The sequence below is a fragment of the Dysidea avara genome, chromosome 12, assembly GCF_963678975.1.
Source record: "Dysidea avara chromosome 12, odDysAvar1.4, whole genome shotgun sequence".
Lineage (NCBI taxonomy): Eukaryota > Metazoa > Porifera > Demospongiae > Dictyoceratida > Dysideidae > Dysidea > Dysidea avara.
Genome location: NC_089283.1, coordinates 12476125 through 12577299, shown reverse-complemented (window position 1 = coordinate 12577299; position 101175 = coordinate 12476125). Strand labels below are relative to the sequence as shown.

General features: G+C 37.9%; 8 protein-coding genes, 1 long non-coding RNA gene and 1 other non-coding gene across 15 annotated transcripts; 5 read left to right on the top strand and 5 right to left on the bottom strand.

Moving 5' to 3' along the window:
- Window positions 1-6424: 6424 nt before the first annotated feature.
- LOC136240285 (guanine nucleotide-binding protein subunit beta-like protein 1) lies at window positions 6425-24534 on the bottom strand. Of its 4 annotated transcripts, none has more exons than XR_010693762.1 (9): window positions 24401-24534; window positions 19774-19896; window positions 19619-19728; window positions 18815-18879; window positions 18687-18756; window positions 9184-9309; window positions 8974-9063; window positions 6681-6787; window positions 6425-6633 (listed from the first exon to the last, which is right to left on the bottom strand). XR_010693762.1 is itself a non-coding variant. In XM_066031225.1 (9 exons), the coding sequence occupies exons 1-9, from the start codon at window positions 24511-24513 to the stop codon at window positions 6459-6461; spliced, it is 975 nt and encodes a 324-aa protein (XP_065887297.1). In that variant the 5' UTR covers window positions 24514-24534; the 3' UTR covers window positions 6425-6458. The 4 variants fall into 4 exon arrangements, 3 of the variants coding, with proteins under 3 accessions (XP_065887297.1, XP_065887299.1, XP_065887298.1); XM_066031225.1 differs by having other exon boundaries at window positions 8978-9063; XM_066031227.1 differs by lacking the exon at window positions 24401-24534 and adding an exon at window positions 24120-24220 and having other exon boundaries at window positions 8978-9063.
- Window positions 24515-31211, top strand: LOC136240284 (uncharacterized). The gene is made up of 13 exons (XM_066031224.1): window positions 24515-24655; window positions 24871-24946; window positions 25750-27242; window positions 27296-27340; window positions 27632-27745; window positions 27791-27942; window positions 28004-28166; window positions 28231-28695; window positions 29342-29620; window positions 29709-30055; window positions 30395-30467; window positions 30624-30755; window positions 30849-31211. Exons 3-13 carry the CDS (start codon window positions 25763-25765, stop codon window positions 31019-31021), a joined length of 3423 nt encoding a protein of 1140 aa, XP_065887296.1. The 5' UTR covers window positions 24515-24655; window positions 24871-24946; window positions 25750-25762; the 3' UTR covers window positions 31022-31211.
- A 462-nt stretch (window positions 31212-31673) lies between these two features.
- Window positions 31674-46350, bottom strand: LOC136240640 (hyccin-like). Its single transcript, XM_066031658.1, has 11 exons — window positions 46119-46350; window positions 44719-44820; window positions 44440-44571; window positions 38390-38443; window positions 35974-36036; window positions 35800-35915; window positions 33097-33192; window positions 32724-32885; window positions 32249-32336; window positions 32133-32202; window positions 31674-32081 (listed from the first exon to the last, which is right to left on the bottom strand). Exons 1-11 carry the CDS (start codon window positions 46152-46154, stop codon window positions 31861-31863), a joined length of 1140 nt encoding a protein of 379 aa, XP_065887730.1. The 5' UTR covers window positions 46155-46350; the 3' UTR covers window positions 31674-31860.
- On the bottom strand, window positions 36752-36823 carry Trnam-cau (transfer RNA methionine (anticodon CAU)). Its single transcript has one exon. It is a non-coding gene; the product is annotated as a tRNA-Met (tRNA).
- Window positions 46350-57931, top strand: LOC136240641 (pyridoxine/pyridoxamine 5'-phosphate oxidase-like). Of its 2 annotated transcripts, XM_066031659.1 has the most exons (3): window positions 46350-46444; window positions 46493-46541; window positions 57143-57931. In XM_066031659.1, exon 3 carries the CDS (start codon window positions 57144-57146, stop codon window positions 57798-57800), a length of 657 nt encoding a protein of 218 aa, XP_065887731.1. In that variant the 5' UTR covers window positions 46350-46444; window positions 46493-46541; window position 57143; the 3' UTR covers window positions 57801-57931. The 2 variants fall into 2 exon arrangements, with proteins under 2 accessions (XP_065887731.1, XP_065887732.1); XM_066031660.1 differs by lacking the exon at window positions 46493-46541 and having other exon boundaries at window positions 46358-46444.
- On the bottom strand, window positions 49399-52597 carry LOC136239837 (uncharacterized). Its single transcript, XM_066030588.1, has 3 exons — window positions 52478-52597; window positions 51960-52419; window positions 49399-49520 (listed from the first exon to the last, which is right to left on the bottom strand). The coding sequence occupies exons 1-3, from the start codon at window positions 52595-52597 to the stop codon at window positions 49399-49401; spliced, it is 702 nt and encodes a 233-aa protein (XP_065886660.1).
- A 3608-nt stretch (window positions 57932-61539) lies between the features above and the next one.
- On the top strand, window positions 61540-64456 carry LOC136240541 (pyridoxine-5'-phosphate oxidase-like). The gene is made up of 2 exons (XM_066031535.1): window positions 61540-61647; window positions 63651-64456. The coding sequence occupies exon 2, from the start codon at window positions 63658-63660 to the stop codon at window positions 64333-64335; it is 678 nt and encodes a 225-aa protein (XP_065887607.1). The 5' UTR covers window positions 61540-61647; window positions 63651-63657; the 3' UTR covers window positions 64336-64456.
- A 125-nt stretch (window positions 64457-64581) lies between these two features.
- LOC136240542 (uncharacterized) lies at window positions 64582-69590 on the bottom strand. The gene is made up of 2 exons (XR_010693879.1): window positions 69477-69590; window positions 64582-65317 (listed from the first exon to the last, which is right to left on the bottom strand). It is a non-coding gene; the product is annotated as an uncharacterized lncRNA (long non-coding RNA).
- Window positions 69591-72950, top strand: LOC136240540 (uncharacterized). 2 transcript variants are annotated; one of them, XM_066031533.1, is made up of 3 exons: window positions 69591-69716; window positions 72115-72291; window positions 72335-72950. In XM_066031533.1, exons 2-3 carry the CDS (start codon window positions 72117-72119, stop codon window positions 72811-72813), a joined length of 654 nt encoding a protein of 217 aa, XP_065887605.1. In that variant the 5' UTR covers window positions 69591-69716; window positions 72115-72116; the 3' UTR covers window positions 72814-72950. The 2 variants fall into 2 exon arrangements, with proteins under 2 accessions (XP_065887605.1, XP_065887606.1); XM_066031534.1 differs by having other exon boundaries at window positions 69604-69716; window positions 72112-72291.
- Window positions 72951-91704: 18754 nt separating this feature from the next.
- LOC136240035 (uncharacterized) lies at window positions 91705-93793 on the top strand. The gene is made up of 2 exons (XM_066030833.1): window positions 91705-91865; window positions 92544-93793. The coding sequence occupies exons 1-2, from the start codon at window positions 91811-91813 to the stop codon at window positions 93641-93643; spliced, it is 1155 nt and encodes a 384-aa protein (XP_065886905.1). The 5' UTR covers window positions 91705-91810; the 3' UTR covers window positions 93644-93793.
- The last annotated feature ends 7382 nt before the right edge of the window (window positions 93794-101175 follow it).

The window sequence follows — 101175 nt, the reverse complement described above, 5'->3', positions numbered from 1 at the left end:
TTAATTTTTATACTTCTTTATTGTGCAGCAATATGTATAAGTGCAGTGATCTTGATTAATCCAATTATGCACAATATAAGTTTTAATTAATTTAGTTTAAACATGAGCAAAGTAGTATCACGAGTGCTCACAAACGGGAGGCAGACCACAATTGAAGCCCAGACATGAGATTACAGGACTGTGCTGGCTTCTTAGTGGCTTATATGCAGTAAAAGCAACAAAGAAAACAACAACATTTGGCCAACATTATCAGGCCATCCACCAGTAAACCACTGATTCTTGCCAAGCCAGGCCCTTCACAAGGCTTGAAACCACCATTTGAGCTCTCCACACCACCCAGAAAGCCTTGAATAGTTTGAGTAGTACTGAGGGTCAAAACTAGTAGTACGATATAGTGTAGCTATCCACTGGTGGTGTTGGTTTGATTTTGCCTGATGTGTGATTTGGAACAGTTTTAAAACTCTGATCACATTTATTGTGGTATGGATACTAATTAGCTATAACACAAGTAGCTATACATTCACTTGCTATACAAGTAAAATAACCTTGTACACTCATGACACACACAAGATGTAAATCAAATTCTTTGACTTCTCATAACCATCCCAACCAACCCAGAACTCTTGTACATTACACATATAGGTACAACATGTGTAGAAACCAATCCACCAGTACCATGCATGACTGAGTATTTGAACCAATGGACAGTTGGACTTACAATGAGTTTGCTTGAGCAAGTACACACTTAAGTCCATCTAGTTGTATAGTACACATACAAAAGCAAAGACTGCTCAGATAACACTAGTGTACCACTCAGGCCCTAGGAGTCAGTACAGGCTAATTCTCCTGGGGTATAGGACTAGTGATTGATTGATTGATTTCTATTTAAGCTCTTGTGTTTGGCTATAAGCCATTTTTCCATGCAAGAGCATACATACAATTACAATACAACACACACACAAGACACACAATATACAGCACAGCAATTACATGTAATACAAAAATACACTAACTACATAAAATAATTAATACATTAAACATCATTACATAAACTAGTAGCCTGAAGGAGGCGGTTGTACCACGGGCTTATATATAAGTGTCGAAGGCGCTTATGAGCTCCTTGTTGTACCAAGTCCCACTAATGTAAAGTTTAGGATCCTGAAGTCCTACTAGACAATATACACCCACCGTACATGCCATGGACATTTGGGTAAAGCCAGGTCCCCATTAATACATACAGCTGGGTAGGCTGGAGTAATGTAAGAAATTTTACACCCACATACATACATACATACCAAAATGGAGGCAGACCAAAATTGAAGTCCAGACACAAGATTACAGGGCTGTGCTGGATTATTAGCAGTTGATATGCAGCAAAATCAACAGAAAAAATGTTTGGCCAACATTATCAGGCCATCCACCAGTAAACCACTAATTCTTGCCAAGCCAGGCCCTTCACAAGGCCTGAAACTGCCATTCAAGCTCTCCACACCACCCAGAAAAGACATCTGTTAAAACCAGCCTCAACTAGTTTGAGTAGTACTGAGGGTCAAAACTAGTAGTATGATAGTGTAGCTATCCATTGGTGGTGTTAATTTGATTTTGCCTAATGTGCAATTTGGAATGGGGTTTTGTAAAATTTGATCACATATAAATACTACAATAGATCTAGAGTCTCTCCCTCCATGTGTCCACATCCTCAAGGGACTATTGACCATTAACAATTAGATCAGCATGCTCCACACTATACCTATATACCCATCTTAGCTGGGGAGCTTGCATCTGAGTATACCACCGTCCCTAACTGCTGATGGTTTATGCCAGTATCTTGCCCATCATAGTAATTAGTATGAAATCTCAGCAAATCAAAATTATATTTCTTGCATTGCCATCTCTGTAATCATAATAATTAATGATTGCTTTCTCAGGCCACTCTGACCTCCTCCACCATTTCAACAATGCTCACTCTCCTCAAACTCTTCATCTTTCTCCAATCTAAAGATGTTTTTCATCATCACTGTGATGTTTCTCAGCCCCCCCCCCCCCAACAGTGTTTCCTAGATCCCCTATGTGGTTGGTAGAGCTTATGTTGTGATGACATAATAATGTAATATCAAGGGGTAAGTAGAATTCTAGGAAAACGGGAACGGAACGGAAATGGAAAGTGGGAAAGGAAACGACCAAAGGAAAATGCCTGATGAAGGTTATCATGTCAATATACGGGTTAGATTTTACAGCATGATGCTTCTTTGTAACATTGTTGGACCCTTTCGTACTGTTCCGCTAAAGCGATCGAAACTCTCTAATAGAGCAGTCACCGTGCATTAAAATACTCTACTAGAACAGTCAAGAATGTTTTTGTAAACTATGCGGACCTGCTTTAAACCTGTGAATGATATGGCTGGCAAAGATTAGGTATGTAGACTAGCTAAGTCATCAACACTGACTGTTAACTGTTCCTTTAAAACTATAAACATTTAAAAAGATTCAACACTGAAACATGCTTGAAGAAGTTTGTGAAGTATTCTAATTATATAGACTGAAGACAGTGTCTATATAGGCTATGCACTTACACTCAGCTTCCAGATAAGAGTTATGTATGATAAGGTATGCTGTTAGCTTGCTTGTCAGCTCCAAGACGTGCATGGCTGGTCTCATATGACACACACTAGCTATATATCATCAACACTCTATTTAATTTTTTTTCATTAAAGCTTTACAGCACAAGTGCTGAAGGTCTGTAAGACACCTGGTCCTACAGCCTGCTCAAAGACATTAGCTACTTAAGGTGTGTTTGAAAAGTTGCAGAAAGGAGAAAAAAAAAACTGAAATAACTATACTCCTTGAAACCATACAAAAGATTCAACAATTAAGAATGAAGTGATTTACAAGTATTCTAATCAATTGACAGTGTTTACATAAAGATGTTCCTTGTCAAGATAAAAGTTAGGTAGGTGGTAGATACAGTATGTGTCAGGCTGAGGTGACTCCAATGAAGAGGCTGAGGGTTGCCAGCTATAGTACAATGATTCACAAGCTTTCAATACTAAAAGGCCCCTGGTGAGATACATGGTTTGCAAAACATTCTGTGACTGCTCTATTAGAGTATTTTAATGGACGGTGACTGCTCTATTAGAGAGTTTCGATCATTTTAGCGGAACAGTACGGAGGGTCCAACAATGTTACAAAGAAGCATCATGCTGTAAAATCTAACCCGTATATTGACATGATAACCTTCATCAGGCATTTTCCGTTGGTCGTTTCCGTTCCCGCTTTCCGTTTCCGTTCCGTTCCCGTTTTCCTAGAATTCTACGTACCCAATATCAAGTATTAGTAGTGCTCTGCAAAATTAATGTGGAATCTGTTGAATAAGCAAGTATGCATCATGCTTGCTTATTCAACAGATTCCACAAGGCACTAGCAATGTAAAATCTGGGTGATGATCTCCCAAGTAAAATGCTACAATTAGGCTATTTTATATCTGAGATTGAATATTAGGGTATTTTCATCGTTAGCTATTGGGCCATTCTTAAAAAATTAAATCAAGCTTTCTGAGATTAAATCCAAGGGTATTTCTGCTGTTTGAGCATGTTATATTTGGAAGCAAACTGGCCTAAGCAATATTTAAAACTGCACTTTCTGAGGTTGAATTTAAATTGAGAGTTGAGAGTGCAATTTTGAAAACAAACTTATTTAAGATACTGGGTATAATTAGGTTGTCAGATGTTGAATAGCCATCACTACGTAGTAATTATGATAGATGTATATGTATCTGAAGATTTTTTTTTATCTGAGAGAGCATTTTTAAACTCGTGCATACTTTACATATCAAACTGTCTAAGATTGAATCTGAGGGCATTTTTGTGTACCATTTTAATAGCACGTTTAATGAAAGTATATATTTACAGCAGTGGTGGAGGGCACAGGAAGAAAGTGCCCTCCTCCCCCCAAAAATGCTTTAAGATTGAGATACTGTAATAGAGCAGTCAGTCAAATGCTCTAATAGAAGAGTCACTGCATGTAACACTATTAAAAATCCTCTACAATTGCTGAGGTTATATGAAAACATGCATCCATCCCATGGATGGGCACATTTAGTCACTAATAGGAATTTTGCAGACAAAATGCACATGGGTCCTTTATATGCCATTCTATATGACAATTGACTCATCACTGAACTACTTACAGTGTATGACTGTCACTGCTCCGTACAACTCTTGACCGATGCAGACCACTTAACATAATTTATTACTATTATTACATGATTGTGCATAAAACTGCTCTACATCAAAAATTCAGACCTGAAACATATAAAGTACCTTTAGTTTCTGGGAGGCTGTGCCCCCCAGCTCCATATGTCTACTGCCCTGGACAAACCCTGGAGCAGACTCCCAGGTCCTCTGCTCAATATGCCTACTACCCTGGTGCCCCCTCCCCATACATACCCTGTACGGTGCAGTTGTCACTCACAATTTTAGTGGAGGTCAAAGATTTTAGGAAGGTGGGGGGAAGTGGAAGTTCCCCACTAACAGCCCTACACTGATTGCTGCTATCAGGGTCAGTAGGTCATCTCTGTAAACAGTATAATGACCCAGTTTCAACCCAACCTCAAGAGGGCTATTTTAAATCTTCAAATCCTTGAAGAAACTTCATTATTCAGCTTCATTGTTTCCCTTTTCAATGTCTTTCAGTTAGCAATAGGCCTTGGAATGCAGAGCAGTATCCATAGTTATATGTAGTCCACATGTTAAAGGTTGTCTGTTGACATTAGCTTAATTTCTTGGCTCAGGCTAGAAGAGTGTACCATTAAAATGCATGAAAATGGCTTAGCCATTATCTCTTTGCAGCAGTTTATTGTTCTATGTTACACCTTAGAAAGACTTTGATTTGCAAAACTGTCTACTAGTATTTATTGGCTAGTTGTGCTGGCAACTGGCACTAACTAAACCCTATCACAAAACTAGGTCATATCTCATTACATCTTAATTAAGCCAATTAAATGTTCATAAGACTTGAAAATTGCATGACCATAGCGCAATTAATGTCATGCACAAACAGGTTAAGTTGTAGGTGGTTGAGGAGAACAAATTTGTTATTGCTGTATTTATGAAGCAGCAAATGCATTGCACCTACTGCAGCATGCCAAAAGGCACCCGTATAGGGCTGAAGCAACATCTAACAGTGAAAAAATCAAACCCGCAGCTTATTCAGTTATGCTGGTCTGAGGGCATCAGTTTGCATTAGTCAGTCAATCAGTCATTAGAAACTTTCACTAAATAAAAAAATTTTCATAGCAACTTTCTGGAACTGTTGTAGGTTGTCCTGAACACATTTGTGGGTTTGATTATACCTATATACCGATACAATAAGAAGGTAACTTCAGTCATCCATTGAAAAACTCCTTAAGGATTCCGGAAGTCTTATATTATGTTTCTTTTTCCTGCTATGTTTCCTACTTGTTATTCTGCCAAATTTATTAACATAGCATCATGAAGGTAGTGGCTTCTGGTCAATATATTTGTGGTAAGGTGCAAACCTTCATGATCCTTTCCATACACTACTACTGTGTCATTACATTAAACGTTTGTATAGGCCTAGGTAAACTGTAGCCCATCTGCTTAATATTTATTTCAGTTAACCACTTATAGTTATAATGGCATACCATAATTCGCTTCTTTTTCATTGTAAAATAATTTTCGTATGCAAAAAAATTCTTACACAATTTTTTTATATATATATAGAAAGCTTCCAAGCATTTACTATGTGGCATAGTGCCTTTAGACTGTAGCTATCGGTTAGCTTTCAAACAAGACACAATAATTATATACTATATAAGAACCTGGCTAATTTTTACTACTGAAGCTATCTGAGATGTAATACTGTAATACAGCAGTCACGTAAAATGTACATGAATATGTTTTACACAAAAAAAAATTTATCATTGCACAAAACAAAGCGAATTACAATAGCTCTCATAATGTGCACTCATCATGAAACTTTCATATAAATAGTACCTTTATGATATGTATTATTCAGTAATGCTATTAGTATATGACAAACACACCTTCACAAAAGAATCTTAGTGTATCCACCATAACCTGTGGAGCTTGCACTACCCTGACCACTGATGATTTTGGTCAAACATGTTGTCCATAAAGTTTAAAATTTCAAAACTCTATGTATTTCTTGCAATGCTTCCTGTCAAGGTAATAAGGTGACAAGCCCTTCTACTGTTTCAGGCAGCATATGTACAAACTACAAGTCGTTAGCCAGGTAACAGGGCCTAAGGCTAGGAATATCGCAAAAGTTTTGCGAAATAATCTTGCCAACTACTTGGCCTCAGACAGTTTTATTTTATATAGTGCTGAAATCTTTGGGTTGGTACTGAATGAACAATACACACAGCTAACCTGTTACACAATGATGGCCACAAAACATTTAAAAATAATTTTTGAATTCTATACATGTTGGTACAAATTCCATAAACTAATTCTACCATCTCTTGAGCCACATGCAATAATCTTGTTCAGTTCAGAATTAGAAGAAGAGCTGTAGTCCAAACTTGTTATATTCTCTGTGTGGTAGTTAAGAGTAGCCAATGGTTTGCCCTTCTTACAACCAAACAGATTCAACCTTCATAATAAAAGGTAACTCATACAATCACACTAGTACCAACTGACCTGCCATCCCATCCACCAGTGGTGATAATCCTCCTATCATGCCTGATGGCAACTGAGGAAGTTCCTTTATTGTGTAATGATATGTTGTACTTGTGGGTTAGGGTTAGCTGGAGGAAATAAAACAAGAAAAGGTTAATTGCTATTATCAAACAGTACTGTATAAGTAGGGATCTCCCAAAAATGATGTGCATCACCTAAAATGCTGCCTTAAAAAATCATCCTAGAAACATCTTACGTGACGAAAATCACCTGTACGTTAGTCCATCTAACATCAAATACAGCATTAAAAACAAACAAACAAAAAAAATACTTACAGGTAGCCGGATATAGAATTTTAAAAAAATAACTGAAACTTGAATTTTTGCCTGCCTGCCTGCCTGCCTGCCTGCCTGCCTGCCTGCCTGCCTGCCTGCCTGCCTGCCTGCCTGCCTGCCTGCCTGCCTGCCTGCCTGCCTGCCTGCCTGCCTGCCTGCCTGCCTGCCTGCCTGCCTGCCTGCCTGCCTGCCTGCCTGCCTGCCTGCCTGCCTGCCTGCCTGCCTGCCTGCCTGCCTGCCTGCCTGCCTGCCTGCCTGCCTGCCTGCCTGCCTGCCTGCCTGCCTGCCTGCCTGCCTGCCTGCCTGCCTGCCTGCCTGCCTGCCTGCCTGCCTGCCTGCCTGCCTGCCTGCCTGCCTGCCTGCCTGCCTGCCTGCCTGCCTGCCTGCCTGCCTGCCTGCCTGCCTGCCTGCGTTTGTTTGTCCATATGCACCCACTAGTGACTAGCACCCACATGAGCAAAAACATTAAATGGTAAAAGCAGCTTTTATGTAAGAAGTAAAAGCGAAATAAAGTCTGTAGTAAACTTCCGTACAGGTAAACTTTGTTCTGAGGTGGTTTCTTTTTGGTGGTGTGGCGACTCCCTCCTCAGATTTTGTGAATTACCTTTTCTTCGGGTTTTACAGGCATTTAACAATTGACAAACAATGGTGCAGGCCTCGTAGAATACCAGGAATAGCCTATCCCTTCAAGTTGAAAGGGAACATATCCCCTACAGATGCAAATGAAAATGAAGAGTAGCTTTAAGGCTTCGTAGAGAGAATTTGTGGGAAAATACACAATCTGTGCGTATGTTGTTAAAAGCAGTTTGTTTAACAAGCGCTTCCTTAGCAGTACATAGCAACATAATTGAAGAATTACAATTTTCATGAATTATGAAATCCAAAATTACAATAAATTAATTTATTATTGCACAACCAAACACCTATTGGCTACAATAAAATACTGTAGCCATACACACGTAGTTAGTTAATTCCAGATGAGTTAGCTAGCTGCATGGTGCCTGGTTTTTAGAAGTAGTACATCAACTTATTTTATAAATGCTCAGACTGAAATCGATTATGGGAATAAATTAATGCTCACATGACTATTACCACAAATTACAGTCTTGCCACAAGAAGTACTCAGATGAAGGCATTTTAGCATTCTTGCAATTCTACGAGTTGGGAAACGTTAGTTAAAGGTGAGAACTAGTCTCATAGTGCATTCACAAGCATTTTCAAATACAGACCACACCCACATTATAGATACTGTAACACGAGTTAACCACTCTACAATGAAATAGCATTAATACACTTGCAAATTCCCTGAGATTTTCCCAACTTGACTTTTTCCATGATTTTCTTAGGACTTGTTTGTTCATTATAACAAACATATATAGCTACAACATTACATGCTACCTAGCCATAATCGAGTCTTTCAGGCATGTATATATAAAGAAACCAGTGGTTACACTCGTATTGGCATGGGTGATTACGCAGGTTATTAGCCTGCAACGGAAGTGTTACATTTTAGCTGTAACATGGGCATTTAGGATTTGCCAAATATGTATGCCCGCAGCCCTTGGTCTGCGCCTTCAGGCTTTTTGCATACATATCAGGCAAAGCCATGTTACAATTAACTATTACATGTGTATAGATTAGGGTTGGGCAATATTAATTTGTAACATGCAATTATTTCATGAGTTATTCAATGTAATTATTTCATGAGTTATTCAATGCAATTATTGCAATATTGCATTTGAAAATTGAAACACGACCAATATCAATAAGAGTGCCTGTTTTCATGAGTTTACTGAGGCCCAGAATAGACACAAATTAGAATGATAATTATTGTAAAATGCGATAAATATTATCTATGCAATAATATAATACATGCAATAATTGTATTGTGGGAACTTGATTGGGCGATATTGCGTGATTTATTGCCCAACCCTAGTACAGATTTATAGCAAAACATTTCAAAAATAAAGTGAACACACTGACTGTTTCATTGATCATTAAAACTGATACAACATCATCAGCTGATCCAGTAACTCCTAACCCATTATCAATACAGTGGAGACACATTACTATATAAGGGAATAGAGTAGTAGTACACAAAGTTTTACCACACATATATCTAGCTACTGAGAGTAAAATGCAGAGTTGTAAAAAGGTGCTAAGTGATTTTGTGTGCAACACGCACATACCTGGTTCACTGTGAACTTTTAATTCAGATACAGGTTTACAATTTCGGCAGTCAAACAGTACAACACTTCCATCTTCAAAACCAGCAAGTATGTGGTTATTGTAGTAGTGAACACACATACAAGTACCTACAGAATACAAAAAGCAGACACATACAGTGGTACTACAAAAGAATTATATTATTTAATGTTTTAAGAGATGGTACGATACTGTATTTTGTTGTGTATCTAAACCTAATTGATAGGCCATCAATATCATAAATTTAAGGCCCACACACAGTTAAGCACTATCAAATCTTGGCCACGAAAATAAGAAGAGTTTATTGTGTGCAATAAGTGGAAAAGACTTCCACTCCAACTATCCACAATGAACACACAGTTCAGTATAATGGTACAACCACTTTCTTGAGCAGTAATTCATGTGGTCCATATTTCGTTATAGACATGATATCCCCCCTTACCATTTGTATTATCCAACGGTTATGCGTGGCCGCCATCTCAATAACAAAATCCGTTTGGTTAAACGGACACTACCAAAAATTATTTTTGTTGGCGCCATGCACAATGTTTGAGCATTCAAAAGTAAAACCTACAAAATTTATTTTACCAGCTGCTCTTTGAAAATTTCCCTTTCGAAATTAGCCCATTATATGGTATCATGATATGAACATATATCACAATACGTTAAATTATATTATCAGTGCAGCAGACCCTCAGTTATCCGAATTCCAATGTGTCTCAGGAAATGGAAAAAGTGTGAAGTTTGGATAACCGAAGCCCATACATTTACTGTATATACAGAATACTCTAATAAAACATACACCTGTACTCAAAATACTCTAATAGAAAAGTCATTTCCAATTTCAGATAAATGAGGATACAGATAAACGAGGGTCTACTGTATCATGTGTTGTGTGGCCAAGTACATTTAGTGCAGACGTATGACAGACAAGTGTGCATTTTACAGGTACAAAGAAAATGCTGTTTTCACACACCCAATAGTGCCTGAACAGAAATTAACCAGTTTTGCTGCCGAAACACCCTCGGGGTAGGGCATCTCCAATTCCAAATTTGAGTTGAATATGCCCAACCATCACTGAGATATGCACCTTCAAAGTTATTCTCTTTGTATTTTTCTTAATCTTCTTACATAAACTTTCTTTTTGCACACTTTAGAAAAATTGCAACAACTTATGCATGCTTTAGTCGATTGACTTCAAATTTTGAGAGCTGTAAGAGCATAATGCAGCACATTTACAGCCCAATTTTTGTACAGATCGAACTAGCGATTTTGAAAACTGCAAAAGTGATCTGTTGTCACGCCTACAGGGTAATCCACTTGACGGAATAACTTAAAATCAGTCTGTACATGAAGTTACTATCGTAGTGCAAACTTTTTGTGGTTTGAAAGTACTGAGAGTATTAGCTAAGGAGACATAAAGCAAAATCAAACATGTAAAAAAAAAGCATGATCGAGATATTCTAATAGAACAGTCACTGAGAAGTAAAAAACAGTGGGTCTAGGTTTCGAACCAAGGACCTCCACACCTATATACCCAAGCCCTTTACCACTCTGCCACTGCTGTCAGTTGCTCACCTCACTTAATTTCTACCTTATAAATGAAAGTTCTGGTTTAGTACACTAGAATGATAACTTGTAAATCTATCAGTGGAAATTCTAGAACATTCTATATGTAGTGCTCAGAAATATGTGTGCTGTATTAGCAATAGTTAATAATAGTGGAGAGGAGAGTGTCTAACACAATACAGAACCTCCATAAATGATTTTGCATGGTTCAATGGGATTCTCTCAGACGTGTTAACAAGTGCACACTGCCAGAAAAAAGAAATGTGATGATTGCACACTGGTAGAACCATAGATTATTAATCCCACTCACTTGTAGAACAAAGAAATGTGATGATTAAAGCAACCTTCACATATAGAATATACAATAAATCACAAAGTTTTACAGAGGATTCCCTTTGAATCACTCAAAATCATTTGTAGAGGCTCTGTATTGTGTTAGACACTCTCCTCTCCACTATTATTAACTCTTGGTATTAGAGTACTACGATGAAAATACCCTATATCAAGTGTGTCATGCGGCCAAGTACAGCTGGTGTGAGCAGGCGACATACTCATTTTACGGAACAAGAAAACACTGTTTTCACGTATCCAAAGCTCCATAGTGCTTGAATGGTATAATTAACCATTTCTGCCCAGCTATCATTGGGATATACGCGCCTTCAAAATTCGTCTTATTTCAGTTCTTCGTAAATACATATAGCCACACAGTCTTTGACAATTCCTGTAGTAAAGGATAAAAAAGTTAAAAAGAAGTATCAAGGCCAACCTTAGGCTGGCTTTGGAACTTGCAATTACAAAAAGAAGTGATATCCACACCAAAAACAGCCAAGCTGTGAAAAAGGTGCAGCCTTAAAAAGCCTGGGTGAAAAAAGTTGTGAAATCAAAGGTGACGGCCAACAAATGGCTGTAATGATGTTAATGCTAATACTGGTGTGCAATGTTAACATTAACACCATTGCAGCCATTTGTTGGCCGCCACCTTTGATTACACAACTTTTTTCACCCAAACTTTTTAAGGCCGCACCTTTTTGTCCACATGCATGCAAATACATATCATCCAACTGTTTGCCCATGTTTTTAGGTCACTACACTTGTTTATAATGTAAAGCATCCTTTTTGTTTGATGTTATAATGGCTGCATTCCATCATAGATTGTGTATGGTAAATAATTTTATGGCTCATCATCCCTAGTTTTTAGATAAGCCCAAAGGTTGGGTCAGGAAGGAAATAAAATCTCAGGGTTAGGAAATAAATACCCAGTCACATTTATACGAAGTATAAAGTACTCTAATAGAACAGTCACACCTACACAGGGAAAATAGCTAAAATGCTCTAATAGAGCAGCCACACTCAACTAATTATTATTAACAACAAGACGGTAATTTAAGGTAGCCATTTTGCTACACTGTTCTGCTCGTTACACAACCCTACATATTATAAAAACAATACGTGGAGCTTGCCCAGAATGAAATTGCTTGTACTTCAACTGTTGATGTAAAAATTAACATTTATTCTTACAATGCACAAAGCCATTGATTCACTACCAATCAATCTACACTTTCTAAAGGCAAGCTTAAGGTAAGAACAAAGGAAGAGAAAGATGATCACAATGACCACACTCTCTATTATTGGTCTAGCTGTATTCATAAACGCAGTGAAAATATGAAATAGTGAGGGTAGATGAAAAGCTGACTTAAGATACATGTACTCTAATACAGCAGTCACCCTAATAGAACAGTCACCCTAATAGAACAGTCACAGTTGTACAGCTGTATGCTATAGCAAAAAACCTAACGAACTGGTATAGTAATTTAAAAATGAAATAGGGGTCCAAGCAATAAAAGATAGTGAAACAAGGGATGAAAGATGGTATTACAGCATAACTTGGTGGGAAAATCCTAAACAGAATAATTGTTATAACATGCCAATGTACAGTAGGGAATTTCCCACCGAGTTATGCAGTAATACCATCATTCATTTCTTAATTGTTTCACTACTTTTTATTGCTTGAATCCCTATTTCATTTTTAATAATAATTTTTAATACACTAGCATTTGTCCTAATCATGTCTAGTATCAAGACACACAGTTGGTCTACCACACCAGTTGGTCAGCATAATTTCAGCTTCATGCTATTTTAAGAGGCAAAACATGAGCCCTTAAAAATTGGCATTTTTTTCTCTCATTCTCCTATTTGTACACTTACAAAAAACAGCTATAAAGTGCAAACACTATATTGCCTTGAAATTTGGCATACATGTGAATAATTTAAGGTGAATCTTGGTACCAAATTTTGTTTTAAATATGATAACTTTTTGTAGAGTTATTCATGTAAAAAAAAGACCAATTTGTTGCCATACCTACAGAGTAAACTGCTTTATGTGAATAAGTTGAAAATTGGTCTATACATACTGTAGGGTAACCATCATAGCTGAAACCTTTTGTGGTTTGAAACCAGTCAGAGTATAGCCAGTGAGTTACAACCATTGGTAACGTGACATAAGTACTTCACTATGTGCACACACAATAATTATACGTATGCATCTATTTAACGCCTATGTATGCACGAGGATTCTGTTGTCACATTGTTGTACATTGTATCAGTATAGAAATTGCATGACAGCTGTCAGATTAAACTGTGGGACCTTTCACTTGTGAACACATCTTTATTGTAATTTGTGATGTAACAGTACACTGTCTGCTGGGTGCTAACTTTTTAAAGAAGCATGGAGTTGTGCTAGATTGTAAGAGTGGTACACTTTCTTTGGGACCACATGTAGTGCCAATACATAACATACTACAGGATGTCAATGTGCCTTAATTTGCAACGAAACAGTCACAGTGAAATTGCATCTGTCTTGCAACATCTACTCAGGAAATTCCTGCCTGTACCATTCAGTTGATAACTTGCAAAGTTGAAGGAAATACTAGTTGTTTTGAAGACTCCATGGAGGGCTTGGTTGAACCTACTGTCACCTGTCAAACTACTTGTGTGTTGCTCAGTCTCTGTTCACAATTACTCCAGACAATAAGGTGATCCTACAAATCATGAATGTCAGCCCCAGTCCAATCAAGGTGTGTAAAGGTACTGGTGTATGAGAGGTGATTCCCATTCACAGGATTCAAATGGTTTAGTGTAAACAACTTGGAAGATGGCAATAATGAGTCATGCATTCCAGATGATAATCTGGATTCTACCATATTATCAATCACAGAAAAAACAAACCCATTGAATTTGTTGGTAGAGTATTTGGATGTTCTTGTCAAAGCAGGAGCACATCATGGCCGAACTCAAGTTGTGAAGCACACTATTGAGACCACTGGACCACCAATTTGACAACCAGTCTGGAGACTACCAAGTGCTTTGAAAGACAAAGTTGATGAGAAAGTCACCAAAATACTCCAAAAGGAAGTAGTACAATCTAGTGCCAGCCCATGGTCCTCCCCAGTGGTTATAGTGAAAAAGAAAGATGGGACTAGGAGATTTTGCATCAACTACTGGAAACTCAATGCTGTCAGTAAGAGGAGTGTGATAAAATTTTCTACAGTAAGTTGCCACTATGAGTTTAACATGATGCCCATAGGACTCACGAATGCTCCAGCTACTTTCCGACATCTCATGGAGTGTGTGTAGGCTGTGCAATGTCTTGTATACCTAGATTATGTTATTGTATCTAGTCGTTTTGTGACACCTTTCAAGAACACTTGAAGCATCTAAGTAATGTATTCTCTGCTTTAAGGGAAGCTAGTTTTAAATTGAAGCCTAGTAAATGTTACTTTGCACAGGAGGTTCATTATTTTGGACATGATGTTTGTGCTGCAGGTGTATCACCAGACAAAGCAAAGATTGCAGCTGTCTCATCATATCCTGTCCCTGTTGATGTAAAGCAGCTAAGACAATTCCTTGGGTTGATGAATTATTATCAAAGGTTTGTGCAAAACTATTCTAAGATAGCAGAGCCCCTTAACAAGTTACTTAGGGAAGGCAGCACTTACAAATGGGAGACAGCTTGTCAGGAAGCTTTTGCAGAGCTTAAGTATCAATTAGTTACTCATCCAATCCTGGCATATCCGTAATTATTTGTTATCAGTTGAATGGAATTATTCAACCATCAAAAAGAAGCTTTAGCAGCAGTGTTGGCAATCAAAGAAGTTTATCCTTACCTACATGGTTTTCACTTTCACACTACTCACTGATCATAATCCATTGACATCATTGAAAGGGATAAAAGGTGTAGGGGGAAGGCTGATATTATTTTCACAACAATTCAATTTTGAGTTCAAGTACAAGCCAGGCAATATGTTACAAAATGTTTACATGATTTCCCAAATAGCTTTCGTGATTTCTGATTGCTCCAGCTCTTTGGGTTTGTTCAGTGAAGCACAGTTGAAAGATGACCAACTAACACAAGCTATTACAGCATTGCAAAATGACGGAGAGTCACTTCCGCACAAGACAGCTCTAGGATTACGCCGAATGTTTCTACATGATGGGGTGCACTACCGCCAGTTCCAGAAAACTTCTTTGTCTCCATGTGCTGCACAACTGGTCAATCCTACCAGCATGAGAGATAAAGTCCTGACACAGCCCCACAATCAAGCAGGCTATCTGGGAATCCACAAACTCTTGAAAAGGTGAAACAGCAGTTTTACTGGCCTGGGTATGAGCTAGATGTTGAGAATTGGGTGCGTTCATGCCAATCCTGCCAAAAGCGTAACCCACCCCAGCCAGCTCCTCAAGCCCCAATGGGTACAATTCAAGCACACCACCCATTTGAAAAAAAATTCATGAGACATAATGGCTACCCACATCTTCAAAGGGACACAAATACATAGTGGTAATAACTGCAAATGGATTGAAGCATTTCCCCTTCAGGTAACAGATTCTGATACCCTGGCCAGAGTGCTAGTTGATGAGATTGCGTGTTGATATGGAGTGCCAACATACCTGCACAGTGACCAGGGGTCTAACCTAACATAAACAGTGAAGTGATTCCATCCACAGACGAACAGAGCAATGGGCAAGTAGAAAGATTTAATCTTATGTCAGAAGCTATGCTATCTAAGGTTGTCAGTGAAAACCAGAGGAATTGGGACAGTCACTTACCCAAAGTGTTGTTTGCATACCAAACTGAGTCCACTGGATTTGTGCCATTTCTTGTTAATTAAGGGCGCTCTGCAACTTTGCCAGTTGATGTTATGTTATAGGAAGACTATCGATGTCTTTGGAAGAAGGTAAAGGTCTTCCTGAGTATGTGGAGCAAGTTGGGCAGTCTCTTAAACAAGCATACGATAAACTCCATCGCAACAGTGTATGTAATGGTCAGCATACTGTGAAAACTGATACTGTTTCCAGGAAGATGACTGCAGACCCAAAGACTACAAGAAGTTACAAGTTACACTGAAGCAACACCAGCTAGTTCACCACCAGCAGGGTATACTAATATTGGAACTTGCTCCAAGCCACAAAGGACTTGTCATCTCACAGACTTTAACAGAGGACTCAATAAACTTACGGGGAAGCAGTGTGACATAAGTACTCAACTATGTGCACACGCAATGATTTTGTATGTATCTAATTAATGTCCTATGTATGCGTGCACATTCTGTTATGCCACATTGTTGTATTGTATCAGTAATTGATAACATTCGAGCCCGTTACAATAATGCACATGGTTGATAACAATCATTAAAAAGAATGGTATTAACATCATTTCAGCCATTTCTTGACCCACCACTTTCAATTCCACAACTTTGGGGCCATGTGATGTATTATGTAATTGCATTAATTGTATGACGTGTTTATACATTGCATGCACTGCAATGGAAATTATAAAGTTGTAGTTTTGCTGTGCTATTGCTGTATTTAGATTAGTAATCTATCCCATGTGAACTGAATAGATGCTACCGAACATGATATACTGGTAACGAGGATGGTGTATGCGACACCTTTTATCACAGCTTTACTGTTTGGGAATAGATTCATTTTTATTAATATGTTAGTATGAAAACATTACAAGTACACACATTATTTACAAAATAGAACTAACTACATAAGATCAAAGCTATATTGGCGATACATTGCTTAGTCATGTTTAATCACTTCACCAATTCTACTTACCGTAGATTCCCTAAAAATTCGGCAGAAATAAATTAATTCTATTCGTGTCTGGCCGAACAATTAGGAAAAAAATGTACCAACCTTGTGCTATTGTTGAATTTTTAGGGATCTATCCCTAATACAGTCTGCACGCTTCATGGCTATGTTATTTGCGATCCGTTTACTGCTTACTTTCTGGATTTCTTTCAACAGGAATGCCTTGAGGCGGAGCTGACGATTCCACAACCCTCACTTGGCTACAGCGCTATATACTATGATTGCCTACATTGTCCAGGAGGGATGGTCAATGTCATTACTACATCGCTTTTGAATACAATCACCCAGACGTAATATTAAGGATTTCAACAATTAATAAAAATAGAAACCACAATCAGTAATATTATTAGGCTATCTCGTGATAAATCTCGCTACCAGGTGCTGAATTAAGTGCTCCATGCATGGCTTAACAAAACATTATCTGAGGGTATATCATGTTATACAAGGAGATGTGAGGCCAGGAAAGATTTTATTCTGTGAACAGAAGCGATCGTTTTGCGGTAGCTGTGAATGATGTCACACGATGATATCGTTGGGTACGTTCCCTGAACAATTTCACACTTGGTGCTTCATCCAGTATCGAGGTAGAATGTTGTGTGGAATCCTCAGTACTCAAGAGACCTTAGTATTCCAAGTGCCGAAAAATTAGCGCGCTTATAACTAGAAACTTTCCTGCGCTTGCCGAAATTTAGAGCACATTACGTTCAAAGCACGGGGAGTGCCGAATATTTAGAGATGCCAAAATTTTAGGGAATCTACGGTAGGCACAATGTCTTAAACAGTGTATTTGCAAAATCTTTCCTGACTTTACCACTGCAATATATTATCACTATAATCGTGGTGATTGTTCTATTGGAGTATTTGGCTGCTCTAATAATGTATCTTTATATGCAAAACTTCAAACATTAATCATGTTCTGTCCCTGGTACCCTCACTGCATACAGCTCACGAATTTATTTTAATACTATATATATCGTATAGCCGGAAAGTTTGACGAATTTTTCGAGTGAGCGTTGTTTCGCCAAACTATAATCCACCAAATTGTTTGTCCAATACAAATCTGTATTAGCTCTACGAAATTCGCTAAACTTTTTTCTTGCCAAAATCTTATTGTGGCAAATTTGCCAAAGTTTCCTCCCGCTGGCTATATGGTATATTGTACTGTACTATATATATTATGTGTGTGGTCCAGTAGGGAAGAATGACTTTCCAGCTACTGTGAAGTTGAATTTAGTCCAGTAAATCATATACAACAGACACAGCAAAACATAAAGTTAAAAATGATGTGTTTAATCCATTGCAAGAAGGTTTGTATATGCTGTGAAATTCAGATGATTTACCGAAAAGATGTCACAATTAATATTCTGCACAAAGTTTGGTAACTAAACACTGACATCCTATCTAGTAGATGAGAAAACAGCCAAATGGGATCACGATATCTGAGAACCACTGCATTGGAAGGAAGAATGTTGTTGCTTTAGTTTCAATGTCTGAGATGGTGTCATAAGCCATGTATCACAGAATTGGAAAGTGCCTCATTTTAAAAAGCTTGTTTATAATCTCAGTACATAATACATATATTTCACATGGCCATTAATAAAACGTCTTTATTTTTACTCTTGTAATAAAAAAAAAATATGTGAGGATTGCTTCCTGTTTGGGTAATGATGCTTAGCAGTATACAGTAGCTATATAATAGCTGTAAATGTAGCCAATATATTACCACTATGGATTCTCAATTCATACTGAAGCCATTAAATACCTTTAGTTGATGGTTTAGTTACTTTCAGTGTTGTAACTAATTTACCAATAGAAGTCTCATAAATGTTGACCTGTATAATTTGTAAATACAAAATGTAATTAGAAATACACATAATACACAATAATAACCTGTCCAAATTCAGAACTAGCAACAGCAAGTCTATCATGTGATCCAGTATCATGTGATCCAGTATCTGCACACATAATACACCACATGTAATATACTCTACAACAACAGAATAATTATATCAGTATAAGCTTACATGCAACCACTTTGAATATAGTTTGTTTCAAGGTGAAATTCCACACATGAATGGTTTGAATACAATTACTATAGCTACACACAAGGGACAATTGATGTCAACTGATCTTTGAAACATTATTTAAATAACTGTACAAATTTACTGGGATAACATTATTCAATAACACTGGTGAATAGCTGTCATACATTGTGATAAAGGTGACAAGTACTCTTACACATTGGACATGCATTAACAGTCCAACATATAGGTAGGGCTGTATATATCGTATATGTGACACTGAGGTGAAAACAACTATGACTGCTGTTACAAAATATGTAAAATAGACAAATGTGAATAAGATTGTTGATGACAGTGACCGGTGTTCTTATTTCATCACATACATGCTTTAGATGGGAGGGAGTTGTCAGAAAAGAAATAGATCAGTTACTTTACATGAAATACTGTCAAGAGACCACTACAGTTGTGATACTGAATAAAGTTAGTAAACAAAAATGAGATCATTAACTGGTCATTTAACATCACAATTTAGGGTTGGCTTTTAAAACTTGCTGACCTCATCTTTTAATAGCCAGGCTGTTTTATTTTTTATCAGTAACCAATGTAACAGATGTAATTCCATAGAAATATAGCAGCCATCTTTTTAAATAAGATTACGCCATTGTCTTGTTACCTTGTCTCAGCACTGAAAGCTTGCAAAATCTTGGATCATCCACATTGAATAAATTCAACTTTTCCTGTGCACCGATGTCCCATACTTCCATCTGTCCACCTCGACCTTGACTACAAATAATACAATAGCTACCAGTTAATGGCACAGGTTGTTACCTGATTATCTTATTGTGAGCAATTTGCGCTACACCGACCACCGGTCTCTCATTAGCAGTTGTCACTTTCCAGTCTTCCCTCTTACTGACCAAGTTCCACACACTCACTCTACCAGATGTGCACCTAAAGATACAGTCATTTGTAAACCTAGAATACTTCATGTTACAAGATCTGTATTACAGATCTACACAAAAAACTTGCTACACGTTTAACTATAAAACGTGACTAATTTTGTCACTAAAGAGGCATACATGTCTCTGTAATTTGCTACTACTGTACATACACTGTATGAAAGTCGCCTGTATTTTACTTTAACACATTATTCATTTAGTGGACTATCAGTAGAATACTAAGGGACACAACCTCAAGCGGATGATCATGAAATAAAATATAAATTGCATATACTGATTAACTTGGTTAAATGCCCTGCAGTGTTTATTACCTTGGTTCAAAAAATCAATTCGGCAACTATTCAGATTCAACCACTACTTGATACTTGAAAACAATGTTTAAGCGTCATTGTCATCAAAATTCATTGTGGCACCACTCAAGTAGGGTTGGGAAATATTGAATTTGTGACATGCAGTTATTGCATGAGTCATTTAATGCAATTATTGCAATATTGCATGTGAAAATTGAACACAACCACATAGTTAGAAAAGTCCATATGACTGCTTGTTTTCACTAAGAATTAGTTTACAAACACAACTTCTTCGCTAACAATTTAATCAATTGACATACTGTAGTATGCATGAACTGCATCAAATATGAGGCCTAGAAAAGATACTAACTAGATGATAAATGCAATAATTATTGCAAAATGTGATAAATATTGCTTATGCAATAATATTGCGAAGGCAAATACATGCGATAATAGTATTGCGAGCACTTGATTAGGTGACATTGGCAATTTATTGAAATATTGCCTAACCCTACACTCAAGTGCGATTAAAGATGCAGCATTTAACCAAGGAAATACGGCATACAATGGCTCAGAACATTTCCATGCACACTTAAAAGTAACATGACATACTGTTACATTACAATCAGTTAACTATGACCATATATGTGACCGGATTTGCGAAAAGGTACCTTTTTCACACATTTTACATGTCAGCGAACAGGATTTTATAACAGTTGACTCCTTACTCTGATTACGTTGCTGTTTGTATCATAATGTAGCCAGATAATGTAGCTTTACTCATGGAAAATTTCAGGCAATTATATGCAATGGTAAAAAAGTTATGAAGTTTCAAAGTTCAAAAAATAGGTCAAATTTTGTGTGTGAAAAAGGCACCTTTTTGCAAATCCGGTCACATATATACATGTATAAGATGTGAAAACAAGGTGGAACATAATAGTCATCATCAATTCAGAGCTAGCAACAACATATTATTGCATTGAAGACATTACAAACAAGTCTTCAAATTCTAAAAGCAATCACAGCATCATCAACAATAATTTCAACATTATAATAGCTACATAACTTTTGGCACTAAGATATTAGTGAATTAGCCTAATAACAAGTGCCCATACAGAACAAAGACTAAATTCTAGCTACATTATCATTGATCAATCAGAACTGTAGTTATAGGGTAAGGCTACTGGGAAGGAAGTTAATGAATTTGGCAAAAGAACATCATTTCATCAAGCTAAACAAACCATGCAAACCTTTCCACCCACCAGATATCTGTCTAGCTATACAATTTGTCAATTTTTCTACCAGAAATTCATCATGACAAATTCACTCTCACCATGCAAACTCACTTGCTATAATTTATTTATTTATTACTGAGTGATACAGAGTATCATGACACACAGATCAATATCGGTAACCAATAAATTTGAAATCGACAATAAATAATAATACGATACTGCGAATCTTTTAAAACTGTTAAACGATGGCTGGTTGACAATGTTTTCTGGAAGACTGTGGTAGCAGGCCCATCAATACCTCAGTGCTTACTGATGGTAGGTATATATCATGGTAAGGTGTTGTGTACTGTAACACTACAAAATTCCATTAACAATACATACACTATACCATGTAGCCATCATTTCTAGTGTCTTTTATGTCCTGGTTGGATTTATCAGGTTACCACTATTTAAAGCCAGTTATTAATATTACATACAGTGTAACAATTAGAAATTGTTAGAAGCCATACCATTGCACTTATAGCTATCTATTTTAAGTATCATTTCTCTTTCATCTATATATGGAGCAACACAGCATTTAGCTCTATAGTCATCTACAGCTAACACTAAAACTCACAATACATATAATTATACACCTGGTCTAGTTTGATGCATGTGGAATGGACATCTTGAAATGTAATTGTTACTACATGTAGGAGAAAAATGTTGTCGCTCCTCGTAACAGTTGCTGTTGACATTGTTTGCCAGTTTCCTTGTTCTACTATATCATTCAAATTTGTAGAACAAATACATTGTAACTTGTGAATTATTTGTTCTATTATTCATAGATCAGTTCCGTTGCAAATATTCTGTAACTGGTACCAGTAAAGATTGTCTCCATCCAAATATACTAGCCACTTTGTTAGTTTGCTCTGTAGGCATGTATATAGATTTTCAAATGTGTAAGTATGGCTGCTGATGAAAGAATTAAGCAGTCCCTTGAGTTACTGTGCCACCAAAGGCTGCTGGGCCATTAAGCTAGAGTGCTACCATGAGTTACGTACCAGGTGTTACTGACCTTGGTATACTCGGTATCCTTGGAGCATGCAGATGTGAATGCTGTCACATATACTATAGGGATGGTTGTAATTGTCTACCGTGTAGTCTGGACAGTTGCATATACCAGATATTAAATATGGGTGTACGATATGCTAATAATTCACCTTAGCTAGTAGTTTTGCTTGCCAACGTTTCTCTCTGCACGGTACCCACACCAACTCTTTAAGAGCACCACATCACTTCACTAAGACATACATGCTGTACATTGTAAATAAAATTTTATTTGTGTCATGATGGATGGTGCACATAGAAAGCAGAGCCTGTACAAGGTGTACTGGTGTAAACATTGGAGAACAGTTTTTGAAGTTTAATAACTTTGTGTCTGTCTACGTGTTACAGCTACTGGATTGTGCTTTGTTGAAGTTTTCATCAACAAAAATCAATACATTTTTTATAGTGCATGAACTTGTTAATGTGGAATTCTAATCCGAGGTTCCAAATTATTCCTTAGCTATAGTAGTTATTGTACAACAGGAAATTTGGATGGAAAGAAAGTTGGATAAATCCATGTTACTTTTTGATGAAAATCAAACTGTTTAGCAGTTCATATACAAGGTTGTACATACTGTATCCTCAAGTTAGTTCAATATTCATTTCTTGTATTGTAGCTCTATGGTCACACATACTTCATGTTAAAGAAAGGCTCCCAGGGGTCTACATTTATCTACCTTACTAGCTGGGAACACACATTTTTATTTCATGTGTTTAGGTTTAGCAGTATAGTGTATGTGTGATCTGTATCTAACAACTGGGTAGTCATGACATATTATTTGTATTGTGATACAAATAATTATTTTATTCTTAATTAAATGAATGGGCAGCTAATAAGTGATTCTATTTCTCCATTACACCTGAAGTCTAGGAACTACATCGTTAAAATGTACATGTCCATGATAGCACAATTGATATTCCAATACACGATCATGTCACGATACCTACAGCTAGAGCAACATGACATTCCAAAGAAATATTATAATCAGTTTCACTGATGATACTGACCTTTATATATATATACCTATCTAGGATAATTAAATAGCACATGCCATGTCAAGACACATAGAAACATACCGAACAACACAGCTATAGAAAACAAGAGCATTAGTAAGACACTGCTGAAACATCACAGATACTGTATAGCCTAAATATTTCGAGAGGGAAAATTTTCGCTGATTTCGCAGTTTTGGGGATTATCAGTGAACATTTTATCCTTAGACCTCTATATAGTCTAATACATTTTGCAAATTTTATTTTTAGCAACATTGCTCAACCTCGAAAAATTTGCCCCTCGAAATATTTAGGCTATACAGTATCCTAAATGTTGTTCACATGTTTACATTTCACATCAAGAAAAAACTAGTTCTGTTTATAATACAACTACTGAATCCTTAGATGATCAACAGCATGGTACAAGAACAGCTGTGACCATTATGATGTACCCATATGATGTTGAGGTAGGTACTGCTAAGCATTCTATTAATTTATCTATGCCACACTATGATGACAGGTACATAAAGCATACCTCAACATGATGGTATGCAAGTGATACAACACAACTAAGCTATGAATAACATTAAAACATGCGGATAAATTACATAGCTGTTGATTGTTGACGCAGCAGGGCGGTTCTTAATGGTATAGACAAGCTGCTGACCACAACAGACAAACATAACAATTATCACGTGACCTATCAACCTGCGCGCGTTTTTAACATCAAGTAACTAGGCCAAGTTAGAGTAAAATAACATTATAACATAGCAATTCCTCCTGCCCTTATATCTTACACCTCGTCTTAAAACAAAAACAGCTATTTTAAGTACGGTCACGTGGCATGCGTTACGCCCACTCCGAAGATAGCTTACTTAATATGGCTTACCCGGATAAAAGAAGCGGACTATCCGATTTTTCAGAGTTAGTTAAAAAGGCTAGAGCTGTTATTTCACCAGTACGAGGTCTTAGGGTGTAGAACGGGTCAGGTGGAGCCGCCATTTAAATAAAAATTCCTTCACAAAATAAGGTATACGGCTGCTCGTGACGTCATATCTGCTGCACATTTGCTCCCGCCCGTCTTCTCGCAAAGAGCTGACAGCGTTGATCAGGTGAGGTAGAAACTCCAGAGAATTCTTCAAAGGTAAGGCTTTATTTTGGTACTTTAAAAGCAGTTATTCTGTTTACGTTTTAGTTAAGGTTTTAGCACTTACGCCGGACATTTTGCTATGGCGTGGCTATAGCTATCCAGTGTAACTATATTTAACTCGTAATTTAGGCTATTTTTTGTCATTTCTTGTGTGTAATGTTGTGTTAAAAGGGTTTGTGTTTTAACAGCGTTGTCTTTTTCGTTTTTAGCTGATATACCACGCTGTTTCTCACTTTGGTGTAGCACGAGTACCGGAATCCAAACATATTCGCTCACAGTTTGTTGGTAAGCATTTGAAATGCTTGTGTAATGTTTGTTGTTGTTATTGTAGTTTATTTCTTTGATAGTTGTTTGTTTTAAGTGACTTTTCTGAACTGTAACTATAATTAGAGTCTTACCCAAATGTATTTGAATTACTATATAAATTACTTGAAAATATTTATGTATAAGGTTAGGTAGTTGTTAGAGGTGCTTGCAGAATGTTAGCTCCCAGCTGAATTACCTTGAGATGTTAGTCACATTTTTAAAAAGTGTTGAGTTTAAATTACTTTTTATTTATCATTTACACCTTTAATATAAAGGTCATCAATTAAGTTTATCAGAACTAAAATTTTTACTATTTGCAAATCACTGGCTGTTTGGAGTGTTGCAATACTTTTGTGGCCTATTGTTTTTGCTTAGCAAAGCTAACACCTATATGCATTGCTCAGCGATATTCCTTCCAACACAAATCTGTTTTTTTTAGCTGGTTGTATGCAGTCAGAACTACCTTGTGTATATAGCTGTATAGTTATTGTGTGGAGTACATTGCCTTCTGAGCTCATGATTATGTAATTATTAGTTGCCATAATTACAGCAAATTACATTCACATTTTGGTGGGTTGATCTAATAGATTCTAATACAATACTGACTGCAGGCAATTAACTTTGTATGGGTTTAGCCACGTGTATTTTGTGATTTGCCACTAATCTCTGTGGATAAGTACTATTTTCATTTGCTATTTTTATGTTAAGACAGATCATTATAATACAGAGAAAAGTACCTACGATTTGATTGTGAATAGTGGTCATTATTGTGTATTCTTCAGGGTTTCATTTGTGATGGAGGCCGGAAAACAGCATGCAAATCCTACACCATCTAATCTACCAGAGATTCAACCAGCTTTTAAGAATCTTGATATTGCCCAGCTTATGCAAGGAAAGACGCTGACTGTTGGTAATTTGTTGGAGTGGCAGAGATCAGTTATTCAGGCAGTAGAAAATGCTAAATCAAATTCAGTGATTTCCATCGTTCCTGCCACAAGTGCAACTCCAGCTTCCCAGCCTGCTGCTAAGGTGACTAGAGTTCCTACTTCACGCACTGATACCGCAGTTGCCATTGCCGAGAACTCTTTTGCTGGCTTTAAAAATGTCCAGCAATACATTCAACAGTGTAACAGTGATACTCCATTTCAAAGCGATGCTATGGTTAAGAAGTATGTTCCCACTCTAAAGCCTATTAAGGCTAGCACTAATAATACACTGCCGGTTTGTGAGACAACGTCACAACTTGGATCAAGTACGAAAGTAGCCTCAACATCTGTGCCTGTAATACGAGGTGGGACCAGCAGTACAGAAAGACCAGCAGTGCCATTGGTACCCAATGTACAAATTCCTGTCAGCTTGGCCAATCAAGCAGTGTTAAACTCAATGTTATCAATGGCATCTTCCCTTCTTCAGTCTACTGTGAACAATACTACTGTGAACAATAATGAGGAAGCAACGCCAGCAAAGTCTACTGAAAATGTGGTTAGAATGAAGTCCCCTGAAATAGTTAGAGTGAAGTCTCCTGAAATAATTAGAATGAGGTCTCCTGAAATGGTCCCCGTGAAGTCACCTGAAAGTGCTCCAGCTAAATCTCCAGACCTTGCTCCCAGTTTGAGTCAAATTGTTGCAGCAAAACAAGCCACAGGTAACATCCCATATACAAACCATACAACAACCAATACAATTGTAACAACTACAACAGCAGCAGCTGAATCAAGCCAGAGTGATGTACAGACTCCTCCTAAGCCAATGTTCAATCTATCAGGTAGAACTCTGGTTACAGTACTTCCTAGAGGGAGTGGAGATGGAAAGACTACCTCCAGCCACAAGGTATTTGCTGATGACACTTTTCAACCTCTTGATTCCTTTACTGTTAACACTTCTGAAATGGGTAGTCCCCCTGCTGCTGACAAGGCTGTACTCTCCCCTACACCTTCTACTGGCCAAAAGACTGATAGTAGTAGCTCTGATACTTCTAATGTAAACAAAAATAACAACAACAGTGCACCAGTCAATGTTAAACAGGAAGTAGAATCTGTTTATACTGAAGACAACAGCACTCGTCCTGTGAGGAAGAATAAAGGCAAGATGAGTAGCAGAGGTAGAGTGATCAAAACTGGGGCAATGGTATACACTGAGAATTCTGATTATGAAGACGATGACGTATTCGTAAATAATTCCTACAAGCACAAATCTTCAGGTAAATCAAAACGGGCATCGGTGAAAGTTGAAGCAGACAGTGAATCAGATTATGATAGTATTGCTACTAATGCAGGTGGATAGTCATGCTGTTAATATGTGTGTATTACATATTATGTATTTCTGTAGCTGTTGAAAACGTCCCCTTGTATTCTGTGCACATGACTAACTCTGGTAAGTTTGTATTGATAATTGTATATAACTGTATGGAAACAACTCTTCCACAGGAATTAGCTTTAATAACATTTTAATTCTCAATAACGTTCTGGGAGTAGATTTTTGTGCTCTGTTTATGGCTACAGTTAACAGGATATTGTGTGTTTCTGAAAGTTGTTTTAATGTTGTTAACATGTTGTACAAACCCTATAGTTATGCCAATAACTTCTGTTATATGTAGTTCTCATAATGTTGTTTACGATACTAGCATGTGTATCTAAGTACATAAATGCCCTGTACATGTTATAGGCACCTGGTTCCACCAAGTTATGTGGGATGGATACAGAGTGACTTTCATGGTACCTAACAAGGATGATCCTTACTTTACACCTCCCAAGGATGATCCTCCAGTAATGTTTGATGGTAAGTAGTATCAGGTATTGTATGGTATGTTATGTGTTGTTTTAGGTGAACCTACTTCCAGCTATTCATCATTGTGGAAAGGCTATGCAGTGTTGAGTGAAGTTCGTAACAAATTATTTTCAAGTTTCTCCACGGCTGCTGTTGTGTCGTTCAGATATAGGAGTGGAATGGAGACCATCCGAGTGCCTCTACTCTGGGTATGTGGAACCAACTGATACCAATAGTTGGTTTTATACTTGCAATTTACCTCTTCTCTAGGTGCCTATTTTAAGAAATCTTGGTAGTTTGCAAGAGAATGGTCCTTCAGCTAAGGTACTAAGAATGGATCATTTGAGGTACCTTTGTAAACACTACGACCTAAAATTCATGGACGAGCTAAATCAAGTATGTCAGAATAAGGTCAAGGACACCAATCGTACAGGTATGTCATCATATAACTCTGTTATATCATCAAAGTGTACGACATACTTTGTTTATATGTTTAGTGATTGAGCTGAATGATTCTAAAAGTGATGATCTTGATTATGACAAGATACCAGTTTGTGGCTTCTACTTTGATAATGGTGGAAAGAAAAAGAAGAAATCGGTGCCGTCGTTATCAGCCGTACCAATTCAGCAGTCACAGTCATCATCTAGGAAGCATTCAAGATCAGGTGATGAACGTTCCAGTAGACAGAAGCTGGCTTGTATGGAATGTCAAGCTGTGTTCTTTTCTGACCTAACCTCCTGCACTTACTGTGATTCTGAATTGAAGAAAATTACACCTGACCAGGCAAAGAACTGTCTCAATTGTGGAGAGATGATCCGCAAGAGATGTCGTAAATGTCCTTTTTGTCATTACAATTATGGCATCTTCACGTTTGGTCGATGGTTATGTGTCCATTGTGGTCGTTGTAATACTGCCAGGACACCAGCTTGTCTGGGATGTGGAGTGGAGAAACCAGCTGGAAGTAAGTGCCATATTATACAGTGTAGCTCCTTGTGTCTGTTTACTGTTATAGTGTATTCAAATATAGTGCTTATACAAAGAGTTGTTTGGAAAATTGGTTAGGATTTAGTTTTACATCTTGAATTTGGCAGAAAGACGTTCCAATTAAGGCCCATGTTGTTGCTTTGCATGTACCGGATAAATATCTGGTAGTGCATACTGTACGTACGAGTATACTCTTATATTGCTTAAGGTCATTGTAATTACATAAATACCACAGCTTCAGTCCTTGGAGTAAATGAAAAATAAAGTCTTCACTGTTCTGTCACTTCAATAAACAGCACATATTTGTGACCCACATCACAAATACATGTAATTTAAGGTGTTTCACCCAAACAGCATGTGTCTCGCATAGTATTTAGTCATGCGTGTTTAATAAAATAGTACAATGGAACCTGTCTAAACCAGACGCAAAAAGTTTCTTGGCTTTAATGTGCAGATGGTTGCTTAATACAGTTAGAATAGTGTATGAATATCTCACTAGGGGAATTTAAAATTTACTTTTTTAGAGAGGTGGCCTTTCTTTACAGGTGGCTGCTAAAACAATTTTCACTGTACCAAGTACCTTGTTTGTGTCTTTTCAAAATCCTTTTCCTCCTCTTACACAGAGGGAGGATTTATAGAAGACCAGATCACTCCAGTTAAGGCTCCTCCTGCATCAAGGACCCCCTCCAAGTTTTCCACCTCTTCAACACACTCCAGTCCTCCCCGGACCACACTGGACAGTGGTACACAGTCACCAGTATCTGGTGGGTCAGTGGAGGCTAGTCCCTCTGCTGCACCCCCAAGAAAGAGGGCTAGAAGAGAGTTAACATCAGTGAGTCAACTACCAGGCAATGATGACGTGATACCAATGGATGCATCCTCCAATGGAGACTTTAGTGATAGTAAGTTGAGAGATTTCTACATGTATGTAGCTGTCACTGTACAATTGAATATGTACACTTGTGAATGCTTTGGTGTTTCCCTATACAGCTTATCTTATCCGCAACATCAAGTGGGGTTCTGCAGCTGATGAGGTCACTGTAGTTGTTAAGATTGGTGGTCAGTGTATGGTGTGTTTCCCTGAGATCTGTGAGAAGATTATGTTGGACCACTCCACCGAGATCCTCACTAAGAAAGTTAACACTCTGAAGATCAAGTTGCTGGACGGTACTACCATTATGACGAGGAAGGGAGGCCTGCAGACCCCACACATTCATGATACTGCATCTCGCTCCTGTCAGCTATTACACTATCAGGATTTGTTGGTATTGTTGAAGGCATTCAACTACAAGGTGCCAGAGTCTTTTGAGAAGAGTGTAATGTCTCTGGAAAATGAGGTAAAACTATTGGCTCACTTTTATAGGTGATGTAGAGAATACAAGTAGGAGTGTCTAACCAATACAGCTTATATGTACAGTGAGAATATACCTACATAGTCACTCATACTTTTTGGCTTGTTTATTGTATTTGGGTACAGTGCAGTAAAACCTCATTTATTAGGGCCAAATTTTATTTGTGACCAGGTCTCAATTTTGAAGTGGTTTTATTTATGGGATGGTGAAATATGTGTACCACATGTAACTCCTCAGTTATACTTGGGACCTGCATGCTTTACATGGTCACTATAGCAGAGATAGATTTTAATGTCTCATTTTCATGTGTACGTAATTTGATAGGCTTTTCATACTGAATTGAAGAATGAGATTATGAAATGTGAAGATGATAAAACCACCGAGGATGACTACCCAGGTATGACTCACACATGCATGCATGCACGTACACATTTTTGTAGTAATTTCCTGTACTTTTTAAAACAATTTGTAGTGATTTATATAGCACTTACAGTATGACATACATAAATCAACATAGTTCAAATTATATACTTTGATCACTTTTGTTGTGTAGAAGACAAGGAACTGTTTGAGTACTGGACCGCGTTACATCAAACAGTGCACGCTGATCAAATCTACCAGGCACTCACAACTACCCTTAAGCAGTCCAACGAGTATTTGGACAGCATCAATGCAACTATGGATGGTGAGCATTAAATAGTACATTGTTCACTTCCATGTGTGTTAGCTATATTATATTCATACTTGTCATTAAATTTACTTAATAAATTCTGTTTAGTTGTTAATGGTGAGCTTGAGGCAGTACAGTATCAACAGAAAGCCAAACGATCACTTTGTGAAGTGTTGTCAAGTGAAATAGGATTCCTAAGGAGACGATCACTGAATATTATGGAGGCCTTAGTGCAGATTAACCAGTCTGAATATGAAGAGAAGACCAAGTGTTCTGATTGACTCTAGTGTCTATTGTGTTCTTTGTTCATTTATTGGTTATTATAAGTAATATTGCAATTGTTGTGAATAATGACGTGTATTGTGTATATAGTGAATTGCTGTATCTGCTTGTATTCTGGTCATTGTACAGTATTATTGGTTGTACAGGTTGTGTTTGTGTTAACATAATAATATATAGTGCTGCATTGGATGAAGTATTCAAATAAACTGTTGATATGATTATGTCATGTTCATAGAGTAAATGTGGCAGGAACTATGAACTTAAATTGACCACAGCCAGCTGTTAATTCCCAAATGCATTTTAATCCATCTGCAACTTTTGTACTTGCTGCAATTCTTACCTTTAATTCTTATGTAATAGTTAACTTACTTATCCCCTGCTACACTGTCACTTTCTGTACTGCAACCTTTTTTTGATTTTGTTTGTACTGGCTGAATATACTGCCAAGAGCAGAATAGGAAAGTTGCATTCTAAGTCATGTGAGCTATTTTTATAAACAAAAAAATTGCCTGCACAATGCTTAGTTTGTGAAAACAACATCAATGTTTCTGCCTGTTCATACACAGTCCTGTGGTTGTCTCCTAATAAGGACACAGTCCTATGGTTGCACTAAAATCTTGTCACTATGTCTTTCAGCTTGTCTTAAATTTATTAAATAGAGTTAATCACTAGCTTTTTTTAAAATATATGTATGCACACTGCATGGTCATGTCTTGTCACTATGTCTTTCAGCTTGCCTTAAATTTATTAAATAGAGTTAGCTTTTTTTAAATATACGTATGCACACTGCATGGTCATGTACACAGTTCTTTGTGCTTTAACCATTTAATCCCTAAAATCATACATCTGTCTCCTTGATTTGTTGCTCTTTATCAAGTTTGACGGTAAAAGTTACATTGGGAGTGACTGAGGAAAAAATTGAAGAATCGACATCGTCTTCATTGCTGGTTGATGGTGAGTGATACTTCAGTAATGACAATATCAGGGGATCCTTGGGTATTCTAGGATCGGTAAGTCTTATTCCAGCAATAGATACATCAATCGGCATCTGTTTGTCATCTACAAACAACGAACAGTAACAAATATTCAATAGCAAGACATACAATTTACCATCTGTAAAATAATAATGCACTTTTGATGAGTGAACATTCTCCAGCAGGGTCCTTATTGACCGGGATAGCTACAGTAATGTATTCTAACAGTTTCACACACACGTAAGTGGTTACCTGAATAACAGCTGGGAATAGTTCATACTTAGCTCTCATGTCGACTGCCTTCAAGCTCTGTCTGGCACTTGGGCTGTTGTACTGTAACCTGCAAAAAATACATTTACAGTGAAGCCTATTAAATACATGGACACTAGAAAATAAAGGACACCTGCACAATCTGGACACCTGCTAATGGTCAAAAAGTACCCACTACATAAACTGAGCTGGAAAAACATTATTGACTGGTCCTGAGGTATGAAAATAAGTTTAAAAAAAAAAAATCTGTCAAATCACACAATGTCTAGTCCAAAATCTTGTACCACAAATGACAATTTTTTGGCAGGGTTTGGTGAATCAACATGTCAAGCAATTTGGCAAATATAGCAGTTAACATCAAATTTGCAAATGAGACTAAATAATACAAAATTTTTATTTACAGAATATACATTCACTCAAAACATAGCTGCACATACAAACATGTACATATGCTTACAATATCCTCTGCAGTCCATGTAGCAGCATGCACAGAAGAGTGCTGGACATTTTGTGTCTCCTAAGAGATGCCAATTTGTCCAGTTGTGGTGCTGACAGGCAGTCACTACCCCTACAAGTATCCTGTAAACTGGATGTGTAGTGCATTCCTTGAGATGATAACCTGTTAACAAGTGTTGTAGTGGTGGGGGTAGGTGAGTTCAAGTACACATGTGATACACAGTACGTACAAATGTACAGATGTGCGTAAGTACTCACATACATAGTATTATACACAACACCATGGAACACTATTATAGAATGCACACTACAATATGTGTGTGCACTTACACTACACACAATACACACACGCACGCACGCACACGCACACACACCTGGTACAGAAGTGACAATACTGCAGTTGTGATAAATGTGACAAAGAGATGATGTAGAAGACATAAGTTTGTACCAGTGCATTAAGGAAATTTAACCTGTTATAGAGAAAAACACGTAGTGATAAAATAAGATACAGAGTATGTTTATACACACACAACTAGCAGTTTACGAACTACGTAAGCAGGTCAACATGTTAACATCAACTCAACCATGTTATGGAACTAATAGAACATCCCATAGAGCAACTAATATAACCATTAGTAAGGATGCTTTAAAAATTGAGCAAACGCAGTATGTTTGGGACCTACCTATGTACCAGACAAGGCACTATAATGAGATGGAAGTACACCTTAGTTACATGCTAGGGGTGGGGGTTAGTACAAGGTACACTAGGAAGTTCTAACAAAAATGTTTTTACTAAACTGACAGATGTCTTTACCAGACAGATGTTTATAACATTGTGGGGTGAGCTTGAGCGAATGATATAATTGTGTGTGGTACATGTGTGATTTTTGACTGGAATATTAAATGTGTTTTGGTATTTTGTAGGTGGTAAATCAGTGATCAAATTTGTGGAAATTGTGCCAAGAGGAACAATTTGCTATATAGCACCAGCTGGCACTTCAGTTTAACTGTTGTCAGCGTCAACATTAATGTATACAATCAATTGCAAGCATGATGCAATTTCAGTTGTATCAGAGTTTGCAAGTTTGTGTTGTTGATTACATGCTAAACAATTGGGTAATGTCTTAGTTTTAAATGTCAGCTAATGTATTTAAATGATTTGTATAAATGTCTATAATTAATTATGTTGCAGTTAAGTGATAACATTATAACATAGGAACACAAAAATAATATTAATAACGATGCAAGCATATATAATTATATATATATAGCTATTAAATAAAGGAAATCTAGCTATTCTCAAAATTAATGATGTGATGAATGTTATAGCTGGTTGTAGATTCTTCATACTATTGGGGTGGTAGGGTGACGGTATTGATTCTTCAATAGTAGTTAATCACATCATTGCAAACAACAAACTAAGTAAACTACTGTGCCCTGTTGTACCCCTTCCTCTACTTTTTGTGTAGAAGCTGAATTAGTTCACATGAAATATTTTCATCCCCATCCCACCCCCCCCCCCCCAAAGCATACATACATTGTTTAGGATATTGTCACTGTAAAGCTATACCAATCACTGTGTCTCTACCAGTCTATTTCAGTCCACGTAAGCCAAATATAAAAAATATCATGTGAATAGAAATAACCAATGAAATTTCACACCAGGTGGACGGCTGATTTCGTTGGCTACTTTGAAGCATGTGACTTTTACACTTTGTTTCCCTAGTCAATCAACCAAAAACAGATTGTACGGAGATCATATCATCACCTGACATGCCAATTTTTCATTATTTATATCAGGATTTACAATTTTGCATGTCATGTTATGATTCCCTTTATGACAGAAATTTTTATTGTAACAATTCCTGCTAGCTTGCATTTATGTAATTCATATACTGAAACAATGGTGCCAGGTGTGTATAATTTACACAACAAAAATATAATACCCCAAAACTTGACAGCCAGTAATTACTAGTAAGTAAAGTAACTTGTTTTTGGCTATCCATTTATACATAGGGAATAAAATACACAGAACCAAGAGTTCGTAATATATATACTGAGGAGAGTATCCTACTCTCATATACCCCTGTATCGTGAAGTTATGACGTAGCGACAAGATGTTGTGGTTTCTGACGTACGAGCAGCCGTAAAAGTACAAGTATCGTTAGCACCATTTCACACTCGCGACGCTCAGAATAGCCATATTCGCGAATGGCCTAGCAAGAAACACCTACTAAGCGGTCTTAACCCATGAAGGAACAATTGTAGTTTGGTGAGAAACGCTTAGAGCTGGAGATGATTTAGTTGCTAGCGACGTTGTTAGGCACGCACTCAATCGATACCATGTTCAACTAATGACATCATTATTTATACAAAGAAAAACAGGCGAACTCAGAAGTGTTACGTCATAACTTCACGATACGCCCTTCTACAGGGGTATATGAGAGTAGGATACTCTCCTTAGTATATATATTATGAACTCTTGACAGAACTAATCCACTTATTTAAATTGTTTGAGGCATGGTGCAAAACTTACGGACAATTTCTGTTTTATTCTTACTGTAAGTGATAGACAATACCTGAAGCCATTGATTACTATCTATGAGTCAACACCTTGCGTTGCAAGCAAAAAAAGGTATACAAAGGAAGACAGATCCATGATACATGCATTGGGTATTGCATCACACTTTCAAAAAGCATGTGTCAGCAATATGTAACGGAAGAATGCAGTCTGGATATCTTGACAGCACCCAACCAATGTATTGGTAACACTGAGATCTTTAGTGTGAAAACTTTTATGCTTCAATAATACATATTTCACGTATGATAAACCATCAGTAGTCGAGTTATGGCGTCAATATTATAGTCATAGCACTAGACTTGAAAGGTTAGGTTAAAAATGGTTTAAATTGAAAGTTCATGAACATACCTGTGCCAAATACAGCAATGTAGTGGTTAGATTTCTGGGAGGCCTAAATCAACAACCACACCACTACACCACCACAAATGCTAGATCATATTCACTTAGAATATGACACCTAGCTACCACCAGAAGTCCCTCCCCACAAACCACAAACCTATTTTCTTCATTAATAACTTCAAAGTTGACACTCCTTTGTAGACAGTCACTGTCCACATTATCATGTTTCTGTAATGCTGACACTGTCAGTGGTTGAGGCACATCTGATGAAGGCTATACAGAACACATCCAATCATTCATCTGTCATACATATGTACTTGTAGATGTTTACCTTGTGGAACACTGAAGGCCTCCCCAAGTGTGGCATGTTAGGCTTCTCAAACACTTTAGACTTCTATAAAAGAGTAAATGTACAGTTAGTCTATTTGTTACACGCACACATACACACACACACACACGTACTCATATGCACACGCATTTACATGTGTGTGTATGTGTATGTGTGACTGTAAATCTTAATGTACAGTGAAACTTTTGGGACCAAAACTCGGGCTGCTATAATGAGGTGGTCTTATTAATGAGGTCATTAAGCACACTATGCTAGAAACCTACTTGAAATGTTCACTACACTTTATTAAAGAGGTGACTGCTACACTGCATGAGGTTTCACTGGTAGTGTACTACTCAAGGACAGTGTTATTCATGACCAAGCACAGCTGCACAATCAGGCGAAACTGATGCTTGTCGGTGATGGGACTACATCATCATGATGTAATTGTACGTGTGGCACTTACAGTATATAATATTTGCCATATAAAGGGGGAAAACACATTTTCCCATTTCAATCAATACTTGATGCAAGTAGAGACCCTCAACATAGTATGTTGGGGTTAGTATACCTACTGTACATTGTATGCCTCAGAAACTTGCCACTATGCTGGACTGGGCAAAGTGAGTAGCAGCTGTTTCCAGAATAGAATGCCCATCATAATTTTTAACTGACTCTCTCTCCAACTACCTTACAAGCTCAATTGACTTGTGCACACGTGTTAATTATAAGGAGGCTATCACAATTAAGGCAAAAAAAAAATCAAAAGAGGGAGAAAAAATAGCAGAGGATGGTTTCGATCCATCGACCTCTGGGTTATGGGCCCAGCACGCTCCCACTGCGCCACTCTGCTGTAGCAATAATGGCAGCAATAATTCTTGCATACATAGACAATACAATGAAGAGTTCCTTGCATACCGTATGTGCATAAAAAGATGCATGGATCCAATTCACCAATTTATGTACCAACCTACAGTACATATTTGGTTTACAACCACAGTACTACGACAAGTACAGTAATTGACATCACTGAAGTCCCAAGATGAGTAAATCAGTACTACACATACCTTTATGAATTCCTCAGCAAAATTCAGGGAATATATTAATGGAATTACAGTACAACGTTATTACGTTAGTGTTGTCTGTTTGACCAGACGTTTTGAGTGATTTCAAACACCAGAACATTTGCCATTCTCAGCCAATATTTGTTCACGCTTAGTGCACAATATATTACTATTACACACCACAAGCAAAGAACTAGTGTGTAAAATGAGAGCCTGACATTTCCAACAACACTGTCCACTCAAACTATAAACGACCTACTGTAAAATCATGACCCAAGTTCTTAAAGGATGAATTGCCAACCTTGGTCTATATACAGCACTATCATGGTAACGTTACTATGCCCAAAATCAAAGAAACTTATTACCATGCACCACACTTATTTACTTTGATTTCAAGGATCATACACATGTGCATATAGGATCAATTGTATGTTGGCAGCAACAAAATGTAAAGTTCACAGACAGTCAAACAAACGAACTTAAAATTTGAACTCATAATTTGATAGCAATATATCATAAAGTATGGCAGAATTGCATAGTAACTAGGGATTTCCTCCCCCTTTCAAAAAAAAAAAAGACTGCCTACCAAACACTAACCTTCTCTGCTTTACAGAAGAGTTTTAGTGTATCTAGCATCAAATCCAGAACAGATATTGAATTAAACATACCAAAACCCAAGTTATGTCTGTCTGCTACAATCGCATGGATACACAATGTGAAGCACACAACTAGCATTTCGTGCCAGAAAAAATAAACTCACTTGTGACACGTGCCATTTGGGGTTCCAAAGAGTGTCTGTCCCCCTCTATACTTTGCCTTTTACTCATCATCTTTTTCATGCAAGGAAACCATACAAAGGAATTGTTTACATTTTCCTTAAAAGAGCGTGCTTAAATACCACAAATATGACACTTGAAGCTTGTAGGAGAGAAGATAGCGAGTAGCTACAGGTACAACAATTGGTTTGCTACTGAAAACAGAGTACGACAACCACACCCTTTAATCCACTCAAGATCTTGCAGTAGCGAGAGTGAGACACTCTAATAAAGCAATCAACAGCCATGTACAATTAGAACAAGTATATATACAATATATAGCTCTAACTATGTTATAACAAAAAGTAAACAAACTAGTAATCAATGTTTAAAATAAAGTGGGGATCCAAGCGATAATATAAGATATGATGGCATTACAACATACCTTTGTGGGAAAAACCCTATGTTGTTTCAATGCCAAAGTAGGGATTTTCCCACATAGCTATGTTGTAATGTCATCATTCATAATCACTTGGATCCTTATTTTAATATAGTTACAACATAATATGGCACATGAAAACTGACAGGCAATTTACTAACCTCTGCTAATAGTAGAACATTTCTCAAGCAAGTCTGAACAACTGTATTGAACTGCTACAAGTGCATACAAAATACAACATATGAACAAGACATATGAAATGGTTACATAGAATTCACAAAAACAAAGTCCACAAGGGATACATGATGTATATGATAAGGTGGAGGATACAAGGAACAGTACTGCTGTATGTAATGGTACAGAGGCAAGATCAAAAAAACAAAACAAACCTTCAGCTGGTGTGCTAGCATGGTCGTGCCTACCCATAGGAGGCTGTACCATGTCCCAAAGAATTGATAAAGCTAGCAACACTACACAACTTGTCCAGATCTCCACAAAGGTGTGGACATTCAAACAGTTTTATTCTGTCAGTGCCAGAAATAACAGTCGGCCATCGGCCATTTTCTGAGCAAAATCACATTTTGGCCGACTATTTGGAGGCTTGTTCGGTCAAACGTCCGACAAGCAGCAAGACAGTTGGTAAAAGCTCACAAATGAAAAATCAAGCAAGCTATAACAGATGTCACATCAAGCTGATAGCGTATCTCACAGCTGCTCAACGTCCCAGTGATGATGGGGGGCCCATACAGTCTCGCATGGCCAGACCGCTTTTTCTCGGAACGACGCTTATCAAGCATTATAAGCGCCTGCTCGAAAAAGGATGTTACCACGTGACCACAGATTACAGGAGACTTGTTCTAATATTTTGGTGCACTATTATTATTATTACTATCAATTTTATCTAAAGAAAGGGTACACTAAAGGCTTATAGCCTGTACAAGGTGGTCCCCAATACACATACATAGTACAAAAAGCAATACAGAAACATTGACTAAAGAAATTGACTATCTACAAGCAAACAAAAACAACAAACGAGCAAACAAAAACAACTACAGTGGAAAAAGCGGTCACCTTTGGGCCAGAAATATTTGGCCTTTATAGAGAGGTGGCTGCCTAACTCAATATCCTCTATAAAGCAGCCATAGGCCACAAACCAAGGCTTGGCCTTTATATGAAGATTCCTGGGATTATAGCTATCCTCACACATGCCTACATTTCAATCCATTACTTACATAGCTAAAAGGCATAAACAAAGTAGCAGAAAGGATGACCAACAAGAGCCAGAAGATACTGTATGGAGACATTATCACTAGGCTGCCTTGCTACAAAGCCAGTGACGGAAAAACTGTAGTTTAACTTTTATTTTAGACTAGAAAGACAGTTAGCCGGTAACTGCACAATTGTAAATTCAGGATATATGGTAAAGGAAACTAATAATCATACTTGTTGTGATATATTGAACTTGAAGGCTGCTGAGAGTAAGAGTTACCTTACAAATCAACATATTGTGAGGTGAAATTTATATAGAATCACGCGAAGAGACAAAGCCTTGGAGTAGTTATAAGCTTACCTATACAGAACACAACTGTGATTATAAACTGTTATACTAGTTTACTCACCATCATGGCTGTTGCTGGCCGCTTTGTGAGAGGCTTTTTGTATAATGAAGTGCTATTTGGGACTTCAAAAGCTGGCTGTTATACATGTTATAGAGGGAGGTGACCGCCCAACTCAGGTGGCCGTTAAGAGAGGTTTTACTGTATACAAAAAGTGATACTAAGTGAGAGACATCAGTTAAACAAGTAACATCGGAGCCATGATCTAAATAAGCGTGATGGTAAGGACAAAATTTCATATGGGATTGAGTTCCAAACAAATGGTGTGTTCACGTAGAAGGAATATCTGAATGCATTGATGGAAGAAGATCGAGTCTGCAAAGTCAGTGGACGAGATTGTGTAGAGTTAGTGTTAAGATTAAAGTGGTGACAGGAATTGATTGGAGTTTGTTTATGCATAATGGAGTGCACCACAATGACACTCTGGTATTGTCGTCGCGATGCCAGTGTAGGCCACTTCAGTGCACACATTGATGGATTTAAACTTAAGTTGTTTTGTGAAGACTTCGGAACATTGGAAGCATTTAGACTATGTACATTTGAGGATATTCAGACTATTGAGTGAAGGTATTTAAAGCGACTTGTGTCTAGTTTTTGGCAGGATCCAGTTGAGCCACATTGGCCAGGAGTAATGCCCCCTTCGTTACTGACATCAGGGATATACCGAGCGATTAATCTTGAAGTAAAACAGTGGAAACCAGCAATATCAGACGATAAATCACATCATAATCATATCTCATGGCCCAGGGTAAGCTGGCTCAACATGGATAATGTAAGGGATGGTAGCGGTTGTTGCTGTAGCCGAATCATTGTTATGTGGTGGTTAGTACGTTTAATCTATGTACTGGAGTACGCTTCTTCTAAAGATGAGGTGTGGCTATTACCAAAGCTGTGGCGTTTAACCTGATAGATATTCGTAGCTCACGTGCTTTATCTTAGTCATCATGCTGTAAGGTAGCTAGTCATAGAATAAGTTAGTTAATGCACACATTTTTGATTAACAAATTTAATAGGAGCCTATATGAAAATGGGCTCCTAAAATGTATGTGGTGGAGTTAGAAGTGTTTCTAGGTGTTCCATATGCTGGTGACCTATGAAAGATTGCTTGTGGTGTCCAATAGTATAATATCCTGTGATGCTGTCCTCAGAAGCACATCAGCTACATACCACTTGCTGTTCCCAGGAGACAAGATGGCCAATCAAATCTGGAAACAGCCTACCAAATTTAATCTTGCTAGGACATTTGACCAGTCAATGACGAATTCTTATTTCTGGCACTGTTCTGTATTCTTACTAGTAGCAGGAGCACATGCGCATATGTACTCCTGGTAGTCATGAAATGAGATGGATGTTTGTGTTGATGTCTAATTGTGTCCAAAGTATCCCATGGCTAGCTGTAAAAAAGCTTGCAGCCTTAAATTAGCTGGGATTAAAAAGTTGTAAAATCAAAGCCGAGTAATGCATGATGCTAATAATAACAATGACATTGCACAGCTTGACTGTTATGGCATGGATAACATTTTTTTGCCATTTGTTAGCCTGGCTATGGAGCATAACACTCAATACAATGTTCTAAAACTTCCATGGTTACCCCCTCCCCCACCTGTACTTTGGTGCAGTGGCACAGTATCCTTAGGAGTTTTCAGTTTAGAGGTCTCTGGTTTGAACCCATGTTGACTTACAGTATTTTCAAGCTTTTGTGTATATTCTTTTATTCAGAGTGACTGTTCTATTAGAGTATCTTGACTGTGCTTGATGTTTGTTTTGTAAAAATCGAACTTACACTGTATTTCTGTTCCAACTGTCTAGTGACTATTTATCACAAAGACTGAAACTATGGCTGCCTACTCCTTTGTTACTATAGACAACAGAGAAGCAATAAAATGAAATTCAAGAAATGTGTGAAAACAGCTAGTTTCTGCTCAGCCAGTTACATATACAAAATGAAGAAAATAAGACAAACTTAAAACGTATATCTTGGGAGAAGACTACACAGTACTAATTCAGCTCAAGCAAAAAGAAATACAGTGTATCCGGGCATGACTGAGTATGGATGTACCGTATAGCGGGAAAATTTCGAAAGGTTAAATTTTCAGAAAAGAGTGCTTGATTGGAAATTTGAAAAAATATTTTTGAAACAATGCCTCTTTACTGCGCCGCATCGTAGATAATTAATTCACGGAAAAAGCTAATAGTGGTTGCGTTGATCACATACATAGCTGCTTTGATTGTTCAGTATAGCTAGATAAATGCCCAATCTGGCTTTGATAGAATCTCGTCTAGCTACCCTAGGGTCTTCCTTCATAGGTTGAACCATGTTGTTTGGCGGACTTCCTTCGCCTCAGTGGCCTGCGGATCGAGCCATAGCTAAGTACATGGCGTTTTTCAGCCCATATAGATTTTTGCTGATAATTATAGTATTTCCTAGTAATTTCTGGTCTCTCGAGCTCTTATAGGCTTCAAGACTCATGGTGTCATTCGTGCTCGCTCATATGCACGCGCATGGTAGCTATAGCTATATGGCTAGCTACTTGTGTGTGGCCCAGTGCCTAGCTATAATACATTAGGCCTATAACTAGCTGATATTAGCAGAAGCTATGCATGCGTGCACTCGCAAAAATCAATTTATATACCTAGCTATACTTTTTTGATTGTCACTTCAAAGCCGGCCAGATGTACTAGCTAGCTATTTTCAAAAACACATTGTTATTTTCGAATTTTTCGAAAATTTAACCTTTCGAAAATTTCTCGCTATACGGTATGACAACATGTTTTTGGTTCCTATACATTTGTCAGTTGCATGCTTGCACCAGCATTCTTTAGCAGAATAACATACTACTATGTGTCTTGATATAACAAATGTCAATGCATAGCTTAAGTGTACAAAACAATTAGGTCATGAGATTTATGTGGAGACTATAAACTGTATGCTCTCTGTATAAGCCCTCTCTATTAGATCTCATCTTTTAATCAAACATGTAAGTTGTTGGGCTACCATTGATGAATATATACAGGTGTATAGGGACCAGCCGTATATGGAGTGTCATTAAACATTACTGGTTATTGTCAGCGTAATGGACATACAGACCAGCCTTATTAGGAAGCATAGTCATTCGTATATACCATCTTCTCAACACAGTAGCTGTCTATTTACATTAAAGGTCCACTGACATGGAAAATTCACTTGCCATGTTGTTTGTATCATGCAATGCACAAAAACACCTTTCTAATAATTCATTTATGTTGTTATACCAAAATATTAAGCCACAAAGTCTAGTTACGTCACATCGTGATGTAAGACAAAAAACCGGAAGTACTGTTATTACACACTATATAATGGAAGGTAGATTAACAGTAATGTGCAGTTTAATGTGCAAGCTCTCATTTTCAACTTGGAAAACAATAGCGGAGTTGTTCTGTAGTCTCAGCCTGTAGTGCTTTGCACTATCGAAGCTCACACTTCATTATGCTTGAAATAAGATTAGTTCGGTTTGTTTACAAAGCTGGGTTAGCAGGACCATGAAACAAACAATGGTATCTATGCTACCCTATCCTGAGTCGCTTCTCCGCTGGTAGGGATAATATCTCACGTATATCTTGCCAGTGGCTGCAGTGGTGCCATCGCAATTGTTTTTCCTCGCATTTCTGTACCTCCATCTGCTGTATTTGACCCTTAAATGTATTCAGAACATCAATATTAACTTTGATGTGCTTCGACCACTGTACTGTTGATTTACAGTTCCTTTAACAGGTGTTCTCAAGTGTTCTTCACCACAAAACCAGCATAAATTCACTAACTATCGCCTGTAGGCTTGAAACTAGCTGCAGTACAAGTTCTTACAGTGAAGTTGTTATGGTAGATATGATGTAAAACTAAATCGAATCTAGCCTTGAATCTAGCCTCGAATCTAGCTGTACGTGGACCTGTCGCTTTATGCATAGATACTATACTAATAACACGGGATTGGAAGTTCCATTTGAGTACTCAATATGACATGTACATTTCAAATAAGCATTCCTCGTAGTTTTGCGGATTTGCCTTTCAGTTGGTGAAGGGCTACAGAAGTTATTTAGATACCAACTTCGCTAAGGGTAGTGAAGAACCAAAGTAAGTGTATAGGATGATATATGAGCAAGTATTTCTATACAATTCAGCTCAAATTGTCTTATAGCACAACGTAAATTGGGCAACACCAGCCAACACCACGAAACTGTATTGTGTATACTTTACCGAGTCTTTGAAGACGTACAGTGAAAACTAATGGAATTGTATTTAAGTAGAGACAATTCCAAAGGGCTTGTGCCACGAGTTGGTACAGTTCAACATTTTTTCCAGAAGTTTTTTAGTGCTAACCAAGCAAGAAGTCACATAGTTTGTGTACCTGTTTCGGGTATTTCTAAGTGTCATCCAGACAATTGCTGAAATTATGGTGAAGCTAAGTGATTTGAGTATGATAAATGTACATACACTGTACAATCATACTTACTGTACAAGCACAAACACACACATACATACATACATACACAAACATGCACATACACACACACATACATAGATATAATATGTACACACAGACATACACAACATACTATACCTCATTGGTGGTAGAATGAGCAAACAGGATGGCAATGTTGGGTACAAACTGAAGCACAAATACACTCAACTCAGTAACATTTAACTTCTGAAGGTCACACAACCACTGAACCACAAGTATGCCATCTGAATACTGTAAAAGAATATTATATTAACACTAACACTATCCAAGAAACACATATTTTCAACAGACATAAATTTGTGGATTTGTAAAATGTTCATTATTAGGAGTTACTTTACGCTCTATGTACATATTTAATCAAGTGATAGGTTAACATACAGTTCCAGAATCCAGTTGTTCATTCAAGCACTGCACTACGGTGTTAGGGACATGATCATTTTGTAACAAGGATGTCTTCACACTACCAGTACATTGGCTGGCCTGGAATAAATATGTATAAGAAAACCTGTTACACGAGTAACACTATCTGTTGCAAAGCAACAAATTAATCAACTATTTATATGTTAATAATTGTTGTATACCCATTATTTAAAAACCTCCTCAAGATCTTAAGCACATATCCCTAAGAAATACACTATGCTGGTAGCCATCTATATATACAGTTTCCAGTCATTAAATATTCACAGATGCATTGGAAATTCCCAACATCTACAGAAAGAGACATTTCAATACGGCAACATTTTACAGTGTGGAAATTTAATACAAACTCCATACAGCCTTCATTTCTTACATGCACACTTGCATAGGTTATTAGTTAGCTACTTCATAATGAACTCATTACAATGAATTATCCATTATTGTGTTAAAACTTGTACAAGAACTACACAAATAAATAAATTGATATATCGACTTATGATATATAATACAAATAAATGTGTGCAGTGATGAAGTAGCTAAGGTACTTGGGTTTTTTTTCCTGGGCTAGATGGAGCACCCTTGCCTACCACCCCCAGCACAAAAGGCATGTGTGCTGGACACAACTGATACAACAATAATGGGGACAATTAAAAGTCCCTAGGGCCACTTATAAGGCCCAGTTCCGGGGAAGCATCAGATGATCTGTAAGAGATGGAACGGCTTCCCCGGATGCACATAGTTGCAGATCTTAAAAGAGAAAAAGACAACAAGCAATGAAGCCACACAAGAGTGCTACTGTAGGTCATGGTGTTACGTTTGGAAAGCAATTTAGCTAAACGGCGGTAAAAAGTGACTGCTTCCTTGCACATACTCCCAGTTGTTGAAAAAACTAAAGGAGTGAAGATGCCAACCCCACCTCATGGACACGGTCACCATACTTCTTCTTCTTCTGTTGCTCATGACATCTATATACAGATAGAATAAAAGCATTGCGGTAGCTCTGTGCATTTGGATGAAACACCCTTATGTCAAAAAAGGCACTTTTCCGCTGCCCCTAAAATCTACGAGCATGAATATCAGCTCTGGCATCATATTGTCGGTTGGCAGACTAAGGAGTAATCACTTCTCCACTGAGAGATTGAAGAGATGGCCCGATGGCAACGTCATTACAAACCTTAGACAGTAACTCAGCTGTGATATCACGCAAATCATTATGAGGTACTTGGTATTGGTACTTGAATGTAATGTATTGCTCATGTGGGTACGGAAAGACATGCATGGCATACATGTATTACAACACAAATGTACTGTAGCTCTAAACCTACGCATTTCACAATATGCAACACACCATACAAATCTACCTCATATTGTCTCAATATCTCTTTGATGCCTGCCATTCAAAGCATCCTAACAATATTAATAACTAGCGATACTGCTGATTATGTACAACTTAATGGCACATATCCGTTTAAATGTTTCGTCCTCGGGTTGATTTCGGCGCGGAATATCGGGTTGAAAATAAGCATCTAATTCGAGCGATCCAGGTCAATATAATTCTTTACGCGCGGTGTTTAGATTTTTTAAACAATGCACGCTTCTTTCTCGTTTCCTTAAAGATAGTGTCCGGAGGTATACTAATACTATCTACGCTTTTTGGGTCCGGTCTTCTGCTCGAGAATCTGAGAGTGTGAGTTGGATACGCGAAGCTGTGTCTTTACTACTTATATTACTGTAGTGGTCTTGTTGTAGTCTACCGATTATCTCGTGGCACTGGTGGTTAGCAGGTATGGTCGAGGGTATGCAAATTATTATGGTCCTGGACTTTTAGTTGTCTCCGAGGTAGTCTCGCCCCAGATCGCGAAGTCTGCAGCCTTTTCAGCTGCTCAAGCTATAACCGTAGATTTATGAACCCCATAATCTGTAAGTAGTTTACGTCTAGGATTAATTTGGCCACTCCAAATAAATTTCCCGTATACCGCCCGCATCTGGTTCCATTATTCCGTATTCTTCCGGCTATTCTTGAATACTGACAGGCTTAGTAAAAGCCATCTTGAAACAGTGTCAGCAGTGCTATCAAGTTGGCACAAACTTCACGTTTGTGTTATTTTTGCAACTTGAAAAGGAAGGAACATGTTTTTGTGCAGCTTTTTATAGCTGTGCCAGGCAGATAATGGCTTGAAAAGCTGCCAATCTCTTAATGAAATAATGGAAATGGACCGCCCACCCGCATGCAAATATGCCTGAGGTCAGGACAGGAAACAGGAAATTTATTTGGAGAGGCCTTATACCCTGTGGATTATACACAATCCATGGAAAGAGCTAACCGCTCGGAACATTGAGTGCGGTATTAAATGGTAGTCATTAGTCTGGCGCTGCCCTCCCTTCTCACAAAAAGTGTGAAATGTACAGATCCCGTACCAGTTTAGAGGAATTCAATTAGACACTGTACATAACTATGCACTGCGATTCGGGGTACAGCATTCTCTGCAAATTTTACAACATCTCCAGAACTGGGCAGTTCGCATCACCAAATCACTTTATAAGGCCAGGCAAAGTTGGTATAGTTTTTCATCACCCGCCCGCATCACCTGTATCAAACGATATATAAAATCTGGTTCAACAGCACTAGTTCACAAATATACGCACGTGGTTTTGTGTTCATTAATTATAGAACTCAAAAAAAGTAGTTATACCTGTTTACAATAAACTCTAATTAGTTCACATCATCCATGATGCAATTTTCATTCATTATCTTCGTGGCCCGCGATACTCCCCAGCTAAACATGCTTTCTTCCAGGCTGAGCCACTCTTTAATCTTCCTTCTGGCAACAACTGTTGCCTTTCTCATTGGGCGGGCACTGGTTGCGGAAGGCATTAAATCATCCACACCATGTACCACTTTCTTCAATCTCCTCATTGTCATCTTCAGTAGGTGCATTAGTAACTGCTTCATTTTCCTTATTACTCTCTGTGCTTCCGTTCACTAACATCATCATTTCCCTAGCTCACTTGGACACTCAATAGGGTACAGCAAATTCAGTGGTCTGTGAAAATAACTGTGTGGTGAAACAAACACTTTAGCTGATCTGACTTTTTGATCTCTCCCCACAAACAGTTCTACTATTTCGCCCACCTTCCATTGGACACGAGGTAAATTGTCCTTCATCAGCACTACATCTCCTACTCGGGGACTTGCATTTATTTGGTGACATGACTTCTGTATCCTTTCTCTCAAGCTCAAAAAGTAGTCATTCTTCCATATACTCTGACCTCGTTTCCAGGTTTCCAACAATTGCTGTGCAGTAGTCGGCTTCTCCACTTCGACATTCAGATCAGAATCAGTATCCTCAACAAAAAATATCAGGTATAATATTCTGTGAGTGTAGTGATAGGAAATGTGAAGGAGTAAGCACTGTGCTAGAGTTTATGTCATCATCAACATAGACCAAAGGCCATGTGTTCACTACTGCTAGAACAGTTGTCAATTGTTTCTCCGTCAAGCATTGATTTCTTAGTGTCTTTCTGAGGGCCCTCTTCATTATTCCCACCAACCTCTCATAAAATCCTCCCTTCCCCATCCAAGGTGCTAATTCGACAATAAACTTCCATTGGATCCTCTATCTAACTGAAAAATCACTAACATCACCACTCATCAACACAGAGCTCCAAGCCTTGTTAAGGGTTGCTTTAGCTACCTTAAACTGTTGAGCATTATCATGACATGGTACTCCTCGCTGTGCCATAAATCTACACAAACACAAGATGAACTCTTCTGCTCAACAAGTTCAAGATGAATTGCTCGGACGGCAAGACAAATAAATAAACCTTCTTAGAAACAACTGCTCTGATATCTGTACAAACTGTTTAGTGTAAAGCGGTCCAAAACAATCAACACTTGTGAACTCAAATGGACATGACCTCGCGACACGTTCTCATGGTAGACGTGGCATTTCGGGCATGGCAAAGGGACCTCCTTCTGCTCTTTTACAAGTCAGACAGCTCTTCAATATCTGTTTTGTTAGGGCGCATCCAGTATTCGTTTCGTGTCGTGTTTGTGCCAAAGTTTGTGAAACACCGGAGTGTAGGATACTCTACCAACTTGGTGAAATACTCCTTCTTAGGTAAGATCTTGGGACTCCTTGCTCCCTGTGTTAGTTCAGCGTTTGTGAATCTTCCATAACACCTAATTGTACCACTACTGAATCTGCAAGTTACTTTTCTTTCCTTTTATGAGGTTTCAATGGTTTCAGAGTAATGTTTCTGTTGGATGTAGAGTTCCCACAGCAGTTTTGCTTTCTGTATCTCGTCAGTGTTTAGAGGTCCAGTCATTGGACCCTTCTTCCTCAGTTTGTTGATAAATCATAACACCCAAGCTGTGACCCTCAATAGCTTGTATAAAGACGAATACCTTCTTTCGTCAATATCTGAGAGGTCTGGCCGCTTCACTTGCTCCTCTGAGGGATCCTCCCCAGACATGAGTTTAGCTTCGTACAGAACCTTAGTACCTTTAACCTCACTTTCTGATATCCTTTTTGTACTTTCATCAATTATCAACTTCGAGTGCGGTCATTGTTCAACGGGTTTCGTCAACCACAGTAGTCCACTCCACCATATAGAGGAAGACAATTCTTCAGGAGACTTTCATCTGGTGGCCATGTCAGCTGGATTATTCTCTGATGAAACATGAGAAAAGGATACTGCTTCTAGTGACTTAATTTCCTTTATTCTGTTAGCAACAAATACTGATAGAGGTTTAGATGTCTCTAACCAATACAACATACACTCAGAATCAGTAAATAGGTGGCATGATATCTGTTGATGAAGCTCCTCTGCACAAACTTCAGGGCTCTCATACCAATAAGTGCACCTAACAGCTCAAGTCAAGGGATAGTTGTTCCTTGTGGTGCCAAGCGGGTTTTAGAGAAAACTAAATCTGCTTTACAGGTATCACCAAATGACTGGTATAAATAAACGGTAGTGGTATATGCCACTCCCAAAGCATCACAAAAACACACCAGATGGTATTTAATCAAATCAGGTTTCTCACAGATGCCAATGTACGGGTATCTTGGTAGACAGTTGCTTACTGATGGCCTCCCATTCTTCCAAACATTTGTCATTAACCTTCTTATCCCAGCTATACTTAGTAACCCATAACTTCTTCATAAGCAATTTAGCCTTAAAATAGTGGGTGTGAAATACCCTAAAGGATCAAAAATAGAAGAAACACGTTGTAGAATATCTCTCTTAGTTGCTTGGATTCAGTATTCTAACTCACAGGAATAGACAGTGTATCATTAAGCAGATTCCAATTGACTCCCAGTACTTTCTGGTTTGGTTTAGTTACCTGGTCTGACTGTGGGATGAATTCAATGAATTCCTTTGAGTTAGATGCCCACTCTTGCAGATTCAATGAGGCAGATTCAAATAGATCTTTGGCTCCTGCATACAGTGATTTGCCCTTGTCAATTGTGTCAACCCCGCTAATCAAATTGTCAACGTAGATGTCTCCTTTGCAATTGGATTATTACTACTCTGCAAGTGGTAAGTGATTATCACTCCCAATAAAAAAGGGCTCGATATAACCCCAAATGGTACTCAACAGAATCTATATATCTGCAAGTTGTTTTCTTAGTTGGTGTTTGTTAGATCCTTAAGCCAAGGGAACTGGGTGACATCTTGATCGTAAACCTGAAGTCCTATATTCAGGAAAGCCTTCTCAATATCTGCTATTGTACATTCTAAATCTAAGCAACAATCTATACAAATTCGGGAGCATCACAGGGCCTCTGTAAAAACAGTCATTCAAGCTTTGCTCACCCTTTCTGACCTTAGCTGAAGCATCATATACTATGCGTATTTTGGTGGTACTCTTGGATGGGGTGATCACCAGATGGTGGGGTATGTAGTGTTTAATTGGGCCTTGCTCGTTACTCTTTCAATTACTCCTCTACTGAGCTGCCATGATTTGGTCATACTGTTCAAGAAGTGCAGGAGATTTCAACAATTTCTGCAACATTGATGTAAGGTGGTCAACTGATAGTTTTGGGGTAGATCTGGTAACTTCTCTCTCCGTGACCACATAACCAAGTATCTACCATCCATAAACACAACAGTTTTGTTAAAATGGTCTATGGCTTGATCTTCATCTGATGCAGTGGGTGACTGTTATTCCCAAGTTCCAAAACTGTTCCAAGTTGGGTTCTGTGAATAGTGTAGCGTCAACACTGGTAAGCATGTGGGTAGTCGATTTAATACCTATGGGTGGTATTTCCACGGTACTAACCATCAAAGCAGGTCTGTATGATAACGTCCACCTAAATCTGGGCTGGAACAAACACAAGCCTGATGTCACTACTAATAACAAATGGTGCTGATATCAATCGGAAGAATGGGTGAGTTAGTGTAATTGAAAAATGCAATTTGTATGGCTTTTTATCCACAGGACTCAAGACTCAAGATCAATCTTCCTAGATAGTAACAAGTCAAAATAATAATCGTTACCAATTAGCATCTCAAGTGGGCAGGACTCTGGTATTATTAGAAGTACATCAACTACTTTGCTCTCCAACCCCTCTGATTTGAGGAAGACGGTGTCATCTTGACCCAATGGTGTTCTACTGTAGTTATCCTCCTGTTATATTAGGGACAACACTGACTTGTAAAGTCATCGGATTGCCATCCTTCAACATGAGTTGTAATTTACTAGGTCTATATTGTAGATACTTCGGTCTTTTAGTGCCGAATTGAATGTGTCCACAGCAAGCTTTTCGGTATGTTAAAGTGTAAGTTAAGATTCCTGGCTAGTTTTTCAGTAGCATATGTCCTCTGGCTTCCTGAGTCTAATATCATACAGTCTGACATTGACGTACTACCTGACAAGCTCCTCACCACAGATGTAGCTGTCTACATTTGGACTTGGCTACCTGATATCACCATCATCTCTTCAACATCAACTACATTACTGATATTCCCAGATTCTGGGGTTGCATTTAAATTTCTCATCATTACTAGGAAATAATTTAAGACAGTGGTGACTAGATTTGTCACAATGAGCACAGGGTCGATCTCTCTGATAGTCTTTCAACATGTGTCCTTTCTGCAGACATTTAAAACAAGAACCTTTCAATTTTTCTTTTCTGGCCTGCAACCGTTTCCTGTCAGGAGACCCTCAGCAGTTGATTTAGGGTAAAAGTCCTTACTTCCTTCTTGTTGAAATTGTTTGCTATTGCTTGGTCTGATTGGAGCTTGTGGAAGGTGTGATTTACCACCAGTCATTTCTAACATTGTGATGTGCTTTCCTAACAGTTGGTGTAGCTTGGGCACTGTCCACTCTGCATTGTCAGCCTTTAACATGTGTAGCTGATATAAAACCTCCTGAGGTAGTTTCTCAGATATTAAGACTACAAAATATCTATGATTAACATTCTCACCAATTGCTTCAACGCTACGTAAATGACGTTTGATATTATCATGACATTGTCTCAGGCTTGCTGCTTGGTTGGTAGCAGCGGGAAGGTGGGAGAGACTGTGGTAATGGGTGTCCACTATCAGCTGGGGGTTCCCAAACCTCTGCTTCAACACATCAACCACTACACTATAATTGGAACTGGATAGTTGATAACCAGAAATGGCATTTAGGCAGTGCTCCTGATAAGAATTCTGAAGTGCCAGGACAAAATGTCCTGACAAATCCAAACTTGTCCGGACATATTTATACTTTGCATGGACATAAGTGACCTATAACACTGCCTGTAGTAGGCATTCTCTGATGTAAGGCATTCTCTGATGTAAGGCACTCTGACTGTACGCATTCTTTTGTTGTGCTGAGGATAGACATTCTTTTATATGCTGAGCCTATTACAGGTGATTTTGGTACAGCAGAGAGGGATTGGCATTGGTACATTTGTGGTCACTCTCTTGGGTGGCTTGAATGTTTAATCTCCTAGCAACCAAGAGACAGCTATTATTAGTAAAGTAAACAGTAAACCAAATATGTACACCCTGGGATTTTTGGGCTCCTTTGATAGGACATTATGTCCTGCCAAATATAATTATGGTCAGACATCGGCTGTCCAACGGTTATCAGAGCACTGTTTAGGGCATCTCCTTTCAACTTTGATGTCAAATAATTCATTTTGTCAACAGTAGAATAACTTATTTTGTCAAATGATGCCTCAAAACTGGTCTCAAAACTGTCACCATTTCAGGACATCCCCTTCAAATGGAGTTATGTCTAGTTAAGGTGGCCTAATGGGGCCATGTGTAGGGTGTGACCGAATATTAGTTATTATTTAGTGGAGTTCCTTGCAATTGTGTAGTCTGACTATTTCTACCTTGTGCTTCTAAATTCTTGCGTGTTCTCTTGAGTTCCTTTTTCATTCCCTTTAACTCTGATATCCTTGAGAGCACAGTATCAATTAATTCGGCATCTTCATCTAACACTTGTTGAAACTGTTCCGCACCTTCTGTGTCGTTGACTTGTTCAAAGGCATCAGTTAATTTCTCATTTGCCGCTTCTAGTTTTGAAGGTCTCCAATTCAAATAAACAGTATCCTACCAAAATTTCTATATAGCAGCCGGAGCTCATGGACTGTGGTCCAAATTTCCCAGCATGCATACTGAAAGTGGTAATGCCCTGGCTTAGCTCCACTCCAGTTAGCCAGCTAATTTAGTGTCCATCCCCTCCTTTTTCTGCCAATGAGCATGCTCTCATCTGCCAGCCTACCAAAACATTTTAAATAAATTCGTATTCCAGAGATGGGTTCGTCCAAACCTCTTGAACCCCACTGGCTATGGGCCTGATCAGGGGTGGATTCAGGGTTTGGCAAGGGGGATGCACCAGGGTAGTAGGTATATGGAGCTGGGGGCTGCAGCTAAAGCTGTTTGTATGCTTCAGAACTAAAACTTTTGATGTAGAGTAAATCATACTACTTTCTAAGTGGACTACATTGATCAAGTGTTGTATAGAGATAAGTATCAGAAATGAGTAGTTCTAACTTCAGCTACTGTAGTTATAGCTATAATTATTATGGACCACATACACAAGACCTTATGCATTTCATTTGCAAAACATTCTTAGCAGGATATGTGTGCCCATGCATGGAATGGTACTGTATAGATACTAGATTTTTCATACTCCGCAACTATGGAGGATTCTTAATAGTGTTATATGTGGTGACTGTTCTATTAGAGTATTTGACTGACTGCTCTATTAGAGTATGTCGATCTTGTATAATTATTTTGAAGAGGGAGGGGGAATATGCCTCCCATGGCTCCCCTTGGATCTGCCACTACTGATGATGTATATATAGTGTGTACGTAGAACATGTCTAAATTTTATAAGTGAACCAAAATGCAGTGCATGTGCTTATGAGTACAAAAATACATTAGTATGTATCCGCACAAAAACAGCCAAGCTATGAAAAAATAGTGCGGCTTTTTATAAAGCCTGGTTGAAAAAATTGTGAAATCAAAGGTAGCGGCCAAGAAATGGCTGCAATGATACTGATGCTAATAAATTTTACACAGCCATTATTAAAATTTATTAGCATTAACATCATTGCAGCCATTTCTTGGCCGCCACCTTTGATTTCACAACCTTTTTCAACCAAGCTTTTTTAAAAGGCCGCAACATTTTTTCACAGCTTGGCTGTTTTTGCGTGGATTTCACTACTTTTTGTATTTTATAAGGTCCCAAAACCAGCCTATGGCTGACTTTGGGGGTTTTTTTTTACTCGCATTTCTTCTTTTCTATGTAGATACAATGATGATTATTGAAGAAAGACTTATAAATGTATTGCATTGCATGATTTACTTCAATATTTGGTAATATTATTGTAATACTCTAATAGAGTGCACATTTTTGAGGACTTCTAGTAGAACATACATAGAATGCTCTAGAACGATATTGGTAGATCTATGAAATTACAAACGTTTATTTATAAGCAGAGATTTAAGCTAGAATTTTCATTACTATAAAACAGAAAATAAGTGAGGTGATTAGCCAAAATAGCAGTGGTTCAGTGGTTAAGGATTTGGGTGTTACCCTGGTTTGAACTCTGGTAAGTTGTTTTTTTTCCGACATTTTAATGCACCTTTTTACCCCACGGTGACTGCTCTATTAGAGTTTCTCTATCCAACAATTTGGTATAACTTTGCAACTGTAGCTCTATTGCTATTCAAACTATCAAAAGGTACTGCTATGATAATCAGCCTATGTACACACCAATTTTCAAGTTATTCCCATGCCCGGTTTACCCTGTAGCCGTGACAGAAGTTTAATTTTTTTTAAAGTGAATAAACACTCATAACTCAATCAGATTCACAGCAAACTTGGTATGTGAATCATATGTGAATCCACCTTTATATACTCGTCATTTGTGCCAAAGATCAAGACAATCGAGTTACATGTTTGCAATTTTTGCAGTGTGCAAAAATAAATTGAAGCCCCCGTAGCCCCCTTACAACATAAGAAGAAATTAAAACAAAATTAATTTTTGAATGCCCATATCTCGCAAAAAGCTGTTGCGAATTTAATCAAATTTGCTGTGTGGTCTATCCTACCTGGTGGACAGCTATAGTGCAAAAATTGTATGCTTTGGAGAAGGGGCCATGAAGCTATGCACTCATGAAAAAGCTATTTTCTTTCTTCTTGTCAATATACTCATGTTGTGGCATGCCAGCTTTCTTGGCTGCACGACATACTTGATATAAGCACTTTGCTTGCACTTGGTGACTGTCTTATTAAGAGAGTATCAACTTTTGTGCCGAAAGGCATGCCTCAATGGGACATGCACTTAATCAAAAATCTGACAAGAATATTTACAAAACTGGGCTGGTGACTGATGGCATACCATATTTGGTGAATTTAAGAATACTCACTAAAACACATGCACTATCATTGGTGCTGCTAGCTATAAATTACTACATTTGCAAACACAGCCAACTAAAAACTGTAGAGGTGAACAACTAATTTTTACATATGCAGATAACTGTATAAGGGCTCTATATAACATAACAATCAGCATCGTTCTCTGTCAACTATAACGCAAATATTGGAACACTACTATGAAAGTAGGAAAGCAACTAAAACATATTTAAATTTTTAAATGTGAATATAGATTAGGATGAAGAAGTTAGGCAAGAGTTCATTGTCAACTCCCACAAAATTTTCATTATATATTACTCTTCTTCTCAAGTGATCTGTAATTCCTGCAATTGTACATTTTCATAATAATGCTAAATATAGTTTATATGTCAGTATTTCAGTTCAACAAAATGCTTATTAATAATAGCCAGATCTTTTTCCACTTCTATACATCTAAGATTTGAGTGTGGCCAAAAACCTACTAAAAATTGATAACCTCTATGAAAGAACAGTGACTCAAATACTCTAATAGAACGACCAAATACACATGGTAACAGCTTTCAGACAAGAACAAAGATCTATTTGATATAATCAGCTAAATTAAATTCTAAATCATTATTTCTACTACATGAGATATTATACATGCAGCTATATAGTAAAGTGTTTACTACTCAAATTATTAATGTAGAACTCGCTAGTTCCGGCTGTGGTAGCTGAACTATGCAAAAACATCTTTTGCTTAATCTGCCAGATTATTATAACAATTAATTGTGCGACTGGATGCATGTATAACTATCAATTACTGAAATGTGAAAATAGCCATTCCTCTTCAGGTTCCACCTTATACAGCATTACAAACAAAGAACAGTACAAGAAGTGCGTCTGATGCTTTGCCACAGTAGTGGAGAAAGAAATAGGACACAAAGGAGAGGTAAGTACATGACGTGTGCATTGTAACTGCTGTGATGGACCAAAGCAATGTCGAAAAGTGAAAAAATCAGGCACACAGTAGAGTTATGCTTGGCTGGGGGGGGGGCATCAGTTAGTCAGGCAGTCAGTCAGTTGGTAGAAAATAAAATAATTTTTAAAGTTTTATGAAAAAACCTGTTGGGAGGGTTTTAGGGTCAACATGGGCTTAGTTTTGTTTAACCAATAGTGCCAAGCTATTATAATGGATTTGGGTGATATTTTTGGGCAAGAAAGCATAACCCCCTATGATATCTACTAATGGTACTACCATATTGTATGATATGTACCTTGCAAATTTGTATGATAAGTATACTTCTGTCTTGTTATTGTTGAGTATACCATCTCAGTGAGTTTTCTGACTCATCTATGTATTAATCACATGCATGTTGAAGTGATTGCTCTATTAGGGTGGTATAGTTAAACATTCTCTGCAAAGTAGTGAAATTAGAAGTAACTTGGATGGATGGATACATATAAATCTTTAAGTACAGATACAACAATATTATTATTATATACTTATGTTATATTTTTGGTACAACATTGTAGAATGGATGCAACTGACACATCTATTAGTACTGGTTATCCTGACTTCACTAAAGATGATCTAGTGTCTCAAGATGACCCCTACCCTCAATTCCATCACTGGTTTAAACAAGCTGTAGAATGTGATGCTATCCCTATACCAAATAGTATGGCACTGGCTACTTGCACAGCTTCAGCTATTCCCTCAGTGAGGATGGTATTGATGACTGAGATGGGACCAAATGGTTTAGTGTTTTGTACTGATCAATACAGCAGAAAGGGCAGAGAACTGGAAGAGAACCCTAATGCTTCTGTGGTATTTTACTGGAAACCATTAGACAGGCAAATTCGTGTTGAGGGCAAAATCAGGAAGCTATCAGATGAGGAGTCTACAAGATATTTCAAGACTGAGTCCCGTCCTTTACAGGTTTTAGTAGCTAGTGTTGAAAGGCAAAGTGTTGTCATAGAGAACAAAACTGTTTTGAAGCAAGAATATGAGAAAACACAACAGAAATATGCTGATGAGAGTGTTCCCATTCCTAAGCCACCAAACTGGATGGGTTATGTCATTGAACCATCCTGTTTTGAGTTCCTGCAGGCACACACTAACTGTTTGCAAGACAGAATTGTTTTTGTTCGACAAAGTGACTCAACATGGACTGTTCAACGACTAACACCTTGACTGTTAGTAGAGAAAGAGTTTATGATTGTAGCTACAATACTTGTGTTCTTATTCATATTATGTTAGCTCTGTTTTTTGGCTTATAGATTTTCTGTTGTTCAACCACTAATTATATTGTAATCAGCTAGTGAGTTAAGTGTATCACTTAAATAGTTACACTGGTGCATGAGTGATTTGTATCATTTCACTTAAATCACATGTACATGCACTTTTAACTGATGTTTTAGGTTAGTACTAGCTGCACTATATAACCAGCTACCAGAAACATCCTCAGATTTAGTCACAGCTGCAAGCAGTCTAACACTAAAATATTTTTTTAACTCACTGGTTCTGACTGCATGTGAAAAAGTAAGCTATCTTTGGGTTAGTACCTGAATTTGCTATGTATGCAGTACACTTAAACATTAGTACTTGGAGTCCTGAGTCCCTCTGAAGTTGCATGCATTGCATCATATACCACATCGATGATGATATTGAATATACCACACCGATGATGATCTTGAATATACCACACCGATGATGATATTGAATATGAATGATATTACATTAACTTGCATCTGTAAATTGCTACTTCATATAAAATTGTTAGTAGTAGTAATCAGCCTTGCACACAATGCTTTTTACTTCCCCCCCACCCACTGGTCCAGAAAGATCTTGCAGACTTGCATTGTATAGTTAATTCAGATTACATAACAAATCTAATGATACTGATATCATGACCATCACCATACCAAAAAACAAGCCTGTCAAATGTATATATTTGCTAGGATTTGTCCTTTGGGGTGACTAGCCATAAAAGTCATGATAGCTAGCTACACTATAGCTATCCTTTTCCAAGTTCTCATCCTTGAAACAGTTGAAATCGTCAGAGTGTTGATTCTTTGTGATTAAGCGCAATGCATGAAGACGTATAATTATATAATGACAACCATGTGTGTAACCTATAAGACACAATTCTATTAGTAGCATGTACTACAAATGTTGAATCTTTTGGATAATCAATTACATCATATCGGCTATAATTGTATGATACCACAAGGCACTAGTTAATTACAATCTAAATGGGGGCAGATCTATGCAGAGGCTTGAAAGGGTAGTCAACCTTTCCAAAAGCACTCTATATACATCTTTAAACAGGCTGTAGGATCAGGTGTCCTAAACTACAGACCTTCAGCACTTGTGCTGTAAAGCCTTAATCAATAACTTGTAAGCCAATCAAAGGTGCAGTTGGTCAGGTTTTCTACGTATAGTGTAAATGTAGCTACCTATCTATTCTGTGAATGCTTTAAGGCTTTAAACCTGTCTGTTACCTATATAATTATGCTCAATTTTGATATTTGGAGGTTATTTTAATATACTGCATCTGAGTAATCTAACAGGATGTACAGATTATATAATTAGTGCCAGTTAAATGTTGATTTTTAAGACTTTTGTCAGTTGAGTGTGCATGACTGATCATAGGGTACTGCAATGACTGCATGTTGACTGCTCTATTAGAGTATTTCAGTTGTTTATGATTTTTTTCTTATATAATTTAACCAGAGACAACTGTGGTGAAGATTCCTTATAAATCTGTCTTAAAGAAGAGCTAAGTAGCACAAATTAAAAGTAGCTAAACTAACTGCATCATGCAGGGTAATATATTTATGGTTACTATAGGTAATTGGGAATATTTTCAAACTTTTTAAAATCCGCCATAGTTTCTGGTATAGTTATTAAGGTAGTTATTTCTATTGCTATTTTGAAAGCTTAGTAACTAACTGCCTAGAGTGTAAAATTAGGCTCTTGGATATCAGCTATCACTACAATAGGAATTTTGATAATTATACCCTATAGGAACGTATGAATCTGAGAGCATAAAATTAAATAGTGTTTGCGTGTGCGTGTGTGTGCTTTTTTAAAGTAAGGGTTAATTAGAATGCTTGACTTTTGTATTAGGGTGACTGGGTATCCCAATGTTGATGCATTATATTAGCTATATGCATGTATATTAACTCTTGACTCGTAACTACAGAGACATGCATTAATAGAATTATAGTGGGCATGGCAAAAGGAAAGTGTCCATCACTGGTTCAAAAAACTGTAGAATGTGATGCTATCCAACAAGCAAATTTGTGACATTAGCTACTTGCACAGTTTCAACTATTTCCTCAGCCAGAATGGTGGAAATGATAGAGATGGGACCAAACGGTTTAGTGTTTTTACTGACCAATGCAGCAGAAAGGGCAGAGAACTAGAAGAAAACCCTAATGCCTTACTGGAAACCAATAGGCAAGCAAAATCATGTTGAGGGCGGCAACAAGTCAGGAAGCTATCAGATGAGGAATCTACAGTTCAGCACTCTAGCTACCATTTTTATAATAGCTAGTGTATAGAAAGGCAAAGTGTCATGACTGCATGAAAATAAATCTGTTTTGAAGAAGAAAACTGCATGACACAACAGAAATATGTTGATGAGTCATTCAGTCCCGAGCCTCACCATTCTCAAGCCACCAGATTAGAAGGGTTATGTCAGTGAACCCGGGGTGTGTTTTGAGTTCCTGCAGGCACACACTAACTATATCAAGACAGAAATGTTTTTGTCTGACACTGAAGGGACTCGATTCATCACCTTACTGAGTTTTCTGATTGACCACGTAATTTGCCGCTTTCTGGCCTGCTTGTTTTGTACATGCACTCTTGATTGTTATTGGCTTCGATCTCCACATCATGTTAATGTGCAATAAACATCAACAGGGCGACTATGTGGAGCAGAGTGGCACAGTGGGAGCGTGCTGGGCCATAACCCAGAGGTCGATGGATCGAAACCATCCTCTGCTACTGTCATTTTCTTTCTTTTTTTCATGTTTTGCATCATTAAATTTAGTTCTTTCGCATCCTGTTAATTTTCTCTGATATACAACTGTACAACTTTCTGATATAAAATGGATGAATATAGACCGGGATATAGACTCAGAGACTCCACAGATGCGGTATCAGTGATTCATAGATTTATAACCCCCAGCATGCCCCCAGGTACGGGATGGCACACGGAGCGGCGCGCCCAATACGCTGTAGAAACACTCCTCGTCCGATGAATCTTAAGAATTTGGCACCTTTGCCACCCATGCTCAAGCGCTCTGGGTGTTCACTGGCAAATTTTGTAGACTTCTACTGCCTCACTGGATTAGTCTACGAGGAGTACGTTTCGCTTAAACAGTAGTTTAAGACCTGTAATTTTGCATGAGGATGTAGTCAGTGCACTATCCTTGTGAGTTCTTGTCTTGTTCAAGGTGATAACTCACGCGATTTTAGTGAATTTACACCGCCTTGTAAAAGACAAAAACAGAGTAGAGACGCGCTGACTAAATCCTCATGCAAAACTACAGGTCTTACACTACTGTTTAAGCGAAACGTACTCTTCGTAGACTAATCCAGTGAGGCAGTAGAAGTCGAAAAAATTTGCCACTCACTTGTACGGCCATTTCTTATTTCCCATTGAAAGTCTCGCGAAAGAGTACTACTGCGCAGTGACGGTTTATTCAAGCTCAGCAAATAACAAGAGCGGTTTTAAATCTTCCTCCGAACACCCAAAACGCTTGAACACGATTTCTGTTGGCTCGGAAGGCAGCTCTCCCAGCTTGCAAAGTTGCAGTAGAAACACATTTGAAACTTCAAGTAGCGATGAATCAAATCTCGAGAGGCTGAAGTTCAAAAGCGCAGCAAGTTAATTTTATTCAATTATTGTTTTTAATGCGCGCTTAAATAACACTTACCCGGGCGCTTTTACCGAGCCGTTTAGGATTCGTCGTTTAAGTTGTCTGTTGTTTACTCTGGGATCCCTACTCTCCAGCCTCATTATCCTAAGGTATACTTGTTCGAAATTTTACTAGATAGCCTATGGTCTAGGCCTAGCTTTTTCTTTTCTTTGTACTCCTAAGTCCTTTTAATATTATTCTAATTAAATAACACCATGTATCTAGGGATACATGTTCGGTGTCATGTTCACACTAACATCTAAGTGTTTATGCACCAGCAGTTTCAACCAGAGCATCTGTATGTATTATGCACCTATCATTCATAACCCCTAGTCTGGCGGCGCCCGCCCTTTTGCATAAAAGGATCACTCTAGCATTCAAAATTTGTAGCGTGTTACAGAAAACAGGTACACCAATCAGATCACATTATTGGTAATTACTAAATTTTTGTGATGTTTGTTTTCGAGTTACCATAGATACTGCAGAATTACATAATGTGTGGTAGCTGTATGGTGGAAGAGTTCGTCATGAATTTCGTGAAGATGCATTAACATTAAGGCTATTTGTAGTTGACAGTAGGGTAAGAGCAAAAAATAGAGGTACCATAATTTACTTTTTTCATTGTAAAATAATTTTCGTATGCAAAACTTGTACGAAAATTTCTTACATGTAAATTTTTCATTAACATTGAACAACTCTAATAGAGCAGTCATTCATGTAAATCATACAAAAATATTTTTACACGATTATTTTTTTTTGCACGAAAATACAGCAAATTACAGTAGTAAAGAGAAATTGATGGAATATAGAAAGTGTGTTAGCAGCCGTTATATAACCGAACTACTTTGTGTGGATGTCAGTTGTGGGATTCTTGTGATGACATTGCCCCCAGTTAGGTCTGTAATATCCTCCAGGTGTGAGGCATTTGCCACTGTAATTTCATTTTGTATCTAATGGCGATGGTTTTATGTCAGTTTGCAGGTAGCAGCAGTATTCCAGGGAGGGGGTGGTCATGTAATTATCAAATTCCCCACTCTGTCCATGCTGGGGGACCGAGATTAAAACTGATAAGTGCATTACACTTTCCCACAAGAATGAGTATATTGTAATTACTTCTGGGTATAGTTACATGGTTTCTTAGGCATTTCAAGAAATACTTTTGACAAGTCCATTCCAACTACCTGGTCAGGCTGGAAGTTAAACCGTGCCCTTTAAAAATGGCCTTTTGTTAGTAATCCGTGAATTAGAGTAGACGAGACAATTACAGATAGTCATAAGATTGATCATGTGATTCATTACATTGATAGCGGCCTTAGCTATTTTATGCATGGCTGAATTAAGAAAGCAATCCAAGTAGAAGTAGCAGCAGTATCATTATCATCTAGGGAGGTTCATCGGTTTCCAAAAACAGCATCACAATTTTTAGTCCGATACAGATAGAACGGTGAAATGAGTGAATCACCTACTTTACTAGAATTATCAATCAAACCTTCATTTGAATTGCTAACAACATGAGGTAAACAGGATGCACAAAACACCTGGAGTAGTCATGAAATACATCACTTGTTAGATTCACCATTGCATCCATCCAGAAATGCCTATTGGCCATTTAATGTCTCTTCGTCCACACTGTTCTGTATTGTCCAGGTTGTCTCATGTGCCATTTTATAGCTACCTAATATAGACCTGCGGTCTTGTATACGTTCTATATGGCAAATATAGAACTTTTTAAAAACCCAGGCATGTGCCCACGACTGACTATTCCCTCTATTATCTGAACTCATTGACTCTAATAAAATGTACACCTTAGACAAAATACTCTAATAGAACAGTCATTTCCACTGTTTGGAATAATCAGTTAACCAATGGAGGGACCACTGTATATTATATTTGACACAGTAACTTTCCCAACACTGACCGTGACTCCTCTTAAACTCTAAGAATTTAATCTACATGTATTAAAAAATAGATTTGGTCCCTACAAGTTTAGCATACATTTTTGCTATTAAGAGGACAACCCCTGTATTTCAACCAAGGCAAACTTTTCTTGGTCCCAACATGTCCATTGTAGAGAGATTCCACTGTATTTAACATACTATTTAATGTCATACAGGTTGTGAATGTATAGGATGGAAGCAGTCAAGGGAATAGACATGTGTGATAGTCGTGTTAGCTACGGTAGTGTTGACTTCACTAAAGATGATCTAGTGTCTCAAGATGACCCTTATGCTCAGTTCAATCACTGGTTCAAACAAGCTAAAGAATGTGATGCTATTGCTGAACCAAATGCAATGGCTATAGCTACATGTAGTGCTAATATTCCCTCAGTAAGAATGGTATTGATGAAATGGATTGGACCAAATGGACTAGTGTTCTTTACCAACCTGTGCAGCAGGAAAGGCAGAGAATTAGAAGACAACCCCAATGCTTCTGTTGTGTTTTACTGGCCACCATTGCACAGACAAATTCGTGTAGAGGGAAAGGTAAAGAAATTATCGGAAGAAGAGTCTACTAAATATTTCCATTCTCGACCACGTGATAGCCAAATAAGTGCTAGCGTTAGCAAGCAAAGTAGTGTCATTGAGAGTAAAGTTGTTCTGAGGCAAGAACACGAGAGATTAAAGCAGAAGTATGCTGATGAAAGCGTCCCCATTCCAAAGCCTCCAGATTGGGGTGGCTACATTATTGAACCATCTTGTTTTGAGTTTTGGCAGGGACATAGTGATCGTTTACATGACAGAATTGTGTTTGCACAACAAAGTGACTCAACCTGGACTGTTCAGCTACTAGCACCTTAAATGGTATCAAGATGTTACCTGTGTATATTTTATATATAATATTTATATGTTCACATAACTGCAATTAAATTCACAACTTACTTATTTAATTTTGCTGCATACTTTGACTTTCATATATAAATATTCACAACAGATAATATGGTATCATGGATTGATACCATATTATCATGTGACACCATAGACTTCAATGACCACAGATGCACAATTCACGATAATGGCATGATTTTCCATGCTCGATACAAGTGGTTGATTTTTCAATAGCTGGTATTAAAATAAAATATACAAAAACATCTTATAACCTTGTACACAAAACAAATCCGTATTACCTTACAACTCATAAAAAGATCCGTACCATCTGTACCTTACACTCAACCTTATAAATAGCCTCATTAAAAATCAATATGTTCATAAAGGCTAAACTGTTTTCCCAATGGCAAACAGGTAAACTTTCTTAGCTCCTTGTTCTGTAACCAGCTGATGACAAGCTCTAAGTGTACATCCCGAGGTCCAAACGTCATCCAAAATGCACACAACTTGGCCAGTTATGTCTCCTACCACATTGATTGACCTCAAGTGGGTATTGATGTTACGCATTCCACTACTGGTTGCTTGTTTCGGCACCTGTGTACGCCGTTGAAGCAAGGTGAGAATGACAGTGACACGGTCATTGTTTAGACCTTCAATACCTAACCCATTCATCAACAAACTCTCAGAGCCTGGTGGTTTATGACCTGGAGCAATTCCAATCATTATCTTGTCTAAGGGATTGGTACCCTTTACTTCTTCAACACATTCTCTAAGCCAATGCAATACCATAGCACCAAACTCGCTCTTTCTATTCTGACTTTCGTCCTCCTCTAAGTAACCAGCTTTCCAATAAACAATAGTTTGTGAGTCTCTGTCTTGATTACCTTGACCTTTTCTGTATGGGTGATAATCCATCATGTGATAATCAAGATCTACTGTTCCATATTCTGCCATCCTATACAGCAATGCAACAGATAGCATCATGGATTATACCACACACACACACACACACTGTGATGTAATAGCACGTGTAATTGTATGATATCAGGTAGTGGATCAATGTCCATTTATCCTGTATATTGACGTGCTTTATAGTGCAGCCTGTTATTAGCAAATTACTTGAGGGTTGTTTGGTGGTATTAAATTCAAATGGATACAGGTTGTTTTACCTGCAATTCTAATAACCGATGCATTGGGTAGTTATCACCCAAGAGCGTACATACCTGTTCTTTTCCGATGACCACAAAAATTTGTATGCTTGTTTATGTTTACGTTAATAATTATTTTTGTGAAACAAATGTAAACTTAATTAACACACCACATATTAATAAAACATATTACACCTACAGAGATTTCAAAGTACTAGTTGAAGCATTGCTGCAAGTGCAACATAGAGCATGTAGGCGTAGGCTAGAACCGCTAGACACTAATAATAATGAGAAGCCGAGTGCTATATTGGGCATTCCCAAGTGCTATTTTCTAGGGATGTGCCGATTCCACATTTTAGTGACACTTCAAGTACCAAGTACTCACTTGGAAAGTATCTGCAAGGATCAATATCAAGCACTTTGAAGTACAGTAGTTACTTCATAGCTGCACACATTAGCTGTACTGTAAATATTATTGTTTGTGTATTTCATCGTATTCTTGTGCAAGATTTTGCATCATAATAACTAGTCTATTAAAAATTATTAATTTAAAAATGAAGTAGGGATTCAAGTGATAAAAGTAGTGAAAAAGAGATGATGGTTTTACTCAGTAGGAAAATACCTACTTTGACATTGAACAAAAAAAAATGTAGGGATTTTCCCACTGAGCTATGCTGTACATTTATCACTTGGATTCCTACTTCATTTTAAAAATACTTTTGTTTAGTTTTTATTGACATAGCACACAGCTACACATACGTGACTGTTTTATTATGGTGACTGCTGTATTAGAGTATCTCAAGTCAGACTGGGAAGTGATCATTACTTTTTGCTAGGGTTATAAATACAGCTAGACCAATAATAAGGGTGTGTGGTCATCATGTTCGAGTAAATAGAGTGGCCTCCAAAGCCTTGTGAATGTGGTCAGGCAGGCTGGCAGGAAAACAGACGAAAACTTGATTTTTCCCCCCAAAATTCTATATCTGGTCGCCTGTGTTAATGCTGTACACGATGTTTAAAGGACTAATATAAAATTGTTCAGTAAAGGTGATTTTTGTCATGTAAGATGGCTCTAGAATGATTTGTAAAGGTGGAATTTTAGGCGGTAACCATCATTTTACAGATGATCCCTACTTAAACAGTACAGTAGAGTCGTTATAATATTTATAGTTAAGTAGCCAATCAAGATTTACCTACTAAGAAACTGTGAAGTCACTGAAAATGCAAATCAGCTTAGCAGCTAGTCCAGTATTCTTCTGTGCTCCACTACTTTGGCTTGAGAAGAAGTGTAGATAGTGGTGCTCACAAAAACAGTATGAAATATTCTAATAAAACAGTCACGACGAACTGCTCCCTGATTGCTCTATTAGAATTATTGACTGTTCTATTAGAGTATATCAATCTTTTTCTAGGATGTGCATTCTCAGAAAAGTTTAAGCATAGATTGTTAATATTGCTGGTAACTATTGTGTCAGTAAAATAAGCAAGTACAAACAGATGTTGTTTTATTCTCACATGTGATAAGAATTGGTATCTGCAGCTATATAATGACCAATTCCGATACTACAATCGATACTATTTTTTATAAACTGAGGTTATACTGTACACACATTTTATTTCAGGAAACCAAGCATGCAAATCTGTGATAAAAATACATGTCACAAGGAGTACTATTTATGTGGAAAGTTTCATAATTTTATGAAAAAGTGCATAATTATGCTAATATTGGGGGCTATGTTGCTTTACTATACCATATTATACTATGAATGCTATACTACAGGTCTTAAGATAGCATAGGTGGTCTAAATGATAGTGACTACCAAGTGTAGTCATAATCTTGTCACTAAAACTGCTTCAATACCAGGTCAATTCACTTTCATAGCATGTGAATTAATTAATTCATTATGTAACAAAAATTTAAATGGCATCAGTGATTGTACTACCTTCTCCGTATTCCTTGGAATCAGAAAAGTATTTGCAGCGAGGAATGTTGTTAGTACACTTACAAAACATTAGGTGCCAGGAAGCTGGTTAGTTGCTATGAGGAAACCTGTACCGGGCATGATGATTTCAGAATGGTACGGTATTCCTTTGGTGCAATAGCCATGTTTTGCATGATACTTTGAGACTGTACAGCACCCCCTTGCTAATTGAGCTAATGCGCATTAAGTCCAGCCAATTCACCTCTCGAGGTGGATTGACACGAAGCTGGATTGAATGTGCATTGCGATCAAGGTGTGAAATGGTCTGATCCGGATTCGATGCGCATTTGACTGTTGTGTGAAAAGGCCTTTTGTTCTCATGCATTTTTCATATGCCTGATCTTTCTTCATACTTAGCCCTGTGCTTAAAATAAGATTGTTGAAAAGAAGGTGTTTGTGCTACGTTTTCTTCAGGCATAATGGGCATCAGCACCATACTAGGGTTCCCCCCTTATCATGAACAGTGCCTGCCATCATAGTAATATCACATGTGACGAAAATCACCTGTAGGGAATAGCCTTAGTGTATCTAACATCACATCCAGCTTTAGCACTTACAGAAGACTATATTTAACAATAATAAATTACGAATCAGCCTGACCAGTCGTAATCAAATGAAACAACACACAGCCACTATTTCATGCTACAATAACAAACTCATCAGTGGCATGTGCCTTTTCTGGTTCTGACAAGTGTCTGCTTGCCTTTCCTTTTATCTTCAATGTTCTTCTTCATGCAAGGAATCCACACAGAAACATTAATTTTCTGCATCAATGGTAGCTATTACAATATAGCTATGTGGAAAATCCCTACATTGGTATGTTACCACCATCTGTTCAATGCCAAAGTGGGGATTTTCCCACACAGCTGTGTTGCAATAGCTACCTTTTAATTGCACTATAAATATAGACCAAGTTGTGTCATACACTATTGTACCTCATTAGGATATTGACATACAAAGACTCCACACCATTTATAGTAACCTGAGAGGTGTGCATTATTTCAAATTCAGTGGACTTTAAGGGCGAAGCTGTTTCAACTGGATTCTGAGATCATAGTGTGTTACAAAGGACTTACGGTGTTGATGCAAGGGGTTTAGTACCAACTAAAATCACGAAAATCCTGTACAAGATACCGAATTCCATATTCCCAAAATCTTGGCTTGCAAATATTATTTTGGAATTCAAAACTGAGTCACTGAAATGAGAGTAGGCATTCATAACTTACGCCAGTTAAAATGGTTCACCTTATATGTGTAGAGTGTAGTCTCATAGTCAGACCGCTTTTGCATTTGGGCTGGGGATTCAGAACGAAATGGCTATTGGGGTTACACCAGACCCTCCCTCCCCCCCAAATACACTACATGTGTTGTATTTGCATGATGTACAAGAAAAATGAGTCAGTCGGTAGGTCAAAAAAGGCAGTCCGGGTATGACACTATGTACAAGGGGGTGACATGCACACAGGCACTCACTGTAGGTAGATCTGCGACCACGGTCAGTCTTAGTCAAAGGTCAAGGCCACCAAATTCGTGCCAAGTCAACGGTCAAGGATAAAAATTTCTGGCCCACAATCGAAAAGTACTGAAATATCGTCGCTAGGTCACCGGTCAAAGATTGAAAAAGGCTCTTAGAAAGGTCAAAGCGAAATTTCGGCCGGTCAAGACTTTGACCGCGGTCGCAGATCTCCCCACAGCGCGTACCTACGTGACACCCCCTTGTATGTAGAGTGATCCCCAAAATATGACAAAAAAAAAATCTTTATTGTATTCATCCTTGCCACGCCTAATTTGGCTTTGATCTTTGTAGTCGCATGTGACTATTGCATTTCATCCGAGATTTCGTCTCATCCGATGTGGCATTGATTGTATCTATGGATATAGATCCCGAACAATCTATGGATCGAGACTATCTATAGGATAGTTTCAAAAAAAGTAGCCTACCCAAGAACGTCGACGTATTTATTAACACATAATTGTAACGTACTTCAGTGAATGTCCTGATGTATGGTGAATCTCTGAACGAGTGCGTCGAGTGGAGGACTACTCGAGAGCACGTGACACCCAAAATTTTAAATCACCCGCGTAATCTTCTGTGTTTATCGAATTTTCTAATTATACACAATACATTATTAGTCTTCAGAAAGAACCGTGAAGTAAATTATCACCCTCACCCGTGAAGACTAAAACATCCTTTGGTGTGTTGCATTTCTGTATCGGAAGAACGGTGAGTAGAGGTCTATTGCGCGAAGAATTAGTCTTATGTTCGGGATTATAAGATTTGTACTGTGTCAGATCACGAACGCTTACCATTGTATCTATGGTCAGATGGGTCGAGTATAGTCTGGCGAACCCAGTCTAGGTCAGGTATGACTTCTTGGACTTCTCACGTTACTGAGCGCAGGACTAAACAGTCTGTGAATAGAGATGAGATTCTGGTTGAGAACAGCGATTCTTCTCCAGGCACACCCACTGAATTTGTAGACTGTTGCGCTATTGTGCTAGAAATACACGGCCAGTACCTGCAAACTATAATGCATTTATGTTATATACTGAGGATACGCCCATGTACACCTGTAGAAGGGTGTATCAGAAACCATGGTAAATGCAAAAGTTGTTAGTAGTACGCAGATCTTACCACAGCTGTACTTGTAAATGGCCCAGTGATAATAGATTGGTGAGATACTCAGACAGCTCAAGTTAGTGTTTGTTTGCCAGTACATGTGTTATCAATTAGGCCAAGCAAACTTGATTACAGTGGAACCTCAATTATCCAAACTAATTGGGGGGGAAAAGGTGTTCATATATTTGAATAGTACATAAAATGGAACATCCATACATTTATATACAGAGCTTTGTTCATCTACTCTAATAAAGCATACACTTGTTGACAAAATACCCTAATTGAGCAGTCAATTTGGTGTTCGGGTAATCGAGGTTCCACTGTACTTGTTTCTCATCCACAAAAATTTGAATTTCCATGCGGGCAGGGGGTCATTTTTCATTATTCATAGTAAAGAACTAGTATACAGTGGAACCTCTCTTATCTGGGCAGTCTGGTACTTACTACTGTCTGTATCTCAGAATAGCATGCTATTATGCTAAAGTAAAAAACAAATATTGCCATTATTGCTATCAGTTAGTGCTATGTATGGAGTTAGTGGGCAGAGGGGAGAGCATTCATGGTCACTCCCCTGGGCTGTAAAAAATGCATTATCACCTAGCAACCAACTGGTAGTTATTAAACAAGCCACAGGTAAACAGCAACCTTTAGGCTCCCTCCTTATGCTTTCATCTAAACCAAACTTCATTATGATCAATAAACTACAAGCCACATGACTGGAAAATGGAGGTGCCAGATAAGGGAGGTTCCACTGTACGTATTACCATCATTTCTGAGGTGCAAGTGACATTTGCTGTGCTGTAAAAAAATGATAGCCAGCCTTCTTAGCATTAAAATATGTGTACATGTGATTGATAATAGCAATAATGAAATTAGAGGCAGTGGGAAAAAGTGATGTGGGTGGGGATGAGAAACAATCAAGTTTGCTTGGCCTTATTATGTTCAATTGATTGGTTATACAAAGAGAAACAAGTTTATCTCTGATTATTGCTATATAGTTGAAGTAATCAAGTAGAGATAATGAAGTGGAGAGGGTGGTATTGACGGGTTGATTGTTGGGTTTTGGTGAAGTATGGTGATGTATCCACTTGACCACATATTGTATCGCCAAAGGCCTTAATTAAAAGTTGCAAATTTGCAATACAGCAATATGTTTTTTAAAGACAGTACGCAATATGGTGTTTAGCTGTACTGTTGCATCCCTACTCAAAGCTATAGTCAGTTTCCCTTGATTTCAAACCAGGCACACGTGCCAGCTGGTTTCCTGAAATTGTTTTTGTGCGTGCGTGCGTACACCCATGTTGTTTGTATGCATCTACATGAGCAAAGCAATTAAATTGGAGCTATAATAGAAGCAGTATAATCCGGATATTATTTAACCTTTGTAATGCTGTCAAGCTACTACTGCTGATATTCCATACAAGTCACGAAGATTGCACATGCATTAATTTATTAGAATATTTACAAAACGTGCACTTGTGTGTACTAGTAGTTGTCGTGTCAACTCATTCCTTTGTTGCTCCAATACTTAGCACTAGTGTTTAGCCAGCCTATACTACACTCACTAAATTATGGCTAGTCCAGTTAGGAATATTCATGTTTCAGTCTACATAGCTATAGTCCAATTAGATACTATTATGATGCTGGTAGGTCTGTAGATAAATAAATTTAAATGTTAATCAAAGAAAACTTCAAAAAGAGTTGTACTGTAGTACTCTGGTTGTATACAATCGCTGGACTGGACTGGTGGACAACTGGACTTTTTTTTATTTTTAGTACATAATTATTTGGGCAACTGGTTGTAGCTATTGCTGAGTCCAGTAGTCCAGTCCAGTTCAGTGAATGTATACAACCATAGTGGTCTTTATGAAACGTACACAAATCATGGCAATCGGTGTACATTTTGAGGAGACATTCGTAGCAAATGTGTTACAAAGAATGCCATGCTTGTGTTGAAACACTGAGCACTGATATTAGTTTTCATTTTGTTCCACACAAGTAGTGATGTCACTAAAGACAGTCAGTATAGTGGGAACTGCTGGTAGAAAAGGTGGATGGAAGAAGATGTCAAAAGAACTCTACGAAATGATGTGCAATAAGGCAAAGATCATCATAACACAACACTTTGGACTAGAATTGTCCCAAGTACATCTAGTCAGTGGTGGAGCAGCTTGGGCAGGTAAGAGGTTATAAAGCTAAGTGTGTTTAACAATCTTTTATAGATCATATTGCTGTGAGCCTGTTTTTTTGTGAAGAAGTTGGAGAGTTAACACTCCACTTGCCCACACGACTATGTACAGAAGGTGAAGCACCTCAGTTTTATGACAATGGATTAAAAGATTGGAAAAATAACCCTGGTTGTACTGCCAACAAACTACACCAAGAGTTCAGTAAAAAACTTCATGAAGATACTTTACAGCATTTAACTCTTGCTGATACAGTAGGTGCTAATTTATTGGTGCACAGTGGCTTCCATGACAGAAATAGTCATGTGGCTACAAGTGATTATTTGTTAGCATTCACATGGGGTAGTGGTGATGTCCCTATGGAAGGTGGTACCATGGATACGTGGAAGAAATGTAGAGGAAGGAAGTATCATGTTCCACTAGAATCATTTGGTGTTTCACCAAGAAAAAGAAAAAGACAAACAGATATAAGAGACATTATGTCACGGAGTAAACAAAAGAAGCTGAAAAGTTAGCTGTGACTTGGTAACATGTATTTCAAATTCAAATTATACGGGTATATTATGTGCTTATTGTAGTATTATGTGTTTATAGTGAATTGTTATTTATAAATGAATACACGATTTCAATGATCTTCAGTGTGATATGCAAATCAGTAAACTTGCTGGTCTATTACTGTACAATTGTTTCAAGGGAAGTTATGTAGCATATCTGTACTTTAACATGCAGTACTGGCCATGGTACATAGTTTTTGAAATTTTGGTGCCAGGCAACTGATGTTCAGAATTTGTACCGCTGCTACTTACACAGAATCACCTAAAATAAGATTACAGTGAACCCTTGGTTATCCGACCCTAATGTGTCTCGGGCAATGGGAAAAGTGTTCAGATAACTGAAGCCTATATACATAGCTCTGTTGAAATACTCTAATAGAACATACACTTGTACTCAAAATACTCTAATAGAACAGTCATTTCGGATAAACAAGAGTATGGATAAAATGAGGGTCTACTGTACCAATAAATTACTTGTATACACATTCTGCATGTCAAAACTATTGCAAAAAAAGTGACTTCTATAAGGCCACCTCAACTTTGTAGTAGTTTCAGGATTGAGAATACTAAGAACTATAATATGGTTGGTATATTTATCAGAAATCAGTACAGTGCAGAAATAACAGAATATTACAATTGTGGCATCAACAAAACAGCATGGCTTGTTTGCAGCCATAGTGCTTTTGAGAACAGATACTATATATAGGTGAACAGTTATTAAATACACAAGTAGCTCATAGTGGCACATTTTACTTCTTGTTTTAACTATGAAATAATGAGGGTCAGTTGGGCATGGAAGCAACTACTGTACAGGCAGAAACTTTTGCAATATGAAATTTTCATGGTTGCATATTAAAACAGGATTTTTCAGTTCCATACAAAGCCATGATTTAATGTCTTGTGTTCGAGCTCATGTTGTTGCACAATGTAAGATCTAAAGTAATACAAGGCTAGCACTTTGCCATGCAGTTGGCACTGAAAGAAATGTAACAAGCTTGATGAGAGAACTGCATCATACCTAGAACGACAGCTTGTCTTCCAATCTATTCATATGTACAAAAATCAATGGATTTGTTTTTCTGGAATTTGGTCATATATTAAAACTTTATTACCACAATCTAGTTGGGAAAGTACTGACATTCAGCCAGCTTAGGGTGTGTACAATGGCCACGTTTATACCACTAGTGTTATAACTATTGCTAGCAGAAAAAAATATGCACACAAATTTCACAGTACACTAATAAGAGAGTAAACTTGACATTTGTTACAAGTCATAGACAGTTCATCTTCATTAGATGTCTCTCATCTTTACCATCATCAACTTGTACTGCAGCATCAGATGAACTAAAAGTCTGAGTTTCACAGAGAATTCATCTAAACATACAAATGCAAGCATAAGTATAATACAGTATGATAGTACTGTATAGTAAGGACCACAAAGGAGTAGGCATGATAACATCACCCAAAAATCAGCCTCAATTTTCCCTGATGACGATGAGGCAGTATTGGTTAGGTAAAACTAAGCTTTCAGATCAAGCCAAAACGTTTTCAACTAGTTGCTACAGAATTTAAAAAAATTATTTAATGGAATTTTCTACTGACTGAGTGACTGACTGCCTGATGCCTTCAGACAAGCATAACTCGATAACAACTAAGGCTACAAGCTTGATTTTTTCACTGTTCGACGTCACTTTGGCCTGAGAGGTGCCTTTTGCATACTGCAGTATGTACAATGCATTCTTCATGGACTTACCAGTGTCTTCCTTTGTGTCCCATTCATCTTTGCTGACAGCGAAAAGTGTCAATTTGGCAATAGCACATGATGGCTTCCTTTCGTAACGGAAATCGTCCGTATTTTTCATAGTGGCTATTTTGATTGCAGAAGTGCTTTTCAAACAGTTCTCGATTCATACTGCTGTGTAATGGGTTGAACATAGTCAACAACAAAGTGTAATGGATACTTCACTTTTCAGACAATAATTGATATAACTGGGGCGCACGGCACCATTTCCATCGGTATGCATGAATTGCAGAGGTGCTTTTCGAACAGTTATAGATCTGAAATGCTGTGTAACGGGTTGAACATAGCTGACAATGAAGCATAATGGATACTTCACTTTTCAGACAATAATTGATATAGCTGGGACGCACAGCGCCATTTCAGATGCAGTATGCGTGGGTTCACTAGTCATAATAATATTTACGAAAAGTTAACAAACAAGTACACAGAATTTTCAACTAGAGTAGGGACCATAAAAAGTACTGAAACAAGCTGGAGTAGTGCACGATATTAAATCACAGTAAAACAATAAGAAGTGTTGTATCCCTACTGTGTTCAAGATACAAACGCATAGTAGGGATATAACATTTATTATTGTTTTACTGTGATTTAATATCGTGAACTACTCCAGCTTGTTTCAGCAATGTGTTATGGTCCCTACTCTAGTTGGAAATTCCAAATTTTTCTGTGTACTTGTAAATTAAAAATGTATTTACATAATAAAAATGTATTTAGGTGAGCCCTCCTTGGCTATCTAGATCTACGCAAAAAAGAAATTTATAAAAGTACACTTTTTCCTCAATTATCCAAACACTTGGTCATTCACAGCAGAACTGATTGTTCTATTAGAGTATTTTGCCTACGGTGACTCACCTCTCTTATTTTCTACCTTATAAGTACAAATCAGCAAGTAACTTGTATATAAAGTATGACCTAGTGAAGAAGAAACTAAAGTCGAACCCAACTCCAACCTTAGGTTTGTGCCTTGTAAACATAATAACATCTTTCACTGTCTGTAAATGGTTAGCTTATGGCAAGTTTGACTTCAGCAGGAAATACACTTTGTGCCCTTCAAACCTAGCTACCCATAAACTTACCTTCACACAACTATAGTATGAGCTGAGCCCTCAAAAATATTTATCTCATAATATGTGACCCAGTCTGGGAAAACCGGTCTTATCACCCATGTCAGCAGATTCGATTTTTCACCCAGAACACAAAAAGCTACATAAATAAACTATCTAATTTCACAATCAAATCAACTAGACTTGAATGGTCTGGTTTTACTGGCTGCTTTTCCCAAAGCCCAGTGGTGATCCATACATGTAGTGTGGGGCCTTAATGGAGCTCTGATCAGCCTGGGAATAGCTGTATGTGGCTGTACAGCTCCATGGTGTTGAATAAATACATCTGCTGTGAATTTCCTTTTATTTTAGCCAGTTTTGAGACCTGAATGGCCCATACATGTAACTTGGCCTAATTTATCCCAAAATGTTCCTCTTCAATTTTTAAACAGCATCTTTCCCGCCTTCCAGGCCCCCTGCCTCCCACCCTTTTGGGAGCTCACCTGATACAGCCAACCTCGGTTCTAAAATGGCAGGAAACTTAGCTGTTGACTACTTCTTCAGTGGATGATCTGGAAGGTAATAAATTGTTGTAAATGTGTGAAAATTTGGTGCGTGTAGCCACCACCATTGGCAAGCTACAACAATCTGAATATTTAAAACTGGCATTTCTTGATACTTTCAGATGAGCAATAAGACTGGTTTTCCCAGACTGGGTCACATATGTAGTACTGCTTGGCCTGCTAAAAAATCTCAAATGTCTGACATATTATTTATGACCAATCACAGTTTTCACCATATAGATTTCCTATGGGAAAGCCATAAGAGTCCATAGTCTGTTATGATCCCTCGCCAACCTTGTAATGGAGCCAAACTGCATATGTGTACTCTTGACACTTTTACTGTCACCACTGGTTGGTTGAAGTTCTACTTTTCTTGAGAAAAATCCACTACCCTTGTTTTTCAGAGCTCAACTCAATGTGTACATACTATAGTCTGTGTGATATTGCCATAGTGCATTTGATAGTGCATTTGATAGTGCCATAAAATAGCCATAGTTATCCATACCAAAACGGCCAAGCTGTCAAAAAAGGGTGTAATCTATATTGGTTTAAAAAGTTATAAATCAAAAAATTGCAACCAAAAGCACCTGTTGGGCTGTCTAACCGTAGATACTATACTAATAACATGGGGTTGGAAGCTCAGTTTCCAGCACTGATATTCCTTGTTGTTCCGAAGTAATTAATTTGGCTGTCATTAATTGCTCCACTAAGCCACTCTAGAATCACTTAGCTTCGACACAATTACAGCAGATGTCAGGAGGACACTTATAAATATCCAAAAAGGTACACAAAGAGACTATGCATCTGATTTTCACTGGAAAAGCTCTGGAGAAGATTTAAGTCCACCTTTTTATTATCCAAGACACACTGCGAACATTACATCAAACTTGGCAAGCAATACACAAATGCCATAGTGATTGAGTAACAAAGAGTTTGTGCTTTACTGTATGGTGAGAGTCTGCAAAAGTAATCTAGGACCCCATTAAACGCCACACTAGTTGTATATTCCACACAGGTTAAATTATGAATGCATACTTTATTAAAGTTCAAAAGTTTTGAATGGAATGAATTTCTGAAGATGTAATCACAGCACTACAGTTAAATGAGGATCATGAAAATTGGACAGTTAATTCCTTCCATGACCACTTTTAATTTCTGTTACAATAAAAGTCAAGGCACCAAACAATACGTAAACACAGCTCCATAGTTCCTCCTCTAAATTGTACCACTTTTGCAGTGGAGCTACCAGGTAGGGCAGGCCACACACCATTTTCATTCCAAAAGATATACTGCACATTTTTTTTTTTGCCACAGCTACAAGGTGAACCACTTGTACTCTAATAGAACAGTCACTGAGAAGTTAAAGAAAATGTGTATGAAATGTCAAGAAGTTATCCAGGATTTGGATCATGGTCTTCCACACCTAAACATGGGCTGTCTGTCAATCTAGTCACATTTTCAAATGGCATATATTTGAGCATTCACTGCATGTGATGTGGTGTAAATTTAGTATCTCTAATCAGACATGGGGCCAAGTACATTTAAAAGTACTTAAGTAAAGTACAAGTACTTTTGAATTTTCCAAGTACAAGTACAAGTACTCCAGCAGCACTCAAGAGAGTACTTAAGTAAAGTACAAGTACATGCTGGAAGTACTTAAGTAAAGTACAAGTACATTTTGCTGTAGCAAAATATACACTGTATTCAGTGTATTGTAGTATGTAAGTGTGCCTAGAGGGGTTGATACTTTCAGGTTTTTGTCAACCATTCTCTCTCTTAAACTCTTAAAATGCACTGCCTTGAACAGCAGCATTGTTTTTGTTTGCTCGTGGCAACATGATACATAGTGTGGTTGGGGAAGGCAGTAGAAGAATCGCAAGTAGTTGTAAATTGCACCTTCATACAATTTTGTTATTCTCATTGTACACCCACTGTGTACAAACTACGTACAATGTTTGCAGTACTTACAAGTACTTAAAGTACATACAAGTACTTAAAGTACATACAAGTACTTAGTGAAGTACTTGAGTATAAGTACAAGTACATTGGGGAAATTAAGAAAGTATTTAAGTAAAGTACAAGTACTTTCAAATTTGTACTTAAGTGTACTTAAGTATAAGTACTCATGTACTTGGCCCCATGTCTGTCTCTAATAGAACATACAGAAAGACACATTTACTGGATTTTGGAAAATAACTCAAATTGCACATTAGAAGTTTCAAAATAAATGATTTAAAAGCATTCAAGCCATTATAACTTACCAAGGGTAGTGAGCACACATATGAAATTTACACAAGAGATGCATTAACTTTATTACCGTTCAGATTACTTCTTGCAGAGTTTCCTTCCAAATAAGATAGAAAATCTGACCAGATGGATGAGTGAAGTAGTATCACGAGTTCTCACAAAGGGATGAAGAGTGGGGGGTGGTGGGGTGGGCAAGAAATAGGCTGTAAAATGGAGGCAGATCACGGTTGAAGACCAGATACGGCTTATTACTGGCTGACATGCAGCAAAATCAACACAGAAAATGTTTGGTTAACTATGTCAGGCCATCCACCAGTATACACCACTAATTCTTGTCAAGCCACCTAAACTACAATTCAAGCTTCCAGAAAAGAGATCTCTATAAACCAGCCCCGAGTAGTTTGAGTAATGCCGAGGGTCATTACTAGTAATATGATAGTGTAGCTATCCACTGGTGGTGTTAGTTTTGATTTTGCTTGATATGTGATTTGGATCGGTTTGTCACAAATGGTTTTGATGGTAATACCAAAAATGGCTCAGCAACAAATTATAACTAACAAAATTACTTGCTGTGTGTGATGTTCAGTGTGAATAAAAAGCAGGGTTAAGGGTTAAGTAAACTTCATTCAATATTAAAATTCTATGTTCAAGAAAACAGCTACCTGGAGGATAGTACTCTCTCCTGACTATAGACCACATGATTACATAGGGGAATCACATCAAATGATGGATTTGTTCCACTTCTAAGCGACGCTTAATTCATTGCTTAAAATGTATAATGTCCCAGATTTGCACCCATGCACAGCAGGACACATCCCATGTTTCAGACTGCTATAAATGCTTCACAAAATTTAACGTGTATGTATTTACCCACACATAAGCAAAAATAATCTTGCTAAACAGATTGTGTGGGAGAAATGAAGTTGTTTTCTTTAGGTACTTGTAACCTGGTGATTTATATGATCATGGAATACAGGTGGTGTGCTATCCTTCTAGGAGAGTTAAGAAAATGCTAGCAGCCGCAAAACTGCAATTGAGGCGTGTGGTTACCAGCATCATGAACTCTTGTTACCAGGACAAACTTCTTTTAGTAGTAACAGATTTAATTAAACAAATAATTCAATTGATCATCATTCACTAAAATTAGTTACAGTTTATAATAAACTTACCTGATATTTTTAATGGTTAACTTACATTGGAATATGTTGCAGACTTTGGGCTACACTTGGGCCACAACATGATACAGTAAAATCCTATGTAGAAAGCAACAGTGCAAATGGTATATTGACCAGATTATTGAGGTTCATATAAACTCAGTTACCAAGCTCTGTTGTATCTTACAAAATTCACGCATCCATTCATATTATTTGATATGTGTTTTACATTTTATCAATGATTCAACAGGGTTTGCTTATAGGAAAATTATATACACATAGCACTGACTAGGTGTATTTTCCATATAACTGTTCTTTATTGTTAACTCTGTTTACTTCATAGCTAATAAAGCACTCTTTGGCACTTTGATCTTCCCATGCAAAGTATTATATTATATATGATCAAAAGTAGACAGAATGCATTCACAAGGCAGAGAAACCATCTCAAGTTTAATTACAATAGCACTAAATATAGTCAGTCATGGAAGCCATATCAAGTTTTGTACTAAAAAGCTAGGTAAGTAGCTAATGAAGCCATCTCAAGCACAATTAAGAAAATCCGATTAAAAGTGTCAGTGTCGACACTAAACAAACATTTCTTCTACAGTGAAATCTCGATCATCCCGGTGCTAAAAAACTGGGTTGGATCAGTGAGGATGTTGAGCAGTAATGTATGTTTGATTCAGCAACAGTGTCAGATCGGGAGAATTTTTTCCCAGATTATCACCATTCAAAATTTAAGGAGGGAAATTTTCAGTTCTTCAGGATCTTTTATGCAATACTCAAACAATGCCATTTTGATTGAGTTGAAGTTTCAAGGGGATAATTTTCGTGGATAGCTGCCAATCCTCCCCCCACTATATGGTATAGAGGTACTCTGGAGTTGAATTAGAGAGGTGTCACTTCACTTAACTACTGCAATAATGCCAAAAAAATTCAAGAATGTCTACTGAGACATTAGCAATCCTAATGTAACCAGTGGTGATGAAACAGATGTGTACTGTTAAAAATTATTTATACATGTGAAAACATGACCCACTGTATCACCATCACATTAGAGTAACCAAGTTAAGCAAATAGTGTTATTAGCTAATGCATTTTGTTAATCAGCTAGGAGGGACTAGAGGTTGGTGAACAACAGCAGATGGGACTGTGAATATAACAAGTGTAGTTACACACATGATCTGTGAGTCATAAGTCAGGTACATTCACATACCTGTGGGTCATAAGCAGTATAATTTCTCAGTAAACTTTACAATTGATGGTTAGTACGCAATATGGTATAGCCCAACTCTAATACATTTCCAAGTAGTACACTTTTATGCTTTAACATCTGAACACGCTACCCTCAGTAAAGTATCAAGAAAACTGCTCTAGGTTAAAAGACAACTGTTCTATTACTTGAACTAAATAATTCAAGGGGTTGGGTAGGCCTTACAGGATTATAAATAACCAAAATGCCGTGTACGTACATTTATACTTTCTCGTACTGGAAAAGATAAACATGTCATTCCTGCCTATTGATCAAAACACACAATAGTGTGTCATGTAGTCAAGGAAAGCTTGTGTGGTGTGTGACAGACAAGTGTGTATCATACAAAAAAAACCACCTGATTTTAACAGATTGCTTGGTCATGTCTGGACAAACATATATTATCTTTTAAATTTCCTAGGGGTATATACGTAGGATACATGTGTTCAAAGTTCGTCATATTTACATAATGTACAGTACATGTATTACCAGCAAATAAGTTAATGTCCGTAGCTTAAATCTTTTGTAGTTTGAAAGAAGTGAGAGTATTAACTACAGAACAAAAATCAAACATCAAATGCACTTGAAATACTCTAATGGAATAGTCTCAGATTGTAAAACGTGCATAAATCAAGTCAGAACTTACAAAGCCCTCATTATCGGTGCCACTGCTACCAGTTATTCACATCTATCTTAAGTACAAAGAAACTTTTAGCTTAAACTCTATTATGTAGTTTAACAGTTCTACAGTGAGGCGTACCTTTCTACACTCAGACTGGGCAGAGTCCTAAGGGAACTGGGAGTGGTGATCCCGCGGCAGTGGTGACTAACTAACAAAGTACAGTAATAAAAACATTTAAAAGGTTTATATAAGACTGCTGTGTTGGAGCACAAAATAACCCAGGGTTAATTGTGAAATCAAAGGTGACGACCAAGAAATGGCATGTAATCAAAAATTAGCATCATTGTGACACTTGTACTTACCATCGTTTCTCTTTTAGCGTAGGACTCGCTCAGGCTCACTCCAATTAAATATACATACTTCAATGGTGATTCTCCCTGATGGTACACAATCCATTCACAACATTGATGTGTGCACTGTATACAATAATTTTAAAAATCATTGGAGGGATGCAAAATTTTTTTTTACTAAAGCCACAATGACTTTTTTGAACCATTTCAAGTATTTACGTATGTACAAATATGTGACCAGATTTTACAAAACCGTTCCAAATCACACACAGGCAAAATTAAAACTAGCACCACCAGTGGGTAGCTACACCATTGTACTACTAGTTTTGACCCTCAGTACTACTCAAACTACTTGAGGCTGCCGGGTTTTAACAGATGTCTTTTCTGGGTGGTGTGGAGAGCTTGAATGGCGGTTTTAGGCCTTGTGAAGGGCCTGGCTTGGCAAGAATCATTGGTTTTGATTTTGCTGCATATTAGCCACTAAGAAGCCAGCACAGCCCTGTATCTTGTGTCTGGACTTCAATTGTGGTCTGCCTTTATTTTGAAGTCTATCTCTTGCCCACCTGCCACCCCCACCCTCTTCCCCTTTGTGAGCACTCGTGATACTACTTTACTCTCATCCAACTGCTCAGATTTTCTATCTTATTTGGTGGGAAACTCTACAAGTACCTACAAGTACTGGAAGTGGTCTGACTGATGCATCTCTTGTGTAAATTTCATATGAATGCTATAGTTATCCTTGGCAAGTTATGCTGACTTGAATTCTTTAAAATCATTATCTCAAAACTTCAAAGTGAAGTGGTTTTTACGCTTTGCTTTCAGCTATGTTCAGCCCATTACACAGTGCTACAAATGAAGAACAATATCAGAAACACCTCTGCAATCAATTCAGTCACCATGGAAAAAATAGACGATTTCTGTTTTCAAATGGGGAGCCATCAGCCATGCATCGTACTACCGTGAATCAACACCTTGGGCAGTCAGCAGAAAGAAATGGGACACAAAGGAGGACAAAGGTAAGTCCAAGATGCATACATTGTACATACTGCGGTGTGCCAAAAGGCATGTCTCAGGACAAAGTAACCTTGAACAGTGAAAAAATCAAGCCCGTAGCCTTAGCCGTTATTGAGTTACGCTTGCCTGAAGGCATCAGGTAGGCAGGTGGGCGGGCAGGCAGTTAGTCAGTAGAAAATTTCATTGAATTTTTAAAAAATTTTGTAACAATCGTTTAGGGTCGTACTGAAGGCACTTTAGGGCTTCTAACCAATACTGCACCAAGGCACCACGATGGTATTGTGAAGCTGGTTTTGGGTGATTTTTTTGGCCAGAAAGACCCAAACCTCCATGATCCCTAATATACGGTACTACCATACTTTATGATGGATTTTATTGAACCAATATCATCGTGTTTAGTTTGCAAGGTTGGTTCAGAAATTACTAACCTTCGTTGTCCCTACTGTTGGTATTAACTCCGAAAGTACCGTATAGTAAAAAACTTTGGCGGTAAAAAAGTGTGACGAAACCCCTGTTGAAAAAATTGGCAGAAAAACTTTGACTATTGAAATAATATTTGCTAAAGTTTTTACTGTACGGTACGTAAGGATAAACGACAAGGTGTCAACTCATCAGTTAAGTAGTGTAGTAAGTGTATAGGTAGCTAGTGTTGCTGTTGTAGCAGTACTTTTGTAGCTACTGATCTAATGACGTGCTAGCAAAGGCGTGCTTCTCTATCTCCTGCGATGCCGAGAGTGACCGTATTTACTTTTTCAGTGAACTCCGGTAGCAGAGGTTATCACGTATATCAAAGTATTTGGCCAAATCCATCACAAGACAATGGACTAACTGACGTACGAACGGGAAGCCGGTTGGAAATGCTATCCCAAGGAGTATTTACAACTGTGGGACACATTCCTAGGAAGATCAAGATCTCGAAGTCAGCTCAATCTTTATTGCGTGGTGGTACAAGCTGACCTTCATCTCAAGTTCTAGTTACTCAATGTGCTCGTGTGATCATCTAAAATAATTGGCGAAAAAGACTTTGGCGAATTGAACGCTATTCGCCAAAGTTTTTTACCGCCAAAGTTTTTTACTATACGGTATTACATTAAGATCAAGTTTTGAAATATTGGACCTCCAAATAGAAACTGCCATTCTAATCCCATTGAGTTAATGCTAACATTTGCAAACTATAGATTGCCTGCCTGCCTGCCTGCCTGCCTGCCTGCCTGCCTGCCTGCCTGCCTGCCTGCCTGCCTGCCTGCCTGCCTGCCTGCCTGCCTGCCTGCCTGCCTGCCTGCCTGCCTGCCTGCCTGCCTGCCTGCCTGCCTGCCTGCCTGCCTGCCTGCCTGCCTGCCTGCCTGCCTGCCTGCCTGCCTGCCTGCCTGCCTGCCTGCCTGCCTGCCTGCCTGCCTGCCTGCCTGCCTGACTGACTGACTGACTGACTGACTGACTGACTGTCACATTCAGACAGCACTATAGGATAAGTAACTAGATAGATGTTCAAAACATCGTGGGGCAAGCCTGAGCAAGTTGAGTTGCACAACATTGTATTTGTACATGGTTGAGGTACTGTATGTTGTGTTTTTGTTTTGTAGGTGAAGCAGAAAGCAGATTGGAGCAAGATTGAAAATTTGCTAGTATTAAAATGTACTCACTGCTAGCTGTTTTTGGTACACTGACTTCTATTTATTTATTTATTTATTAAGGCTTTACAGCACAAGTGCTGAAGGTCTGTAGGACACCTAGTCCTACAGCCTGTTTAAAGTTGTTACAGAAAGTGTGTTTGAAAGGTGGAGAAAGGAGAAAAAAATCCATGACTGGACCTGGGAAGCCTCAAACCTGCAACCATCTGATTAACGCTCAAACGCTTACAGGAGTCTGCCAGGCAGTCAGGATGTTTTCTCCTTGTCAATTTTAAGTATATATATCTAGGGAGTGACTTATTATCTCAAAGTACCCCTTGTGGAACCAAATGGACATTAGTTTATTTATTAAGGCTTTACAGCACAAGTGCTGAAAGTCTGTATAGGACACCTGGTCTTCACATTTAATTGACTACAATCTACACATATGCATTTCTTTTGAAAGTGTCAATATTGATGGAGTTTTAAAACAAAACAATTACAACACCTCAGCCACATGCGACTGCATAAGATCTAAGCGAAAGCAGCATGGCAAGGGAAATACTAAAAGGATTATAAAATAATTAATGCATGAAATTCAATACCACTTGGTTGATTAAAACATAGAAACTGTGCAGTGTTGGTGCTACTGGTGCCATGATCTATATTATATGCATGAGCTGGTGTTGATCGTCTAATCTTATCTCCCTGTCTTCTGCAGTTTCATTGGCCAACTGCATGCTCTCTTCTGCGAGTGTGCATAGCATCTACCCGGTGTCTACTTGCTTCTGCTTCATCTGGCATTTCTGCTGCCATCCTCGCCCTGTCTTGTTCTCTCCTGGCCTTCTTCTAAGACAGTCTTCTTTGTCCATGTCTATATATGTAGATAAGAAGTTGTAACCCACGTGACAAATTCTAAGCCATGTGGCGCAAATACGTACAGGAAATTTTCGTGAACGTGACACACGTACCATTCACCAACCAGTGTTCCCTCCTTGCCCTGTCTCGTTCTCTCCCGGCCTTCTTCCAAGACGGTCTTCTTTGTCCATGTCAATGTAGATAAGAAGTTGTGAGCCAAGTGACAAATTCTAAGCCATGTGGCACTTTTTTCCATGTTCGTTGCTTAAACTCTCGGGAATGGTTGTACGTATGGTTGAGCACTAGGGGCTTTCCATGTTCATTACGTAAACTGTCGGGAATGGTTGCACGTATGGTCGTACGTACGGTTGAGCACTACCAGTGTGAGGCTGTCTGTGTCCGTTACGTAAATTCTTGGGAATGGTCAGATGTACGAAGTGGCTACTGCCATTTGTGAGGCTCGATCAAGCTCGCCCCAACTAGACAGATGTTCAAAACATTGTGGGGCGAGCCTGAGTGAGTTGAGTTGCACAACATTGTATTTGTACATGGTTGAGGTATGTTGTGTTTTTGTTTTGTAGATGAAGCAGAAAGCATATTTGAGCAAGACTGGAAATTTGCTAGTATTAAAATGTACTCACTCTGCTAGCTGTTTTTGGTACACTTCACATTTAATTGACTACAATCTACACATATGCATTTCTTTTGAAACCATCAATATTGATGGAGTTATAAAACAAAACAATTACACACCTCAACCACATGCGACTGCATAAGGCCTAAGCTAAAGCGGCATGGCAAGGGAAATACTAAAAGGAATAGACTAAAATAATTAATGCATGAAATTCAATGCCACTTGGTTGATTAAAACATAGAAACTGTGCAGCGTTGGTGCTACTGGTGCCATGATCTATATGCATGAGCTGGTGTTGATTGTCTAATCTTATCTCCCTGTCTTCTGCAGTTTCATTGGCCAACTGCATGCTCTCTTCTGTGAGTGTGCATATCATCTACCAGGTGTCTACTTGCTTCTGCCTCATCTGGCATTTCTGCTGCCATCTTCATCCTGTCTCGTTCTCTCCCAGCCTTCTTCTAAGATGGTCTTCTTTGTCCATGTCTATGTAGATAAGAAGTTGTAACCCACGTGACAAATTCTAAGCCATGAAATACGACCTTTTTCGTACAGGAAATTTTCATGAACATGACGCACGTACCGTTCACCAACCAGTGTTCCCTCCTCGCCCTGTCTCGTTTTCTCCCGGCCTTCTTCCAAAACGGTCTTCTTTGTCCATGTCAATATAGATAAAAAGTTGTGAGCCAAGTGACAAATTCTAAGCCATGTGGCACTTTTTTCCATGTTTGTTACATAAACTCTCAGGAATGGTTGTACGTACAGTCATACGTACAGTTGAGCACTACCAGTGTGGGGCTTTCCATGTTCATTACGTAAACTGTCGGGAATGGTTGTACATATGTGAGCAAGTACAACCGGTGCGGGGCTGTCTGTGTTCATTATGTAAACTGTCGGGAATGGTCAGACGTACTGGTCGGACGTATGAAGTGACTACTGCCATTTGTGGGGCTCGCTCAGGCTCGTCCCAATTAACTGAAGCAATATGCCCCATCCTTTCACCAAAAATTGTTGAGAAGTGCCTTTTCGGCAACCCAAGGGTTGAATACCATAGAGTCTTGTTGTTAGGCGCATCTGCTTAATAATATATTTGATAAGTGTATGTGCCAATTAAAAAAACCTTGCCATGAGTATTATATGTGTTCACTCTGTGATTTGCAGTCATCACATGTACTAATTACAAGCACAAGTACATGTACAAGAACAGGGGTATAAGGAAAGGGAAATCAGTTTTTCATACTGCAAAGCCCAGTACTGTAAAATCATACAGGCATTGTTTGTCCACAATAAACTAAAAAGTGTTGTAATAATTCAACTTGGCTTCATTGTCAGTCCATTGTTTATGTACTATATTGATGAAATAATCTACATGTGATACTCCAACTTGAGGGGCGTGATGCTTGTTTGAGTTAATTGTGAAAGAGGACATGCCTCAAAATTACAGAGCTGAATCAGTTGATGTATGTTTATACAAACAATGTTGGTGAATTCCAGAATGAATTCGGACCGCAAATCAGCATTTCCAGAGTAAAATGAAGTCATGTCCACTGATTGAAGGGGAAAGAAACATAGCAAGGTACTACAAAGGTAGCACTATATTGCATGCAGTATTCCTCCTTCGTAATCCCAAAAGGCACTTTTTTAATGCAAGCAGCTATCATCCTTGAAAGAATTGGGTGTGCAGCTCCAGTTGTTTATCCTGTAGTGATGTCTGAATGCAACAGTGATTGAGTGAGTGAGTGAGTGAGTGAGTGAGTGAGTGAGTGAGTGAGTGAGTGAGTGAGTGAGTGAGTGAGTGAGTGAGTGAGTGAGTGAGTGAGTGAGTGAGTGAGTGAGTGAGTGAGTGAGTGAGTGAGTGAGTGAGTGAGTGGAAAATCCATAGTTTTGCAGATTTTAAATTTTTTTTAGCAACTCGCGCATTTATATATAGACTGAATTTTAGTATAAACCAAAACTTCACTATCATTGTGTTAATTTAGATTGTAAAGCTGGTATTTGGTGGAGTTTTGTGGAGGAAAATTGCAAACTTTCATTGTGTACTATGCAAGCAATCAAATAATATGAATTTGGGTTTTTAATTAATTGACAAGCCTTTTCCAGAATTATGTGAAATGTATTGTTTAGAACTCTTCATTTTTCAAGTTCGTTACCTACTGAAGCAAAACTACCTGGTATGGCTACTATGTAAAGAAAAATAAAGATTTTTGGAACCTAAAAATACAGCTTCACACCACATGTGCATGCATGGTGAAACAATGTGCACTATTAAATACGAGAATGCATGTAGTAAACAAACACACAAGTGTTAAAGAATATTATAATAATACTCCATACATGAATATACTCAGTAGATTTTCCAACACTTGTGTAGGCTGTCCCAACACACGTGTTCTGATAGTTAATTGTGTGTTGGCTATCCAATGTGTGCACCTTCAGTCAAAGAAGGCTAAAAGAACATTGCATATTACTTCTTATAAGCGCAAGTGTAGAGTAATTATACAAGTATAAGAGCAGCACAGTAGGATATTCACTTCTTATTGTTTTACAGTATTTGGACATTATGTACTACTCCGATCCAGCTTGTTTCAGTACTTTTTATTGCAGCACTATACACTGTCCCTACTCGAATTTAAAATTCCTATTTTTTTCTTATACTAAGTTTTTTTGCAAGCTCATGACCACTAAATAGCCTGCTTTTCACAAAACCAGTCTCAATATTTTAAGAGAGTTAATCACAGCACTATTATACTAGATTATGACTCATACAATAACAACTGATTAGTGGGCGTGGCTCTACATAAGCCTGCAGACAATAATGGACGTGGATTCATACGTACCTACTGACTGATGAATGCGCGTGGCTACCATACGTCTACACACAGTAATTTACATAAGTGGATGTGGCTCACGAAAGAAGCAGGGCTATGCTATGATGTGTTACTATATACAAATCCACATCATTACACTAATTAATTTAGCACATGATCCAATCCAGGTCAGACCCGGATAATCTGTAAAATGGGACCTGGATGATCTGACTCAGTTTTAACATTGTTACTAAACTATATTTATAGACTTACACGTTGCTAGTTCGCCGCGAGTTGCTCTCACTGATCGATATCAACTACCAACTTTTGAAAACCAGCGAGCCATGTGTGTTCGAATAGTTTGGTGCAGTGCTAAACTAACCACGTGTATACAAATAGTTTGATGCAGTATACACCCGTAGATGGAAGCCCTACTGTAGTCTATTAACACTCAGCGGTAGAACCTTGAGTGATGGCCATGGCAAAGAAGGATAAAAGGTAACACAATAGCGCACTCATTGTATGTTTATCAATATACCAAAGGTTTTTTCTTGAGTGAAATAAAAACGTTCTGCAAAAGAATTAGGGCTGTAGCTGTAGCCAGTTTTCTGCTATGCTTGACTGAAGGCGTCAGGCAGGCAGGCAGTACAAAATTCCATTGAATTAATAATTTAAAAAAAAAATTCTGTAGCAACTTGACAGAAACGTTTTGGGTCAATCTGAAGACACTTTTGGGCTTGATTTTACCCAACCAATACTGTCATGTTGTTGTTGTGAGGAAAAATTGAGGCAGGTTTTTGGGTTATATTATATCACGGGTCACGTGCACACCTTTGATGTCCCTATTATACAGTACTATCGTACTGTATGATAACAAATTAAAATAATAAATTAAAAGTTGAGATGCTAGCCTTGATGCCTTGATTCAACTTTTTGAGATCCGGGTCATTGTGTAAGCTCCATTCCATGATACAGTACTGTAGCTTGAGCTAGATGACAACGGATGAGGATGATGGATCCGATCAAGCAGTCCTTATTCAATATAGTCCAGGCTAGGTTGCAGTGAATAGCAAATAACCAGTTGAGCACTATAGAAACTACTGGTTTCCACATAATTTACAATGACAAAACATGCTAACATGCTGTGCTTAAGTCTCGAAACAAGGCATAGATTGATTGCTTGTTCTGTCTTCCTCTACTCGAGCTTCTACAGGTAGTCAACTCCATCCTACTGTATCAACACGTGGCCAGTCAGCAAGTACTCTCATTGAGATAGCCACATGATATGTCAGTACTGTTGAATATTTATAACACATGAAATATGTCGTATATTTTAATAGTTGACTCATCCCTGAAAGTCTTCAAATCTAGGCCAGGTGCATGGGATTCCACCCACTTGGAAACATAGAAGCTGATTTGCAGTTCAGCTTTATTCTGCTCTCACAGTAGCCCCTTTCGGTTAGTCTAGGGCCATATAACTAGAGAATAAGCAAAACACTCAGCATTAATTGGAGCTTGAGCATTATTTTCATTTTTATATGTGACTGAGTTTTTGGGAAAGCGTTCCAAATTACACATTAGAAGTTTCGAGATGAACAGTTTTAACTTTTACATTTGCCTGCTTCCAAGAATACCAAAATATTGTTTAGTAGTTGGTTATGCAGATGACTATACCCTTATGATCACTATCCCTTGCAAGGAAGAACATGATACTGCAGCTATCTCAATGCTGACTTAGCAGCCTTATGTGAATATGGTAATCACTAGAACATCAATTAAAGACCTTTTCATTAGTAGTTTCCTTGAAATGAGATATTTCCAACCATCTTCCTTTATTTTAAAATGATATTCGTATCCCCAAAGTATCTTCAATTAAAGTCCTTGGACTTATATTTGACAATTCTCTTACCTGTCAGAAACATATTGACAATGTTATAAGTTATGGGAAACAATGCTTGGGCCAGTTATATCATTATATGGAAGTCAGGGCATTGCTACCCTTTATAAATCCTGGATTCGCCTTGTGTTGGAATACAATTCTATCCTATATTCCGGAGCTGCACTGACTCATCTGAATTGTCTAGATTATTTTCAAACTCGTGTTGGGAACATGTGTGGATTTATAAAATACATGCAGCATACTGTCATCGATGCATGGTGTCAAAAGGTTTTTGGTCTTTATAAATAAAATAACAAACAGCCTTTGTAAGCTGTTTGTACCTTTCTGAATTATGTGGAAAAGGCATCACTTTAGCAAACCTATCTTGAATGGTAGCTTGTGGTGTAACTGCATGGTGTTACAATTTTCATGCTATGAGGCATTTCCTTCATACTAGCCTGTGCTGCTGCTTCATACTCACCTTTGTGATGTTCTCTCAGGTGAAAATAGTGTTACTAGTGCATTTTACTTCTTTTTACATCAAATACAAGTCACTGCCTTCTGTTTCCTTTTGTGAAAAGCTAAAATTCTATCATCTTTGTCTACATCAACTTTCCAGACAAAACTGGTAGCTCCCTCTAGTGGCTATAAGTTCCTACTTACACTGTACTTTCAGCTTCACTTTCACTGAGGTCAACAGGCTCTGCCATCTTCTATACACTCTACATCATTTAATTTGTAATGTGCATGCTTTTAGAAACTCAACATTGCCGTCAACTAGTCAACTACTTAGAGTGTATAAGTTAAGCAATAATTCATCAAATAAGTCAAAAAAAAGTAATTCAAGTAAGTGAAGTTGTCAACAAGAGATACTATAAAATTAATAGTCATTTGATCACAACCATTTGGTGCTATAGAAGTATAGTGACTGACTCCTATAAATATTCAAAGTGTTTATGATTTTGAGGATAAGACTATGTGTGTAACTTCACCATTCATAACACTACATAAAACCTAAACAAACACTTTACGGTATTCTATATGGTTGTTTAATTGTGGCCAAGGAAACCATTGATAATTGATACGGTCTCACCTTTGCACTGGTACCCACGTACCTTAGGTGTATATAAATGATTATTACTGAGAAGCACTTAGTAGTCACACACTTCATACAGAAAGCTTCGGGTGAGTGCATAGTTTTAGAGTTACAGATTGTAGATATGTGTCTATGAAATCTTTCCTTATATATTGTGAATGATTTTTTAGACTCAAAGCTACTGTATACGTGAATACATTATTAGATTTCACTGTCACAATTAACCGGAGTTAGTTAAGTTTTCTGGCTGCCTCTTCTAAACTCATCAGTGAGCTGCTGTAGGAGCAGTTTTAGTGAAGTCTTGATGGACTTATGGCTAACCAGGTGATGGCTAGATCTGGTTGTATAGCTTTGTAGTGTTGGATTAAAACCGGTACTCTAGAATACATCTCTTTAGTCCTTAATAGCCCACAGTTTGGCATAACACACCTCTATGCATTCCTCTCCAACCCTTTGCCACCCCTACCCACCAGCCTGATTGGAGCTTGCCTGGTACATTCAGTTCCATGAAATTTAAGACTATTGGCTGCCAATGGCTAGATGCTCCGGAAGGTATGTAAGTGGCTGTTTTAAACATAGAATTTTTAGTGGACTTGGCCTAGCCATTGATGAATTAAAACACTGAACAATTACCCGTCATTTCTTAATGCACAGGAAAAGGTGATTAGATCATTTCTCATATGATTAAAACATTTTTGTGCTTGTTACGTGTGTCCACAAATATAACATCTTTTACTGTTAAATGTGATGCCTATTCATGTTAACAGTGACAACAGTTATGGATTGTGGCAAGAGCCAAGAGTCAACACTGATGAACAAGAAGGAAGAGAATCACTTAAACATTGACTTAACAAATCCTGAAAATATATTTGATTTTAGTGTGCGTTTTGTTCCTAAACCAGCTCCAAAACATCCAGAAAGTTTTTTACGATTGGTCATTGAACCACCACAGAAATTACCCAACCTAGCAGCAAACTATCATAAAGCACAAATGATTGATGATGCAGATGGTGTTCGTGGTCATAATAAACAGAGGCCTTTCCAATGTGATCAATGTAAAAAATCATTCACTAGTTTGTCTCACCTGGGGCGACACATGGTTGTTCACACAGGAGAGAAGCCTTACTGTTGTCGAGTTTGTGGCAAACGTTTTCCAAGAGGTGACTATATACTGTCTCATATTCGGTGTCATAGAAGGGATAAGGTACACAAGTGTTCTGTTTGCAGTCAGACCTATGTTGACTGGGTTGCTTTTATTGAACACTGTTTAACTCATGATAGTAGTGAGTATATAAACATTCCCCAGAAAACTGCTACTAAGAAATTGTCCTTTGAAAAGAAATCTAAGAATTGCACAGGAAAAAAAGATCACCGCAGTAATGATGTAAGAAGAATAGCAGAATTACTAACACACCAAAATGACAATCCAATATATCAGGCATGCACATCAACTGTTGGCAACCCTGCATACTCATCAAACCGTAGGCCAGCAACCATAAATTATCTTCCGAACACTTCAGCCATACCTGAAAACCAACACTTGGCACACAATCAAATTTATTTCCCCAATCAACAGACATTTACACTGTTCCACCAAAAGCATCAACCAATGTTCCAATCATCTCTACAAGACTTCAACCAACCACCCGAACTGATACCCATCACTTCATTGGACTATAGTACACCTCCCTGTACAGCTGATCACTACTATTCAGATAACGTGAATAATTCTGTGAATGCTACAATGGAGTATAGCCCCCATAAAATGTTATTTCCCCAAGACCATTCCCAAGTTGATCCAACACAACCACCTGATCTTATAAAAATAGTACCAATCCTGGAACCCAGTGAGCAAACACATTGTTAAGGATAAATTAACAGTAAATTTTTTCGCACTGTGTGACAATTACTCAAATTTATCTGATAATTAAAGCATTTCAATATTCTGTTATAGTTTGTAATGAGTGATATGTGTATATTCTTGATAACAACATGTAATGCTAACGCAATTACAATAGCTGATAACAACATGTAATGCTAACGCAACTACTATAGCTGAAGGTTAGTTCATATTATATTACAAGTAAATTAACTCTTGTTGCGAATTTTTCCCTACAATTGTTTTTTTAACTTATTAATATTAGGCAAAATAAAAAAAAATTTAAAACTTGAAAACACACCTGCCACCTATAATATCAGTCTGAAATGTCTGCAATCAATTCACCTGGAATCAAACCACTTACTTCGACTGTTTGAGGTGTGGTGTGAAAAAATACAGATGGTACGTTCCCATTTTATTCAAACACATGAAGCCATTTCAAAATTACCTGTGAGTCAAAATTAGCAGAAATGGAGTGCAAAGAAGTCTATGATGTGCACATTATCTTGAACAGTACACTGGAAAGCACGTCAGCCTAAAGTGATATCTAACAGTGAAGTGTAGTGTTACACATCGCTAAGTTATACAGGTAGAAAATTTTGTTCATATTTTATTAATAACACGCATGAGTTACCACACAATATGTGTGGTAAAAATAAAGGACCAGCAGTTGCAGGCCTGAGTTAAGTACATACATGGACTGCCACAGCTGCATTGGTAAAGCCTTTGAGATTATATGAAGGGTTGTCATTTTGGTTGGAATAGACAATGAAGCCACTCTTAGTGGAGACAACCATGATCAGTTAAACTAACACAGCCATGGGAGTATATAGCATAAAAATGTTTATGAATACGATAGGTTAATTGGCTCAAGAGCAAATATTTTGATTAGCCCATGCATGTATATAGTACAAATGGGATTTTTACTGTGGTCAGAGTGACATTGGTTATCACTTTACTATGACACCTTTTCAAATGAAAGAACACACCAAATGCGGTGCTGCTATTGAACTGGTTATGCTACAACAGTATGTATCAGCAGACACAGTCAGTAAAACATGCTTTTGATTTTTTTTATTACTATAGTTCAAAAGATACTAAAAGGGATCCCATAGCACTATATGCTATTGATGAGATGAATAACATGTATCAAAGAGATGATATGATCTCTATTTAACATACACATGACGGGCTGTTGAAAACATTTTACAGTAGAAGTAAGGTTCAGCCACGATCCATAAAAGTCAATGACATATGTCTTCATCTGTGCTTTTCATAGTTTACTGAGTTACCTAAGTACTGTATAGGATAGAGCCCTAGTGCATGATCTTAGTGGATTATAAAGCCCAAGGTTTTTAAAATATGAAGATCTGAGGGTACAATCTCTAACATTTTCATATGGATATGTCTCACTGGGTAACAGACAATCTGGGAATTTCTCACTCAACAATGGTCTTCAACTGACATCTTCCTAGTGTGTGGCATACAGTGTGTTAGTCTGAAATGTATAATAATTGAGACAACATTAATTCCTTGCGTTTCGTGAGGTTCAATCTGGTCTTAGAACATGGTAGGTATAATATGCTTTGATCTTCAAAAGATCATGAAGCAGAGATAAGATATGAACTTCAATTTCTTCATCGCTTTTTATTTAAAATTATTAGTTTGTGACAATTCTAAAATTAATTCCACAATGACTCCATGGATTACTTATTACCTAACTTTATTCCAGGAGTTTGAAGGGTGGAGAATGAGTGAATTGAGTATGCATACAGGGAAACTTGTAATCCTCAGGTTCAGGTTCAGGGTCTTCGGTTAAAATGCTGCTATGGAATCATGGTTGTTTATTTTCCTGGTCCCTCCTTGGGGTGATCCCAGTCACACATGTATACATGTAGTCATTTCCTTGGGTCACAGATCTACAGGGAATTTCATATGGCTAAGACGTGTATTTATTCATTTTAATCCTCGTGCTTGGGTAATTCTTGTGCTCTAAAAGTACACGTATATGACTGGATCAAACAGTACTGTGTCTGTGTGGTACACAATTGGCCCTTTGCCTTACTACCCTCTTCCATTCCCTCTATCCCTTTCTCTTTATTACTGTATACTCAGTATGTATGCATGCAAACCGACAATCGTGCTTTTTACAACCCATACCCATGCAGTTAGCTTACATTACAGGACACAAAGAGACACATGCGTACTTGTTTTTCCAATCGACGTTTTGGGCACAAGTAATACACATTCATAGGTTGGTATTTTAAATGGTTACAATTTCACCAACCATGCAACTATGCAATTGAAAGTTTCATTACATCTGAAGCAGCCTCTATATGCAGGTTTTTCACATGTGTTGCAGTACCACAGGTACTCATGTAGGAAGGGAGTGTGATGGTGGCTTGTGCACCAGCTAGGGTTTAGAGTGGAAAAGAATTTTTTTGTAATACCAGCACATAGGCCAAGCCAATAATGTCATCTTCAGTCACTCCAGTGTCTTATCAAGACCATCAGAGTGTTGTGTGGGCTTATATACTGTACATTATGTGTTAAAGCATTGCTGTGAGTGTTGTATGGATGACAAAGCATGAGGCATACAGCTGAAATGATTTTACGAAGCAGCAGTTGACTTGTCTTTGTTTTGGTATTGGTGGAGTAGTGTTGCCTTATGTTCTGCATGATACAGATTCCAGAATTTGAGTAGCAGTGGCATAACTTTATTGCCAATGTAAAGTAACAAAATTGAGTACACTTCTTCAGCCTCAAAAAATACACAGTTCTTGAAACTATGTATTATCACATGTTTACCACACCAAACTCTTGTGCAAGGGCTAAAAAGACTAGCAAGTGGTGAGTATTAGTCCAAGATGGAATGATGGAGCCAAAGGTTAACGAAAAAAGTTGGCTCTTTACCATAGTGACTGCTAGGACTGATTGCTGGAGTGATATTTGGCTACTTACTCCATTGGTAAACAATACCATTTGTGGTTGTTATGATGTCAAAACTAGTCTGAGTGGCTCCACCACAGGGTGATAAGTTAGTTATCACAAAAGTTAAGATTCAGCGCAGCAATATCACCCATGCAGTAATAACCAAATTATCAGAACCACTCCAAGTCATACATAACTAATACAAAACTGCATGTACAATGTAGTTAGCTATAGCTAGCTACTGTACAACACAATTACAAAACAAACAACACATACAATCAATAAAGTGACATCATAACAGCCATGAATTGTATTGTTTACCAATGGAGCAAATAGACAAACATGGAAACTGTCAATTTCATTCATTACAAGTAATCCTTCTAGTCATACTCTGCAGACTTACCAACTATATTATAAGACTAATATCTTACATGTACATAACTATACAGTGGCATAACACATGTTAATGCATTATAACAAGAACACTCACCAAATATCAGTAAAGGATTGGCCTGCATATAATGGTAATGTGTCATTCCTGCTATGAAGGGCAAAACTTTGAGGTACTGTATAGCCTAAATATTTTGAGGGGAAAATTTTTTGCCGATTTCGCGGTTTTGGGTGTTATCAGCGAAAATTTTACCCTTGAAATATTTTGACCTCCATATAGTCTAATACATTTTGGGAGTGTTTGCAAATCTGTGAAAATTTTATTTTTAGCAACATTGCTCAACCTCAAAATATTTGCCCCTCGAAATATTTAGACTATACAGTATCCCAACCATAAAGTTGTCCTTAAGCTGTATTCATTCTCACTGAAGCTTAACATGAAGGCATGCATCCTCAGCTTGAACCTAAAGTTCTTTACTAGCAACCTTACATGTAACTATCCGCCTAGTTACAACACTTGGACAGGTAATATCACTGTATTAACCTCCAGCAGAAATTCTTATGGCCCTGGATCAAAATTGGATTAACCCACTCACTTCCGCAGTGGAATCGATTATAAATGCCTGTAGGATCACTTTCTAAGCATCTGTAGCTTATGTCAAACATTTTAGTAGCCCCTGTACTTATCCTGTCATAGTCATCCCCTTAAGTGAATGGGAACAGGGATAACTGCATGGTCCCTCATGCACATATGCAATTGTGGAAAAGTGACATCATCACACACTTTTTGATGGTCAATAATAAGTATTCTTCAAAGTGATATTGGCACTACTAATGAAGAGAAACAGTACGGAGACAGTCTATAAAGGTAAGCACACCTCGAATCAGTGGCGTCATTATGTGTATGTGCATTTGCTGAAATCCCCGAAAACTTTACTTGGAGGTAATTGCTTCAACTGTCAACAAGTCAGCAATGTTTGTTGTGTTACTATAAACAGTACTAGACTGATACGTTGTGAAATTATGTGTGACTTTACCCAGGCCGATTTTTGCATTTTAAAGTTATATAATGGCTTGTGGTTGCTATTGCATAAACAACAACTTGATAATTGAATTCCTTCTTCTATAGCAAGTATTATGATATATAATTTTCTGCGAATGCTATCCCACTAGGGACGGCTTAAAGCATGTGAATACAAATCAGAAGCATTTGTTATGTAACACCAAATTTGGCACCCAATTCACTACTGCTAAATTGGGATTTGAGGCTGGTTTAATTTCTAGTCAACGAGCCTAGTTGGAAATCAAACTGCTAAAATTGCTCATTGAAAACATGGTGATTATTGTTGATTCCCATCATATTTGACAGCAATGTTCAAAGTCACAAAACCATATTACACAGGAAGCCACAAAGCCATTCACACAAAAACCAAGAAGCCATTTCCTTGTGTATGTATAGTACCCCAAGCCATTATTGAGTTACACACCTGTCTGAAGGTATTAGGCAGGCTGCAGGCGAGTTGGGAGGGATGGTGCGTGGGAAGACACGCAGGCAGGCAGGCAGTTAGTCAGTCAGTCATTTAAAAATTCCACTAATTAATCGTTTGTAGCAACTTATTTGCAGCATTTTGGGTCATTTTTGAGCTTGACTATACCAAACCAATACTGCCAAGGCACCGTGAAAGTATTGCGGTGAGCAAGGGGTAGCCAACAAGCTGGGAATCTCAGCACTATCATCAATTAGAAATTAATTAAATATTTTGAAACTTGAGATCTGGAATCACTTACAAAATTGGTTATTTCATTTTTGTCAGTTCAGAAGTATTATAATAATCATTAATTAACACCTTGTCACAACATCTAAAATAGAGATAAAGGTGGCTTTGATGATGATCGGTTATGACAACTATTTGGAATAAGCAAAGTATACTACTTGTGTTCCTGTCAAGGCTCTTGTGGTCCCTTTTCCTCTACTGTCCCATGCAAAAGTAAAAGTGAAAACATCTTGGTAAAAACATCATACAGTACCTTTAGTAGGGACCACAAAGGTGTGGGTGTGGCCCATGAAAAACATCACCAAAAACCAGCCTCACTTTTCCCTGATGACAATGAAGTAGGTAAAAACTAAGCCCAAATAAGTCTTCAGATCGGACAAAAATGTTTTCAACAAGTTGCTACAGAATTTTTAAAGTTATTAAACAGAGTTTTCTACTGACTAACTGACTAACTGATGCCTTCAAACAAGTGTAGCTCGATAACGGCTAAGGCTACGGGCTTGATTTTTCACTGTTCGATGTTGCTTTGGCCCGAGAGGTGCATATTGCAGTACGTACAATGCATTACTCATGTACTTACCAGTGTCCTCCTTTGTGTCCCATTCATCTCTGCTGACAGCAAAAAGTGTCAATTTGGTGGTAGCACGTGATGGCTTCCCTTCGTAATGGAAATCATCTGTACTTTTTCATTGAGGCTACTTTGATTGCAGAGGTTATTTTTGAACAGCTCTTGATTCATAATGCTGTGTAACGGGTTGAACATAGCCGACAACGAAGCATAATGGATACTTCACTTTTCAGATGATAATTGATAGCTGGGGCGTGGCGCCATTTGATGTGGTATGCGTGGGTTCACCAGTAATAGTTCTATTTTACAAAATGTTAACACAAAAAAATTAGAATTTTCAACACCATAGCACATCGATAAAAAGTACTGAAACAAGCTGGAGTAGTGCACGGTATTAAATCACAGTAAAACAATAAGAAGTGTTATATCCCTACTGTGCATTTCCATAATGGTATCTTGAGCACAGTAGGGATATATATAACACTTCTTATTGCTTAATTGTGATTTAATATCATGCACTACTCCAGCTTGTTTCAATACTTACTGCATCTGAAATGGCGCTGCGCACCCCAATTATCATCTAAAAAGTGAAGTATCCAGTACGCTTCATTGTCAGCTATGTTCAACCTGTTACGCAGCATTTCAAATCAAGAACTGTTCGAAAAGCACCTCTGCAATCCACGCATATCGAAAGAAATGGTGCCACGCCCCCCGGGTTATATCAATAATTATCGTCTGAAAAGTGAAGTATCCATTACGCTTCGTTGTCAGCTATGTTCAACCCATTACACAGCAGTACAAATCAAGAACTGTTTGAAAAACGCCTCTGCTATCAAAGTAGCCACTATGAAAAATACGGACGACTTCCGTTACGAAGGGAAGCCATCACGTGCTATCACCAAATTGACACTTTTCACTGTCAGCAAAGATGAATGGGACACAAAGGAGGACACTGGTAAGTCCACGAAGAAGGCATTGCACGTACTGCGGTATGCCAAAAGGCACCTGCTGGGCCGAAGCGACACTGAACAGTGAAAAAATCAAGCCCGTAACCTTAGCTGTTATCAAGTTACACTTGTCTGAAGGCATCAGTCAGTCAGTCAGTCAGTCAGTTACTCAGTCAGTCAGTAGAAAATTCTGTTAAATAAATTATCTTTAAAATTCCATAGCAACTTGTTGAAAGTGTTTCGGGTCAATCTGAAAGCTGCTTTGGGCTTAGTTTTACCTAACCAATACTGCCTCATCGTCATCAGGGAAAATTGAGGTTGTTTTTTGGGTGATTTTATTTTGTGGGACACGCCTACTCTTTTGTGGTCCCTACTATATATACACTACCATCATAGTGTATGATACACAGTAGGGATATAACACTTCTTATTGTTTTACTGTGATTTAATATTGTGCACTACTCCAACTTGTTTCAGTACTTTTTATCAATGTGCTATGATCCCTACTCTAGTTGAAAATTCTTTATTGTACTTGTTTCAAATATAGATCTATTGAAATACTAACTCAATAGTTTTGAAATGCTTGAATATCAGGACTCTCATGCACAATTTAGGGGTCATTGACAACCCCCTCAGCATTGAGGCTGGTTTCTGGTCAATGCTTTTCATGTGAAGGCAACCCACCTTCAATACTTGCCATACTGTATGAGATACATAACTACAGCACCATGCAAGGAAACTATAGCCTAGGTCATGGTTGAAACAGGGTTAGTGACTCGATTTCATTAAGACAATGGCATGCGTCAAGAGTTACATTTTAGGACAATGTTCAGTAAGCTGGCACATAGGCTTTGCTCTTACAAGGGACCATATGTTGGCAACAATAATTATAGCACATAAACAGGTACC

What these genes read in the sequence shown, in the direction of transcription:
- LOC136240285 (XM_066031225.1), bottom strand. Translation starts at nt 24,513, where the DNA reads ATGGCGGCTCCACCTGACCCGTTCTACACCCTAAGACCTCGTACTGGT. An exon ending in AGTCCGCTTCTTTTATCCGG is followed by an intron (nt 19,897 to 24,400) that starts GTAAGCCATATT and finishes CTGTATCTTTAG; the next exon opens with GTGCACATCTGGTAGAGTGA. An exon ending in CTAGTTCTGAATTTGGACAG is followed by an intron (nt 18,757 to 18,814) that starts GTTATTATTGTG and finishes CAAATTATACAG; the next exon opens with GTCAACATTTATGAGACTTC.
- LOC136240284 (XM_066031224.1), top strand. Translation starts at nt 25,763, where the DNA reads ATGGAGGCCGGAAAACAGCATGCAAATCCTACACCATCTAATCTACCA. An exon ending in AGTGGAGAAACCAGCTGGAA is followed by an intron (nt 28,696 to 29,341) that starts GTAAGTGCCATA and finishes CCTCTTACACAG; the next exon opens with AGGGAGGATTTATAGAAGAC. An exon ending in TAATGTCTCTGGAAAATGAG is followed by an intron (nt 30,056 to 30,394) that starts GTAAAACTATTG and finishes GTAATTTGATAG; the next exon opens with GCTTTTCATACTGAATTGAA.
- LOC136240640 (XM_066031658.1), bottom strand. Translation starts at nt 46,154, where the DNA reads ATGGCAGGCATCAAAGAGATATTGAGACAATATGAG. An exon ending in GGCCTTCAGTGTTCCACAAG is followed by an intron (nt 35,916 to 35,973) that starts GTAAACATCTAC and finishes TGTTCTGTATAG; the next exon opens with CCTTCATCAGATGTGCCTCA. An exon ending in TATTGTCACTTCTGTACCAG is followed by an intron (nt 32,886 to 33,096) that starts GTGTGTGTGCGT and finishes ACTTGTTAACAG; the next exon opens with GTTATCATCTCAAGGAATGC.
- LOC136239837 (XM_066030588.1), bottom strand. Translation starts at nt 52,597, where the DNA reads ATGTCTATCCTCAGCACAACAAAAGAATGCGTACAGTCAGAGTGCCTT. An exon ending in GTCACTTATGTCCATGCAAA is followed by an intron (nt 52,420 to 52,477) that starts GTATAAATATGT and finishes CTGGCACTTCAG; the next exon opens with AATTCTTATCAGGAGCACTG. An exon ending in ACAATTTCAACAAGAAGGAA is followed by an intron (nt 49,521 to 51,959) that starts GTAAGGACTTTT and finishes TGTATTGGTTAG; the next exon opens with AGACATCTAAACCTCTATCA.
- LOC136240641 (XM_066031659.1), top strand. Translation starts at nt 57,144, where the DNA reads ATGGATGCAACTGACACATCTATTAGTACTGGTTATCCTGACTTCACT.
- LOC136240541 (XM_066031535.1), top strand. Translation starts at nt 63,658, where the DNA reads ATGTATAGGATGGAAGCAGTCAAGGGAATAGACATGTGTGATAGTCGT.
- LOC136240540 (XM_066031533.1), top strand. Translation starts at nt 72,117, where the DNA reads ATGTCACTAAAGACAGTCAGTATAGTGGGAACTGCTGGTAGAAAAGGT. An exon ending in TGGTGGAGCAGCTTGGGCAG is followed by an intron (nt 72,292 to 72,334) that starts GTAAGAGGTTAT and finishes AATCTTTTATAG; the next exon opens with ATCATATTGCTGTGAGCCTG.
- LOC136240035 (XM_066030833.1), top strand. Translation starts at nt 91,811, where the DNA reads ATGATTATTACTGAGAAGCACTTAGTAGTCACACACTTCATACAGAAA. An exon ending in CTTCATACAGAAAGCTTCGG is followed by an intron (nt 91,866 to 92,543) that starts GTGAGTGCATAG and finishes TCATGTTAACAG; the next exon opens with TGACAACAGTTATGGATTGT.